The sequence below is a fragment of the Juglans microcarpa x Juglans regia genome, chromosome 5S (genome assembly GCF_004785595.1).
Source record: "Juglans microcarpa x Juglans regia isolate MS1-56 chromosome 5S, Jm3101_v1.0, whole genome shotgun sequence".
NCBI lineage: Eukaryota > Viridiplantae > Streptophyta > Magnoliopsida > Fagales > Juglandaceae > Juglans > Juglans microcarpa x Juglans regia.
In genome coordinates this window covers 20023747-20151202 of record NC_054603.1, presented here as the reverse complement: position 1 = coordinate 20151202, position 127456 = coordinate 20023747, and the positions used below count along the sequence as shown (strand labels likewise).

The 127456-nt window shown below is 35.1% G+C and overlaps 2 protein-coding genes and 3 long non-coding RNA genes across 5 annotated transcripts; 4 read left to right on the top strand and 1 right to left on the bottom strand.

Annotated features, from left to right (window-relative positions):
* Positions 1–7292: 7292 nt before the first annotated feature.
* Positions 7293–10616, bottom strand: LOC121267388. The gene is made up of 6 exons (XM_041171255.1): positions 10450–10616; positions 10284–10361; positions 9367–9496; positions 9022–9074; positions 7966–8151; positions 7293–7344 (listed from the first exon to the last, which is right to left on the bottom strand). The coding sequence occupies exons 1-5, from the start codon at positions 10513–10515 to the stop codon at positions 8014–8016; spliced, it is 465 nt and encodes a 154-aa protein (XP_041027189.1). The 5' UTR covers positions 10516–10616; the 3' UTR covers positions 7293–7344; positions 7966–8013.
* Positions 10617–27561: 16945 nt separating this feature from the next.
* LOC121267386 lies at positions 27562–28172 on the top strand. The gene is made up of 2 exons (XR_005940980.1): positions 27562–27994; positions 28088–28172. It is a non-coding gene; the product is annotated as an uncharacterized LOC121267386 (long non-coding RNA).
* Positions 28173–75430: 47258 nt separating this feature from the next.
* Positions 75431–95098, top strand: LOC121267385. Its single transcript, XR_005940979.1, has 3 exons — positions 75431–76352; positions 77170–77419; positions 95084–95098. It is a non-coding gene; the product is annotated as an uncharacterized LOC121267385 (long non-coding RNA).
* On the top strand, positions 76371–76651 carry LOC121267384. The gene is made up of 2 exons (XR_005940978.1): positions 76371–76402; positions 76435–76651. It is a non-coding gene; the product is annotated as an uncharacterized LOC121267384 (long non-coding RNA).
* Positions 95099–97696: 2598 nt separating the features above from the next.
* LOC121267383 (calmodulin-binding protein 60 C-like) lies at positions 97697–105157 on the top strand. Its single transcript, XM_041171252.1, has 8 exons — positions 97697–98405; positions 99356–99431; positions 100681–100739; positions 101679–102172; positions 102267–102427; positions 102507–102710; positions 103203–103443; positions 103930–105157. The coding sequence occupies exons 1-8, from the start codon at positions 98293–98295 to the stop codon at positions 104478–104480; spliced, it is 1899 nt and encodes a 632-aa protein (XP_041027186.1). The 5' UTR covers positions 97697–98292; the 3' UTR covers positions 104481–105157.
* Positions 105158–127456: the final 22299 nt, after the last annotated feature.

Genomic DNA, 127456 nt, shown 5'->3' with positions numbered 1-127456 from the left:
ACATACATATACAAAAAAACAAAAATGTTTAAACTGTATGATAAGTGCAATGTTTCTTATGATATATACTATATCATTGAGAAATGTTATATGTAGCTTTAGTATGCGTACATCTCTTTAAAAAAATAAATAAATTTAAGACTTACATGAAAAAATTTACTTTTAACTAATGAGTAGTGAGTCATACTTTTTTTTCAAACAGGGTATACAAGATTTATATATTTTAAGATTATATTTAGTACTACTTTATCACAATATGCTCAAAAGTATATTCATCAATTATTTAATGAATTATTTTTTAAAATAATATAATTAATATATATTTAATAAAAAATCATGAACTTAATAAAATAAAAGTGAATACATAGTAAGTTTTATATAAAATAATGAGATTTTCACCATGCCAACATGATATGACCACCAAATTAATTATGAGAATTATATCATGGGTGACAATATGTAATATGATTCGTGAATCTACCACGAGCACGACATGAAATTAATGGTTTTGGATTTGATATAAATAGGTTCAAGTCGAAATGGATTGACCCTTTAAGATACGATTAATAAATAGTTCAACCCGCAATATACTTAAAAATCCTAACTTATCTCTCGTCTCTCGTTCTCTTATACCGCTCTCACTCCTCAATATGCTTATATTTTTATTGTTGGGATTCTAATTTTAAACATATGCTAATATTTGTTATTGTTATGCTTGTAATATTGATATTATTATATGTTAAAATCTTAACAATATTGATATTTTTTATTAATAGGTAGTCTTCGGTCCCATTTGGTTTCATAGAGGATCTCATCTCATCTCAATATCCAAAACACCAATAAAACACAAATACTTTTCAATTTTAAATTTTTAACTTTTTCATCTAATCATACTTAATCATTACAACTGTCCCAAACTTTCAAGCAAATCACACAAAATAATTCAATTTTTTCAAATCTAAAAACAAAAATTATATTTTAATAATATTTTAACTTTATAATATTTTTATTCAAAATTTTCTCTATTCTTTTCCAAAATCTTATAAAACATCTTAACTAAACAATTTTATTACTATTCACAAATTATCTCACTATTATCCACAGATCTCTCGTCTCATTTGTGTAACAAAGCGATGCCTTATTGTTTTTTTTAGATGATGTGGCTACTAATAAATACGAATTTTAACTTTTATGTGAAATTATATTAATTGAGTTAAATGGATTATGTGGGTTAATTTAACTCATTTACATAAAATGGGTTGAAATTAGTCATGTTAACTCATTTATAATTAATTATTAAATGGATCAAAATGAGTCATTATGTTTTCCTTTATTTAAATGTGTGATTTGAATGTCTGGCTTATTTAGCTTAACAAATTATATTCGAGTTAACCTATATAATCGAATATCGATAACTTGGACATGATATAAACACGGATATGAATTCTTACCCTTAAATAATGATACACATGATTTTCTATACAATCATGTTTTAAGTTGAGGATATATCTTTAAAACAATATTATTTTTATAAACTATTTTATAAAATTTTGATTGCGAAAAAAATTGTAAAAATGGCTCTATCTGTATATTTTTATTAATTAATTATTGTATATTTTCATACAATCATGCTAAACGGTCTTTCAGCTCTTACTAGTTCACTTTTTTGTTTTTTTTGTTAACATCTTTTTAAATATTAAAAAAGTCCATTTGAAAACAAAAAAATTTAAATACATTAACGGTAAACTTCGGAGCAAATACAGAGAGTAACTAGCATTATCCAATGAACAAAATTACAACTTTGGAATCATCATATGCATCCGTACACAACGGAACTGACAAATAGTAGAAGGAGCATGGATAGGAGGCGAGTGTCGAGGTTCGTGTGCGGCGCGAGAGTAGGCGAGTGTCTTTTGTGAAAGCGCGCAAGCGAGAACAGTTTTAACTTTTATCATTAGCATGGGCCCCGCGTCGGGCGAGGGTCATGCAGTCACTACGTAACGCTTACTTCTTTCTGGTTCCGTAAAAGATACACGCGCTTTTGTGCCTTTGACGATTCCTAGATCTCCTTCAGACAATTTTGTTTGTTCCTTTCTTTTTCTTTCTGTTCAGACGATTTCTCCCCCTATTTTGAGGTAAAGTTCAGACAGATCGAAGCTAAGCTACAGTAATCAATTAACTAACCTATAAGCTAGTAGTCTATTCTGTGGAGTCACTTTTTCAGACATCGTTTGAATTCATCATCTCAGACTCATTTCACCATCTCAAATTCATTTCACTACAAATTTATAAGAACTATTAAAAAGTGGATTAGATTTAGGCTATGTTTGGGTATCGAGAGTATCTCAAGTACTCTCACTACTATTCTTTACTTTATTATTATTTTTCACTTATTTTTTTACTATTAATTATTTTTTACTTACTATTCATTATTCTATTATTAATTTTTCACTACTATTCACAAACATTTTCAACACTTCTCAGGTATTCTCACTACCCAAACGTAGCGATGAATTGAGATGAATTAAAATGGTTTATGAATAATAAAATAAAAGTTAAATTATTTATTATATTTTGTGTGAGAATTTAAAAAAATTGTTTTAGGATTTAAAAAAGTTGAATTGTTTATTATATTTTGTGTGAAAATTTAAAAAAATTATAATAATGAGATGAGATGAGTTGATATGAGTTTTGAATGCAAACGAGGTCTAAATGCTTTGGGTCCTAAATTTGGATCCCAAATTTATGTCTCGAATGGTTCTTTCTTTTTACATAGTGATTAAGAAAATATTTTTTTAGTGATGTTAAAATTTTTTTATTTTTTAAAAAATGTTTATGATGATTAAAAAAAATACATGAAAAATAATAAAAAAATAAAATACATTATTAGAGACTTATTCGGACCACTTTTTCGGTGACTGTAGCATAGCTCTTATAAAAATGAATTCGCTCGTGTCCAGCAAGATGGTATAAATCACTTATTATGAAATACTTATAATTGTAATATAATTAAAATATAAATATTATTTAATGCTAATTCAACTTAATCTATATGCACTAAAAAAAATTGTATTTTTATTGTCAATTATTTTTTATAAAAATAATTATTTTTTATTAAAATGAGTCTATTCTTATCATAAATAATTATTTTTATCTTAAATATTAATTTATTATAAATATTTATTTTTAAATAGATTCCCATGCATGCACTCATTTAATTTGGCTGTAATTGAGAAAACAAGGGGCTGATGATAGAAATAAACCCAGCATAAAATTAGATACTATATATATCTAGTCTCGTAGTGGATTATCATATACGTACGTACCATTTCACTTATCCTATCCCTATCTCTCTTTTCGTTGAAAAAAATGCTCATCGCAAAAAGACGACAAAAAGTGTTTATCGTAGCGGCGCCCCCTACTTAGCTTAGACTAGGAGTACGTTTGATGCAATTAGTATGCACATGGATAAAGACAGATATGCTTGAAGTTGAAATTATGGTCGGAAAATGATAAATTTACTATTAGACCTTTTTTTTAAAAAAAAAAAAAAATTGAAACCACAATTTTATTTATTACATTCACTTATGATGAAAGAAAATGTGATAACAGAAGACGACCCATAAGATATACAGATATTTAAATAAACATCCCATGTATCAAAACTAACAATCATACCAACATTAAAGTTCAGACCGCAACAAAAATAACTATAGAAAGTGTAAGAAAGGTAGTCCAAAATAATCCATGCGAATAAGGACTTTCAGCTTGCAGGGAGTCTCCCAAGCAAGATTAAATCCCTCCGCCCTTTGTTTAGCCAATCGGTCTACCACTTGATTTCCTTCTCTGAAAATGTGTTTCATGGAGCATGTCATGGATGCCCTGATCTCATTGATTTCCTCCCAGAAATCCTCTAAGTACAACACTTCATATCTTCTTCGGTTCTACCAAGAGACTACAGTTAAAGAATCAAGTTCAATTTCAATAAAATTTAAATTCAAAGAGATGCAAACCTTGAGACCATGAAGAAGAGCTAGTAATTCAGTTTTGTTGTTAGAACCAACTCCAATATGGGAAGCAAAAGTATGGACCAGTTTGTCATGATCGTCTCTAATGATACCACCCACACCAGAAAAGCCTGGATTGCCTAGGCTGCTGCCATCTGTGTTCAATTTGAACCATCCAGTCTGAGGTTTCGTCCAAACCACTAAATGACACCTGCGAGCTAAAGGGGTGACAGTAGAAATATTTAACCATTGAACCACTTGCACATCAAAATTAGACAAATTAGAAATTTTTTGTGAGTCATGACATAATAAACCAATCCAGTATTTACTATTAGACTCGTTTGAATTGAGAAAATATTTATATTTTATAATTATAATTTTTTTAAAATTTTTCTATAAAATATAATAAATATTTTAATTTTTTTAAATTTTAAAATAATAATAATATTAAAAAATAATATTTTATTTAATTTTTAATTTTTATCTAAAATTATCTTATTTCACTATTTAAATTGTATCTTAATTTATATTTTTTAATTATGAAATAGTTGCAGATGTATAGTTACTATTATTATGATCATGCTTCATTCATGTCCACATACAGTACATGACACAAGTCGTGAATAACTATCTATCTGATCGAGCATGCAAAGAGATTACGAGAGAGACACGCAATGTTGTCGACGAAACAAGACAAAAGTGGATATGTATACTAGGTAAGTTCATGATTTATTTATTAATTATGATGTTGTCGAGCCATCGGTCATGTGATAAACACTGCACACACATAAACAGATTGAATCTCGGCCACATCTAAAGAAATGAAGTAATTTAATTTCCTTGTTTCGTTGCTAGCTAGGAATTATTAGTTAACGATGATGAGATCAGTGCATGGCGGACAGCCACGTGTATGCATGTCTCCTTAAGTATTGCTGTCCAGTACTTGCTACTTGCCAAACTATATGAAACGACGACTTTTCCGCACTTCTTCAACACCACATGTTCGATACGTATACGAACAAAAGGTTGTAGCTAGTACTGTGGTTACATCCGACACGAAACCGAAACATACATAACGAGGATCCTTATCATATCATTAAAAAAACGTTTCTCTAGCTGCCAAAACTCGAACGTGTAGAGCACTTGTTGGCATAACTAACGCCAAACACAAGTTTTAACTAATATGACATAAACTTATGTTTGTTTCTTTCATTCATATCTAATTTTTATATTGAATTATCTATATATTCTTTATATAATAAAAAACTAATATTAATTTATTTTGTTTTAAATTTTTATTTTATTTTATCATATTTTGCCATTATACTGATTATATGTTAATTAGTAATAATATTATAGCCCTCAAAAAAGTGTTGCAACCAAATCACGGTAGGAAGTAAGGAAGAATAGAAAAAAATGAAGGAAAAAAAAAAAAAAAAAAAACGAAACATAAACTGCTGTTGGAGAGGAAGAACACGCGAGAAGAAAGAAAATAAGAGAGTTCGATATAAGCCAAAATCTAGAGAAGAGAGAGTGTTCACATGGAAGATTTTTTTTTTTTTTTTTTATTCCTTTTGCTCATGCTATAGTGACTATTAAATTTGACCCACAACACTAACGTAATATAGCAAAAAGTTGGATGTGGTGGTAAAGGACAAGCATGAAGTTTGAACGCACGAAATATGTGTGTGTATATATATATATATATATTTAAAAAAAGAGAAATGCTATAAAAAAGTTTTACACCACACACTTTCACCTAACTAAGATATGATTTGTCATTTTATTTAAACTCACATATATTTAAACATTAAGATAGAATGATAAAAATGACAAATCACATATTGATTAGATATTGAATGTGTATAGTGTAAGGCTTTAATATAGAATTTCTCTTTAATAAATAGATTGTACTCTAAATTCAATTTCATAAAATCTTTTGAGAAATTATTTATATAATCTTATAGGTTATGCAAATTTCGTGCATTCATTTTGTAAAAATTACATAAATAAAAAAAATTTATTTTTTAATAATAGAATCCATTTTTTTCAAAACGAGTAAACAAAACTTATATACTCTAAGACTATATATGGTATGAGTTCTTCTACTCATCAGTTCTATATTACATACATGTTGATGTGAGTTTTTATTTTTTTATTTTTTTCTTTATTTTCCTTAACAAGTGTGTAGTTTAGGATTGATGATCGATAGAATTTTTCATATAGTAATACCCAAATATATTATATTTGAATATCTATATCTTCATAGAATCATTTATTTACGTATATTTGGATGACCCTCACAATTCATCACTCCCACATCATGATTCGTGATGTACATGTTTTATTTCATAGGTAATAGATTCCCACTACAAGGGGAATCATCTTTACCAGCGATTCACTTTCTCTGGCAAAACCAACAAAATCGCCGCCTCTCACCTATCCCAGCGATTTATAAATCGCTGGAAGTTCGCCGGTATTAAAGCCCCACTTTTGATCTACTTCAACGAAAGTCAAAAATCGTTGGCAAAGATTTTCTTTCCCAGCGATTTTTATTCGCTGCAAAAAGTACATTTGATCGCCGCAATTGCAGGATCGATTTAATTGTTAATCGTTGGGAAAGATTAATTACAGCGATTTAACAATTGTGGCGATAATAGTGCGCCGGTATAGATCAATACCAGCGTTGTAAAAATCGCCGCTAATGTGAGATTTATTCCAACGGCTTAGTTAAATCGCTGCGAAATCTTTTTTGCAGTGAATAATATTCGCCGCAAATACCATATGGTGCTGATAAACTGTATTTCCTGCGATATATAATCGCCGGAAATATATTTTGTGTACAAAAACTTATTTCCGGCGAAATTTAGTCGCCGGAAAAGATATTTCAAAAAATTAAAAAAAAAAAGGAAAAACAATTCCACAAAATTAATCCTGATAAACTATACCCAAGTTGTACTTCATCTTTTTTTATCAAACATATATCCATTCTATTGTTCAAAACTAAGGAAAACAAAAGATGACATATAATTCGTGCTTTGTCCATTATTTTTGCAATTGCAATCACCTATAATGTTCATGGTCTAATCCACTGCACTTAACTCCACAAAAAGTGATTTTATCTAGAGCTTTTTAAAGATAGAAATGACTGATTTATTAGATGCCACGGTTTTGGATTAGCTAGTGATAAATTGTACTGATCCAAGAACTCCTACTCCAGTTTTCATATTATAAGTGCTATGGTTTTTGGATTAACTCTGTAATCTACATTAATTACCCAATGCATTAGTGCAAGATAATTTTCACCATCCCTTTTAGGCATTCTCTTCCAGCTCAACTGTAATGGTCAAATTTCAAAACCATGAGCTTTCTGTTGACATAAAGGCTACACTGGATATTAATAACAAGAAAAATCAAATTATGTATGGAGAGGGGAAGGGGGGCATAAAAATGAGAACCAGAGTACATCTCAACTATAAAAAAACAGAAATACACATGCAACTAACTTGTACATCTCCAATAAGGGATTTCAATCTCTTGTGCTATTATTATTATTATCATTATTATTTTGAAATTAATCTTTACTACTTTAAGGACGTTTTGGAATTTTTAATTAAAAAGTCTCCATTCTTAGGCTGTTTGGGATTGCAATTTCTTGAAGTCTCTTTTGTAGGGATGAAGCAAGCAGAACAGGGACAATTTGAAAACATTGTACATAAGGCAGGGGATCAATGCATGAGCAATAATGAAGATCATGCATATGAGTAGTAATGAAGATCATATCCAATGACAACAGTATTAATTAGAGAAGGGAGATACTATTTTTACATAACTCTTGAAGAAAGAGTAGATGCAGAAACATTTTTTTTATATAAGTAATAAAAAAATAGTATGCAGAGTAGATGCAGAAACATGAGTAATGAAATGAACATAATATTTTCAATGGAAGAATCCCTACTTGTTCCGGAAATGCTTTCAGTAGTGCCTGGATAGTAGAATTTTGCACTCAGTGGCCATCAATTGAAGAAGTCTCAGGACGAGGCACTCCATCTGTCACAACAGATACTTCATTGATGCCACCGCAGTTCACCATGAGACAACCCTTGGGCATCAATCTATCAGTCAATTCTAACCAAGTATTGACCTGCCAAAGACACTCACACAAGGAATAATCAACAGTGTATGTGGAAAAAAATATGCCAATCAATCGCTGTGGATGACAAGAAAAAACTTAAGGTGTAGGCAATCATATACGGCAAAGGATAATGCAGTGTAGAAACTTGGCTCAAAACACAAAATGATCACAGTGAAGCGTATGATTAAAACTTTCCACAATCTTTGATCTAGAACTGCATATATTGGCAGAGCCACATTATCTCTAGTGGGTGAAATTTTTTCACATAGAGCAAAAGTAAAATTCATTTACTTAGAAGTAGTACTATATGTTGGAAAAAAAAAGTGATTCCAACTACTGCAACACTCTGGTTCATTCTTTAACTACTCCCATTTAAAATTCCTATTTCTGAATATTAATCTTAAGTGGGCCCCTCCAAAAAATGGCCCTGTCCACTCTCAACTCGCGTGGGTTCATTAAAGAAAGAAAAAGATGAGAGAGAGATTACATGCATTGGGAGAGATAATTTTGATAGCATTGTAAAGAATCAGTTGCGTAACCAAACGATCTGATTACATATGTTAAAAAAGATGTTTTTGTTAACATTATTGATGGAACAACTTGAGAATATGAAAAAGTGAAAAAAATAATAACTAGTTTTTGAATTGAAATCATCAAAATTGTTCCGCCAAAATAGTATTATATAATTTGTTCTGTATTTATCTATTTTAGTTAGACTTTGCACCAATTGAAACAAAATTCTCACTCAGTTACTGACCGCATAATACATATTTATAAACAAAATGCCTTGTTTGAAAACTGGTAACATTGAGCATCAGAGACCAAAACATTATTTCAAAAACCAAGGCCCAATTTTTATGTAACAAATGAGATGTGTACCTCTTGCAACTGTGGCAATACTTTTCCTTCAGAAAACAAGTCAATTACAATGCCTGACATTGTTGCAAGCACATATTAGTGAAACCAAAACAAAAACCTTCCTCATGGACGAAATAAGTAAAATATAGACTTTTCTTGAGATGGAAGTGGAATAAAAAGACTTGAAAATTATATATGGATTGCAAAAGAAAATCCTCCTTCACCATTATTTTTTCCTTTCTATGAGACAAGTAAAGAGGTCAAGAGACACTACCAAGAAGGCGTACAACCCATCCAACAGTGTTAAAATGAAACAGCAGGAGGTGAGCTAGGAAATACAAAAAGCTAGGCGGACAAGGATCTTACCAGCATATCCTTCAGACACATTAACTGATTGTGAAAGGGCATCACCGATATGAACATTAAGGATGCCACCAGCTACAGTATGTTTCTCAAGATATGACAGCCCAAGATATTCTCTTGCTTTATCGATCAACTAATGAAAAAAAAAAAAAATCATGTAAGGATGTAGTCACCTTGGGAACAAAAAGCTTGAAGCATTTAAATGATACAGATATGGTACTAGAGAAAGAATATATTTGGATTTGGTTAAGAGTTAAAACACTTGAGACCATTGTAATAAAGATGGCATTCCTTCTACGTTGACAGAACACTATACAACACCAACCGTTATAACCATAAAAAATTATTGCAACTTCCTTTTTCCTATGACTACTGTAGATAACAATTGATCAAAGGTACTGAAAATTTGTAGAAGTTTATAGATGTATGTGGTATGCAAATATGTGCTCTTTATCAAGATATTGAAAAAACTACATGAAAAACAATCCAATGCCTTCCAATTATCAGAGTTTCTGGGTGGTATAACTAGCACATTGCAATGAGTTTCCTCTAGGCTCCCTCTTGAAAATTAGTTGAAGAGAAAAGTAATTTAAAGCATTTTGAGATTGAAGTTGGTCCCGAATGTGTATATATATTTATATATATAGCCTCAAGTAACTTTTTAATTAGTAAGTTCACTGGTCTTTGGGGGTCTCAAATCTAAAAATATATTACTGACAGTAACCATCTAACTGACACATTGCAAGACCAACAATAGACCTATAGAAAAGCAAAATACAGATTTCATACAAAATGAAGTTAATTTATTAGGAAGAAACCAGATCATGATGGAAATCATCATTTTTCATAATATATATATATATATATATATATATATATATATATAAGTCTACTGGAAAAGATACTTAGGGGTTCCTTATAATTCCATCAATCTCCCAGCCATCAAGTTGCAATGAAGGCCACAAGTCAAGCATTAGCCGAGCAGTAGTTCCACCACCCTGAAACATTTAGAATAATATGAGTACAATCCTGGAAATTACATGTTTGGTTCAGAAAGAACGTATCAATGCCATTCCCAACAATTACCAAACCAAAGATGGCAATGGGACCTTTTGGAACAATAGCAGGCAAGCTAGCAAACTCATCCTGCATAACGAAACATAATCCATGAAATGAATAGAACTAATTTATGAATTAATTAAAAAATGCAAGTGCACACATACACATAGATATTTTAAATATACGTAGAAAGTTAAAATAAATGAAAAGCATGCTGCCTCCTTACACTTCTATCCTACCTCTCTCTCTAAACAGATACCCAATGCCAAAATCTTGCCCTAATCTGATACCCACATCAACATGTATACAAAATCCCAATATACAAAAAAATCTTGTACAAGAAAGGACCTGCTTTGAGATTCAAACATCTAGAAATTAGTCTACAAACAAAAAGGCCAATTTTTGTGAAGTAACTAGCACTGATGAAGGGGGAGAGAACAGAAAATGAGTTGTAGAGATACCTATAGTGAAAACAAATCACTCTGAGACGAATGATAGAGGCATTCGATTTTGTATGGAGAGGAAATGACAACCCTAGCTTTCGCGGAAGGAAAATTAAGTGGAGGAGTAGAAGCTTTGTGCCCTGATGTAAAAAATAGAGATGAAGTCGTGTGGGGATGGGTGGATTTGCAGGTAGGCGAAAATGGGGAAGAACGTACGTCGAAGTGGAGAAGGGTGGAAATGACGAGGATCCTAGCTTCCGCAGAAGGGAAATGAAGAGGACTACATAGCTTTGTGCCCTGATGTTGAAAATGAAGATGAAGCCGTGTGGGGGTGGGGGGATTTGCAGGTAGGCGAAAATGGGAAGAACGTCGAAGTGGAGAAAGGACCTGTACTCGGGAACAAAACAGGGGGGAAAAATAAAAGAAAATGCGTTTTGGCGCCCAAGAGAAGTGTTCCAACGATTTTCCTCCGTTGCAACACATTGTTTCTTATTGCAGCGATTATTTTCGCCACAATATAGTAAAAAATCGCTGCAATAAAGAAAATGATTGCACCACTGAGTTTAAATTCAAAGTCGATGTGAACAAGCTGCGACGATTTTATTTTCGCCGCAAATAGTTACTTATTGCGGCGATTTTTTTTGCAACAAAACAAAAATCGCCGTAAAAGGTCATTTTTCTTGTAGTGTCCTTAGAAACTCTTGTGAACCAAATTCATTTTCATTCTTTGATCTTATCGATGGGAAAGACTCTTGTGTTCACTTTTGCTTTTGGTACGTAGCACAGAACATGTTTCTTGCTAATCATATTAAAGGAGAAACAATTGTATTTTACACGTGAGATTCAAATCAAGACTCGTGTTTTTGATAAAATTCTGAATGAATACATTAACATTCTTAAAATTGTTTTTGATAAGAAACTATAGATCGTTCTCACTGTTAAGTTGTGTTTGGTTGCAAGATTCAATTAGATTCAGTCTAATTTTAAGTTGAATATAATATCTAAAATTCTAAACACACAACTCTTAAATTACTACTCATATCAACTTAAAACATCCTTACATGTAGGACCTACAATTTTTTTTTAATTTAATACATCTTTATATGTGAGACCTATAACATTTTTTAATTTTTCATAAAAAATATTAAACTCATCTTAACATTTAAATACACTTTAAACTCAGTTTATATGTATATCACATAATTCTCTCAATTACTCAACATATTATTATTCATAAAGAGCTGAGTTGAACTTAACTAACTCAATATCTAAATGCAACCTAATCACAAGATAGACGGTATGTCGGCACGCATACGAGATTTAGGCCTCAAGTGTGGTTTAAATAATTTCTTGCATTTTCTGCACGTTGCCAGCTTTTAATATAAGGTTATAACCCTATCATTTTCCTTTAATTATTTGTCCTCTCTTTGTAACCCTATCATGTAAGGCATCCTAGTACTGTTCGTTCACCTGCACCAGCCAGCGGTTCCGAAGTAATTAAAGAACAGTACATATGTACACATTGTGGGGGCATGATCTGTGCATGCATATATCTCTCTTCATTTAATGCAAAAAACAAAGTAACTAAATTGGAAAATTTTAGACAATTTATAATTATGTACGTTCATGTGCATGACTGCCACTTGAAAGCTTGGAATTAATTTGCATACATCCATTTCCAGCACTAGGTAATTATATGTTCTATATGTACTTATAATTAAAACTCATTTTGTCAGTTTTCTTATTCATAAAAACTTACTCATATTTTATTATTTTTTTTAAATACATTTAACATTTTTCTACATTTATATATATCTCAGCCTTTTTTTTTTCTCTTTTAAGTATATATATTTACATATCGGCTATTAATTTAATGATGACACTCGCTACAAAATACAAATTAAAGCCTTAATTTGCCTTAGTTTGTGGCCTTGATTCATAATTAAACTCTAATTCATGTGCCGTCGTTCTTAATTGGAAAATAATTAATTCCACGCCAAATTTATCCTACCCTAATTTTATTTTATTTTTTATTATAAAAAGTTTGAACTTCATTGCAAAGAGGTACTAAAGACCTCAAATATGAGTACAAGATAATTGATCAACATAAATAACATGTTCAATAGAAATAGCAACAAAATACCACCATAGCTGCATTTGTGTAGTAGTCCATGCATGTCTGGCCAGATGATGTTCTGCAGCATTTGAGAGGCGACCACAATGCTAGATCTTGCAATTCCCGAAGCCCTACATTAGTCTTTTGATTTCAGTAATAACTGTTCGCATAGCTATAAAAGAATATTCTTCACTATTAACTTCTTCAACCAAATGTTTGCAATCACTTTCAATCACAAGGTTTTGGATGCCAATGTTTAGTCAAAATTGTACGTAATCCCCTCAAAACAGCAGTAGCTTCCACAATTTCTGGTTTAAGAAATTCATTTTCTTCTCTACTTAGAGCCATAATAATAGAACCATAGGAATTTTTAAGAATTGCCCCAATACCAGTTTTATTTTGGTCAAAAAACAAGGCTCCATCACAATTAAGCTTAAACCAATCAGTTGGTGGAGGAGAACACCTATAAATCATGTTTTTGGAAGTACATCAAAATATAAAGTATAAAGTAAATATATACAATGAGTAATGTTAAAAATAAGTCCTAAATATATAAATTTTGTGCAAATCTTTAGTAAAAAAATGACCATTTTTGTAGGTCTTAAATATATAGTATTTTTTTTATACTTTTTATTGGTATGATGCATTATTTTATAAAAAAATAACGCTAAACTAGTATATATCATTATTAATATATAATGAATAATGTTAATATATCTTTTCATTTTGATCGTTTACCTATTTAATTTTTTTTTAAATTTTTTTTATTTACTAATTAAGAAATTGATTATTAGTATATTGATATTTTTTTATATTTAAAAAATAAAAAACATAAATTTTACATAGTGGACACGTCCGACGATGAATATTAGACGCTAGCCTACCATTACTCATACATAACGGGAAGAAGCACAAAGAAAAACAACGCGGACCAGTGCTTAACTTTTACTGTTTCGGAAATAAGGTGTTCATGAATGCCCGACAGAAATCACCCACTCATAATTAATGTAGATTAGTTTCCTATAAAACACATCTAATAAATGAGTCATTAATGGAACAGGCCACCTATCCTATTTAATCTGCAGTTACCACATTTCCAGATCACAAGCTTATGTTTTGGAGCTTGTTTTTCTTGGTTGATCGCTTGGGTCTATTTGGTAAATCAAGTGAACAAAAAATTAAAATATTAAGAATAATTCCATTTAAAGATGGTTACACCACACCATAATCTTATTTAAAAGATAAATTGTAAACTTTAAATTGTATAGAAGAGATTCAAAACTTGAATATTGTATATTAATTTGAATATGAATTTGCAATCTTTTTGTTAAAATCAAAACAAAAGAAGATCACGCTAACAAATGCCTTATATATTGATCTAGTAGATCAGAAGGACACACTTCCTTTGATTTCTAAAGAATATGCAAGTGCAATACGTTTTCTTTCAATTTCCCAAAGGTTACAAGCTCCCAAACCAATGAACTATGAATCATTCTATGGTATTTTGTTAGCTGCACTTTTTTGCAAAGAGATGGGACTGTCAAAGGTTATACTTGAAGGGGATGCTATGCAAGTTGTATCCATGGCAAATAAGGCTGAAATAGATTTGAGCTTTGGTGGTTTAATAATTGCAGATGTCAAAGGCGTATTAACAGCTCTTAAATCATGGTTTGTTCTTCATACAAATAGAGAGGCTAATATGGCAGCTCATATATTGGCAAGAGTTGGGCTTTATCTTGAAGAAGACAAGTATACATTGGAAGAAATTCCTTCATGCATTCAATCCACTATATTAAGTGATTTGATGTAATGTCTTCTGTTATCAATGAAATTCAGTTTCATTTCAAAAAAACAAGTAGGTATTCCAAGGCAATCAATTATGATCAATACCAAGAATGATTATATCATTGCAAGCCAAGAAGGATTTGACAAGTAGTACCAAGGCTTATTTAGTGCACTTAGTGCTTAAGCCAAATACAAGGAATACCAGTGGTAGACAAATTCACAAAAGCATTCGAGAAATTGCCAGGATTACCCTTTCTTAGAGAAGTTGAATTTTCAATCGACCTGGAACTTGGAACAGTTTCAATACATAAGACACCTTATATGATGGCCCCATCAAAGTTGAAATAACTAAAAGGTCAACTGCAAGAACTACTAGCAAAGAGATTTATCAAGCCGAGTATTTTGCCTTGGAGAGCACGGGTACTATTCATTAAAAAGAAATACAGGACTCTTAGGATGTGCATAGACTACTAGAAACTGAACAAGGTAACAATAAAGAATAGATATCCCTTGCTTAGGATAGATGACTTGTTCGATCAGTTGCAAGGAGGCTCCATATTCTCTAAGATTGATCTTAGGTTCGGTTATCACCAATTAAGGATCAATGAAGGCGACATGCCAAAAATAGTTTTTTGGACGAGATATGGTCATTTCGAATTTACGGTGATGTCGTTTGGGTTAGTTAATGCCTCCGCAGTATTCATGGACATCATGAACATGGTATTTAGAACATTCTTAAATATTTTTGTGGTAGTGTTCATAGATGATATCCTAGTGTACTCCAAGGATGTCGAAGATCATGTAAACCACTGGGGAAACTTAAGGAACATCGGATGTTTACCAAACTTAACAATGTGAGATCTTGTTAGAGGAAGTTAAGTTCCTCGATCACAGGAAAGGAGCATAGTAGATCCTAGTAAGAGCAATACACAATGTACTAGAAGTACTATATCCCAAAACATAAACATATTTCATAAATTTACATAACAAACAGATATCCAAAAGATTACAACACTTGTCCAAAAGATCCGTAACAAAATAAGTATTGGAGATAGAACTCCATAATACAAACTGTAAATGAAACTATTGCACTAAATTGCAGAGTTGCTTACGCAGCTCGACTCTAATATCTAAAATCACATCCAAAAGGTGGACAATTGAAGCCATCAACTCCTTGTCATTACCGTCGCGTTGTGGACTATTCAACCTCGTCCAGTCTGCTGTGTGTTAGTTTTTCAAGATCCTAATACATTATCTACCATTTTGAGGGGAATGGTAGTTGGGACTACCAAGTGAGATTTGTTTACAAATCTCATAAAGTAAGTTATTAAACTACCAACAGTATACATACACATGCATGACTAATAAAATGACATGGATGCATTATGACATGGACATGAACATACGTGACATGTCTTAGAAAATAACATGACATGTGCTCTACTTGAAAAATAACGTGAATACACATGGACATAACATGACTTGACTGAACTGAATGTGACATAGCATGACATGAACATGAAATGAACAAGAGACATTGTTCAACATATACATGGTTGATTAAACGTGGAACTCTGGATGCTTCATGGGTCCCCTTGAGTCTTGTGCTCTTGTCGGTACCTCGTCACATCACAAGTATCTGCGCTAGCTACGAGTATATCATGATAACTAAACGGATTTAAAACTCATATACATGTATTTGGTACTAACGGCGTTGGGTGCCTGACTTCATTCTAGTAACTAGTTACTTAGGTCTCAATCAAAACCTGTTGATGATACTTTGTGAACTGAAGGATTTCCATAACTAGCTTAAGCACACCAGCGTGTACAAAAGAGTTCTACTGGGATAACTCCTCATCCTAGTACTTGGGGCCGTGATAAAAAAATGAAAGACTTCAAATGCTTGAAAATATACTCAATTTTGTGACATGGCATGAAATGTAACAAAATAAACATGTGATAGATGACATGACATATTGTAATAATTTAGAATAATCATAAGTGATAAGAATATAATAGTAATAGTCTTATCACCCATCGTACATATATAAATACACTAAGAGTAAGTTAGAGGCTAACTTATGATTAACGTTACAAAAAATGAGCGTAAAAGTCGTGAACTGAAATGAGATATTTCTAAAGTTAAAATACCTCACTAAATACTTGAAAACATAAAAATTACTGACTTATAGGAAACATTGCAAGGTTACTACTCTCTACTTGTGGGAAATCACAATTTTGTCCCTAAAATAAGGATTTTGCTTACTAACTCTAAAACTTTCCAAGATTTACATTCTCATATAAATTTTATCCTAAAACCAAGTATCAAATCATAAAAATTTAAAACAAAACACAAATTTAAGAATTACTCCTTGGCCGATTCATATATAGGCCAAAAACATGATTTTTGTTGTAATTTGACCAACCATCAAACTAGCATGGTCAAACCGAATTTTAAAATACTAAAAAAATCATATCCATAGTTCTAAAATCATGCTAAGACATTAAAATACACATTGAACAAAAATCTTAAACTGACTACATCAATAAAAATGTCAAAACACCAAGTTGAGATCAAATAGAACCAACCCTTGATGTTCTTGGTATAATACTTCTAAATCAATTCCAAGGACTCCAAAAATCGTTAACTACACTCCTAACATATTCATTATTCGAACCTAAGTGATAGCATGCTTGATTAAACAACCAAAATACAAAAATACAGCATACACAATCGGCTTACACTAAAACAACAAAACCAAGTATAGCATGCTTTGAATTTAAAAACAAAATCACTAGATCCTTGATTTTCATGATATAAATCTTCAAATAATAAATTCATATACCTCACATTCAACTTTTAATTTAATCTAAGTATTAAATCTGGCATGACTTGGAAAACATTTCATCTAAACAATAACTTATACTTGGGAGCTTTTAGATTGAGTTTTAAACCAACTCTTGTAGGTATAACAACATTCATTCAGAGATCTAAATTGATAGTCTTAAAAAAAAGCTCTTACACAACATATATCAAAGCCTCAAGAAAAACATATATGAAGATCAAATCCATTAGATCAAGTTTCTATAACTAAAAATCACAAATTCACCAAAATAGAAACTGTTTTTAGTCATCCAGTTTTAACACTTAAAAAATATGCAAAATTATTTTATAAAACTATTAACATGTTATGAATCGAAATCTAACTTTCATATTAAAATTTAAAACTTCAACATAATAAGATCTACCCAAAATGTCACCAAAAACTTCACAAAACATTCAAAATTGTCACCATCATGACCTTTGCATCATCCAACCAAACTTTCACCAATCAAAACTAAATGAAAAATTTCAAAACATATACCCTTGTAAACTGGACTCAAAATGGAACAAAACATATGAAGACTGAGTCATAGGAATCGACTTATAGAGAGCTGGAAATGCAAGGAAAAAAATGCCAGGAAACTGCCTCAAGCTCTCTCTCGATTTCTCTCTAGAAAAGTGGGGAGAAAAATGGGAGAGGAGTGTGATGTAAGGGAGAGGCTGTATTAAGGGAGGCTGAGTGACCCTTGGATGAGAGAGTGGCAACCAAAATAAGGGAGACAAAAGGGCTGCACAACTGCCGTTTCCAGTTACTATCTGGCTGAATGGATGGCTAGAGTTTGTGTAGCTTTTTATATTCACATCAAGTGACTATTGGAGGCCAGCAAATGAGTGGTATGTCAGCTATAGACTTGGCCTTGGGAGGAGGAAGAAACTTCCTCAAGAAGCTTGGCTTGGTGGTGGTTTTCGATGAGCCAAAGATGGGCCTAACCGAGTGGGCTTTGATTTGGGGTATAGATGGAGTTTCGTTTACAGTTTCGGTTGGATCAAGTTCAAATCAACATTTCTTGATTCAAAGTAATTATCAAGATGTAAGATAGTGATTAAGGATGTATGAATGTATAATTGAGTGTTTAATAGCATGAGGAAGTGATTTAACCAACTGATAAAACACCTAAGCCTAGTTTGGATATAAGAAGTGTTTCATCCTATCTCATCATTACAACTTTATCAAATTTTCATACAAAATATAATAAAAAATTCAACTTTTTCAAATTTCAAAACAATAATAATATTAAAAAATAATATTCTGACAATATTTTATTTAACTTTCAACTTTCATCTCAACTCACTATCCAAAATGCACCTTAATCAAAACCGAGTGGTTTAGGGTTTGGAAACCAAGTTTCCGATTTTGGCAAACACATGAGATTTAGGATTTTGGTTGGATTCCAATTATTTATAGTTTCACTAGGGTTGAAACCTTGATTTACCCATGATTTCATCACACTTCATCCTCTAGGTGACAAGTTTCCTATTACCATTCCTATGAATGGTTAGGATTGTGTCATGTGTCCAACCAAAAATTAATCACAGTGATTTTAAGTAGATTTGGACATTTTACATGGTGATTTGACAATCGTTGGATTCAATTGCCATTGGCGCTATCCCTGGTGTTACTATTTACTTAAAAAATTACGAAACTTTTTATTATACCATAAATTCTAAATGTCTCTATGAGTCTAATGATGCAATTTATTTCACAAAATCCAACTCCTAAGTGTCTTAATTAAATAAAAAGACACTCCTAGCTATTATTCATCTAGGAAATGAGAATGGTATTATTGCGCCGTAAAAACTTGAATATTCATCCGAGGCTAATGGTGCAATTTGTTTCAAAAACTTATATTCCTAAGTGCCTTAAATAAATGGAAATGATACTCTGTCACCATATGGGTCGGGATCCAACTACGTCGACAGACTAAAACTGTAACGCTCTAGTCCCGGAGGTCCGGAGAGTTAGCTCTTGTAACCTAAAATTATCTCTCATAACATATTTATATATTTCAAATTTCCCATAAAACATAAATTCATTTATTCAAAATAAAAAATATATGTTCCTCCACCAAGACTGGAGACACCAAAGAAATACCTCAATGAAATAAATTAAAGTCTCCACAACGATTCGGAAATATCCATGACTCAAAATGTCAAAATAACATAAAATAATAAATCTACTAAATAAAACTCTCTAGTAAATACCTGTACCCTTTGGCACTTATTTCTCTACGACGATCAAACATTACTAACACTTCCTACTCTTGACTTCCAGTTGAGGCATCAAAATTATTTGAAAAATATTGTGGAGATAAATGGTGAGTTATCAACAACTTAGTAAGCAAAGAACATATACTAGTATGTAAACATGAACATTTATAGAATTCAGAATGCAGAACAAAATATTTTTATTTTCAGAATGCAGAATCAGAACATGTCATCAAAAATATTAAAGCGAAAGTCAAAAAATATTCTTATTAAAAATTCCTTTGGCATAGCATAATTTAAACATTACATCAGAACAAAATTTTATGTTTAAGCCCTGTGGTAGGGTGTGCAAACCTCAGTGGCCAACCGAGCAAAAACAGAATGTGCAATCTTTTCCTTATTATTCTCAGAGCATCGAGTGTGTACACATGAAAAATCATGTAGAAAACCATTTTGCTTCCAAAGTGGGTGTACCGGAAACAGAAAAGTTGGTATAACCCGAACAGAGGCCACAATTTTAAACCGGTGGTAAGGTCAAAACAGAACATAAACATAATGTCATGCCAGAGGTTTTCATAAGTCGAATCATATCATATCAGAGTATAGAACATATTCAGAACCCAACCAAATCAGATCATAATTATAAAATTATGCACAAAGTTTCATATTCGCTCATTTTTACACAGTTAATAAACAAAATACAAAAAATAAGTTCATGTCTATACCAGTCATGATAAAAAATACTTTTTTCTTATATAAAGTTTCGTGAGTAATTCAGAACAAATAACTTAGGTTGTTTCAAATTTGTTTTCATAACAAAACATGTATATTTTTCAAAATTGACCTCAATTCATTTCTTTTATGCAAAGTCAAGTATAGGAACCCCGCTTACTTGGATTTTTTTAACTTTTATGAACTTCCTCACATTAGTGCCAAACAAAAATCAATAGTTACGAGTATAATGAAGCCATGCGATGGAGTCTTCGACTCACCAAGTGCCTTTTGCAACAATGGATCTGGGTGGCCAGATCTAGATCAACAATGACAAGTGTGACGAAAAAGCACCGAGAGGAAGATAGAAAAATAAGGTGAGAGAAAGAGCGTGGAAGGAGAGGAAAAGTGAGAGTGACTTACGTATGGTGGTCCATGGAGTAGTACGATCGAGCTGCGGTCGTGTGGTGTGGCCGTTTCCAGCGAGGAACGATGGCTGACAATGGAGGAACGTGGCTCTACGATGGAGTCCAAAGTTGCTCTGTTTTTGGTACATACGTTATTTCTTTATGCAGGTGGTTGCCGTGCATGGAGTTGCATAGTGGGCTATCATACGGTGGCTGAGCAAGGGGCGCTACAGTGGGGGTGCACTGATATAGTGACAATGGTAGAGGGCTGGGTTGTGGTGTCAGTTTTAAGTAGAAAGTGGGCTCACAACTTTTTCATCGTGGCTTCAGGGTTGAGCTACTGGGCGACAGTGGCGTAGTCTAGGCAGGTGGTTGATCCTTTGGTGATGGTGATGGATGTGAGGTAGTGGCTCGCGGTGGTTTTGTTATGGAAGTGAGGCGGCTCACTATTTTGCTGTTGGTTGACAATGACATGCTGCCTCTTGATTGGAGGTTTGCTTGCTGAAACCTATGGAGAAGGTGCGACAATCCTAACTTGAGGAAGAGGATCAGTATGGGGTCTAATGTGTACGTGTTCTATATATATAGGGACTATTGTCGTGAATGTAGTGGAGGGAGACGTGCATGGTGGGAAGTTTTAAAAATAACTACACATTGGTCTCCCGGTCTAAAGCAAACTGGTGTGGGCCTTGGGGTGGATAAGGTAGAGTTTATTTCAAAGTATTTGGGCCCACATGTTGTGTATAGAATTAACAAATAGATTGAGTTGGACAGTTAGAGTAGTTTGAAAATCTCTTTGGCTTGTCTGCATGGGTCAGGTATTTTATCAATACTAACGGGCCTCAACTCAAATTCTAAAACTAATACAACCTATCCCATAAATTTTTTAGCCCATAACTAAATAAACAATTCCACCTAATCCATAAAATATCAAATGATTTTAACCTAATTATCAGGCCCAATAAGAATCTACATCCTACAAAAATAAAATTTTAAACCCATAGCTGGAAAATTAATCATTAATCTCAAGTGGGTTTTTCATTTGTATAAACCCAAAAATTTTTAGAAAGTGGGCTTGGTGCTAGGCCCAGGTGTTACAAAAATCAAATCTATTGCTCGATTCGTGAAATCTTTTCAAGATTTCAAGATGCTTTCTAAGGCCTAAAGAAATTCATCCATTGAATTTATTTTGGGTCATTATACAAAAGATAAATAGTGGCTATGATGGGTTCTGAGATTAAGAAAAGAATACCCGTAGAAGTCCATTCATCACCATATTTGATACATTTGAAAAGTATGATGATGTATCGAGATCTTAAGAAGAATTTTTGGTGGTAAGGAATGAAATCTGAGATTGCCCCATTCATCAAAAAGTGTGCCACTTGTAGGAGAGTAAATGTTGAGTATTAGGGACCTACAGGAAACTTGCAGCCCTTACCCATTCTAGAATGAAAGTGGGTGTATACAGCTATGGACTTTGTGGTCGGATTACCCTGACCCCTGGTGGTAAAAATGCATTTTGGGTAATCAGATATAGACTAACCAAAGCGTCCATTTTATACTAATTACTATCATGGAAGCTTTGGGTTAGCTGACTTGATTGTATGTGAATGAAATAGTTAGGCTGCATGGAGTGCCAAAGACCATAGTGTCATATTGGGACCCAAGGTTCAAGTCTCATTTTTGGAAGAGTCTCCAAATGGCGATGGGTACTAAGTTGAGCTTCGCTAGTGTGTATCATCCACAGACTGACGGATAGTCAGAAAGGACCATCTAGACGCTAGAGGATATGCTAAGAGCAAGTGTGTTGAATCTTAAGGGCTCATGGGAAAGCCACGTTCCACTTATTGAGTATGCCTACAACAATAGTTATCAGATGACTATTCAGATGACTCCATATGAGACCTTGTATAGAAGGAAGTATAGATCGTTTTTATGTTAGGATGAAGTTGAAAAGGCTAGCATAATTGGGCCAGAGATAATACAAAAAATGAGAGAGCAAGTTAAGCTCAAATGAGAAAGAATGGTGATGGCTCAAAGTATACATCAGGGAGAGAAGCGAATGATCCAGGAACACGATGGAGAGGAGTGAAGGATTGTGATGGAAATGAGAAGGACAAAGGCAACGTCTCACCAATGTCTTATAACGTTGAATCTAGCGAGGAACTAGGACGTGAGAGAGTAGTAGAGACTATTGCAATCGGAGTAGCCAAAAAAGGAGACGAGGTGGAGACTTTTGTCCCAGTTGCAGATTATTAAGGTCAATGGATGGACCAAGAAAAGAATGGGTCATCACCTTGACCGACATTGACATACAACGACGAAGGACGCCCTACCTCAGGTACATCCCTCAAAGTTTCATCTTGAGGGATAGTCCCCACAAAATTTCTTGTTAAGGAGGGGAGGATGAAAGGACTGTGCCAAACCAAGAAAAAAGATCCCCTCCTTAGGACGAAGGGTTGGCAAAGAAGAGACAACTAGATGAGAAATGTGTGACCAAACCAAAAGTAAGTGAGTAGCACATTGTAGAAAGTTTAGTTGATATGGTCTAACACCGAGTGATAAATGACTTCTCATCCTGTGCTAGGCGGCCAAATATTGTGCCAATTGTACAAAGGCAAGTACAAAGACAACACAGAGGTGTCAGAGGCGGCAAGTATCGTACGTAGAGGTGCATACTCCATAAGAGATGTCATATCTAAAGTGGCCCGTGGAAAAAATATTAAGAATCTGCAAGACATATTGTCTGATCTTAGAGATATGATCTAGTGTCACGTGGGAGACCCTCATTAGGGGATGGACTGTGGGATTTGACCGAAGGCAAACAATAGAGGACGTGCATGCCTTGTTCCTGTCAGGCTCTGCCATTCTGTAAGGTCAGAGGACAAATGAGTGAACGAGATTGAAGGTCTCCTATTCAAGCATTTCTGGAGTCTAATTGACATTAGAGAGAGGATTGACAGTCCCCCAGTTTAAAAGGCAATTGTTAATTAGTGTTTACCTTTGCATTCGGTCCGAATCTTTGAGAAAGCAAGTGGTTTCAAAGGGTGCGACAGAAGGAGCGCGCCATCGCTACTGTAGCTATAGAAATACTGTTAGAGTAAGTTAGCTCCTACGACCATATTGGAAATGTGAGGTAAATGTTGTGAGTATGTCATAAAAATTAGACTTTGCATATTCTATTACCCCTTCTTTTTCTATATGAAAATAATGTATGTTCTTCATTATGTTTATTGGTTATTTTTATGTTCTAATTTTGAGATGATAAGTTTGAATGATTTCTAATTGTTGATGTTGTGGTTTTCAAGTATTGAGTCTTATTGTGTGTTGATCATCATGGACGGGTTGAGGAGTCCCCACGCCATTCGCACAACACGTTGCCACGAGTTTCATACGGGTAGAGTGATTCTCTATGATGATCGAGATGAAACGTCTTGGAATTAGTCTCACTTGATAACATGGGTAGAGAGATTCCCCGAGTTGATTATGTGTGGTGTCTTGGAGTTTGTGGACCGAGTAGAGAGATTCCATCGGTTGATCATGTGTGTTGTGTTTGGTAGTGTTGATCGAGTTGAGTGATTCCCTGAGTCGGTTGGTTTGGATTTGGTGAATGAGCTCACACATTGACTAAATAGAGTGAGTCCCCAAGTTGAATGGGTGGAGTGACTTCCCACTACGGTTTATATGATGATATTGTGAACTTTATGAGCTGGACAAGAGCATGGTTCCTCACCTTGGTAATAAATGCATACGCAAGTTTTTCTGAGAGGGTGATTCCTCGTCGTGCTTATATACTTGAGTTTTATTTAAAGCGTGATTACTTGGCGTGAGCCATGAATACATGTATTTCTCCTAGAGGGTGATTTCTCGCCATGCATAAATATATGTATTCATTGATTCACTTACATGAAATTGTGCATACATATTCATTGCCATTATCTCTCATTAATAGTACTATCATGGATTTTTTCCTTATAGATTGATGACTGACCGGTTCTCCACCAGTTTCAGTTGAATGCCGATTTTATTGGTTACTGTTCAATCTTACCATAGCCCATGTTTGGATCCAATAGTATTCCATTTACACGAGTATATTTTGATTTGGGAAATAATCTAGCCACAAAGTGATTACACAAAAGCAATCCCACAGACTGACATGGCTTGATGTGATTTATTAGATTGTAAAGTTACTTTTATTATAAACTAGATCTACAGATCAGATGAAATCACATCAGTTTGTATGATTATTTTGTGTAATTCCTCTGTAAATGTAGCAATCCACTTTTGATCTATAGTAAAAGATCATTATTTTATCAAAAATATTATCTCAATACATCTCTATATATTATAAATTTATTATTTGAGCTTACTTTTGGTTTCAATATAATCTTTAGGTGTTTGAGAATAAAGGGCGGTCCTGATGAATATATTTGGTGAAATATTGGTTTTGATAGTTTTGATTGTCCGATGAATGACTAATATATATATAATATTTATATATATATATATGATCTTTTTATGTTGAATGCAACTATGCTTGTCTTGAATATTGACATTTTCTACGGATCACATGACATATTATATAACGATAGTATACATGGGCCATACATGCCTCATGGATCACATTAGATGAAAACATGATAGACATACTGTTCATGTCCTATGTACCAGACCATCTTTCATCTTGCGTGCTAGCTAGACACCAATTATTGGAATAAAAATAAAGTACTAGTTGTTTCGATAAGGTTCACTCATATGTTAAAAAAGAAAAAAAAGAAAAAAAAAAGAAAAACAAATCTGAGCACAACATATTGAACTTTGCAATAGAGTCTGAAAAATACGTCATCAATCATCTTACATATACAGCATGTTCTATCAATTTTAGGATACCAATTATTTGATAGGAAATGGATAGTCTGCCTCCCACTCTTATTGTTCTAGTTGATCACTTGTATAATTTTTTTTTTAATGATTAAGAAAATGATTTTAAGTGTATTGGTATATATTTTTTTAAAAAATATTTAAATATATTAAAAAATATAAAAAAAATATAATATTAAACGATACGCTAATGATAAGAGTGGAGCGGTATAATGACCCAATCTATTTGATATTTCTAGATTTATGTTTTTTTGTCTCCAATCTATTATGCGTAACGACCACCTTGACTTCAGTGCCATCCTTCTGTCTACTAGCATTCCACTTTATAATTTCCACGTGAATCTCGACCTCCTTTAGGCAGCAATCATCCAGAGGCGAGATCAGGTGTAATCACCTCGCTCTAAATGTGATCATGATCATTTCAGAATCTCCTCTCCCCACGCAACCCTCTGCTTCTGGTGATGGTTTGAGGAAAAACCTCGAACATGTAACGCCCATTACTACTTACATCAGCTTCGTATGGTGGGAATGAGTTTTGTGGTTTACATGTTATACAGTTTCCGATTTCAATTTGATCGTGATTCTAGAAGGTTTACCTCTAGATATGTGCTCACTCTGGCATAGCAGCAAATTAATCATGAGCTAGTTACGTGAAATGAAGAGAGATTATTGAAGAAATGAAGAGAAAAGAAAACGAGTTTTAAACATGATTTACCAGACTTCCATATTATCAATTAGTAAATAGTATTAATGAAATAGTAACGACTCGTTCAATACCTTTAAGGTCAATATAAAGATAAGTTTATTGAGTCTAAATTATATTTGATGGGCTATATGAGAAAGTCCAATTGTATATTTTTTCAAATAATTTTAAAATAGGCCACGGATCCAGAAATTTTTATGGTGGCTTAGGGATTTTATTAAACTTAATAATTAAGTTAAAATCCAATTAATAATTATGGACTAAATGGATCCAAACCCATGAGAACTAAGGCCGGATTTATTTATGAACTCCAAGCCCATGAACGTGTTCAATTTCAATAATACTAGGGTTACAATTCTATAATTTTCTTCATATTAAAACTTTTAAAGGTAATGATACCCTTACACTTCATTTACTATTGCTTTACTACCAAGCTATTTATTTTTCCTTTTGCTCTTTAAATCTAGATTAAAAATTATAGAATATGACTTTCTAGCATAATCTAGAAGAAAATAATTTCAATCAACCAATATAATCATGTAATTTAATTAACAATAAATTCAATTCTATTTTAATGTAAAATTATAAAAAATTATAAGTTTGATATTCTCTTTATAATTTACAAAATGTATATCACACTTAAGTCCTATGAAAATGGGTCTCTTTCTTTCCGATAGTGTTTTTGAAACTCAAAGAGCAAAAGAATGTCAGTTTTTATAAAATTGAATTTATTTTTAGTTAAATCACATGATTAGGTTGGCTGATTGAATTTATTTTCTTCTAGATTATGCCAAAATGTCATGTTCTGGGATTTTTAATCCAGATTCAAGGAGCAAAAGGAAAAAAATAGTTGGGTAGTAAAGCAGTAGTAAAAGAAGTGTAAGGGTATCATTACCCAATTTTTAAACCCAACTACCTTCTATATATTCCTATATATTTAGATCCATGCATGCAAATCATCTTCTTCCTCAAGTCCCTAGGGTTGTTGCTCACACATTCTTTTCATCCAGCAAACCAGTGGCCCATCTTGTCCTCCTTCACGCCCCTCCCCAACCGTGAAGCACAACCAATGGGATCTACCCAAGCCCACACATACAACAAGCTGTCGTCTAGCCTTTCATGTTGCCAAGTTGCAATCCCCCACCATTCCAAATCAAACCCTAAAGAACCAACCACGCTGCTAGTTAGTTCCTGAAAGCTACGGTGTAAGAGGAATTGAGAAGAGATGTTGAAGTAAAGGAGTTGAGGGAAGTCTAATGCGTAGCCAACGATATTACCAGATTGAAGCGATAAAATGCAGTGTTTGATTTAATGAAGCTATGTGTTTTATATGAGCAACGGTATTAAACAGAAGCGGTAGTTCAATGCAATGCGTATTGGTTTTTAGTGAAACAGTGCGTCTTGAAGATGGAGGGAATGGAAATAGAAGGCTCGATGGTTGCATTCTCACTTTCATTACGATGTCGTTTTTACTTCCTTGTAAAGTCTTGCATAAAAGGATTGAACTTATGATACTTGTTTTCTATTCAGAATTGTTGAAGATTGACTTCGTGTTGGAGGTTAAAGATTCCTCAAAAACCTTTTCCAAGAATTAATGCAAGGGATTCTTGGTTCATTTTCTTGTTTCTTGATTCTGTGTTCTAGGTTGAGTTCTTATGTGGATCTTGAAATAAATCTATTACAATTGGTATTAGAAAGGCAAATCCTCTCATGGTGGAAGGTACTTGAGCAGTAGCTCTAAAGATGCATCAATAAGGTTCACAGAAGCAGTAGGAGGCCTTACAAAGGCAATTGGATGATCATCATCATGCCATTCATGGCATTACTGACAGGTTAGAGATGCTTACTTATATGATTAAGTCTCTTGTTGAGAATTGTCAAATATCTCCTCCTGAGGATAATTTTGCCTCGTGAAGTGAGGTTAGAATTTCCTCATTTTTTTTGGTAACAACTATGTTGGGTGGAGTTTTAAAGCCACCCAGTACTTTGCGTTTCATCAAACACCCTTGAATCATAGGCTTTTGATGTCATCGTATCACATGGGGGGTGAGGCACTGTTGTGGTACCAAGATGCCATAAATTGCAGGATTTTTACTGTATGGGATTATTTTGTGAAGGCCTTGCAAGTGAGATTTGGTCCCATAGCTTATGATGACCCTATAGAGTCTTTGACTCAACTCAAACAGACAACATCTGTTGCTCTTTACAAGGCTTAATTTGAAGCCTTGTCTAATAGATTGAAGGGCTTGTCTGAAAGGCACAAGTTGAGTTGTTTTTCAAGTGGGTTGAGGGATGAGTTTTGCATTCCAGTGCGAATGCTCAATCCTATTAACCTCAATGCATCCTTTGGCTTGGCAAAAGTTAAAGAGGAGTACTTGTTTGCATCTAGGAGATCATGGAAGAATGAAGGAATAGAAAAAAGGGTACAGAAAACAACTATCATAGTTAAAAGAGATTTTTCTTCCCAATTGGATGAGAAAAGGAGGAAGGGTTTGTGCTACCATTGTGATGAAAAGTAGAATCTAGCACATGGACCGATAGATAACGATTCGGTTCGATCTATAGTTGTAATCAGTCCTATCCAAAAATTCTATTTTGGACCTGCTAGGCACATATATTTATCATCAGCTAGGAAAGGCTAGCTGGTAGACAATGGTGAAGCCACAAGGAACTCACATGACAAAGGTGACTAAAGGATAAAAATACACAAAATGCACTGTTTAGGCCAAGAGACAAAACGCAAGAAGACATTATGCTTAGCATGGAAACTTAACCAGCCGTATCCCTCTAAGATCAGGATCTACGAGATAAATCCGAGTGAGATACTCATGCTAGAAGGATGCTATCAAGGTAGAATCATGCTCATGAAGGTAACATACCATATTGAGAACCAAAAAGCGTGCCTCGAAGGGGTCATGCCATAATAGAACACATCAAGCCCTATAATAACCTACCAAGTATTATATAGAAATTATTTCTATTAATTATCCACTTAGAGAAGCTAAATCCTCTTCGACTTAACCATCAGAGGCATCACCTACTGGGTTTCCCGTGGTTCCTATTTTGGTTTTAGGTTGGTTAAGTGCGTTGCAGATAACGCTGGAAATTACATCAACAATCAGAATTCTAGAAACAAAGCTTTAAATTGGGCTTATCATTTGTTTGTTTATTTTTCTAACTATAGCATGTACACAAAGGGTAGTCATCATTCAAAGTGTAAATTGTAATGATATTTACTTCCAATACGTCTTTCTTTATTTTAAATAAATACATTGTGATTGCCCTTATTTATTTGTCTTAAAATGTCCTCTCAATACATCTTTGGATGAGGTATAGTCTCCTATCCTATAAGACCCTGCTCCCCAAGGTTAAAAATGATGTCATTTTTATGAAATTCTAGGTGCCGATGTACTACTACTAACCTTGACTTCAATATTTTCTTATTCTTAACACTAGGTACAACAATTCCTTATAATAAATAAAATCGTTCAAAATACTGAAATCATAAAAGAGAATATGCGAAAGCATTTATTAGAATTTCTTAAAATTTTGTAATATAACTTAAAAGCTTTGTGTATGATCTAGGCCTTTACCTCTCCTCTCTGCAACAAGTCTCGTTCTGCAGCTTTACCTTCATAAATGTTCTGACCTAGGTGGTTTGAAAACATAAAACAAGCTAAAATGAGTCAAAAACTCTGTAAGAAAACCATCACAATGTAAACATACTAAACATATGGTTTTTCACAAAACATTTCATGCTAAGAATTAAAAATCATGATTGTTCATATATATGCTTATGACGTTCACTACATGTCTTGAATTATCTGATTGACTGATCTTGATTATCTAATTGGTCAACACACTTAACCTTGTGTGCGAAGTTATGCACCGGTCTCACATCCTGTGGCCACAAGGGGAATCGTTGATCTGATTTGATAGTAATATACTGAGTGGAATATGCTTGAGTTTGTGGCTTGCACATCCACCGTGATTGCATTGGTACCATTCATTTGAATGGCCATCTGATTAATCCTAATCTGTATCTTATACTTGTCTTATGAAAGTTTACGTATCTTATGTAAGGTGAGATGTATGATATACATAATACATAAATAACTATAAAATGTAGAATTAAACCTGATCATGAATTATGATGAATGACAAGTTTGCAAATATCATGACATGCGTAGTATATTATATTGACTTCCAAATAACTGTCTTTAATAATAATATATCTAACTAGCTAACATTTGCTAATCTTAGTTTTATGATCAAACTACTTATCTCCTAGCGCTAATCCAATATTTCTAGAGCAAAACTGATTTTCTGTAAAATAGGCAAGCGATTTTCGTAAATTTCTAATTAATTATGTACATTAAAATTAAGACCTAAAATACTAAAATAATCTATATTTTTCTAAAGCCTAAATCCTTGAAACCCTACCATAGTCTAACCTTTTGTCGGCCTGAATTCTCATAAATTGATATTCTTCATTAAACGCATAAAACATAAGTCCAACCAATGGCCGATTTAAATGAAGTTCATAGCCCATAACGCAATATCCATTCGAGCTTGTACACCCTTTAAGTCTATGCTTTCGGGGGGAGGGAGGGAGAGGGACACAGAGAGAGAGAGAGAGAGAGAGAGTAGGGATGTCATCGGTCCGGTCCGGTCCAAGAGGGTCATTGTTGTCCATCATTTTTGTTGGATCGAACCATACCGATTACCCCTATAGACTGGACCGAACTATTAGCTAATTGGTCCAATCAGTCCGATTCGGTACATGAACATTTTTTTCCTCTTATATATATATATATAGTATATATATAGAAAAACTAATACAAAAAACTAATTAAAATAGTAAAATTAAAATTAAGTGAGCTCTCTGATGTGAATTATGTAACTAACTCACTAAAATATACTTAATAGTTACTAATTTAGTATTCCTATTGGCCTACATTAAACTTTTAATTTTTTATATATAGTTAATAAATATTAATTAATTTTAGTATCCATAGATTCTTCATGCTAATATGCAAGTTAAGTATCTTAAAAAAAATTACCTAATTACTTTAATTATGTGTAGATAGTAGAGTTTGTATCTACATATTCTATGTATCCAAATGGTAGGAGATTCTGGGTTGCAAGAAAATCAAGAACGAAGTAAAGAACAAGAATGGAACCAAGAAACACAATGATGGATTTTATTTCGAGAAAAAAATCCCACCTCCAATAATTACAACAAGCAAGTTCTTCCAGATACAGTTTATTCCTTCCTTTCCACTACTTATACACAACGGTAAGAACAAAACACACTGTATGACTTATTACAAACAAGGAACAAAACGCATGACTTATTACAAAAACTCCCTGTTTGATTAACTCCCAAAATCCAGCCTATCAATTGCATTAAGCACCCCGTTTTATTAAAAGCCAACATATTGTTTTGAACTCTTCTTATTTCTTCCCTCTTCAATCACGATTTTCTCCACTTCTTGTTTCAATTCACATTATACATCTAACATTCTCCCTTCCTTCAAAAGCCTCGACCATAAGGCTACTACTCCTTCCTCTCACAAGACTTTGCCCCCAAGGTGTGGATAAAGGTCCCTAGGCTTCCACAATCACTCCCAAGTGCTATCTTTTGGCAATGTTCCACTCCAATTTATCAAAACCTCAGTTACATCTTGGTTTCCCAACTTCTTCATGTGCCTGTCTAGGATAGCTTCAGGCTTTGGTTGTACACTTCCCTCGTGATCAACTAGAGGTAATGATGGTAAACGTGTTATTTGCTGATCCAACTTATAAGTTTTAGGCTCTGGTTGTACACTTACTTCATGATCTTCCCTCTTGAGATAAGATACATGAAACACAGGATGTATCCTAGAGGAAGTTGATAGATTTAGTTTATAAGCTACTTCTCCCACCTTAGCAATGATCTAGAATGACCCATAGTATCTAGGCACCAATTACAGATTATGCCTCATAACTATAATCTTTTGTCTATAGGGTTATAGACTCAAGAAAACAAAAAACTTCATTCTGTGTTGTGCCTTCCGCAAATTTTCTCTCGACAATTCCATAACTTATTCTCAGGTGTTCAACTACTGATCAACAACATCATTAGCAGTAGTTCCATGGACATATGACAACAATTTAGGAGATGGATAACCATACAGTGATTCAAGAGAGGTTAATCTAGTAGAAGAGTGTACAATTGTATTATAACACCATTCACTAATGGTCAACCATTTACTCCAATCCTTAGGTCTGGTTCTAATATAGCATCTGAGATACCCTTCAACACATTTATTAAGGGTTTCTATTTGACCATCAGTCTATGTATGTTATGCAGAACTGAAGGCCAAAGTAGTACCTTGGAGGCTGAAAAGTTCTTTCTAAAAATAACTAGTAAAAACAGGATCATTGTCAAACACAATTGTTTTAATAATTCCAAGCAATTTGAAGACTCTAGCAAAGAATACTTGGGCCACCTTCAAAGCTCTATAGGGGCGTGACAATGAGAAAAAATGAAAATATTTGGTTAGCCTATCAATGATAGAAAAAAATCATAGAAGAGTCATGTGATTGATGCAAACTCACAATAAAATCCATTGAGATATCAGTCCATAGTTTTAGTGGAATAGGCAAAGGCTGCAATAAACCAGCAGGGTGAAGAGTCTCATACTTGGCAGCTTGACAAGCATCACATTCTCTCACAAATTTTCTAATATATGCATAAATTCCTTTCCAATATAAATCTACTCTAGCCTTATGCAAGGTTTTGCGATACCCTACATGGTTAGCTTGAGGGCTGTTGTGAATAATTGCAATATTCTTTCCTTGAAGGGAGAAGAAGAAACTATAACCAGCTTCCCTTTTCTTAGTAACAAACCTTATTGCTTTGTATAATTCTTGTCAACTGTTTCCCCTTTTTGCACTCTGGTACATATGTCAACAAATTCCTTTGAAATTGAATAGCTAGCCTTCAATTTCTCTATCCACAAAGGAGTGGGGAAAGAGATTGATGCTAAAGTGGCCTCCTCATCTTCTCCTCTTTTGGAAAGTCCATCTGCCACCTTATTCTCTTTGCCCTTTTTATAATTGATGGTAAAGTCATAGCCTAGCAACTTTGTGATCCATTTCTACTAGGACTCAGTGCCTACTTTTTGTTTTAAGAGGAATTTGAGTGCTTGTTAATCTGATCTGTCTTCAACTTAAATGATTGCACCAACAAGTAAGGGCGTCATTTCTACATAGTAGTGACTAGAGCCAAAAGCTCATTCTCATAAGTGGACAAAACCAAACTCCTGCCCTTCAGTGCTTTACTGAAATATACAATGCGTTACCCCTCTTGCATTAGAACAACTCCAAGCCCATTTCCATTGGCGTCACACTCCACTGTAAATGACTTTGAAAAGCCTGGTAATCTCTACACTGGTGGTTTTATCACAACCTTTTTCAATTCTTCAAAAGCTGTTTGAGTTAAGTTAGACCATTCAAATGAATTCTTCTTCAAGAGTGATGTCGAAGGAGCTGCAATTGACTCGTAACCCTTGATGGATTTCTTCTAATATCTAGTGAGGCCTAGGAACCCCCTCAAGGATTTTAAGTGGGAATGGGCCAATCGAGTGGATACTATCCTAGAGGTATATGCCTTCACTCCTGCACCCAATATTAAATGCCCCAGAGACTCCACTTCTACAACCACACACTTGCATTTAGACAAATTTGCAAATTTAATGCTGCCTCAAAGTATCTAGAACCACTCTTAAGTATTTAAAATGCTCAAAATAATTCCTATTGTGTACAAGTATGTCATCAAAGAAAACTAATACAAACTTTCTGTGACAACCCAGACTTTGCCAAGTCCCCATTCATATTTTTACTTGGATACTATTTAGTTATTGGATAAGTGCTAGGTGTTAGAGGAATGCCTTGAGGTATGTTCTATTTTGGACCTTAGAGTTCTAGGCTTAAAGAGCCCACAAGAGAAAGAAGAGGAAAAAGCCCACAAAAGCCCATATGGATTTCGGCCAACTAGGATGAAATTCGGGTTTGGAAGCCCATGATATGTTTATGTTATGACATAATCACTTTGATCAAGTGGATCTTTGGTTGATATGGTAACTAGCGGGTAACAAGCAGTACTTAGGGGAGCCATGAGGTATCCAACCATGTGAATTATGAAATGAATAAGGCATTTGAGCTCCATGTCATGATACAATACGATATGCCATGATATGTTATGATATGTCATGATATGTTATGTTATGCCATGATATGCTATGAGATGATATGAAATGACACGAAAGAACGTGATATGATCGCAATATAATATGTTATGAAATGATAAGAATGGCATGATATGTTATGACAAGAACATGGACTCGAGCTCAAATTATATGAATATGTGTTAAGAGTCTAAAAAGATGAAAATATGTTTTTATGAAAAAGTCTATGTTGCATATGTCAAAGTTTTACATCAAAGTACATGTCCATGCATTCATTTGTAGTTTACTTTTATATGCTTGTGATATCTGTTGTATGTTGATTGTTTACTTGTTAAGATTTCTCAAAATCTCACTGTAATAATTTCCACTACCATTCCCCCCCTCCCTCGGAAATGGTAGTAGTTGTTACAAGTTTAGACGACCATGGTGAAACGCAAGAGGATGGTACCCCTGACCATTGAGGAGGTGTTGATGAGTGTACGAAAGTGCACTCTAAATACCATATTATTGGACTAAAATGCTACAATGTAAATAGAAATCATAGGATTTAATATGTATTCTTGAATTGAGTTTCTATTCACTTTGGGATACTCCTAAGCAGATTTTTATCTTTAGTTTCAGAGTCTATAAAAGAGCAAGTCCAAACCCAGTCAAATTCAAAGGACTTTCAAGTGGGCAAGACGTTGGAACAACCTAAGAGCTTTCAAGGAGTGTAGGACTCTTCAAATAAAGATAATGATGTGGTTTGAGAGTAATTCGGATCAAGAGAAATAGTCAGTCCGAAATTCGCTAGAAGACAGCCTGTCTATACTTTATATTTTGATTATTAACTTTCCGCTCAAATATCAAATTGATGCGATTATTGATGTATTGGAAATTTATCTTAAAGGGATACAAAGTTGTCTCTAATAAGGATTTCTAAATTCGAACTCCTAAAGCGCATATGTGGTTGCCAATATGAGTTCTAAAATTTAGGCGATTTTGTATGTCGGAATATGAAAGACATTAGCGTTTCTTTCCTACCTTATATATGCATTTTATTAGCATGAAATTGGGAGTATTTTTTTTAGAGGACGAGGCACAGATCTAGATAAGAGAAAAATTACATTTTTATTATTTAATTCTTCTATGGAGAACTAAATCTTGAGTAAAGCCTAGGATAAAAATTGATTGGTGAAAATAATTTGACTTTATTTCAATTCATATGTTAAGCTTTATTGTTTAAGATTCTAGGATTTAATTCTCCATTTGTTTTGGATGTTATAAGTTTGAGACAATTATATTAAATTTTGCTATGATTTGATTTTGTTGAGCTATAGGATTATGAATATATGGTTGTGACTTAAACAAGCTTTTCATACTATTGATGTGATCTTCTGCTACACTATTTTTTATGAACATAGGGTCATTTTTAGATCTAATATTTATTTTTATATATGAAAACCGTAGTTTGTAAATGGAGAATAGATTCTAGAATTAAATTTTAGAAAGTAGATGAATATAATGTCATATCTTCCAATTAGGAATTTTGTGCTATAATTCTTAATTGTGTATATCGTTTGGATTGAAAAAGTCATAGTATTGAATCCGGTTGATCGAAGCCGAAAGCTTTATTTGTCTTCTTATTCGTGCCTTAATCTCATTTTAATTACGTGCTTTAGGTAGAACTTTTAGATTCTTGTCATATTATAATTTGCTCTTTTCTTTTAAGTTTGCTTCTTTTTGTCTTTCTTCCGACTTCTTGTGAAACGACACCCTGAACTATACTATAACACCGCGTACTAGTTTGAGTGTAACCAAATTTTGACATCGTTGTAGGGGAGAAGGTAAAAGAATTGCTAGATAGTTTTTCTTTTCTGCAATTATTAAAGGTGGTAACTTCGTTCCTTCTTTTAGCTTATTGCATTATTTTTTTTCCTTTCCTTCTATACTATATTTATTTTTTTAGTATTTTATTACCTTGCATGCACAGATATAAAGACACCTTGGGTAGATTTGCTTGTAGACCTGTGCTAGAGTCAAAATCAAACTTTTTAAATTCTTTATTTGACAATCCATCTAGTCCCGAAGAAATGAGTGAACATGAAGATCAACCCACTATAACTCTTTAGGATTACCACCATCCTACACGCACAACTACACCATCATGCATCATGTTTCCAGTTAATACTTGTCAATTGGATTTTAAAATAGGGATGATGCAGTTACTCCCTATTTTTTATGACTTGGAAAATGAAAATCTATATGTGCACATTAGGGAGTCTGAGGAAATAGTTGCGACTTTTCATAGTCAAAATGTAACTGATGACGTTGTGAGACTTAAGTTCTTTTCTTTCTCTTTGAAGGGTAGAGCTAAGAGTTGGCTATACTTGCTGAGACCACGATCTATTGGGTCATGAAATGAGATGACTCAAGTCTTCTATAATAAATAATTTCCCCAACATAAAACCAACGTTTTAAAAAGGCAAATCTCTACCTTTGCACAAAATGACAGTGAGACTTTGTATCAGTCTTGGAAGAGATTTAAGGAGTTGTTGAGTATGTGTCATCAACATGGGTATGAGAATTGGTGCTTAGTGAGCTATTTTTATAAGGGACTTACACCTAGAGAGCGTCAATTTGTGGAGATGATGTCTAATGGTGAGTTCTTACAGAAAGATCCTGATGTGGCCATAGAATACCTCAATGAGCTTGCTAAAAAAGCTGACACTTGGACTGGACCTAGTGCTATTGAGAGCACAAATAGGTCACAACCTACAGGAAACCCAAATGGTGGTAGAATTTACCATTTTAGGGAAGATGATAACTTAAAGGCTAAGGTTGAGATGCTCATTAGGGAGCTAGATGTGTTAAAGACTAAGGACTTAACACCAACATACGTGGCTAATCATGCAGAGTCTTGTGTGGCGGGATAGATCACCTCGCCCAAGAGTGTCCCACCTTTGCTAAGATGAGAGGGATGCATGAGGAATAATGTAATGCCTTAGGTATGTACAAGAAACCTTTTACACCTTTCTCTGATATCTATAATTCGGGGTGGCACAATCACCCCAATTTTAGCTGGAAGTCTAAAAACTAGCCGTCTGCACAACCCCCAAGATCATATCCTACACCATATCATGCACCTTCATCTTCTAGGAGTCCTTTAGAAGACACTTTGCATGTTTTTATTGAGGCACAGGGAAGACTAACCAAAAGTTTGAATCTTTGATTATGCAGGTTGTTGAAGAAAACAAGGAGATAAAGAGCCAAGTGTCCAAATTGATGAGCTCCTCAAGTGTGAATGAGCGAGGTAAGTTCCCTTCTAAAACTCAGTCTGCACCCTATGGTCAACACATGACACAAGAGAATTTGAAGGAAGTGAATGTCATTGTGACACGAAGTGGTAAGTCATTACACATCCCAACAACGAACAAATTAGAGGATGTGGAAAAGGATCGAGATAGTAGTGATCCCGAGCTGCTCAAAGAACCTGAGGTGACAAAGAGTCATGTTAAATCCTAACAATGAAATCATAGAGAATCTAAGCTAGGTAAAAATCAATTTTCCTCTTTTGCATGTGATTAAACAAGTTCCTACTTGTGCAAAAGTTCTCAAGGATTTGTGTACAGTTAAAAGAAAGCACCATGTGAAGAAGAAAGCGTTCTTGACAGAGCAAGTTAGTGCTCTAATTGAGCAGCAGATTCCTCCCAAGTACAAGGATGCTGATTGTCCAACCATTGCATGGAGCATTGAAAATTATGAGTTTGGGTAAACTTTGCTAGATTTAGGAGCTAGTGTAAATTTGATACCTTATTCCATTTATTTACAGTTTGGTTTGGGTGAAATTAAGACCATTTTTGTTGTGCTTCAATTGGCTGACCGTTCAGCTAAGAAACCGAGAGGAATAATTGATGATGTTTTGATCCAAATTGACAAGTTTTACTGCCCTGTTGATTTCTTAATTCTTGATACTAGATCTGTTGTTGACTCTAATTCTAAAATTCCCTTAATTTTAGGTAGACATTTCCTTGCTACTGCTAATGCTCTTATTAATTGCAATAATGATCTAATGAAGCTCTCTTTTGGGAATATGACACTTGTGGTGAATATTTTCTATATTGAAAAATGGCCAATAGAGGATGACGAGTGCCACCAAACGTACATGATTGACACACTCATAGACAAGGGAGTTCACACAACTCATGATTCTGATTCCCTTGAATATTTTCTTGTTAATTCTAAGTTTGATACTATGAATGATTCATTTGATGTTGTTAATGTATGTGCTATTTTTTATGAACTGCATGATTATGACCCACATATTTGGCAACAAAAATTTGAGGAGCTGTCTAAGAAAAGTGAAAAGCAGATTTCTTTAAGTGTGGATAGTCCCAAATTGGAATTGAAGCCACTGTCCTCAGGTCTTAAGCATGCATTTCTTGGCTGAGGTGACACTTTTTCTATTAGTATTTCTTCAAAATTGAATGCTGGTAAGCTGAGAAAATTTTAGTTGACCGAGTTGGAGGAGTTGAGAAATGATGCTTATGAGAATTCTAAAATCTATAAGGCTAAAATGAAAGTGTTTTATGATAAAAATATTGTTAGGAATACGTTTAAGCCTAATGATCTAGAATACTTATATGATTCTAGATTTCACAAGCATCCAGGAAAACTTCGATCTAGGTGGATCGACCCTTTTGTAATGAAGAATGTTTTTGCAAATGGGGCGGTATAAATAGAGGATCCTATAGATGGTCGGATCTTTAAAGTAAATGATCAACGCCTTAAAGTATTAATTAATAGGCAAGTTTCAGAAGTGGAAGACATTCCACTTGTGGATCCGGTCTATCAACCTTAACCACACCACGAATGTATGCTTTCTTTATTTGTTTTATTTGTTTTGTTTGTTTTGTTTTATTTTTGTTTGTTTTTATTTGCATGTTAGTTTCATTTTATCATTTCAGGTTACCATCTTTGGTACTTAGCGAGCTAGCCACGTCACTCATCAGGTGTATTCTACCCTTTTTAGTTACTTCCCATTCAAATTTGATTCTTAAACATTGAGGATAATGTTTCATTTAAGTTGGGGGTGGTAGTGCAAATTCAGTATTTAAAATACTTGTTGGAACTCTGTGGCATATTTTCATGTGTCAATTTTTTTTAATTTGCATCACACGTGCATCATTTTCACATGTGTACTCATTCTCATTTATAGTCATCTTCGTGAATTCACCAAACCCACCATAATCATTTTTTTTTCCTGAAGCAATCACAGAACCCCTAATGTACTCATCCAAGCTTTGTGGTAAGATGGTGGTTTGACACATATAACTAGAGAAACTCTTTTGCTTAAGTATTCATGTGAGTCTTGGAGAGGATTGAAAGCCTACAAATGCAGTAAATTGTAAAAAGTGTTCGTTGATATGTTGAATTGGGCGCTTCTTTTGAGAATATCATTACATGGTTTGTGGTAAGATGGTAGATATACTTAGAATATAACGAAAGTCAACTTAGGATCAACGTTTGAGTCTTTTAAGCTAACCATTTTTATCATAGACTCCTAGTAGCCAACTTTGAGCCAATAAACACATGTAGCTTTTTCTTTTCAAATGCCCACATCATCCATGCCTCTTCACATTGGAGTATAGCATATACACTGATTTTTCTACCATTTTTACTTCCAAGTGTATATTATGTGTGGAATTTGCATTTTCTTTCTTTTGTGTTGAGTTTTTCAATTAAAAAAAAGTCAAGGTTGGGTAAAAATGCAAGAATACCAAAGTGGTGTGTGTTTGTTCATCAAGTTATTATGAATAAAAAAGTCAAGGTTACACCGCGTACTAGTTTGGGCGAGCCCTTTTTATTGGATAGGATAGAGAACGTCGATCGAGTCATTACCGAGGCATTGCAGTTCATTGACGAGATGAAGATGTTAAAGAATCGGGACAAGGATAGGTTTTTAGAGAAAAGGAGGAAGTCGGACTAAGATTTATTTTTTGGAAAAAGAGACCATGGAAAATAGTAGTAGAAAAAGAAATGACTTAAGGATTTTTTGGTGAAATCAGTTTTTGATGGTCCCGTGTTTTGGGAGTCTTTTGAAACAATTATCTATTTTGAGAGTACTTGAGTGAAATTTGAACTTTTGGGATGCTTACATTCGGATGATTATTACATTACCATTGGCCCTATGTAGGTAAAAGAATTTTTTGGTGCAAATTACTACATACTGTTATATTTATAGGTGCATTACATCTTATTTGTCATGTACAAGGGGTATGTAGCCTTGAGTTATATGTTCCAATACTTCAATTACCGTCAAATCCTAAGCAGAGACTGGGGCCATCATAGAGCGTTGGTATGAGAGCAATTACATCTCTGGGTAAACCCACAAGTTGTCCTAAGGATACATGGTACCTGAAATTAGGTTTGGAATCTTGTAGTTATAGGTTTTTAATCTTATAGCTCAAGGTTTGAATCTTTAAGAAGCACACTTGGAGGGAAGTATGCAGATTAGACTACAACTGTGAAGTGGAGAAGAAGTAGTTCCTCTATGAGAAGAAGCTGATGAGCATTGGTTTTATGTGTTTCAGGAGGAAAATGATCGATGGTGCGTGGACGACGTGAAAATGTTTATCTAAGATCATGAGATCAGGAGGCTAGAAACCCTCCAATGGAAGGAGGACAAGAAATAGCGAAAGCTATCGGCCAAATGACAGAAGTGGTGCCACACCAGATGGAACAACGACATAATGTTAGGCTAGAACAGCCTAGAGGAGATAACCGAGGATGTCCATTTGAGAGATTCTTGGTGTATAGATTCCCAAACTTCATGGGCACGAAAGGAGCCCTGAGAGCCAACAAGTGGCTTATTGACTTGGATATGACCTTCAATATTAGTGGGTGCATGTAAGAGCAAAAAGTCCAGTATGTCGGACACTTACTTCAAGGAGAAGCTGGAATATGGTGGGATATGAAGAGACAGCTATTGGCACAAGAATCGGGAGATGTGGCTACTCTCACTTGGGAGCGATTTAAGAAGGAATTCAATAGTCGTTTCTTTCCAGATACGACCAAGTAGCAAAAGGCATTGGAATTTGCAAAGTTAATGCAAGGGAATATGATGGTAGAACAGTACACAGCTCAATTTATGAAATTGGGAAGATTTACCCCTCATCTGATTGGAACAGAAAAGATGCAAGTTAGGAAGTTCAATAGTCGTTTCTTTCCAGATACGACCAAGTAGCAAAAGGCGTTGGAATTTGCAAAGTTAATGCAAGGGAATATGATGGTAGAACAGTACACAGCTCAATTTATGAAATTGGGAAGATTTACCCCTCATCTGATTGGAACAGAAAAGATGCAAGTTAGGAAGTTCCAAGATGGTTTGCAACTGAGAATTCGGAACCAGGCTGCATGTTTGCGGATAGAGAGCTTCCAAGAATTGGTAAACATTGCGTCAATTGCAGAAGCGGAATAGAGAGATTTGATTTCTCAAGTTCATGTGAACCGGAAGAGAGGAATGCCCTAATCACAGGGAAAAGATGTGAGAAAGAGGAAGGTTCCCTATGTGATGGATAAAGGAAAGGGTAAAGTGGTCGGGAATGCAATACCCATTACTCCACCACCATGCCGAAGATGCGGACGAAGGCATAACAGTGAATGCCAATTCACCACAGGAGCATGTTTTAGATGTGGTTAGACCAGCCATATGATTTGAGATTGTCTATAGAATACGCCTGGAGGAACAACGACACTAGGAGGTAAAGGAAAAACTCATTTAAAGGCCAAAGTTTACGCTATCACGCCAGGAGAGGTAGATTTGGAAACTAATGAGGCAACTGATGCCAGAGTAATCACTGGTAATACTTCCAACCCTACTCTAATTGGTAGCTTGTATTTATAGATAATCTTTGAGTAACCTTAGTTACCCTTTTTGGTAAGGTTAAATTGATGCAAGACATGGCATGTGCTCTATTTGACTGTGGAGCGTTGTGATCTTTTATGTCTTATGATTATGTGCAAAGATGTGTGTTGAATATGGAACCTTTATCCAGAAGAGTCCTAGTAGCTATTATGGACGGGAAGATAGTTAGATGTACTCGTATAGTTAAGAAATGTCCATTGGAAGTCGTGGGTTTAACTTTAACCATCGACCTAATCGTTTTCCATCTGATGGAGTTCAATTCAATTTTAGGAATGGATTGGCTATCAAGGCACTACGCTAAGAGAGATTGTCGAAGCAGGGAGGTAATCTTTTATTTACCATCGAAGGATAGAATTTGTTACATGGGAGAAGTAATTAGGTTAATTCTGTCAATGGAAACGGTAGGACGAGTTAAGAATAGTATGATGAGAGGAGCTGCCGCTTATCTCGTAGTTATGATTCGTCCAATGGAGGAGCTTAGGGGATTCTGGTGATAGAAGATTTTCTTGAAGTGTTTGCTGATGATTTACTTGGATTACCCCTGGACCGAGAAACGGAGTTTGTGATTGAGCTAGAGCCAGTAACGGCTCCAATACACAAGGCACCTTATCGAATGGCCCCGCCAGAATTAAAAGAGTTAAAGGTGCAGATTGAAGAACTCCTCGAGAAGGGTTTTATTCGCCCTAGTTCGTCTCCTTGGGGAGCGCCAATACTATTTGTGAAGAAGAATGATGGAACCTTGAGAATGTGTATCGATTACCGAGATCTGAATAAGGTGACCATTAAGAACAAGTATCCACTGCCAAGGATAGATGACTTATTGGATCATTTACAAGGAGCGTCAGTGTTTTCGAAGATAGATCGACGATCGGGTTATCACCAGCTTAAGATCAAGGATTAGGATATACCTAAGACTGTGTTCCAAACTCGTTATGGACATTTTGAGTTCATAGTAATGCCTTTTGGATTAACGAATGCCCCAACAGCATTTATGAATTTGATGAATCGAATCTTTAGGCAGTATTTGGATAGTTTCGTGGTAGTATTCATAGATGATATATTGGTATACTCTCGAAGTGACGAGGAGCGTAGAGAACACTTAAGGATAATATTGGAGACTTTATAAAAGCACTAGCTTTACGCCAAGCTTAGCAAGTGCGAATTTTGGCTCTGAGAAGTAAAGTTTTTTGGTCACGTCATTTCTAGTGAAGGAGCTGCAGTAGATCCAGCTAAGATAGAGGTTGTGACTGAATGGCAGAGACTGACTAGTGTCCATGTGATATGTAGTTTCCTTGGTTTGGAAAGTTACTACCGAAGGTTCGTTGAAGGATTTTCCAAACTCTCTAGTCCATTAACAGCATTGACTAGGAAGAATGCCAAATTTATTTGGAGCGAGGAATGTGAATGAAGTTTTCAAGAACTAAAAAGGAGGTTAACCACAGCACCGGTATTGGCTTTGCTTGAACCTCACAAGTCTTACGTGGTATACAGTGATACCTCTAAGATGGGATTAGGATACATCTTGATGCAGGAAGGACGAGTAGTTGCCTATGCTTCGCGACAGCTTAAGGACCATGAGTAGAATTATCCTACGCACGACTTGGAATTTGCTGCAATAGTGTTTGTATTGAAGATTTGGAGACATTACTTATATGGGGAAAAGTGCTAGGTATATACAGATCATAAAAGTCTCAAGTGCTTGTTTAGTTAGAAGAATTTGAATATGAGACAAAGAATGTGGTTCGAGACAATAAGTGATTTTCAGTGTGAGATAAAGTATCATCCTGGAAAGGCTAATGTAGTAACAGATGCCCTTAGTCGCAAGACTCAGGCTAACATGCCATCGATATTGGCAGGAATGAGGAATCTGTTGATCGAAAAACTGCCAAGAGATGTGGTGTTAACAGTAGTACAGGAGATTGTACCATTAACCGAGGAGGAGATCATAGAAGGATAGAGCAAGGATGATAAGTTGGAAAAGCTTCGACAAAGGATTTCAAGATCTGAAGGACCAAATCATTTTACGATGGGAAAGGAAAGAATGTTGTGTTACAAGGGTAGGAAAATAGTTCCTAATATCCCAGAACTGAAGGAGAAAATCTTAAGGGAAGCACATTGTACCCCTTACACTGCTCATCCCAGTAGCACAAAGATGTATAGGGATCTGAAAGGTCATTTTTGGTGGGAAGGAATCAAGAAGGATGTAGCATAATTCGTTGCCAAATGCTCAGTTTGCCAACTAGTGAAGGCCAAACACCAAAGGTCAGCTGGAGAATTGCAACCGTTGCCGATCCCAGAGTGGAAATGGAGGATGTGTCGATGGATTTTATGATAGGTTTGTCGAGAACATCTTCAAGGAATAATTCAATTTGGGCTTTAATCGACAGGCTTATGAAGAGCACACATTTTCTACCCATAGCTAATGCAGATTCATAAGTTTTCTCAGATTTATGTCAAAGAAGTCGTTCGATCGCACAAAGTACTTAAGTCCATAGTATCAGACCGAGATACACGATTCACTTCACTATTCTTGTAGAGTCTGCAAAAGATGTTAGGCACAAATTTGAGGTTTAGTAGTGCATATCATTTGCAGACAGAAGGAGAGACTGAACGTACCATTTAGACGTAAGAAGATATGTTGCATGCATGTGTGTTGGAACTAAGTGGCAATTGGGAAAGCCATTTGCCGTTGATAGAGTTTGCTTACAACAATAGCTTTTAAGCCATGATATAGATGGCGCCTTACGAAACACTGTACGGAAGAAAGTGTAGATCCCCTTTGTATTGGGACAAAGTTGAAGGGAGGAGGATTTTAGGGCCTGAATATTTGCAGGAGGTGTGAAAGCAAGTAGCACTGATCCAAGAAAGGATGAAAGCAGCCCAAAGTAGACAGAAAAGTTACCCCAATAAAAGATGAAGAACTCTAAAATTCGTTGTAGGTGATTGGGTATATGTTAAGATCTCACCTATGAAGGGAGTCGTACGATTTGGCAAGAAAGGAAAATTGAGTCCCCATTATGTAGGATAATATGAAGTCGTAGAAAGAGTTGGTGCAGTGGCATATCTACTAGATCTACTGGTCGAAATGCAATGAGTGTATAATGTATTTCATGTATCATCTTTAAAGAAAAGTTTCAGAGAAAGACGACCAATAGTGATGGAGCCTAGCAGTATTCAACTTCGACCTAACTTATCTTACGAGGAATGGCCTGTGCAGATTATGGATAGGAAGGAGCAAGAGCTGAGGAATCGAAAGATACCCTTAGTGAAAGTGCTCTGGAATAATCCAGATTTCATGGAAGCGACTAGGGAAAGAGAGGATGTGATGAGGACTAACTACACTCATTTATTTGTATCTTAGATTTGGGTTTTTGTGATAATTTTTTGTGTATGACTGATTGTGCTTTGGTTTCTCTTATATAAATTTTTGGTTTTCTTGATTGATCTCTTAGTGATGTTGTATGTACCTACCATACTAGGACATGGCATGAATTAGAAAAATCCCGCATATGTCTGTGTCCTCAGCGGCACAAATTAGGGAAAGACTAGAATGTAGTCGCACGAACTGGCATGAACGAAGAGATCGAATGATGGCTGCTCACTGGAGACAAATGGAAAAGTTTGACCATCATCGCACCCATGTGATGGATGCAGATTTCTGAGGGAATATTTTCCTACAACGAGCATTATCACATGAAGAGCGACAACCCCCGTATGACCCATTAGTATGGAAGGACGCCAATAGAATCTGCTTGCTTAGACATAATCAAGAAGCAGAGTCTAGTGGCACTGCTGAAAACTGCACAAATAGATATACGCCTTTTGAGACCTCAGACCCGTCTACGGATCGTATTCGTTTTCGGAAAAAAGGGTCAACATATCGAAGACATCGAACTTGAAATAGAGCATAAATTGAATGAGATGCGGGTGAACATGTATTTTGACTATGATCTAGACATGATATTTTATTTTTTACAAGATTTAGTGAAAAAAGGAAAATGACTTACCACCCATATCATCGTCTGAAGATTCTACGGTAGCTAGAACTCGAGGTAAGAATCAAGCTTGTATTTGATGCCAATTATGTCATTAGTAATTTCGGTGTAGATTTCTAGGACGACCCGGACTTTGCCAAGTCCTCGTTCATATTTTTACTTGGATATTATTTTAGTTATTGGATAAGTACTAGGTGTTAGAGGAATGCCTTGAGGTATGTTCTATTTTGGACCTTAGAGTTCTAGGTTTAAAGAGCCCACAAGAGAAAGAAGAGGAAAAAGTCCACAAAGACCCATGTGGATTTCGGCCAACTAGGATGGAATTAGGGTTTGGAAGCCCAAAGTTGATTTCTAAGGTTGGTGGAGGCGTCTCATGGCATATGAGGTGCATTTTTGTTCTTTTCTAGAAACTCATCATTTGGAACCTAGAAAAATAGCAAGTGTGACACTTGTCCAACATGCATAAGGTTCTAGAAGAAGTGAGTGGAAGAAACAAAGGATAAGGCAATCAGATTATGGCTTACACGCCCACATGGAAGGCTCCATTTCTATAGTTGATACTTGTCAAGCATGAAGAGAGACCTTTGGAGTTCCAAGAGGATCTTGCTTGGAAAGAGAGAAAGGCATGCTCTAGAAAAATTTTGGAGGAGCAAGAGAGAGAGGGGGGTGATGACAATAGCATGGGGAGACTCAAGGGACACCTTGGGAAGACTAAAGATCACATGGGAAGATCTACGGTTTCGGCCAACACAAGGGAGACACACACTCAACTTGCCACATGGCAACCATGCACACGAGTTGAGTTCCAAGGAAGATTAGGCTTTTGTGTTTTGACCTTTGAGCCACCAAATGCATTGTACCTAGACAAATGAAGAAGGAAAAAATTGAAAGGTGAGGCAAGAGAGGGTTTCGGTTTTGAAGAGCCACACGCCACTTGTAAGAACCAACCTTTGGTTTTCCAATACAATCCTATCATGAGGGAAAGGGAAGAGTCTTTTTGCCAAGTGTCAAGCATGCAATGGCTCTATGACTTTTCAAGAAGGAGAGAAAGTTCTATATACAAGCATAGCTGAAAATCATGGAGGCCTTTTTGCTCAATTCTCAACATTCCTTCTAAGGATTTCGGCCACCACTACTTTTCTCTCTAGTTCTCACACTTTCTCACATTTCCTCAACAACCAAATGCTACCATTCTCTTCACTATTTCGAAAATCACCAAGATTTATCCCTTAACTTTTTGACTAGAGAAAGAGCACACGGAGGTAAGGATTGTGTGATGCCCCCAAATTCATTTTGGGTTCAGATGAACATTTGAAGCGTCGAGACATGCAACACAAGGTTACATGTCCCCGTTCATGACATATAAGATATAATGTTCCTAACATGTATCTAGCATTATGCAATATTCACAACGGATAATTTTTTTCTTTAGTAATACTATGCACCAAACTAAAAATATCTCAAATACTTAAAACATACTTCCTACATAATGACATATTAAACAACTAAGATCACAACACTAGTCCAAAATTGTTGTGATCAAAACAGTACTGGAGATTCAACTCCAAAGTATAAGTAGGATTTAAATTAAATACTATATTATCATCGAAGTCGCACTATCGCTTAGTCGACTGTTTCCAGTTGGTCGATTCCCAGCTCTCTTTTAGATCCCTTAACAAGATCTACCATTCGGGGGAAATGGTAGTTGAGACTATCATAGTGAAATTTGATTAAAAATCTTAGCAAGTTAACAGAAAACCTCCACACAAGTTAATGATGCATGCATGGTAGTAAAAGCATGAATGCATAATCAAAGTCATAAGTAAGTATAGCATAAATTGACATACAACATTACCTAACTGACATAACTTAAATTAAAACATGAACTAAACTTGACTTGTTTGACATGGACTTGATCTGAGACTTGACTTGATATGAACTTGATATGAGACTTGACTTAACATGAACTTGATCTAAGACTTGACTTAACATGAACTTGATTTGAGACTTGACTTAACTTCAACATGGAATCTTGTTCTTTAACTGATTAAACTTAAATTTATGGGTGCCACATGGGTCCCCTAGAGCCATGTGTCCCTGCCGATTACCACATCACAACACATGTATCTACACCAGTTGTGAGTGTGTTGTATGTGCCACACTTATTGTGAACCCCAGACTTCGTGTGCCATTATAACAGTCCGCCCCTTCTCTCTAGCGACTGCGAGCCTCGTTATGCGTGCCGAACCTCAAAGACGTGTTTTTAATGCTAGCAGTTGATTTTTAAAGTAAGCCTAGTGTTTTAAAGCCCTCGAATATTTTACATGCCCTGGATATATTTATATGGGGCATTTCCAATGTTATTGAACCAGACCTGATTTTAATTAAGACAATTATAATATTTTTGAAGAGCTCCAAAAATATTATAATTATAGAAAATCATTTTATCTAAATGATTTCAGTTATTTAAAATATTATGGGATTTAAATTATGTTGAAAACTCTAATTAATTAGATGGTTTTATTCTCTTAAAGATATTAAACAAGACTTCATCATTTTTATTAATGATGAAAGAATATTATTTTATAAACTAAAGTTTAGTTTAAATAATATTCTATCTTAATTCATTTCAGTGCTTTTAGTTAAGTTAATGTTTACGCATTTTCAAATAAGTATTTAAAGCCCACCGTTAGATTGTCTTGAAAACCCCAAGATGAAGGGTTTGGATTAAAACCCTAACTCCCTCTTTTTCCCTTTTCCCTCTCTCTCCTCCCTCTCCCTCAGCTTACGCCACATGCACCCCTCCCCGTTCGGTCTCCCTCTCTTAGCCCGTCGCCGCTGTGCGCCACCCAGCCTCACCGCCACCACCGGTGACTCCCCTTCACACCGATGACTCCCCTTCACACCGATGACCAAGCCAGCCACCATTGAGCTCCCCCACATGCAGCTCTCTCTCTCCTCCTGCAGTAGCCTAACCGAAATGGGTTTTGCACATTTTTCTCCCTCCTAGCGCCGCTGCCGTCAGCTAGGGCCGCCACCGATTGTTGGGATGAACTATCAAGAGGGACGGGTAGCACGAAGAGTCATAATAGCCGGGTTAAGAGAAGCTTGGTATCGGAGTATGGCACTTGTCCATACAAGCATGTGATCAACAGATTATATGTTGGCCTTAGGTGATAAAGGGGTAAGGTACGTATGTAATCTGGTTAGACACATGTACCAGACAGATTCACCATATGTAATGGGTAATCTATCTTAAGCGTGGTTAGACGTGTTTAAGCCTCAGAGTTGGCTTAAAGCCTTTTGGCGTGTATGGATGGGAATGAGGATTTATTGTGAGCTAAGATGCATGAAGGTAGTGACGGGTGTATTGTCTAGAATTGGGATGCGTGACTTCATCGGTCGAAATCATGCATCGGAATGTGGTCAATAGGAAGAATAAGATGAAGGTCTTAGTGTCTTAACCCTAAGGTGAATCATGGAGGTTCACTTCAAAGGACATGACCTCGAAGTAGAATGCTGAGTTTAGAAAAGGAAACCTCAAGGAGGTCACAGAAAGAGGAAACGTGATAAAGGAAAACATAGAAGACAAGGATAAAAGGAGAATGTGTCTCAGTGAGGAAAAGTCCAAGTGAAGTGTAGTTTATGTCTTCTAAGTTTAGTTGCTTATGAACTAGATAGAGAATGACGCTAAGGTTATGTGTATGCATGTAGGTTGTCATCTGACACGCACATGAATGGACTGCATGATATGAGAATAGCATGGAGTTCATGTAAGTATTATGTTCATACTCTTCTAGAGTTTTCTAAAATGATATGAAATGAAAATGAAATATTTCTCTTTACGATGCCTTACAAAACGAAAGGAAATGATGTTTTATAAAAAGCATGCTAAGTGTTTAAAGGTATATTTATGTAATGGCCTTTCTTGGCAGCCCCTTTTTATGCAACCAAAGTATTAATTGTATGCATGTGAATGGATGACTATACGCAGTATCTATTGTATGTATTTTCACGAAATGAGAGGTGAGGCTTATGCCTTGTGCTTTAAGTGATGCTTTAAATGATGCGAAGAAAATGTTTTAAAATGTTCCTATGAACTGATGTGTATGGATGCCATGAAAGATGATGTTTAAATGAGCAGAACGAGTCAGGACATACACAACCCAAGGGGAAGAGCACGTAAGTCTAGGCATGAGAGTTTTAAATGTATGAGAGGCCTTTTTATTTTAAGATTGATGTTTTTCGTTGTAAACCTCTTTTATTCTCAAAGCACATTTTATTTTATAATGTAGAGTCTTGCACCTTGGGTATGGAAATAAAAAGTTTTAAAACAAACGGTAATTCCCGTTGTCTTTTCTAAAAATCATTTTATAAAAAGTCTCACCATAAGGACGGGCATTACAACCACATTAACTGTGGGCCCCACGAGAACTGAAATGTGGCTCCATTGGCGTTAGTGCTTGGCACGCTCCAGTGACAAGCTAGTTAGGCCCCACTCGTTATCCGTTGATAGTATTTCGTCAACCTAGGGAATTTCACACTTATTTAAACACTTCTGCGTGAACAAAAGAGTTTCACTAGGATATTACCCTATCCTAGCACTTAGGATTGTGATTGACATGAATAACTTGATATGACTGTTCTCGAAATACACAAACTATATTCGAGACAAAACATGACTGGAATACAAAATGATAGAAACCCTAATGTAACACAAATGACTTGAACGTAACTCGGAATACATGTCTTACTTGAGATAGAAACATTTTTGTAACATGACATAATATGTAACAGAAAATATTTCATAACATGGCATAACATATAACAGACAATATACTTAACATGATATACTTGCAATATTGAATATTATATGACATGACATACATGTAACAAATGGCATATTTAACATGACGTACTTGCAATGTATAGCTATAGGTGATAGAATATCTTGTGTAATAGATAATAATGATAGAATATATTCTGTGTAACAAATGAATATGTAATGACTTAGCATGACATATATGATAACATACATATATACACTTTAGTTCTTTTACTCATCACATATACACATTAAACTAATAGTAAGTTAAAAGCCAACTTACCTCGGTCTTCGCATTTCTAAGCAAAACTCAAACACGATCATGAGGAACTAAAAGGAGTGATTTATAAAAATTAGAACTTAATCAGTAAGAATTAGAAATATGGAAAAATATTAACTTGTAGTAAAATTACCATTTTACCCTTTACATGTAAGAAAATTACCATTTTACCTCTAACTTAAAGATTTGGCATTCTATCTAAAAAAATACCAAAATTTACATGAGGTATGTAAATTTTGTCCTAAACTTCAATATCAATTCAGAAAAATTTAAAACTAAACACAACCATGACAACTCTATAGGGGACGAAACTTACATAGGCTATTTCCCTTGATTTTTGTTGTAATTCTTTCAAATTTCAAAACTCATGATTAAACTAAAAATTTTCTACTAATATACTCATAACATATTTCTAAGAATAATCATGTTTTGAATCATGAACAAAAATAATCAAAATCACTTAAAACAATACTTGAAATTTTCGATTTCTTTCTAAGTTCAAAAACAGATTTTTGTTTCTAAACTAGTTTTGATCAACCTTTTGCTCCTTGAATTATAAAGATGTGATCTTCAAACCAAAATATCACATGGTTTAAAAAGGTTTCCTAAAACATATCTAAGCTTTAAACGCAAGGTCACATGGTCACAAATCAACCAAAACATCGATTGAGCTAAGAACATCAATGCTTTGACCTATCTGAATATCTCCTTACATAAAAATCCATATATTTCAATATAACATCAAATATCCTCAAACTAATATTCTAACACATGTATAAAAGTTTTAGGATCCTGCAATAAAATTATCAAAGTCATTGTAATAGGTTTAAATCATAAAAGATCTAGACTTTCTTAAAACATAAAATGTTTTTCCTCTTCTAGTTTCTAAGTTTCTAGATCTAAGAAAATCTTGTATCAAAACTTTAATCCTGCAACAAAATCTCAACTAATAATCATATACACATGTTAACAGTACTCTATAAAAATTTTGGACTAAGATCTATCTATTAGCTTGGTAAAAAATTTCAAAATATAACACTCTAGTTTATCACCCAGAATGATATTTCTAGGGTTTAAACAACATTTGACTGAACAAACGATCTTGAAATGAAACAAATAAGGTATCCACGTAACAAAGAAACAACTTACATGAAGGAAACTTTGTGGGAAGACACTTACAAGAGCTTTGAATCGGGCATGCAAAAGAATTCAAAAAAGCTGCCCGAGAATGTCTTCTGTGTTCTTTCAAAGAAAAGTGTAAAAAATAGATGATTTGCATGGGAAGTGGGCTGGATGGCTTCTTACACAAGTTATGGAAGATGATAAGCCTGAAATGAAGCTTGAATGTTGATTACGCCCAAAGAACAGTCTTAGGGTGTCGATTCTACAGAGAGACAAATTAAAAGAATAGCAGAAGGAACAAAGAAACTAATGAAAAATATTAAATGATTAATGGAGAACAAATATGTAACACCCCGCTACCCAAAAAGTCATTTTAAAATTTTCGGGGAGCCAGTGTGCTACTACTAAACTTAAACTAAAAAGCTCTTCTTTTTAACAAAGCGCCAGATGCGAAATATTTCCATAAATAAAACAAAATTCAACAAATACTGAAAATCCAAAATAGAGTCTGCGGAAGCACTTATTTAAAAAAAAAAATACGAAAGTCTTATGTGGTTATCAAAATAATTTATTTAAACCTTAAACCTTAAACTATAAAACTAATCATAGCATAATTTGTCTAAGCCCTTGCCTCGCCTCCCGGGGTCAAGTCTTGTCCTGTAGTCTCATCCTCATAAATGTCATCACCTGGGGTGGTTTAAAAACATAAAAGTATACAAAAATGAGTCGAATACTTAATAAGCAACACATCATACAGTAAACATAATAAACATAAGTTTTGTTGAAAAAAGTGCATATTCATAAATACATGCATAAATAACATGAACATGAACTTATCTTTCACTTATCATAGGTCGTATCCACTGTTGACCCCTGTGAGTTAGGGTTAGCGAATCTAAGTAGATTCCGATTTTACCCGTGGCCATAGGTTGTGGAATCCATACATAAGGAAGACATATTGGGTGCACTACCAGCATGCACGACCCGATAATGCAATATGCCCATAACATAGGTACCATCTTCATATCATAACATAGGCCGTTACATATCTTATCATAATCATACTTGCATACTTGTCATTTCATAGATTTCAAAAGAAATCACATACATACTTGTCATATCATATCATAGATTTCAAATGAAATCGTATTTTTTCATAAATGTCGTGATACATGTTTCCTCACATAAATTCATGACTTTTCATAACTAATTTTATGCATAACCCTCACATAAAATTATGACTTTTCATAAATAATTTTATGCATAACCCTTACATAAAATCATGCATGACTTTTCATAATTATTTTAATACATAAATTATCACATAAGATCATCAATATTCATAAACCTTCACATAAAATCATGACTTTCATAAAATACTTTAATGCATAAATCTTCACATAAAATCATGATTTAGGTACGTAAAAATGGGCTTCCAATGAAGGGCATACATGCATAATATTTTTATAAAAGAAAAGCAGTTTACCGTACATACGTGTAAGGGTATGATCATGCTACTTACCTTGCAATGCTAATCCGCTATTTTCAGCGCTTAGTCGGTCGCCTATAAAAATAAACACGCAATTTTCATAAATTTCTAATTAAACCTGTGACTTTATTTAAAACCTAAACTACTAAAATAGTTAATATTTCCTAAACGTAGATTCTTCCTAACACTAAAATATTCTCATCTATTAATCCTAAATAGGCATGGGTATTTTTGGAAAAACAGCATACTGATCATGGACATTTTGGGAAAACAATATAAAAGGGCATTTTTGTAATTGTATCAATTAACCTACTGAAACCTAAAACACATCTTATAATTTGTAGAGAAACAGAGGGTATCGAGAGTGTGGGAGAGAGGCGTGCATTTATAGGGGACGAAACTCACCGAGGGGAGGAGCTGCACGGCACGACTGCTAGGAGTCATGGCGGCGCAACTGGGTTCCCTTGGGCAGGGTAGTGCGACGCTGAGAGAGAGAATACGTGAGAGAGAACGGAGAGAAAGTTTACACACCATGCGGCGTGCATGGGGGCTTCGGATGGTGGCACTGGGTATCACTGGGCGGTGGAGGCTTGATCTCCGGCGTCATCTGTTTCTATTAACGGTGGCGTCGCAGCCCAACTATGGCAAAACATGGCTTTCGGGTTGGGCAAGGATGCTCTGTCTCAATGGCTTCAAAACAGAGCAACTCCAGTTTCCGCTTTCCACGGAATTTGATGATGGTGGCTACTATGTTTGGGCTGCTTTCGAGGGTTGAGAGGAAGAGCTATGGTTGCTTCTGCATGGGACATGGAATGACCAGGTGCTACGGCGTTGCAAGGCACAGTGACTGCGTGGAGGCTACAGTGGGAGTGGGTTGTGAAAGTGAAGGGTGTTGTATGTCTTGTTTCCGTGGTGTTGCTTGGACTGGGGGAGGAGACATGGAGGAGTTTCCTGGTGGCTGTTTTATGGTTGTTCACAGAGGATATGAAAAAGTTTTGGCGTGGGATCGGATGCAATGGCTTGCAGTTTGGGTTGGCTTGGAGGGGATCAGAGTGCGACGTGGGGGGAGAAGGCATGGGTTGTTGGGTTTGGTTTCGGCTTGAGGAAGAGGCTGGTTGTTCATGCTGGAAATATTGGCTCGGATTGGACGTAATTAGCCTCTATATATAGACCAATGAAAACCCTAGTGAAGAAGAAGAAGAGACGTACATGCATGGGAGTGGAACTAGATTTCATGTGTGTTTGAAATTTATAGAATAAAATCCGGTAGCTAAGAGTTTTATTATGAAAAGAAATAAGAATGGTAAGAGTGTCTGGACTCTAACACTCATGTGCTTGGAGTTAAAAAAATAAAATAATAATAATGGAGCCTAACTCTAGGTTCAATGAATATGACTTATTTGATAAACTCTTTTGTGGGCTTTAACTCATTTATTGAGCCTAATAAAATTATCTGTAATTTATCCCTAAAAATATAGGATCGGGTCGTTACAAAAGATTAATTTTAAATGTGAATTAAAGTGAAGCAAATTGACTAACGGAAAAAGTACTCAAATTTGACGAACAATAAAGTCTCGAGAATCCCTTGCACAAATCTGTTATTTTAATTATTCTTAATTCATTAAGGCCTCGTTTGTTTTCAGAAAATATCTCATCTCATCTCATCTTATCATTATAACTTTCTCAAATCTCCACACAAAATAAAATAAACAATTCAATTTTTTCAAATCCCTAAACAAAAATAATATTAAAAAAATATATTCTAATAATATTTTATTCAACTTTTTAACTTTAATCTCAACTCATCTCTGAAAACAAACGAGCCCTAAATAACTCAATTGAGAATTCAATTCCCAAAATTCACAATCGGAAGATATAGATTTATAAACCAAAATTAACCAAATATAATCCTTTGAAAAATCATTCACCACTTCTAAAATACGTAAATTATTACACTATTGAGAAAATCCAATGACGGCAATATATTCAAGGAGCGATATTGTAGTAAAGAATTAAATCAATATAGATAAATAATTGATCCAAACATAATCAAAGAGTTAATCTATTCAATAGAAAAAGTATGATTGAATCCATAAATAGAATAAATTATATGATTATTCGGAGAAGAAAACATCAACAATGAATTGAGAATGATAAAATAAATGAGTTTTAGTAATTGAAAATCAAATAAATGAATAAAAAAATAAGCTAAAAATACCCTCAATTGTGTGAGTTCATCCTTAGCCTTACTTAAGAATTTAGTTGTCAATTTGAGCAAGAACAAAAAAAACTCTCCAAAAAGACCAGCAAAAAAAAAAAAAAAAAAAAAAGAATAAGAATTTGAAACTCCTTGGATACGTGCCGTCAAATGTTGAAGAGTCCCTTGTACGTTAGACGTCTTGGTCACCATTTGAATTTGAATTTACTTTTGTTGTTCACGTGTTGTAGTCCCAACCACTCATTGACTTTAATTTGAATTTGACAATCACTCGTATCCTCACCAATCCATATAAAATTGTACTTAGAAACATCTCAAAGTAAATAGAAACTAAATCCAAGAATATAAATTAATTCAAATAATTTCTATTCATATTTTAGTATTTTAGTCTAATAATAAGGTATTTCAAGTGCACTTTCGTACATTCATCAAGTGTTGGTCTTTTCTACGTAATACAATATATAAAAATCAGCCCAAGATATTTCCTCTAGGTAGAGTGTAGAATGGAAAGAGTGAGGTGGCCTCGTAGCCCTTCACTTCAAGTACCCTCTAGGCCCTCTTGAGCAAATTTGATCAGCCATGTGGGGATGCAATTACTTAACCAAGAAGCAATGCTAAAGTGGCCAAATTCGTGGGCCTTAATGGGCCTAAACCGAATGGGTCTAAATTTTGAGTTTTAAGAGGGTTTGGATTGCTATCAAGCCCAAATCCAATTTATCTTAGCCCAATCAAATATCCAAGGTTAAAAAAGTTGGATAATGATGTCAAAATATAAATTTGAAGAATTAATAGCATGTGGAAGAAATTTAATCAAGTGATTAAACACAATGCTAGAAACAGATTCAGTTAGGGTTTGGAGGTCAACTTTAGGGTTATGATAAAATCATTTAGGATTTCGGTTTAAACCATGCTTTTGGGTTCTCAGTTGGATTACAACCATATAGGGTTTTACTAGAGTGTAAATCCTCTTTAGTTTGATACAATTTGATTGGTCGGATGGAATATGGTTTTGTTTGGGTTGCATGATCTCACACCTTTATTCTTTGAAATCCATCAAATGTTCCTCATGGTGCCAAGTATCTAATTCTATTCACTATGGGGGCTAAGATCTTGTCAAGTGTCTAAATAAAACTTCTCTAACCTAGTTTGGACATTCCACACCGTAATTTTAAAAACAGTGCACTTGATGCACTTATTGAGGTTACTATTCACTCTAAAAAAGTGCATAATAAACTTAGTATTGAAAAATCTTAAATATTCATATTAACCTAGAGTGAAAATCGTTTATCAAAATTCAACCCCGAAGTGTCCTTAAAAATAATTTCATAGTTTCGAACAAGCGTTTCGTCCGAAAATATGAAAATAGACTTATTACGCCATAAAATCCTAAATGATCAACTAAGTCTAGTGGCGTAGACCATAATGCATTCTGACACTTCTAACTAAATCAAATAATTAAAATCGCACTTCTGGCATCATAGTGAGTGATAACACTGACTATGTTGACATGCTAAAACCTATGCGATTGGTCGATTCGTGAAAACTTATGAGGTTGTTACATATTGTTTCACTTTTCTCGCTACACCATACACGGCCAAAGAGAAACAACCCACAAACATGTTTCGGTTTAAGGTTTCTTTCACATGAACACACACTTTCATTCTAGAAACTAGGGTTTTTTATTCAAGGAAAAAAGGAACCCAAAATATTCTTCCTGTTTTAAGCACATAAACGTCAGGTCTAGAGTAAATAAAGGCCACGACCACCACTTGGAAGAAAGGCTAGGGTGTTATCCTTTGAGGGTTTCAGATTCTAGGGTTTCTCCATGAAAAAGCATTTTTGAAAACCTTAGACTCTCACACTCACCCTTATTTTGAGATTAGGGTTTCTCTAGTCATCTTTTAATATGTCTTGATATATGTGTTTCAGATTTTGCTACTTTATACGTTGGATTTTTGTAAGTAAGCTTCCAACTTATTTTTTATAACACTTGTATATATTTCGTGAACTCTTGTTTGTTTACCATTGCTTGAATCTTGTTACCTTGTAATATATATATATATATATATATATATATATATATACATACCAAAACAGCGGAAAGAAGGAAAAGCTGAAGCTGACTGAAGAAGAAGAGAAGGAAGGGAATGGAAGAGATAGAGTAAATTGCACAATCATTAAATTATGCAAGCACAAAATAAACAGGCAGTTAAACCGGCTATATGCATGTATGAGTATGCAAAATTAATTGTAAAAACATATAAGCTTTATTAGAATTAACAAGCTCAAAGCACAGGGGCAAGATAGTGCAGATTTGCACTTACAGAAATCAGGATAAATAAGGAGACTCAAAAAACAGGGTAGAGAGGATTAGAAGTGTTTCTCTTGAGTGAGTTCTGGTTTTATATGAAACAGATGAGTAATAAATGGCTTCTTCAAATATTCAAATTTTCCTTTTGAGAGGAAAAACTAAGTAGTAATCAAAGTAGGACCTTTTGATGAAATTACTTTCGCATATGGGTCAAAAGGTGTAGAAACCGTAGACGCGAAGGTCGGCGGTTGCACAATTTTACCAAGAGGTGTAAACCTATTGGCAATATCCAGTGCTGTTGAGGAGACACTGGGCACAATGGAAGATCTAGACTCATTCTTGATGAGTTTTATACTGGGTATTGGAGGTGGGGGTTTGCTCTCTGTTTCTCTTTCCCTTTCTTCTTACTTACGCTCATGGTTGGGTGTCTACAAGAACTCTCTGATAAGAAAATCAGGGATAGAATTATCAGTGCCTTTGATGTATTCAATATCAAAATCAAAAACACTTAAAATACCTTACCATCGTGCAAAAATATATTTTGATGCAATGTTTTCAACATCTTGTTCTAAAATAAATTTAGCACTTATGCAATCAATTCGAAGTAAAAACTTCTTGTTTAACAAATCAGATTGAAATTTAGAAATACATAGTACTATAGATAAAATTTCTTGTTTAATAGTACTATATTTTTCTTGTGCAGGATTCCAGATTCCAGAATGGAAACTAACAATTTGTTCGGAAGAACCTGGTGAAACAGATTGTTTCAGAATGCCACCATAACCAATGTTTGAGGCATCTGTTTCAACGATTTTAAATGAATCAGAATTGGGGATACCAAGGCACGGAAGAGTCTTGACGTGTGCTTTGATTTTCCTCACTATTTTAGTGTGGATTTCTGTCCAAGGAAGAGGATTAGAAAGAAGTCGTTTGAACAAAGGACGACATTGTTTCCTCATATCCTTGTAGAAATCAGTAACATAATTAAGAGATCCTAAGAACCTCTATAATTGTTTTTTGTCCAGAATGACATCAGGGAATTTGTCGGCAAAATCAATGGCTCTTTGGATAGGCCTGATTTTCCCTTCAGAAATATCATAACCAAGGAATCTGATCTTGGTTTGAAACAGTTTGATATTCTTCACAGAAACGACAAGACCATTGATTCTAATGATGTCTAGAAACGAATTCAAATGTTTCCAGTGTTCATCAATAGATTTAGAAAAAACAAGGACATCATCTATATAGACGATGGTAAAAGCAGAGAACGAGTTGAAGACTTCGTTCATGATATGTTGGAACTCACTAGGGGCATTTTTGAGACCGAATGGCATCACATTCCATTCGAAATGACCAAATGGGGTTACAAAGGTTGTCTTATACCGGTCTGACTCGGCTATCTGGATTTGCCAAAAATTAGATTTGAGATCAAATTTGGAAAAGACTACAGCATCACTCAACCTATGAATTAAGTCATTTTTGTTGGGAATAGGGTACCTAATCCACTGCAAGACTTTGTTCAAGGGTTTGTAATTAATGACTAAACGAGGGGTACCTCTTTCTAGTTCGGCATTTTTCCGGACATAAAAGGCTGGACAAGACCAAGGGGACTTGCTATCCCTAATTATGCCTTTTTTCATAAGATCTGCAATTTCCTTTTTGCAGAATTCTAAAGTCTGACTATTCATCTGAATTGGTCTGGCTTTAGAGAGGATAATGCTTTCATCAAAATTTTTGATATAGGGAAGAGAAACGATGTGTTTCTTCCTATGCCAAAAAGTATTTGATAAATCAGAACAAACATAAAAAACCAGACACTTGTTAAAATTATCAATTTTTGAAATTAAAATTGGTGAAGATAATTGTTCAAAAATCTTTTTGTACCTGATTTCTTGTTGGAGGAAATTCAGATGTTTTTGTTTTGCAAAAAGTAAAGATTTCAAATCTTTATCTTGATCAATCTCTTGACGAGATGCAAATTTAAATTTGACCTTTTGACCAAAAGGGTCGGTAGTAATACCGTCTTTTTCAGTCAAAAAAGGATATAAAACAGAAATAAATGGAATGCCTAAAATCACTTTGTCAGACATGTTTCTGACTAGAACAGAGGGGATTTTAAAGCAAACATAGTTTTGACAAACATGAGCGTTGTTAAGCTCATAAGTAATTTTCATCTGAAATCCATTTGCAGAAAATAATCTCTTAGAAGATTTTTCAAAATATTTACTAGGAATGAGTCCTTCCTGAGTACAATTCAGGTCTGATCCGGAATCAATCATAGCAACAACAGAAAATTGAAAATCATGGGCAACCACAATGGTAACCCTTGAAAACCATTTTGGAGGAATGGTATGATGGATCAAACAAATCTAGTTATCAGCAGCTAACTCGTGTTGGCTTGAACTAGAATAGTTTGTTTGCTCATTGTCAGAAGGAATATCTTGATCAAGTTGTTTATCAATTTTAAATACTAAAAATTCTTATTTTAAAATCTCATTTTCAGACTTAAGGTTGTTAACCTCAGATCTGAGTTCAACGATTTCTTTTTTAACAAGATTTATTTCGTGTTGTAAATCATTTGTAGAAATTTCCTTGGGTTTTTTCTTTTGAAATCTCTCCAAGGTTTCTTGAAAACTAATCCTTTGTTTAGAAGACTCTGGTTCTTAGCGAGCCATAATCTTTCTTAACTTAAGAAGATATTCTTCCTTAAGCTCAGGATTTGTTATTTGAGAAATCAAGGTTAGCAATAGGTTTTCTTATTCTTCAGATTTAGACAATACATGAATTGTCTTACCCTTTGTCTGGCAACAAGTATCATTACAATTGCAACCTAGCTTAGGACCAGTAGAATCTGGAGATTCAGTTTCTGAGTGATATTCTGAATCACTAGAACTGAACTCAAGGATATCAGTTGATGAAGACGAAGCTATTTCTAGAAGTCGAAATAGTTCTTCTTTATCATTGTTATCAATATTCAACTTATTAAGCTTCTTTTTTAATTTTTTATCTTTTTGGCTTTCTGAGGGCATTTATCAGCAAAATGTCCTGGATTGCCACAAATAAAATATTTTCCTTGAGAAAAATCCTTAGATTTCTTTTTCTTAGAAAATGACTTAGAAAATGGTTTTTTATAAGTTTTCTTATAAAATTCATCACGGGGTTTTCTCCTGATACCGCCATGAGGTTTAAAAAACTTGTGCTTCCTTTTAGATGGAGCTATAGCAGGAAGTTCAAATTGTTCACAAAATGTTCTCATTTCATATTTGGCTTTCTTGCTATTTCTCATATGCTCTCGGAGCATCCTTTGATCATTACACATACTAATACCAAGTTTCTTGATTACTGCACAAATATCACCATAGGTGTATGCGTCGTAATTAAGAGACCCAGCAATAGTAAGTTCATCCTTCACTTTGTAAGCGAACAAGCGAGGTAAACCATCAATAAATGTCTCCTTCCAGTAAGGCTTCTGACTGTCATCCCGAAGCATTACTTTCGAAATAAAAACATCTTGGTACCATCTATAATCAGACATCTGATGACATCTGAGATTATTTAACTGGTCGCTGATGCGGCTAGTTATATCAGATGGTGTGCTAATAAATGCTTTAAAATTGTGTAAATCAAAGTATTAACTCCATCAGATTGGGCAGATCCAATGGATTCATCAAAAATAGGTAACCCTTCATCATTACACTTGACAGCGTTCTGAATGGTTTCCTTGGCATCTCTGGTTAGGTGTTTATCCACCAGTTTCTCAAAACACCGGAAAAACCTTGTGTTAAAATCTTAACAATATCAGGTTGCCTAATATTGTTATTTACATAAGCATTTGCCACAAGAGACATTTTACTCATGGTATTCATGATTTCTTGTTCAGAGAAACCATCAATATTCCACTCGTAAACTTTGTCGGCAGAGTAAGAAGATTGGTTTTGAAAAACTTTTTCTTCAAACTGTAAATCAGGAGGAGTAGGCCTGGAATACCAGTTCTTCGTTAGACTCATTGGTTTGGGTCCTTTTGAAGAAAATCTAGCTATTTCAGGTTTTAAAACAATGTCTTGAAAACTCTTTTCAAGTAAATCAAGATCATTTTCTTCAGAAAAGTGATCGTTAGAAGACTCATCTGTAGTTTCAACAAGAATTTCCTCTTCTATTTCTTTGTTAGACAAAGCACTAGTTGAAGGCTGTTCTCTTTTCAGGTCACTAAGCATTTGATCAATCTTATCTAAAGTCTTTGCCTGTGGATTTTTAAAATCAATTTTGGCTCGACTTTCAGGTAAGATAATCAAAGGTTTTTCAATTATTTTCTTTGGTTGATCTGTAGTCAAAACCAAAGGAATAGGATTAGGTTTTTTAACATTTTCTTCAATCCGATCTAGCTGCCCGATCGTATGAAGAGCAAGATTTACAAAGTTATTTTGAGAAATAACCTTTTTTGTTTCTTTGAGAATCTTGTCCTTCTCAGGATCTCTGGAAACAGATTTCGAGATTTTGAAAGGTGAAGCAGATATCTCAACCCCTTTATGGGTGATGAGAACAGTCTCCAAAGGTGGATGGTTTGAACCTATAGCTGCCCTATACTCGCTTCCCTGGCTTCAAAACGGTCCTGACCTACTTGTCGAAAGATGATCCTGAACCAACTAAAGTAGAAACTCCGGGTAGGGGTTGTCAGAAAACAAAATAAGTTCAACAAAGAAGAAACAATTCACAACAATCAGATACCATGAAAGGATGAGATGCCATGTTTTCATGATGGTTTGTTGAAGTATATTTCGAATATGTCATGTTAAGGTTTTGGTTTTGGTTTTGGTTTTGACATGTATATGTGCTATGCATGCTTTTTTTAATATATGAATGTGTAGAAGTATGAGTATATGTGTTGTGATGATGAAAATCCATGTTTGGAGGACTTGTATGAATCGGCCAAGGTTATATCAAGGGTATACAAATCTGTTTTGTATTTTGGCAAGTATGATTCGACTATGCTTATGTGTATTTGTCATATGATTACATGTTCTAATATTTTTAAGCCTTATTGTGAGATGCATGTTGCTAATTGGGCTACATGTTTCTATTTTTACATGTTGCATGAGTATGACAAAGTGTAGCATCATGTGTCCATGTCTCATGCATTTGAGTCTATGTTTTCAAAAAGAAAAAGGTCAAAGTGTTTTATCACGACCCCAAATGCTAGGACGAGAAAATGCCCTAGTGGAACTCCCTGTCCACTTTGGAGTGTTTAAAGTCAAGTGGAGACCCTTGGCCAAATGCTAGGACAAGGAAGTACAGTCGACGAGCCTCTAAGGGTTCCTTATGGAAATGATACTGGAGTGAGGTTGCACCTAAAGCTAGTGGGTGTCACACGGTGAAGGCGGAATAAGCGAACTGCCATGAAAGAATATGTTTATGTTATGACGTAGTCACCTCAATCAAGTGGATCATTGGTTGATGCGGTAACTAGCGGGGAACACACGGTGCTTAAGGGAGTCGTGAAGTATCCAACCATGCGAATTATGAAATAAATAACGCATTTGAGCTCTATGTTATGATACGATATGATATGCCATGATATGTTATGTTATGCCATGATAAGTTATGAAATTATATGTTATGATACGAACAATGACCCAAGCTCAAATAATATGAACATGTGTTAAGAGTCTAAAAATATGAAAAGATGTTTTACAAAAAAAGTCTATGTTGCATATGTCAAAGTTTTACGTCAAAGTACATGTCCACGAATTCATTTGTGGTTTACTTTTATATGCTTGTGATATCTAATGTATGTTGACTGTTTGCATACTAAGACTTCAAAAATCTCATTGTGGTAGTTTCTACTACCATTCCCCCAACCAGAATGGTAGAAGTTTTTACACCACCATGACAAAATGCAAGAGGACGGTACCCCCAACCATTAAGGAGGTGCCCAAACTCAATAAGTTCGACAGAGCCCTCTTTATTGGATATGATAGAGAACGTCGACCGGCTCATTATCAAGGCATTGCAGCTCATTGAAGAGATGAAGAGGTTAAAGAATCGGGACAAGGACCGATTTTTGGAGAAAAGGAAGAAGCCAGACTAAGATTTATTTTTTGGAAAAAGGGACCAGGGAAAATAATAGTAGAAAAAGAAATTAAGGATTTTTTTGTGAAATTAGTTTTTGATGGTCCCGTGTTTTGGGAGTCTTTTGAAACAATTATCTATTTTGCGAGTATTTGAATGAAATTTATACTTTTGGGATGCTTACATTCAGTACCATGATTATTACATTACCACCGGCCTTGTGTAGTTAAAAGAAATTTTCCGCTGCAAATTACTGCATACTAGTAGACTTATAGGTGCATTGCATCTTATTTGTCATGTACAAGAGGTATGTAGCCTTGAGTTACATGTGTTGACGCTTTAGTCACCGTCAAATCCCAAGCGAGGACTACGGGATTCATAGTTTCTGAGATGGGGCTTGAAGCCTTGAACTCCTCATTCATCAGCTCTTGGAAGGTGGCAAGAGCATTAGTGACCCAAATGGCATCACTAAAAATTCATAATGACCTTCATGGGTCCTAAATAAAGTCTTAGGCACATCTTCATTCTTCACTCTGATCTGGTGGTACCTAGATCTTAAATCTAGTTTTGAAAAAATTTGTGCCCGAAACAATTCATCAATTACTGAGATAGGAAACTTACCTTTGTTAGTTTCCTGATTTAAAGCCCTGTAATCGACGCACATTCTTCAACTTCTATCACTTTTCTCACCAAAAGTACTGGAGAAGAAAAGGGTCTTTGACTGGCTCTTATAACTTCTGATTTCAAAAGATTTTAGACAATTTTTTTCTATCTCAGTTTCTCATAAAAAAGGTACCTATATGGTCGAACTAAGATAGGTTGAGTTCCATTCTTTAGTGAGATTTGATGATCACAAGACTTTGGAGGTGGCAATCCAATCGGTTCCTCGAAAATCCCTTCAAACTCTTTCAACCGTTCAGAAATTTCCAATTGAGTAGTGTTGCTAGTCTCACTGACTTCAGTACATAGTAGCTGTAGGAATCAACCTTGTTTTCTTACTGAATAAGGCCTTAAGAATTGGTCCCCTTCCTCCATAGATAACTCACCAATATTAGGACCTTGCAAAAGTATATCTCTTCCCTTTATCTAAAACAGCATGGTCATTCTCATAAAATCTCAAATAATAGGGCCAAGTGTCTTCAACCACTACACCCTAAGGACAAAATCACATCCCCCCAATGTCAATAGATGGAAAGTAATAGGAAATTTATTGCCCTAGACCTTGATTTGAGACTCTTCACATCTTCCAACACTTATCAACTTCTCCCCATTTGCTACTTTAACCTGCAAGGGAGTACCTTCATAAACTTTCAACTTAGCCGACTTTGCCACTTGAGAATCCAAAAAATTGTGAGTGCTTCCTGGGTTGATCAAAATCACTACAGATTGAGCCCTAATAACTCCTAACAATCTCATGGTATTGGAGCTAGAAGACCCTGTGATGGCATGAATAGACACTTCCAAGCAGTGTTTTGAATTTCGTACCGTACCGGCCTGTACGGTTGAAATTTTCCGTACCGGCCGCTGGGCCAGTACAGGTACCCTATATGTTTTGTACCGACTGATACCGGTCGTTTCGGCCTCAATTTCAGCCTGTACCGGCCTATATTTTGGCCTTCAATTTTTTTTTTCATTTTTTCAAACTACAAGCTTATTTTTTGACCCCCAATTCAGACTAAGCTATTTATAATTTATTTATATATGTATTTATATATAATTTATTCATATATAGACTATTATTTTAGAATTTAATTTTTATATATAATTTATTCATATATCGACTATCCCGAAACGGTACACGAAATAGTACCAGTACCGAAATATTTTGGTCCAGTGCCTTGACCGGTATGGCTTTCGGTACGGTATTCAAAACATTGCTTCCAAGCCCTCATCTTGTTCTTCAATCACAACACCTTCTGAACCAACCCCAATTACATTGTTTGCATTTTTCATGATTCTCAACCTGTAAGAGATACACTTTAGGACTCTTGCACACATGTGCAGGATTCCACTTCCCCTCGCAATGTTTACATAAACATTTTCTTCTTTTTTCATCCATTTGCATTGAGGAAACTTTTTTACTCTGAAAATTACTCCTCTCATTACCCCTTGCAAGATTGTCCATTGAATTTCGATTCTGACTATCACCCCTTTCCCCAACTGATTTCAAAGCCCTTCTTGAACTCCACACATATTCCTTCTGGATCTTTACTAGGCCCAAAGGTAGCACTGAAACTCACATGATTTAGCATCCTAATTGGTAGCCTGATCTCATCCCTCAAGCCACTCTAGAAGCAACACATCTTATGCTTATCTGAGAGTCATTTCCTTCTATTAAACAAATTCTCAAGTTGGGCTTTATACACTACCACCGTTGATGTTTGTTTGAGCCTAGTCAAGGCTTTCATGGAATCCTCATATGTTGTTGGCTGAAATCTAGTAAGGCTTGAACAAATGATTCCCGACTGATAGACTACCTCCCTTAGCAGCATCTTGATACCAAATCAATTCTTCTCCTTTCACATGGTAAGAGGCTATCAAAAGCCTTTGGATAGGAGGAGTTTGATGGTATTGGGTTCGCTTTGAAAACCCAACTAAATCCAATCTTACACCTGTGATGCCCCCAAATTCCGTTTGGGATCGGACGGACATTTGAAGCGTCGAGACATGCAACACAAGGTTACCTGCCCCCGTTTATGACATATAAGATGCAATGTTCCTAACATGCATATAGCATTATGCAATATTCGCAGCGGATAATTTTTTTTTCTTTAGCAATACTATGCACCAAACTTATAATATCCCAAATATTTAAAACATATTTCATACATAAAGACATACTAATCAATTGAGATCACAACACTAGTCCACAATGGTTGTGAACAAAAGAGTGCTGGAGATTGAACTCCACAAAATACAAGTAGTAATCTAAGGTAACTACATCTACGTCGCACCGTCGCTTAGTCGACCGTTTCCAGTGGGTCGATTCCCGGTTCTCCTTCTGATCCTGCAACAAGATCTACCATTCGGGGGGAATGGTAGTTGGGACTACCACAGTGAGATTTGATTACAAATCTCAGCAAGTTAACAAAAAACTTCCACACAGGTTAATGATGCATGCACGACAATAAAAGCATGAATGCACAACTCAAATCAATAGTAAACAAAACATAACTTGACATAACATGGCATGATATAATAAGCATAACGTGACTTGACATAACATGGCATGAGCTGACATAACTTGAACTGAAACTGAAACTTAGCTTGGCATGACATAAACTTGAAACTTGACATGAACGTAAACTTGAACATAACATAACGTGAAACATGACTTGAACACGAAATGCATGAACTTGGAATCTTATTCAGCAGACTTAATCATTAAAGTGACCATACGGGTGCTACACAGGTCCCCTTGAGCCGTGTGTCCCTGCCGATTACCGCATCACAACACAGGCGTCTATACCAGCTGTGAGTGTGTTAATACGTACTCTACAGTTGTTGTGGCCCCACGTATCTTACGTGTCACAATTGCTGTGTCTCACGTAGTGTATGCTCCACAGTTGTTGTGGCCCTATACTTCATGCTCTACAGTTGTTGTGGCCCCATGAATTGTTTGTGCCACACTTGCTGTGGATACACGTAAAATAAAGTTTGGCTCCATCGGCGTTAGTACCTGGCACGCTCCGGTGACCAGCTAATTAGGCCCCATTCGCAACCTGTTGACTGTACTTCGTCAACCCAAGGAATTTCATACCTATTTAGACACTCCAGCGTGAATAAAGGAGTTTCACTAGGATATTACCCCATCATAGCGCTTAGGGTCATGATTGACATGAATAACTTAATAAGACTGTTCTCGAGATGTACAAACTGTATTCGAGACGGAATGATATGAATATGAAAAGACAGAAGTCCTGACGTAGCATAACGTGACATGAACATAAGATGACATACATGACATACTTTGAGACTTGTAACAGAAAATATTTTATAACATAAGATGACATACATGACATACTTTGAGACTTGTAACAGAAAATATTTTATAACATGGCATACATGTAATAGATATTATTTCGTAACATGGCATAACATATAATAGACAATATTCCGTAACATGGCATAACATGTGACAGTGAATATTACGTGACATGAAATACATGTAACAGATGGCATGCTTAACTTAACATGACATACTTGCAATGCATAGCAATGTATAGAAATACGTGACAAAATATCTTGTGTAACAGATGAATAATTGTGACAGAAAATAAATTCTGTGTAACAGATAAATATGTAATGACTTGGCATGGAATATATGATAACATGTATACATACACTTTAGCTCCCTTACTTATCACTCATACACATTAAACTGATAGTAAGTTAAAAGTAACTTACCTCGATCTTCGCGCTTCTAGACAAAACTCAAGTGCAATCACGAGAAACTGAAAGTAGTGATTTCTAAAAAAATTAGAATTAATCACTAACAATTAGGAAAATTCAAAAATATCGACTTAGAATAAAATTACTATTTTACCCTCTACATGTGGGAAAATGACTATTTTACCCCTAACTTAAGGATTTTGCATCCTAACTCCAAAGATCACCAAAATTTACATACCTTATGTAAATTTTATCTTAAGCTCAAATATCAATTCAGAAAAATTTAAAACTAAACTCAACCATTAAAACTCTATAGGCCCTAAACTTACAAAGGCTATTTCCTTTGATTTGTTGTAATTCTTTCAAATTTCAAAACTAATGATTAAACCAAAATATTTCTTCTAATATACTCTTAACATATTCCTAAGAATAATCATGTTTTGAATCATGAAAAAAAGTCATCAAAATTACTAAAACCATACTTGAACTTTTTGGCTTTCCTTCTAAGTTCAAAACAGATTTTTGTGTCTAACTTGATTTGATCAACCTCTTGATCCATGACTTAAAAGATGTGATCATCAAACCAAAACATCACATGATTTAAAAAGGTGTCCTAAGACAGGTCCAAGCTTCAAACTCAAGATCACATGGTTAAACATCAACTAAAACATAATTTTAGCCAAGAACATAATCACTTTGGCCTAACCGAAAATCTCCTTGCATAAAATTCCATATCTTCGAGACTAACTTCAAATATCTTCAAAATAACATTCTAACATGTATATAAGAGGCTTATGATTCTCCAATAAAAATATCAAAGCCATTGGAATAAGATTAAACCATAAAAGATTTAAAATTTCTCAAAACAGAAACTGTTTTTCCTCTTCCAGTTTCTAAGTTTCTAGATCTAAGAAAATCTTTCACCAAAACTTTTGAGCATGCAACAAATACTCAACCAATAGTCATATACACATGCTAAAAGTACTCCATAAAAAGTTCGGACCAATATCTACTCATTAGATTGGTCAAACACTCCAAAATATAACACACTCTCCAGTTTATCGCCCAGAATGATGTTTTTGGGGTTTAAACAACTTTTTACTAATCAAATGATCTCCAAATGGAACAAATTAGGTATCCACGTAAACTAGACTAAAAAAGGAACAAATTTCATGAAGGAAACTTTGTGAGAAAACACTTACAAAAGCTTTGAAACGGGCGTTTAAAGGAGATAAGAAAAACTGTCCGAGAGAGTCTTTTGTGTTCTATAAAGGAAAAGTGTAAAGGAGAGTTGCTTTTCATGGGAAGTGGACTGGAAATCCTCTTACACAGGTTATGGAAAGTGATAGGACTGAATGGAAGCTTGAGTGTTGGCCTTTTCTTCTCATTACAATAAACAAAAATCAACCCAAGATCTTTTCTCAAGGTGAAGTGTAAAAGTGAAAAAGTGAGGTGGCCCCTCTTTGTAAAGATCTGGCCAGCCAAGTCGGGGTACAAAACTTAGCCATGAAGCAATACTAATGTGGTCAAATTCGTGGGCCTTAATGGGCCTAAACCGAATGGGCCTAAATTTTGGGGTTCAAAGAGGGTTTGGGTTGCTATCAAGCTCAGATCCAATATCATTTGGCCCAATCAATTTTTCAAGGTTAACAAGGTTGAATAATGATGTTCTAACACAAATTTGATGTATTAATAGAATGTGGAAGTGATTTAATCAAGTGATTAAACACAATGCTAGAAATCGGATTAGAAAGGGTTTGAAGGCCAACTTTAGGGTTTAGGGAAACCGTTGAGGGTTTCGGTTTCAATCAAGCTTTTGGGGTTTTATTTGGATTTCAACCATTTAGAGTTTCGCTAGGATTGAAACCCTTTTTGGTCTGGCACAAGTTGGTTGATCAGATGAAACAAAATTTTGCTTAGGTGGCATGATCTCACACCTTAAGTTCCTTCACAAATCTATCTAATGGTTCCTTTTTATGCCAAGTGTCTAATACTATTAACTAAGTGTGGCTAAGATCTTGCCAAGTGTCTAAATAAAACTTCTCTAATCTAATTTGGACATTCCACACTGTGATTCTGAAAACACTGCATTGGGTGCGCTTACCGAGATTACTATTCACTCTGAAAAAGTGAATCATAAACTTAGCACTAAAAATTCCTAAATATTCATATTAACCTACAGTGAAAATCGTTTACCGAAATTCAATCCCGAAGTGCCCTTAAAAATAATTTCATAGTTTCAAACAGGCGTTTCGTCCGAAAATATGAAAATAGACTTATTGCTCCATAAAATCCTAAATAATCAAATGAGTCTAATGACGCAGACCAAAACATATTTTGACACTTATAACCACCTCAAATAAATAGAATCGCACTTCTGGCACCATTGTGAGTGATAACACTAACTATGTTGACAGACTAAAACCTATGCGATTGGTCGATTTGTGAAAACTTACGGAGTTTTCACGAGATTCCTAAAGCCAATAGAAATTCCACTTTTGAATTTCTAGCGGGCTGTTACAACACCTCTAGGTAAAATTCCTCTATCATCTTGAACATTCACTCTTGGTTCTAGCATATCTCCCCTAAGGTGAAATCTATCTCCCCTAGGTGAAATCATGAGACTATTCTAAATCAAAGCTCTAATATTGTCTATCATTTTTATTCTAACTTTCTGTGATGACATGTATCGACTGCTACTGATCCTCAAGTTACCTCTAATTGTTCTCTTGTTGTGCCTTCAGTCAAGTAGCCCGAGTGCCTTCTGTAATAGCCAGCCAGAAATTTAGTGGATGAATTTTTTTAGGCTTTAAGATCATCGTGAAAACCTTGAAAATGTCTCATGAATCGAGCAATCGTATGGAATTGAATCTGTCAGCGTAGTCATTTTCTGGCCCATTTAGGTGTCAGAAATGCAATTTTATTTATTTATGGTACTTAGAAATGTGAGAATGAGAAATGGTCTACGACATTAGTCTCAAATGAATATTTAGAATTTTACGGTGCAATAAAACAATTTTCATTTTTCAAACAACTGTTTGAAAACACATTTTGATTTGTTTGAGACACTTAGGCTTTGAATTTCATGAAATGAAGTACGCTCCTAGTTTCTTAGGATTATTTAGGATTTTCACCATTTTCGGAGTGAATAGTGACTCATGTGTAAGCGTAATGTGGCATGCAGTCCAGTAGTTTTCAAATCAAAGTGTGAAATATCCAAATCAGTCTAGAGAAGTTTTATTTGGACACTTGGAAAGATCTTAGCCACACTTGGTAAATAGTACAAGGCACTTGGCACCAAGAGGAACCATGAGATAGAAGTGTGAAAGAAAATCAAGTTTTGTGATCATGCCACCTAAGCCAAACACTATTCCATCCAACCATCCAATTTGTGCCAAACCAAATAGGGTTTCAACCCTAGTGAAACTCCATATAGTTGGAATCCAATTGAAACCCCAAATGCCTTGTGGAAGCCAAAACCCTAAATGGCTTCCCAAACCCCTAATGGTTACCTCACACCCTAAGTGTTGGCCGGTTGTAGTTTAGTATTTAATCACTTGATTAAACCACTTTCTCATGCTATTAACCACTCACATTCATGTCATTACACCCCCATTCATTCTTTTATACCATAGTATTTCAATTGGGTCAAGAAAAATTAGATTTCAGCTCATTAGAAACCCAAACCCCAAATGTGGCCCATTCGATTAAGGCTCATTAAGGCCCACGAAATTGCACCACCAAGAAAAATCTTGTAAAGGAAGTCCCCCTACCATTAGTGTCCTTTCACTTCCCAAGTTAGCCCCAAATAGTGGCTGGTGGGAAGGTCAAGGGCCACATCACGACCTTCCTCTCACAAGGCAACTGAAAGACCATGGGCTGTGGCACCTGGTTTTGCTTTTGGTTTTCCTGACACCACATCACCCAAAAGTCACTTCCACATCTCCTCTAAATCCCTCATGTAGTGTAACTCTTGTCCATGGCCATTTCATTAGTATTTTGTCACTTTAGAAACACTTTCTTGTAGAGAAATCCATAGGAACTCTAGGACAGCTTTTCTAGCCTATCTTTCTCGAATTTTTTGAAACTTTTTTAAGTGGATTCTCATGATGCTAGCTTCATATAAGTTGTTCCTATTTGTGTTTAGTTTCTATCATGGACTTTTGCTGTGTGAAAAGTTTGTTTAAGCATGCAAAGGTCAATCTGGACGATAAACTGGACAATGTGTGATTTTTTTATTTTTTTTACAATGTTCTTGACAGGATCTTAGTCTGATCTTTTTATGGCTTATAGTTAAAATTCTAATATAAATTTTGGATGAAGATTCGATGCATGTTATGAGTTTTTTTTTTAAGAGTTTTGCATAGATCTAAAAAGTTGAAAACTAGGAGTATCAAAATAGTTTCTGTTTTGGGAAAGTTTAGGTCTTTTGTTATGAAAGCATGCCCCAACGACTTTGATATTCACATATGTTACTCTTAGGACTTTGAAATATGTGTTATAATGTTTTTTTTGAAGATTTATGGTGTTGATCATGAAGATATGAGTTTTTATGCATGCAAAGGTTCGGTTAGGTCTTGTACGTGAGGCTCATGGATGGATCTATGTTTTTGTACAATTTTGGCCATATGATCTTAGGTTTGATGCTTAGATCTGTTTTAGGACTTGAATATTAAACATATGAGATTATTTCTTGATGATTTACTTCATGAAAGTTTCGGATCTAATATTTGATCAAAAACCAAATCACACAGTTCTCGGTTTTGGAGAATAGGTGCATACCTATTGTGTTGAGTATGATTTTGTCACTTTTTGTGATTTTTGTTTAATTATTCAAAGCATGATAGTCCTTAGAAATGTCTTATAAACATATTGAGAGTAGGTTATTGTAATACCCGAATCCTACTACGTAGGTCCTTACGTCATCTATTAATTCTGAAATTAAATACTTTGAGATAAAGACTTTTATTATTTTATTAATTTATTTTTAAGATGGGTGTATTTTTATTTTATGTGGGTTATCAAATAATTCAAGGGTGTGATTTTTATAACCTTACAATATTTTCTTTCAAGCCCTTTAATTTTTTTTACTCAAGAAAATGTCCAAACTCTTTTGATCTCCATCATCCATTCCCTAGCTTATGGGACAAGTTTGATTTAAATCCATTGACTTTTCTTCCCCTTGAACCCGTAGCTTCCTCAAGAAGCCAAGTAAATCTCCTTTACCCGTGGCTTCCTCAAGAAGCCAATTAAATCTACTTCCTTCTCCTACATGATGGCTTCCAAGGCAAGTAAGTAATTTCTTTTCCTCATTTCCCTTCACCGTCGGTTCTATAGCAAACAAAAGAGAAAAAATTTCTCAAGTGTTCTTTCCTTCACCTCTCGGTTTCCACTAGCCACAATTCCTCTTCCCCTCAAAGTCGAGTCCTTCCACTTTTCAAGCTTAAGATCCCCACTGAAATTCTTCAAGGAAAACGACTTTGTAAGTGAGTTTCTATGATTCTAGTTTCTAGTTTGGAATCTTGGATCTATGGGTTTGACCTAGGGTTTCGTTTTTTTGAAATTTCCTGTTGTGTTCCAGCTTTGGGTCTTTTGGATTTCTCTTCCTCTTCTTATCTGTTGTGTGTTTCTGTGGCTTGAAAGGGAGCCAAATCAAGTGATGCTCTTTCACTAAGATTTTCTTGTGATTGAGGTTTTTCTAAACAAGTTGTGCCTTGTAATTGGGGGTTTCGAATTCTGGGCTAGCTGAGTATTTTGTGGTAGTTCCTAGACCAGTTTCTCATTGCTTTCTCTAATGATTGATCTAGTGGGTAGTAACCAAAAGCCCTATTTCCTAGTCAAACCGAGTGCCTTGAGGTTGTTTTGTCGTGTGTCTCTTATCATTTGAAATGGTATATTTTCTTGTTTAAGTTGGTTAGTCACAAGTGATGATTAATTTATCTATTGTGTATATATGAAGGAGCCGTGGGTTATGCCCTGTTTTGGTGTGTTACAGCCGTGTGTTGCAAGGCAAAATTTGTAGTCCTTTTCTTGTGTTCTTTTGAGTTCAAGCCATGTTTTAATTATGCTTTTATGTGTTAAATTAATGAAGTTAAGGTTTATAATTTTGAACATTTCTTTCCTCAAGTTTATGGCCTAAGTAAGCCACTAAGAGTTTTAAATCTAAACTAGTAAGCTTACTCAGGAATTTTAAGTTGCCAAGAGTTGTATCTCTTTATTTGTGCTGTGTTTTTAGAAAGTATATGAGGCTTTTCTTAAGTTTCCGACTACTCTTGTATTATTTAATTGTATGGTTGAGTTTTGGTTAAGTGAGAGATGTTTAAGACCATGAATGTACTAAGACTTGCTAGCTGTCTATGTACTACAGAAATTCTGAAAATGTTCTGTTTTGAAGCCTAAATTAGCCCATTTCATCCCTTGCTCAACTACACCCCTTTTTGTTTAATCAAAGATAAACTTTAGTATGAAAAACCCTTGAAGAACAAGTGACAAAAACCAACCTCTTGTAAGCATTGTCTTTTGTTAGAGTTACTTCCCACATGATGTTACAAAACTGTCAAAATGCCCTTTTTATAAAGATTTCAGATTTGGTAGTACCTCCTTGTTCCCTACCATACTTACATAAATCCCTACCATCTTATACATTTGAACTTTTGATTTCCTACATATCCCTTGTGTAGGAAATATTAGCCTTTAAAAAGGGACAGCAAGCAAGTTACATGCTTTCATGGGTTTCTTTAAATATCGGAATGAGTATACCAATGGTTGATTTAGTGTCATGTATGTAGCTAAATGGGTTAAGGAAGACGCTTTAATTCCAACTTGGAAATTAAGTGAGCGCGTATGGGTGTCGAATAGTAAAGCCTTAAGTGAAATGAATTTTTAATATGTTTATCCCATTTCATTGAATAGGAGTTTATTTTCAAGATTCAAGGAACCTACTTGTAAAGCAACGAGGTAAGTAGCTATGACCATGCTCCTTACACAAAGCTCTCTTATGAAAGAATGTCTCTCTCTCTCTTCAAATATTTTTTTAAAGAAAGAGTATATATTATGTACAAGCCTTTCTTGGTAGCCCCTGTTAAGCATCCTATTAATTATAAGTGTGTGTATGTAAGGTAATGCATCATGAGACTTTTATGCATGCTCTCTCTTAAATAGCTATGCCTTTCCTATATGTAACATAACATGAAACACTCTTTTCAAAGAAATGCATATGCATTTGGACTAAGGAAAGATAATGAAAATGTTTGACTGCAAGGAAATGAAAGAAAATGAATGAAAGCATGAAAGTACGTAATGGCCATATGAATGAAAGGGTACCAAAGGAATGGGCAGATTGCAATGCTGGGTAAGTAGTACTGGTAGTGCACCCAGTATTGCCCCCCATGAAAGGGATTCCAAACCTGTGGCCACGGGCGGGATCCAGGTCCAAAAGACCGCTAACCTCAACACACGGGGCGTAATAGTGTGTACTGGCTAAAGAAAGTAAAACGTAAAGTTATTTCAAAGAAATGTTTATGCATGAAAGCAAATAAATGTTTATGCATGAAAGTAAAGAAGTGTTTATGCATGAAAGCAAATAAATGTTTATGCATGAAAGTACAGTTATTCCTTAAAAACTGTTTACGCATGAAAGCACTGCCAAGAATCATCAAATGTTTTATGTATGCATGTTTTCAAAAGAAAAGGTTATGTGATTAATAAGTTAACAGCATGATGTACTGCTTACTGAGTATTAGACTCAGTTAGTGTTTATGTTTTAAACGTCTAGGTATGGATGAAGAGGCTGTGGAGCTAGGCACTACTGAGGAGGGAAGGGCCAATGCTTAGAGTTTTCTTGATGGTTCGACTTTGATGATGATGGTTTATGTTTTTATGTTTTTATGATGGGTCCCGTGTTGAGACGTTTTGTTGGCTTGACTTTAAAATAGTATGCCTTCAAGCATGATGTAAATACTATGATGGGGTGATGGTAATGGCGTAACTTCTATGGTGGGGTGATGGTTACCCCACATAAGATGGTTAAATGCCTTTTTGGTATGTATTGTAGGGACTGAGTCCCCTCTTATTTAGAACTACCTATGTTTGATGAATGAATGATGGACTCTGAGAGTCCTTTACATAAAATATTGAATAGATCGTCTATCAGGTGTTCTTTTAAACTAGAAGTACAGAGTACATACGTGACACGTTCACGCATATCCCTTATTACCCTCGTAGAAAAAAAAATAGTACTAATAACGATAAGGAAAGAACAAGTAAATTGTCGCGGCCTCATCCTAGGATTAGGGCAGGGTTGTGATAGTTATTGAACTTATAGAGTTCTTGGAATTGTTTGAAAAGGGATAGGCCATGAACATCAAGGGTGGTTCTTTGAGGTCAAAATACTTGAAGTTTTGATATGAATGAAGTTGTTTTTTTTATGATGTAAGTTTTTGGTGTTTGTTCTAGCATATTATTAAAGCATAGGATATGATCTTGTATGCGTTTCAATTTTAGCATGAAAGATAGGGTTTGAAAGAATTGTAACAAAAGTCAAGAGTTTAGCATGTTTCATGTTTCGACCCATGCTTGGTTCACAAGCTTGTGCTATGTTTTAAATTTTTCTAATTAGATATTTAGATTTAGGATAAAATTTAAATGAGAAATGTAAATTTTGGTAAGTTTTGGAGCTATGATGTGAAATCCTTAAGTTATGGGGTAAAATGGTCGTTTTGCCACAAGTAGGGGTAAAATAGTAATTTTATTTTAAGTCAATACTTTTGTGTTTCTAAGTTTGTTAATGAGGATTTTTTAACATTTAGAAATATCTCCTTACAGTTTTCGTTAATTCTCGCATTTAATTCATCACGCTATGTTCATTATAAGTTAGCCTCTAACTTACTTTCAGGATACTTATTATATGTATGATGGTAAGAAACCAGCATCCATGTTTATTATGCTCATTATAAACGTCATAATTATGTAATGCTTCGATTTATTTCAAGTACATGTTTATGTATAGGTAAGTTAGCCTCTAACTTACTGTTAGGATATTGTATATGTGTGTTCGTAAGAGAACAGTTATTCATGTTTTTATGCTTTTATACATGTCACATTATACTATATCACAAAATGTTTATCTGTTACACTTTATGCTATGTCACAAAATATTTATCTGTTACACATTATGCTATGTTATGAAAAGCTTATTTGTTACCCGATACACCATGTCACAAAATGTTTATCTGTTTCATGTTATACCATGTCATTCATCACACGGTCACGTTACACTATGTCATATTATCTGTCATTTTGTTTCACATCACGTCATGTCACAAACTGGAGTTTGTCACGAAAAATAGTATTTTCAAGTCAGCTGAGTCTTTTATATTTATTATGACCCCAAATGCTAGGATGAGGTATTATCCTAATAGAACTCTATTGTTCACACTGAAGTGTCCAAACTAGTGTGAAATTTTCTAAGATGAAAAAGTATCATCAACAAGTTTCGAATGGGGCCTAAGTAACTAGTCGTTAGAACAAAGTCAGGCACCAAAGCCGATGGTGCCAACAATAGTTCACGTTCGTGTTATACACACTCGTAAATGCAAATACTTGTCACGGGATGCTTACATTACGTACCTGCAGTGGGTGTAGTACCCCGTGGTGTGATGCGTATATTAACGTACTCATAGCTAGTGTAGATACCATTAATATGATGCAGTATCGGCAAGGGCACACAGCTCAAGGGGATCTGTGCAGCATCCACAATTCATGTTTAATCAATCAATTAATATGGAAACAAGATTCCAAGTACATGTTCAATTTCAAATTCAGTTCAGATTCAATTCACGTGATGTTCAATTTTCATGTCATGTCATTTCACGTACAGTCCAAGTTCAAGTCATGTCAGTACAAGTTCAGTAAGTTCAAGTCATGTTAGTACATGTCATGCTATTTGCTGACTTATATCATGTTATTCATGTTCACGTTAGTATTCATGTATTTTACTCTCAATCATGCATCTTTATACTATTAGTAAGTTATTTGTTAACTTATTGAGATTTGTAATCAAATCTCACTTGTTAGTCCCAACTACCATTCCTCTCAGAATGGTAGATCATGTGTTAAGATTGGAAGACACGACCGACTAGAGGAGATCGACTAGGTGTCAATGCCATGATGCGGAGCTTATAGCCTCGATGCTCCAATTCATCAATAGTATGATGACTTCCTTAGCCGAGTTGCGCGAGCTACTCAAAGGATTAGCCTAGTATATATTTAGTAGTATCTACATGTATTTAAGGAGTGTTGTCTCTGGTACTCGGGTGGTTACAGATTTCTGGACATAGACTGTAACTTTTTGAACATCTGTTATATGGATTTTATGAAACATGCTTATATTTTTTGGATATGTTACTTCTGGTATATAATATTGTTGAAAAAATTATCCGCTGCGAATATTGCATATTATTATATGCATGCTATGTGCATTACATCTTTATTTGTCATGAACGGGGGCAGGTAACCTCGTATTGCATGTGCCGACGATTCAGAGTCCACCAAATCCCAAGCAAAAATCTGGAGGTGTCACACCTTCCGCCATGAGAGGATCTTCCCTATCTGATACAAACTGTTATGAGATTTCTAGGTTGCAAGAAAATCTAGAATGAAGTAAAGAAGAAGAATGGAATCAAGAAACACACTGATGGATTTTATTTCGAGGAAAAATCCCACCTCTAAGAATTACAACAAGCAAGTTCTGCCAGATACAGTTCATTCATTCCTCCCCCTATTTATACACAACGGAAAGAACAAATCACATTGTATGACTTATTACAAAAACTCTCCATTTCATTAACTTGCTAAACCTAGCCTATCAATTGCATTAAATATCCCGATTTATTAAAAGTCAACGCACTGTTTTGAACTCTTCTTATTTCTTCCCTCCTTAATCATGATTTCCTCCACTTCTTGCTTCAATTCACATTATACACCTAACACTAAACGAGCCATAAATTTCTTCTCCAATTGATGTATTGATTATTTCCAAAAATCAATGATTTAAGTTTTTGAGTGTGTAAAAGATGATCTTCCATGAAGGTAACAGAAAAGATATTAGAAGAAATATTACCTAGTGGGAACTAGAGGTAGCGAAGAGAGAAGTCATGAAGCCAACAATTGATGATCAGCATGAGGCCGCTTCTCAGATCAAGTGAGCGCTGAATGGCTTGAGAGAGAGAGAGAGAGAGAGAGAGAGAGAACATAATTTGAGATTAGGCCTGGGCAAAAAACTCGTGGACCACTCCCGTCCGAATAATTCAAACTAACCCGACTGATAAAATGTGGGCCAAATGTATTTGCGGGTCGAACCCGTTAAATGTCAATTTTAACCCGTCTAAAGTGCATGCTTCGAATGCTCTCTAGCTATTTGATCTAACGGTCACGAATGAACCATTTCTTTCTAACACTTAAGCCGAATGCCATCTGTACCTCCAGACTTCCAGTTCCTTCTTCGCAAGACACAACTCAAAACAACCATCTCTCAACATGATCAGCCATCTTCTCCGCATATATTCATCTTCTTCAGCGATCTGTGACAAGGAGTCTTGCCCGAGAATCAACTCGTCGTTGTCAAGGACAAACTAGTCTCCAAGATCACCGAGAAGAAGATGAAGGCGGTTGGTGGGGCCCTGGTTCTCACTACTTAAGAGGTTTTACGATTTGTGGCTTCAAATGCTTTGGGATTTTGTGTTTGATGGTTTGATTGAAATGAGCTTGTTTTGTTTGTTCTTTTCTTTGGGTTTGTTCTTTGTCGTAGTTTTCGATTTTGCGGTCGCAAAAAATGATTTTGTGGTCAATAACAACAGAAGGATCATCAGAGATAATGATCAATCAAAGAAATTACAGGTGTGTAAATCCCAAAGTCTCATTGAAAAGAAGAAATCTAGATCCTGCAAATTTTCTCTATCTGATGATTTACGACCCTGTCATCTTTGAAAAATAAGAACATTAAATAAGAATTTGCACGGGTTGAACCCGACTTTTAGTGGGTCGGGTCGGACCAAGTTGATCTGCCCTGCGGGTTGAGTTGGATTGGGCTCAAACATTGTGCGGTTTGGTCAAGTTGCAGGCCTATTTGAGATCTATGTAAATGGGTGATAAAGAAAGGCTTCGTTTCATACATAACATGAATGGCATTTTTTATATATATTAGTTAACGTTTTTGGAAAAGAAAATAAATATGTACAGAGATTGATCGATTTAGTTTAGTTTATGGTATAAATTCAAATCATATCTAAAGGCAATAGGAGGTGAATGAGTGTTCTCTCTCAATACGAAATTTAAAAATGAGAAATGCTAACTGTACTTATAAAAAATTTATTTATCCACATGTCACTTATTGATATACAGTTTAGTTTTTAGAAATTGAGGGAGCACGTGAGCATGCACTAAAGTGAGGAGGGATACGTCCCTTGCATAGCCATGTCATTTGAAAACAAAAACCAATTCCAAGAGAAAAGAAAAACCAATTATGTTGGTAAATAGAAAATAAGAAACCTCCGATTCTTGAGTTCTATCTCTAGCAAGATTCTGGCTGAAGTCACTCATATTAATGTACCATTTACAATATTGGATTAAAACAAAGACTATTATTATTTTCATAAAACGAGAGCTGTCCACTTCATGAGTTGGTTATTTAAAATAAGAATGGATGGAAAGAAAGCAAAATCACAAAATTTACAGATATCAATATTGTTGTAATATGATTAGAAGACTAAAGAGATCAGATACATTCCAAGTTTACACAATAATTCTTAAGGAGGTTTAATTCGGAGTATTAACACACTATACTTCCATGATCTTTTATGTAATTAAATATAATATTCGTGTAAGCAATTTTAATAACACTATAGTTTTTTATGAGATGGGAGTAAGATATACTCTATCAATAATTCTACTTAGCATCTCATACACCACACGCTATACCTTTTTTTATTTTTTCTTTTTCCCATTACAAGTATGTAGTGTATAGATAATAAGCAGAACAATTTAATTAGTTTTAAAAAAATTAAAATATATATATATTTATATATATGGTGTCGGATGTGGGATGATGAGTAACATAACCCATCATTCATTACTGATACGTTAAGATGCATTGAGCTTTTAATCCCGGGCCTATAGATTTAGAGCTTATAATTTATAGGTATTTTTTCAAGTCTCCTTCAACAAAAGTGCCACACTAGGTATTGTATATATAATGTGGAGCATGGGCAAACCAAACTAGCTAATACACACCTTTTTTTTAATTTTTTTTTTTTTTTTTTTAAAAAAAGGAGGACCAAATTAATGTACGTAAGTATAAGCCCAAAGCATGTCAAAACGAGAGGCAATATCCGAATCATATGACTAAAATCTAAATTTAATTTGTGGCAAAAAATTCCACACCATCCGTGCATATATTAGTAAGTAAATTGCAGCTGACATGAATCCACAAAAAGCAAAAGAAAAATATATCAAATCACACATAAAAGAAAAACACAAGAAAAATATTACAAATCACACTAAAATGAGCCAAAACATATGAGGACTGATCCATCGATGTGCCTAAAGAATATATCATTTCATTCAAAAGCATACGAGCCGAAATATATGAGGACCTATGGATCAATGTGCCTAAAGTCTAAAGAATATATCATTTCATTCACAAGGCTAAGACAATGTTCGAGATGTTACCTCAAGTTCGAGAGGAGACTGATGACGGTGAGGAATGACTGGACAAGGACCATCCAACTGTTGCGGAGGATTAATATGGAAGGTGCACAACTAATAAGGAAGGAGCTTCCAGTGCGTTTATGGCTATAGAATAAATAATTTGTTTAGGCAATATTGCCCTGTTTCGGAAATATGTCAATCCGCATTTAATTTTCATATGCCCTATTTTGGAAGTGTATCGTTCAACATTTAATTTACATAGGATGCTAGTGTCAATATTTTGGATAGCAATTGGCTATAAAATTGTAAGAAAGGTCTATCAATAAAGCAACCAGAAAATTATTCTCAACTTGTTTCTATTATACGCTCAACATAGGAAAGGCATGGAAGAACGATCCGGCATCTTTTCCGATTAATCTTCCAGTAACACGTTCGGTAACTAGAGCTCGTAACATTTTGGTATCAAAGCTAGGTTATGGCGGACTCTCAAGTTGAGCGTTTGGAACCACAAATGGCTAATTTTGGAAGCTTTATGGAACACTTAATGAAAAAATTCGAGGAGACAAGTGCGAAGGTGGATTCTTTGGCCAACAAGAGTTCGGGTGATGGAGAAGGATCGGGGTCAAGGAATAGGAACGCACAGAACTATGGTGGTGGGAACAACTCGGCAGTTCCCAAACTGGCCAAGTTGGACTTTTCGAGGTACAATGGCCTGGACGATCCGACCAGTTGGATCTATTGGGTGGAGCAGTTTTTCGACTTCCAACAAATGGAAGAGATTGAAAAATTATCGTTAGCCGCTTATCACTTGGAGGGAGAGCTGTAGATGTGGTACCAATTATTTAAAGATACCAAAGAAATCACATCCTGGGAGGCGCTAAAAAGAGGACTCTGTATTCGCTACGGACCTGCCATGTTTGAGGATCATTTCGGCACTTTGAGCAAGCTATGCCAAATGGGAACAGTTCGAGAATATCAGTTACAATTTGAGCAGCTTTTGAGTCAAGTTGGAAGGCTTGGCTTCCACGCACCAATTGGGGTGCTTCATCAGTGAACTCAAGGAGCCCATACGCACAGATGTGCAATCTGCAAGGCCAGCGTCCATCACAAATGCTATAGGCCTGTCCCGATTATTTGAAGCAAGACACGCTAAGAAACTATTGACAGTAGAGGCCAAATGATTTGAGTCCATGGAATCAACAGAACCCCCTGTTGCCTTCAGAAAGTTTATCAAGAACAAAAGCACCACCCATTCGGCACCTTAGTCCTGGCGAGTTACAAGAAAGGAGAAAAAAAAAGACTCTGCTTTAATTGCATCGAGAACTTTGTGCCCGGCCATCATTGAAAAAAATTAGTTTTGATCAAAGGAATTTTTTCTAAAGAAGAAGTAATGAAGGACGAAGAAGAAGAAGTAGACTACGGGTGATCAAAGTTCAATTTCTGGAATTTTTCCTTGAGGACAAGGAAAATCTCATGGGGGAAGGAATGTTGCAGAGGATTAATATGGAAGGTGCATAGCTAATAAGGAACGAGCTTCTAGTGCATTTATGGCTATAGAATAAATAATTTGTTTAGGCAATATTGCCTTGTTTCGGAAAAATGTCAATCCGCATTTAATTTTCGTATGCCCTGTTTTGGAAGTATATCGTTCAACATTTATTTACGTAGGATGCTAGCGTCAATATTTTTGGATAGCAATTGGCTATAAAACTGTAAGAAAGGTCTATCAATAAAGCATCCAGAAAATTATTCTCAACTTGTTTCTATTATATGCTCAACATAGGAAAGGCACGGAAGAACGATCCGGCATCTTTTCCAATTGATCTTCTAGTAACACGTTCGGTAGTTAGAGCTCGGGCAGTGGCAGTCGATCATGAGTGAATGAGTGAGGGTTTCGGACAACGATGCATCATGGGTGAAGATTGAACAGAGAGAGAGAGAAATGAAATGAAGGAGTGAGACTGTGAGAGTTTTGGGGAATGTGGGGTTAGGGTTAGGGTTGTAATCGAGCTAAGTTGGTCTTTGACTTGCCGAGCTTGGCTCGAATCAAAACAAGGTTTCGGTTAGAAATAGGGTACTGAACGACATTGTAAGATCAAAGAGAGTAATGCAAATACAGAAATGCAGACTATATTGCAGTAGATTTCAATGATCTGCCTAATGAAATATTCATGTATTTATAGAGTTGTAGAATTCAGTTTTACAAGGATATCCAACAACTTATCTTAAGAGACGTTACAACTCAAATTTCAAGTATTTAAAATTCTGCTTTGACATTGCTGCACATTTGGCAACTAATCTGATACTGCTACATAATCGGTGATGCTAACATCCCCTGCAAACTGATGAGCAGCAAGCTAGCAAATCATTAGTTTGGATCTCAAGAATTTAAACCTTAAGGCCGTATGTCTCTTAGTAAACACATCTGCAACCTGGTCCTCTGGGGTAATATGACAAACTTGAACATCTTTGTTCACAACTTTCTCTCTTACAAAGTGATAATCCACTTCTATATGCTGTGTTCTAGCATGAAAGACTGGATTAGAAGCTAAGGCAATTGCTCCTATATTATCACACCAAATCACTGGACACTTAGCAAGTGTAATTCATAATTCTCGAAATAGCATACGCATCCAATAGAGCTCAGAAGTAGCTAAGGCTAGTGATCTATACTCCGTTTTTGTACTTGAACGAGAGACCACATTTTGCTTTTTAGCAGTCCAAGAAATCAAGTTTTTGCCTATAAAAATGCCATATCCATTGCTGCTACATCTGTCATCCAGATTGCCCGCCCAATCGGAATCACAATATGCATTCAATTCAATCACTGATGGTGTATAATAAAGACCATAATCAACTGTCCCTTTTAGATATCGTAGAACACATTTGAAATTTGTCCAGTGACCTTCACGTGGGCTATGCATAAATTGGCATAGTTGGTTGACAATATAAGAAATATCTGGTCTGGAAATAGTGCAATATTGAAGTGCTCCAACGATCATTTTGTATTTACTAGGGTTTGTAAGTAGGTGGCCATCCTGAGATGTTCATTTCCTACAAGATACCATCAATCATTCTGTCTCATGCTCCAACCATATCTGTTTTATGCAAGAGATCAACAATATACTTGTCTTGACACAAGTGAAGATCATTGGAATCACGACATGCTTGGACTCCTAAAATATAACTCAAATTGCCACGATCTTTGAGTTGAAATTGAGTTCCAAGTTGAGTATTAAATTCAATAATAGTCTGCATACTCGATCCTGTCACGATTATATCATCCACATAAACAAGGACAAATATTTGTAAGCCATCTCGACCATAAAGAAACAAAGAGGAGTCAATTGAAGACTCAATAAAGCCATATTCAATTAACTACTTGGATAGTCTTCGAAACCATGCTCTTGGAGCTTGTTTTAGCCCATAGAGAGATTTATGTAACTTGCAAACAAAATCAGGTTGAGTTGTATCAAGAAATCCCTTTGGTTGTTCCATGAATACCTCCTCATCCAAGAAGGCATTAGAGACATCTAGTTGATGAATAGGCTAGTGAAAATTCACAGCTAGTGCCAAAATTAAACAAATAGTAGATGGTTTAATTACTGGCGAGAATGTCTCATGATAATCCACTCCGTCTCGTTGATCAAATCCTTTGGTAACCAATCGTGCCTTATATCTCTCAATGCTACCATCTTGTTTCCTCTTAATTTTGTAGACCCATTTGTTACGAACTATAGGTTTATGAAGTGGTCGTGGACAAAGAGACCATGTACCATTGGCCATTAATGCATCAAACACATGCCCCATAGCATCCCGCCATTCAGAGATAGACACAGCCTATGTATAGCAAGTTGGTTCTTGTTCATGATGAATAGTGGACAACACATGAAGAGAATGTTTAGTAGAGTAAATTTTTTTGAAACCAGGGAACTGTTTGGGCTTAAGTTTTCCAGTCTTTGATCTGGTGACCATCTGCTGAATTGGTTGGCATGGAGGCAAGTGTATAGGCTCAGCTTGAGGACATTGAGGGAGAAGGGATGGCTGAGTCTCAGTATCAGGAGGTTGAGAGGGAGCAGGGTCCACAGAAGTTGAACTAGGATTGTTGGTGGTACTGATGGTAGGCACAGGATTGTGAATTGTTAAAGAGTCAGCATTGGTGGAAGGATGAGATACGGGTGGTGGCTGGGCAAAACTATCAGAATAAATTAGTAATGGAATAGATGGTGGAAATTGAAATTGAGAAACCTTACTAGAAATAACAAAATCATTCTTGGTTGACTCTTTACCATATCATTGGTAAAGGTCAAAATTGAAAGATGCGTAGATCACTATATCGAGGGACTGATTTATGCCGAACATAGAAAGGAGATAGATTGTTTAGAACTTTGGTTGGAAGCCTATTAATTAAATAAACCGATGTGAGGAAGGAATCAGCCCAATAAGTAGTTGTCAAATGTGATTTGGCAAGAAGATTTAAGCCCATTTCTATGATGTGTTTATGTTTTCTTTCGGCAATTCCATTTTGTGGAGAAGAATATGGACAAGTTAGACGATGATAAATGCCATTTGAGATTAAAAATTGTTTAAAGTTTTTAGAGAGAAATTCACTGTCATTGCCCATTTGAAATTGCTTCATTTTACAAGAAAATAAATTTTCAACAAGAGCTTTATATTTCTTGAAAACTTCAAAGACATCAGATTTATGAGCTATGGGATACAACCATGTGAAACACGAAAAATCATCAATGAAAATAACATAACATCCACCAACTGAAGTAATGGGAGAGATCCAAACATCAAAATGTACAAGAGCTAAAGGACCTTGGGTCTGACGTGCGGAAATGTCATATGGAACTTGCTTAGCTTTTCCTAGAGGACAACACTCACAAAACGTAGCCTTATTAAAGGACTCAGTACTAGGAAGATATCCAAAGTGAAACAAATTATTCAAGACAAGCTCGGAGGGGTGGCCTAGACGACTATGCCATTGACATTTAGTTGTCTTAGTTCCTAACTTAGTTGCAAAGCAATGCATTTTATTGGAGAAACTCTTGTTGCCAGTAAGAGGATATAGACCATTCTCAGCCCGACCTTGGAAGAGGATTTTGTTGGTCTGGTGCTATTTCACAAAGAAATGATAACCAGTTAGTATAAAATAGCAATCATTATCTAGATAGAATTTGTTGATGGAGAGAAGATTGACATTTGAAAGGTATGATTATCAACGAGAAGGGAAGTGTGTCCAGTATTTTTAATTGATAAACCTAGCCCATTGCCAACTGTGATCATGTCTGCTCCTTCAAATTGTTGCTGAGTAGTAAGATTTGTAGCATTATTGGTTATGTGCACATTAGCCCACTGTCAGCTTTCCAGATTTGGTTATCAAGTGTGGCATTAGATTCAGCTACCATGGTCGCAAATTCAGTAGGAGGAATCCTACCTTGATATGCACAATTAAACCTCTCATAGCAGTCTAAGGCAGTTTGATTATTTTGCCACATATTTGGCAAGTAGGCCTATTGGAAGAAGTACCTTGCGGACGAGAATTATGTTGTTGGACAGAATTGGATCCACGAGGATTGAAGGCAACTAGAGCTCAATTTTGTCTGAAAGTAGTATTCAGACTAGGCTTTTGAGGTTTCTTGGCAATGTTTGGCATTTTAGATTTGTTAGCAGCAAAGGCATAATAAGTGTCTGCAGAATTCTGGTGATGATGCTCGAGCATGGCCTCAAAGCTAAGTAGTTCAGCTTGAAAATCTTCTAAGGAGAGATCATTATCTCGTGTGGCAAAAGTATAGGAGGTAATAAAATGAGTGAAATTTATCTTAAGACCCCCTAGGATTTGAGCAATAAGATCTTGATCATCCATAGGCTTGCCAGCTACAGCTAGTTGATCAACGAGACACTTAGCTTCATCAAGATAGGCAGTGCATGTTTTAGTACCTTGAGATAGAGTTTGAATCTGCCTCTTCAAAAATGCAACCTGTGATCGTGAAGCTGATGCAAAACAGGTTTGAAGAGAATCTCAGGCTTGCTTTGCAGTTTTAATTCCATAAAGAGAAGCAACCAACTTCTCTGAAATGGAAGCAAATATCCAACTTTTAACACAATTGTCCTTCCGGAACCATATTGCATAAGCTAGATTAGGTGCATCCTGAATAATTTCTTCAGGAGCCTTGATTGTGCCATCAATATAACCAACAAGATCATGGCTATTAAGAAAGACCATGAACTGCACACTCCAAACCATAAAGTTGGGACCAACTAGTTTCTCAGTAATAGGCTGAGAAGTGGCATGAAGGTTTGGATTGAGGTGGGGCATATGTTTTGTGTTGCTGGAAGTAGAAGACATGATGAAAATGTTGATAGGTGCGGAAGCTTAAAAAAATGAAGAAAAGATCAGGCGTGAGCCGTTTGACTGGTTGATACCATGTAAGATCAAAGAGAGTAATGCGAACACAAAAATGCAGACTGTATTGGAGTAGATTTCAATGATTTACCTACTGAAAGATTCACGTATTTATAGAGTTGTAGTTACAAAAGAATTCAGCTTTACAAAGATATCCAACAACTTATCTTAAGAGACGTTACAATTCAAATTTCAAGTATTTAAAATTCTGCTTTGACATTGCTGCACATTCGACAACTGATCTGATACTGCTACATAATCGGTAATGCTAACGATTTGAATGGGGGACAACGACGTTGTTTTCATTAATGGGCTGAGGCACTAAATGGCTCCATGAAATGACACCATTTTATGTCATCCAAGCATTTTCGTTTTGGTTGAAATGGGCTTGGGCGCATTTTTGGGCTAGTTTTTTTTTTTTTTTTTTTTCCTAAACTCTATTTTCTTTCCTAAACCCTAAATTTCTTGTATGTCTAGATTAGACTCTAAATTTAATCTTTATTTAAACCCTAATTTCTTTAGTTAAAGAAACACATTTTTGTAGTTCTTTTGAACACTAAATTTAATTGTTAATATTGAGTCATTGATATTAACAACTATTAATTTACTAGTATTGAGTTATGTGTAGTTTATAACTATTAACCATTGTTCAATATATACAATTACACAATATCATTTTTCTAGTTACATACTACTATATTAGAATCTAGATAATAGATTGATAGTCTTACAATATATACATTATACATTACAATGTGTAGTGTGTACATATAATTGATTTTTAGTATATTAATATTATTCTTTAATAATTATCACATTCTAGTATAGTATTGAATTTAACTATATAAGTTCTAGATTTTAAGAGTTTATATTATTAATATATAAATAATACATGTTACTAATATTGGAGTCGGAGGTTAAAGTTGGAGCTGGAGGTTAAAGTCGAAGTTAGAGATAGAGCAAGTCGGTCAGACATCAAATCCAACTCCAACTTTAACTCTAGCTCTGAAAAAAAAAAAAAAAAAAAAAATCTCCGACTCTAACAATACAGAGTCAGTATTAGAGTTAAATTTTCTAATTTTTGTACAACCCTAATTTCCATGGATGGCTCCTGACTTTAGAGGTATATGGGTTAGTTAAGTTTTCCTATTGAGTGTGATGCATTCCTAGACTTCATCCCTTTTGCCCGTACGGTGCGTTTAAGGTAGTTAATCCTTTAGTCGCCTTACACCACATGGATCCCTTGTGATCGTAATGTTTGGTCGCTTGTTATCCTTTCCTCACCAGTTATGCAGTCGAGTTCTTTTATTAGTTGCTTGTGGCTCTTTCCACGCCCATAGAGCATATTTAGACCCAACAGTATTTGGATATTAACATCGTGGTTTTCAAGATAAAAAATGCTATTTTTTTTCACTTTATTTGCCTCTTCATTTTGACACGTCATGTATTTTATTTTATTTTTTTAATTTTTTTCTTTACTTAATAGTTAAGAAATTGGTTATTAGTGTATTGATATTTTTTTATATTTTTTAAAAATATTTTAAAATGATAAAAAAATTATGAATAAAAAATTGAACAAAAATAAAATAGAAATTTTAAACTAACGGTAAAGTTGAGTAGTATATTCTAAGTAGCAGAGTAACATTGCTCGTTTCAAGATTCCCTTTTTCACTGCATTAATGTGCTTTTAATCCTGGACCTCAAAAGAGGATGAAGAATTAAAATGAGGCAATTGTATTATTAAGATAAAATATAAATAATTAAATCAATTCTCCTTTATTTAAATATTTTATGTATTGAGACTATTTATTAAAGAAGAATCTAACCGACACGGTGTATTGCACCCATTTATTAAAGGGGAATCTAATCTGAATGTGGGGAAGAAGGATAAAACAAAATATAAATATTAAAATCTATTTATTTCTATCACATGCATCAATTTTTTATTTTATTTTTCAACCTCACCAACCCTTTGCCACTGGACTGGACTGTCATGAATACTGATTATGATTATTTTTAGGATAGTTGCAGATCTAAACAGTAATCAATGAAATCTCTCTCTTTTTTAGGTTAAATCTTAACTTTTGTAATTTAACTATCGTCAGGGACACATCTGGCCAAGAGCGGCAGGGGGCGGCCGGGCCTTCAAGGAATTTGCCAAACTTTCTTCTTAAGACTTCAAACAGTTATATTTTAGGTTAGATTTGAAACTTGAATTGAGTTAAATTAAGATGATTAAATATTATTAAAATATTATTTTTTAATATTATTATTATTTTAAGATTTAAAAAAAGTTGAATTGTTTATTATATTTTGTATTGAGATTTGAAAAAGTTGTAATGTTAAGTTGAGATGAATTAAGTTTGGTTTAATTTCTAAATGTACCCTTAGATTTCCATAAATTAGAAAATAAATGATAAAGAAAAGAACTTATAATCTTAGTTTTGGATATATATATAAATAACTTATTTTGTTCTTGTATGCATTTGTGAAAATTTTATGTAGTTGCCAACGGAAAAACTTCGTGAATACAGCTGTTATCAAGTATTTTAAAATATTTTCTTTCTGAATATTACATAAAGATAAGTTTTTAATTTTTTCATATAATCATTACAATTTTTTCAAACTCACAAACAAAACATAAAATTCTATACAACTTTCTCAAACTTTGATACAAAAATTATATTAAAAAATTATATTCAAACAATATTTTAGATTTGTAATATTTTTATTATTTTTTTCTCTTCTCATAACCTAGTAAAACATATTAATTCAAAATATTTTACTATTATTTAAAAATTATTTTACTATTATTCATAAATATTCTGAAATATTCTTAATATCCAAACGAGTCCGGCCAAGATTTGTGTAATATTTGTCGATTGTAAATTTATAAAATGTCCATTTTTCTATTCACTTTTCTTTTTATGCATGCAAAATCGTGTTTTATTTTTATTTTTTCTTTTGTGCACAATCGTCTAGTTCAATTTTAACGTAGGAACTTTACGTAAATTGATAAATTTTTTTTTTCTTTTATGTGTTTTGGTTTATGTGATAATTTTTCGATGCAAGTACTACAACCCAAAATATGCATGTTTTTGTACAATAATTTGAACATTCAAATATGCATTAATTCTTAAATAATTTATCGTGTTGATCTTATTTAAGACTATATCCGGACTCCCCTAAATTATATTTTGGCTTTGTTCTTGCTAGCCGATGTATAAACATATATGCCACTTATTTTGGATCTAAAATTGTTATAATAATTGATATAGCAAACTCCAACTTGATCTGGATGTATTTAGTGTTTGATAAACCAATTTACTAATAGGTTTTTCGGTCTTAACAGAAGACATTGTTCTGAGATTAGCTACAAAAAGGGCTTTACTTCAAGGGGGAAAAAATGATTGGTTTAATTCTCCATTGGATGCTTGAGCTTTTCATAGGAGATATCAATCTATCAGCACCCAGCTTTCCCCTTTAACTATGGACACTTTTAGAGAGCTGGGTGTGATCAAATGTTAAAATATAAAATAAATAAAAAAGACTACCTATCTTCATTAGTTTAATTTTGTAGAATAAGTACTAATTTTACATAGTATCAAAACAAAAATTAAAATGACGTTTGGATATATAATGAGTTGAGATGAAAGTTGAATAAAATATTATTAAAATATTATTTTTTAATATTATTATTATTTTAAGATTAAAAAAAATTAAATTATTTATTATATTTTATATAAAAATTTAAAAAAAATTATAATACTGAGATAAAATAAAATATTTTCATTATCTAAACGAAAGTTAAAAGTTTTACAATCACATCATGAAATATTTGTCTTTAGGTTTCATTATTGTTGAAATGATTACAACATATGACAAAGTCACTGTGACAACGAGCAAGATATACAAAAGCAATCAAGAGAGTTGCTAAACCAAAATTTCGGCCAAAGCCACAAAAGAAAAGAAGAGACAGGAAAAAGGGAAAGAAAAATAACAAGAACCAGAAGACATGCTTGCCCTGTTTGGATCACCTTGTTTATCTGTCGACTTGATTTAAGTTTATTGGGATTGGCTGCTAATAACTTCAACAGAGCTGTGCGGAGTGTCGGCTGGGTACGGAAGTGCTGTTGCATGACAGAAAGAGCTATTTAATAACCTTGTTTTATGCATGAACTCATGTCTTGAAAAGCTCTACTTTGAACGTTTTCAATGTGTTGGAGTCACGGAGTGGATATTTTTCCAACACCGTTTTTAGCGGGAAAAGATCGTTATAAACATGAATAATACTGCGTGCAATTTTAGAATGCCTAAATTTAGAGTTTGTTTGAGAATTTAATTGCTGTCACATATTCTTATATTATTTTATTATTATTTATAAATTTTTAATTATTATTTATAAATTATTTATTATTATTTCGTTATTATTTATAAACTATTTTATTACTATTTAGAAATTATTTGAGATACTTTTATATCCGAACAGAGCTAGCCTAGACATACTTTTTTAGAAAAAATATTCATTATAAAAAAATAGATTTTTTCACTTAAATTTTATATTTATTCACATTTTTAAAAAATAATTGTGAGACTTACACATTTTAATACTGTAAAAATCATTTTTATATATATTCATACATTTCTACTTTTTAACGAATTTAAATTGACGAGAATGATGGTTTTTTTTTAATAAAAAAGAAAGAAATTAAGAAATCGATACCTAATTTTATTAGTATTCTCTTAGCTATATATATTACGCTGGGTTGTTTGTATAACGAAAATTTATGCCTCTTTGTCATGCATAAAGCAATAATTTTCAGAGAAAGAATATTTGTAATCATGAATTTTGTAACTGTTGCGTAATTATTTTGAAAAAAGTAAATAAAATATGTGATCCACATGAAAATATTAATTTTTTAATAATAAATCTTATTTTTTTTCAAAATAATTACATGACGTTTACGCACTTTACAATTATATATATAATTACTCATTATGCTATATTAAATTTGTAACTTTACTAGCTTGGCGGATGAGACATTCGGTTGTCCAAAATGTTCTGAAAAAAAAATTGTATTTCTAAATGTTTACAAAAAGAAAATGAACTTTTTATTTGAAAATTGAAAATAGTTTTATGTGATACCACATATTAATTGATAAATGATATAGGCATATGGTTAATCATGTATGAGATTCCATTTTACTTGGGAGGGAGAAGACATTATTGTTCTTTATAATGATTTTAATAGAACTCTAATTGTATAATTGATTATTCTTTGAAGTACAATCCTAGATGTAATTCTAACTAGAAATTCAAGAGTTGAGCTGTCCCACCTAGGACAGACAGACTCTTTATATCGCTTCTGCTAGTTGATGTTCATTGCCACAACAAATTCCTCCGTTTGCATGATTTCTTTTTAACATTTCAATAAACTAATGAACATTTTAGTTGCTTAGACTAGAACAAGTTGTATGGTATAAATTTGGGCCATCAAAGATGATTTTGTAGTTGTTCTAGATGTTCCCCTACATGATTCATATATGCATAATTTATAGGTACATATGTTAGGTATGGTTTTGTAGTTTTTCTTTTCCTCTACTATCTTCCACTTTTCAGGTCGGCTACGCTTTGACATTTTTTGTTATATTTTTTTTTTCTTAAATTTCTTTTAATATCCTTCTTTGATTATTGTAAATGTGCGTCGCGTCGTATATCTCTTAAAAAAAAATTCCTGAATTTTGTCGCTGTTATAAAAGATACATATCCACTATGGGCATTATGACATTATCGTTGTTTTTACGCAACCATTTTCTGGCAAATCAGAACGTCATTGTCTGGATTTCACCCGCGTGAGAAATTAAGATTGTCAGACTAAAGACAAGAAGAGGAAAGTGCAGACTGCGGCGAGCTAGGGGTGTGTCAAATGTTGCCTCTGGCTTCTGCCATGGAGACGGATCGGAGAGCCACAGTCTGTCTTAACGTGTCAGGCATGTTTGGCTTAGTTCCACGGTGTTACTGGACCACCGCACAGAGGGATTTAATTTGTGGCAGGTAAATTGCATGTCCCATCTCCCTCCCCAATCCTTGTACCATTGGTTTACGCCACGATGCATTGATACACCCACGACAACATGCATTAATCATTGTGAATTCAAATTTTTCTATCCTTCCCATGCCACCATTTGCTATCCGTTTCTTGCTGTCATGCCGTGCGGAATCATTTTGTGGTTCAAATGATTTTTTTTTAGAGAACAGTGCTAGTATGCACTCCAGCGTTTAATAGCCTATTTAATTATTAAGAAAAAATAAAAAAAAATATACAACTTCATTAATAATCACTTCTTTAACTAATAAGAAAAAAATATTCGAACGGTAAATTTAAAAGGACCAAATATTATTTTCCTTTTTTAGAACTTGTAAATATAATAAAAAATTTTGAACTTTACTACTTATTATTCTCATACACCATATTATTTTTTTTATTTTTTTAAAATTTTAAAATTTATTTTATTTTATTCTTCTTAAACTTATTGAATTATTTTAGTCATCATCCATATGTCACACATTTGGTCAGAAACTCATTAAATTGGTGAAATCTTATACTTTTAGTAATGATAAGAAACTCATTAAATTGTGTCAAATTATAAAGTACGACCAAACATAAGAAAATCTAATATGAAAAGCGACATTACTCATGTAGTAATATATTTTCTTTAAGTTAAAAATATATATATTTTATATAAGAAAAAGAGTAATATGTTTTCGGTTTTGTAATTTGTTGCACTGAGGATAATTATCTATTGAAAATTTAAAATAAAAAATACCATATGTGAGAGACTTGTATAGTATATTTGCAAAAGTGCAAATTGAGGTAAGCTTCTTAAAAAAAAAAAAAAAAAAAAAAAGTCAGATTCATAGTAAAAAATGGTTTCTTTTTAAGAATACAATTTTTCAAGAGGTTTACACGTCTAAAATTTGTATAAAACTACGTTTGGGCAGTGAGAATACTTAAAAAGTGTTGAGAATGCTTGTGAATAGTAGTAAACAATTAATGAAAAAGTAATAATAGAATAATGAATAGTAATTAAAAAATAATGAATAGTAAAAGAAGTAGGTGAAAAGTAATAATAAAGTAAAGAATAGTAATAAGAGTACTTGAGGTACTTTTGGTACCCAAACGTAACCTAAATCTTTCATTGAATTGGAAGGTTTTAATTGAGAGAAATAATAACATACAAAATAGATCTTATAATATTTTATTATTATTATATAAATATTTTAAAAATAATAAATAAATAATAAATATTTTAGAATGTAATTTATTTATTTATTTCTCTCAACTTTGATACTCTCATAGCTGTTTTAGATTCATAAATGAGATGATATAATTTTAGATAAAAAATAAAAGTTTAAATAAATATTGTTAGAATATTATTTTTTAATATTATTATTATTTTGAGATTTGAAAAAGTTGAATTGAGATTTAAAAAGATTGAATTGTTTATTATATTTTGTATGAAAATTTTAAAAAATTATAATAATAAGATGAGATGAAATAGAAAATCCAAAAGTGACCTCAACGTAACTTAGACTGCGTTTGGATGTTGAGCTGAGCTCAACTGAGTTGAGTTCTTTATGAATATTAGTGAGTTGAGTAGTGAAGAGAGTTATATAGAGCCCATCTAAACTGAATTTAAAATATATTTAGATGTTAAGATGAATTTCATATTTTTTATAAGAAATTAAAAAAGAATGTGAGTCTCAAGTATAAAAAATCTTTTAAATTGAAAAAAGTTGTGAATTTTACGTGTAAGAAAATTTTGAGTCGAGATAAATTTGATAATTTAAAAATTGAGTGTTTAGATGTTAGGCTCAATTTCAAATTAAACTGAACGAGTTTGAAAATTAAACGCAGTCTACTGCTGCTTGCGGGGACTTCAATCAGTTGGAAGTTGGAACGGCTGCTCACAGCAGCGCACCGTCACTCCCTAGTGGTCGCCCACATACGAACATATCCACCACGAATCCATCACAATCACATGCCGGGTCAAGTAAAATAATGTAAAGATTCCCCGACTTCCCGATCGGACGGTCAGGATGTTTTAAGACCGTACACCTACCACTCGGAGTCAGAGATTTGGCTACTACTGTTGGAGCCGTCACTGTGAGAACGCAATCGGACAAAGTGGAGAGGGAGAGGCTTCGTAGCAGTTGCTCAAAGTGTTTATATCAGCGAAAATTCGCAGACCGTTCGACGAAACTTCCCAGAGACTCCAAGCAATTCAAGAATCTCTCCTTCTCTCTCTCTCTGAGCTTTCACTTTCCCGCTCGCTTTTTAACTTTTCTTTTCCTTTTCCTTTTCCTTTTCCTTTCTCATCGATTCGAATCCACGTCACAGTTTTGTTGTCCTTTGTTTGGATTAATCCTCCGTTTGGTTGCTGAGAAGACAAATGAAAATCTTGTTATTTCTGGATTTTCTTTTGTTCTTGGAGATGGAAAATTGAAGTCAAACAAAGTTTATTTTCATGCAATTGGAGTGCTTGGTGTTTATTCTTTCCTTGGATTTCCTCTTTTGTCTAACGATTCTGTTTTGATTGCTGAGAACATAGGGTAAAGAGAAGAAATTGTGTTCTCGGATATCAAACCGTAGTTTGTTTTTTTCAATGCGAGAGGAGAAGTTTTGAGTCAAATTGAAGTTTGGTTCATGTGATTGGAAAGCTCGTATTGTCTGTCTAGAACTTTATCGGTGGCCAAGCAAGACGGTTTAGTTCTTGAAAATGCAAACTAGGTATATGGAAAAATCAAACAGCATGGCGAGGGAGAAGCGAGGTTTGGATGGTACTTCAGCTGAAGAAGGTCAGCCTGATAGGAAGCGACCTGCTCTGGCTAGGTATTTACTTGTCTCTTTCTCAAAACTTGAAAATATTCAATTTTGCATCACACTTTGCTAAGTTGGTTCCCTTTCAGCTGAAACACCGAGTTAGTTTGGAGTTATTAGTTTATTTTTATTTCTTTATTTTAGCTTTTGAGTGTTTATTGTTTCTCTGGTTCTAATTGAACAAGATGTTTGAAGTTGTTCGTAGAAACTGAACTGAGAAAACTTTATCAAGTTCCTCTGGATTCTCTGAGGAGTTCTAGCAAAACTTAAGTTAGCTCAGTGTTTGTTTCATACTAAGTTAGCAAAACTTAGTTGGTCTTGTGAACTGAGAAAATCCTTGTATGTTTCAAACTCATTTTCTAGTTATAACTAGTCCACTGGAATCGGAGAACACAGAGTTGTGGTGCTGGATGCGCCAACTGTCTAACACTAGGGTGTCAGTGCACATGGATCTTTACACACGGATGTGTAGACACAGCTACGAAAAAGTGATATCTGTGGATATATGAATGTTCTCCTTACAACTTTGTCTTGTAGAAGTAACATAATCTCATTTAAAAACACAGAGTAAACAACCCGAGTACTCAAGAATATACAAGACAACCCCTATTCAATAGAAAGGAAAATTTCTTGTTTCATTAAAAACAAAAAAGAACTTATTAATCATGTTTCTTCCTGTCTTCTTCAACCTGGTTTAAGATTAGAAATCTTTTCAAGCTGCATGATCTATTATTCTGAGGTTTTTGGTGCATTCTCAATTAGAGTTGGCAATCTTTTCCTTCCACCATTTTTTTTTTTACTGCAAACTCTCTTCTTTTTTCTTATGTGATTAGCCTTGTCTACGTAATTAAAGTATCAATTATATTTTTAATTTTGAATTTTTAATCTGGTATTATTTATATTTCCCCTGCAATGTTGATGGCCTTCAGATATTGTTTATTAAAATTTTATTTTTCTTGCAGTGTAATTGTTGAAGCTCTAAAGGTGGATAGTCTGCAGAAACTTTGTTCATCATTGGAGCCTATTCTTCGGAGAGTTGTAAGATAAATTATCTTTCTTCCGACTTAGAAAGGCTTTGTTTCATGATGAAATTATTAATTTAATTTATCAGCCGCTCGTTTAGTTGTTAACTGGCCTTCGTTTTACCTTTAGAGCATTCACATTAGCCTATCTAAATTTCTATCTAAAATAGCTAACAAAAAACTATTTTATCTGTTTTAGCTAAGAATTTTTTAAATGTACTCTACATCAGTTTAAATGCCACTTCATTAAAAATGCATTTCCATTTTACAAAACTACCGTCCATTTCATAAAGTAGTAAAATAGATGTAAAAGAATTGTAAGTTGATCATTTCCCTGTATCTTTTATTTCTGTATATCATTTAAAGATTAATTTTTATACAATTTAAAAAGTATATATACCTCCTCTAACTCCCAATAAATTTGACATATCCTCATGTCTTTCAATATTTGCAATGTCTCCCCATCTATTAATGTAATTGCAATATCTCCCTCACACCCGAAATAAGAAAAATGGCCCGAACAAAAAAATTAAAAGGAAAATAAGGAAATGGAACAACTAATTTTTCATCCTATTTTTTTCAAATATTTTCTGTTTTTCTGAACTTTTTAGGATTTTTTATGTTTATAAAGTTTTAATATTATCATATTGTTTTAGCTTTTATCATGCTTTATTAAGGAACACACGAATGTGAGAAATATAAAGAAAGAGAGGGAAAAGAAAATAAATAATAAAAGCACTTTATAGAGGTGAATAACGCAGCCCAAACTTTTCATATGATTTTTAAATTTATTTTACATAGTTGAATGGAGACTTGATCTTGACGTATTAAATGGCTAAACCAGTGTGAGTGCTCAAATAATTGAATTAATCTCTCTCTCTCTCTCTCTCTCTTCTTGTAGGCTTTAAAACAATGTCTTTTCCGTACATCTACACAAATAAAATGAGAATACAATGTTTTTATGGACACATGTTTCCAAACATGGGGTTCAAACACAAATAGATTGGTGGAAAACTGTCTTATGAATGTTCTTATGTCTCAAGCATTTGGTAGTTGGATTTATTGTGTACTATTAGAAGCTAATCTAATGTGTTGTTCATGTGTCCATGGTTTATCGAACATGTTGATGCTTCCATTTTGGTTTGTAATTATTTGAAGAAGTGACTGTCCCACTTTGTTGGACATACTCAATGACAACATTGACTTTATTGATTTATTGATGTGGCGTAACGCTTTTGATGTTTGTTATGTATTCCATTTAACAGGTTAGTGAAGAAGTGGAGCGTGCTTTAGCAAAATTGGCGCCTACCAAACTTACTGGGAGGTACTATTATCATTCTTATTCGTTGTTTATCTGTTCTTGCTACAATAGTAATAAACGTGCTTTTAAATTCTCAAATGAAAGTTTTTTTTAGGTGTGATTATTAACTCTTTGAAGTTGAATATGCAACTGGATTGTACAAGAGATACAATAGTGAGGTTTATTTTGTGCTAGTGTGTTCTGGTCACAAACTGCTCTGGCCCTACTTCTCAATTCTACAGGGTTGGGAATGGTGTGATTTTCTTTTAATCCATTAATTTCTTAGGTTATGGGGGAGCCATTTTTCTTGTTTGTCTCTTGCTGATCAAAAAAGTAAATAAATAATCTTGTTCATCTCTTGCAATCGTTTATCAAGGTTGGAGACTGTTTAATTTATTTGGTTTTATAAGCAGAAGATCTCCTCAAAATATTTAACAGATCAGAAAAATATAAAACCAAAATAAGCGAAGCAGATGCCAGCTGGTTGGCCTAATGCAAAGATGGGATGTTGTTCGTTAAATTCAATAGGCCTTCTACCCTCTATGTTTAGTGGATGTTGTATAGGGTTTACCCCTTTATTGTTGGAGTCTAAAACCATAGCATTTATGGTGGGCCCTCTAATATGTGGATTGATCACGTCCTAGGTTCTTGGTAAGCTTCTCTCTTGCCACCAACCGGTTTTAGTCTGTCTATAATTTGGTACAGAGGGTTGATGATGTCATTCTTTGATTCTGTGGTGGATTAATCTGAAACTCTATTGATTATGCCACTATACACAGCCAAATCCCACTCTCTGTATTTGAATATTTGTTAGCTAAATGTCTACTCTTTTGACTCTTGTCCCATTTCTTTGTTATTCTTGGGTTTTTGCCATATCTAATCCATTGTTTCCAATAGCGAATTATTTGAATAGTTAGTGGTGCATTCATTTCAAGATTTTCCCTAATGATTGAGAAAATGCAGGTCTTCTCCTAAACGTATAGAAGGGCCTGATGGAAGAAACATACAGCTGCAATTCAGGTCCAGGCTGTCCCTTCCTCTATTTACTGGTGGAAAAGTAGAGGGGGAGCAAGGTGCTGCTATTCATATTGTTTTGATGGACGCAAACACAGGCCTTGTTGTCACATCAGGCCCAGAATCTTCAGTGAAGCTAGATGTTATTGTGCTTGAAGGTGATTTCAATAATGAGGATGATGATAACTGGACTCAAGAAGAATTTGAGAGTCATGTGGTGAAAGAGCGAGAAGGAAAGAGGCCACTTCTGACTGGGGATTTGCAAGTGACACTGAAGGAAGGTGTAGGAACACTAGGTGAATTAACATTCACTGACAACTCAAGCTGGATAAGGAGCAGGAAGTTCAGGCTAGGATTGAAGGTTGCCTCTGGCTATTGTGAGGGCACTCGCATACGTGAAGCAAAAACAGAAGCATTCACTGTTAAGGATCACCGTGGAGAACGTTCGTTTAAATTAGCACCAATAGTTTTATTCCATGCATCATGCATGTGTCTCTTGGAAAGATGGTAAACCTTTTTTTTTTTTTGGCGTTACAGTATACAAGAAACATTATCCACCTGCAATGCATGATGATGTTTGGAGATTGGAGAAAATCGGCAAAGATGGGTCATTTCACAAGAGGCTGAACAAAGCTGGAATTTATACAGTTGAAGACTTTCTAAAACTTGTGGTTAGAGACTCACAGAGATTACGAAATGTAAGGATGATAGATTTTCATGTTAAGTTCGAAACCACATGTTGCAGTTTCTAATTATTTTCCATTATTTATGTTACAGATTCTTGGAAGTGGCATGTCAAATAAGATGTGGGATGTTCTTGTAGAGCATGCAAAAACTTGTGTTCTAAGTGGGAAACTGTATGTGTACTATCCTGAAAATGAGAGGAATATTGGTGTCACTTTTAACAACATCTATGAGTTTTGTGGCTTAATTGCCGATGGACAATATTACTCAGTTGACTCTCTTTCTGAAAGTCAGAAGGTATAGTTTATCTTCGGTCCCATGTCAACATCATGTTAATTTGCATTCCATCTTCTGCTTGATAAATGTTGCTTTTATGCATCACAAACCTATTACATTATCTTTACTGCTCCTTATTTGTCCATGTTGGTATCTTTTTTCACATGAAGGATTCCACACAAGTGTGCTAGTCCATAAGCAAGTTTGAATAGAATGTAAATACTTTATTATCCTATCTTCCCCTCTACCAGCTTTTATTAGAATGAAATCTTAGGATGCTCTTTCTAGTTTCTTCCTATGAGCTTGTAAATACCAGGTTTGGAATATATCCCAGCTTAATGAAGCCTCAGATGCTTCAACTGTTGATTATTTTAATTCTAACCCAATCTTACTCCACTAGTGCCTATTCTGAAAGAAAGATTAAAAGTCAAATTTTTATAATATGGGGAAAGATCATCTTCCAGGTTATCGGAGAAAAAGATTATAAACTGAGATTGGTTTTGGTTCGTGCAGGTCTATGTGGACACCTTGGTGAAGAAGGCATACGACAATTGGATACATGTTATAGAATATGATGGCAAGTCACTTCTCAACTCTAAGCAAAATAATAGCTCAGATGCTTCTCAAAGTGAGGTCCCAATGAATTCACAAGATTATCCAGACTCTTTTAACCAGCAGTTCGCCCTACAAAGCCTGCCTGTTGCAGTTCCTTCAGAGCAGTCTTCTGCAGATTCAGTTGGTCTAACAGCTGGAGGTATATAAATATGAATATAAAACATGGTAGTTTACATACGGGTTGGTGGGTATATATACATCTCATTATGGTGTTATACTATTTATAAACATGAATATAAATCATAGTAGTTTACATACAGGTTGGTGGGTATATAAAAAAAAAAAAAAAACAAAAAGAAAGCTATTTTGATACACAGACCTGGTCAAATCCAATTAGAGAAACCAATGATTGTGAACATGAATCAATTTGGAGGGTTTTAGTGAGTCACTTATTGAGGTTTTTTCTTTTTCCTCTTTTTTTGGGCACACTTTGAGATTGGCATGATCTGTGCACTGTTTTGATGTCTCTAAACCATATCGATTTTCCCAAGCAACCATTTCGTAATGGCTTTTCATTGTGGATGCTTTGTTGTCTATTTTAAAGCCCTTAGGCCAAGATGACTGAGCTTCTTCCTGCACTTGCTCTTCTGTTTGGTTTTTGATTGTGTTTTGTCTGTCTATTTAGGATATAATGATAATATGGCAGCCAGATTCTCGCTACAGTCTCAGAATGCAAATCTCAATGCTCCTATCCAGTTTGATGGCACTTCTTTCTCTCTACAAAATCCTTTGATCAGCGCTTCTCACCAAGCCCAACTTCCAAAAAGTGACAACGTGCTGTCCCTTGGTCCACTACAGTCATCCACATCGGGATACCAGACAGTTGGTGCATCCAATCTTACTTCTTATAAGGAAGACTACTTCCCAGAGGATGAGATACGCACGAGAAGTCACGAAATGCTTGAAAATGATGATATGCAGCATCTCCTACGTATGTTTAACATGGGAAGCCATGCTCATACCTCCCTTAATGTGAATGAAGATGGATACCCTTATTCCTCGCAATATATGGACACCCCATCTCTAAACTATAACTTTGATGACGATCAAACTCGTTCATCTGGAAAAGCTGTTGTAGGGTGGCTGAAGGTCAAGGCAGCCATGAGATGGGGAATATTTGTCAGGAAGAAGGCTGCTGAGAGACGGGCTCAACTTGTTGAGTTGGATGATTCATAGACACGGCCTGCCCGTAAGGCAAAGCTGATCCGGTTTTGATGTTAATGTGTTTACACTCCTCTGCCTGCCTGCCTGCCTGATTCATGTCAAACTGAATTTGTTAACAGGAGCTAGGACTGGTCGTAGCATAGCCAAAAGAAATGAAGAAAATGGACTATATTCACGGGTTTGATTTGTGAGTGGAGCATCGTCTCTGATCTGGCCGTTCCTCGGGTTAAATCCTGACATCTGGGAATCTGTCTGGTGTATAGTTCTAGCCTTGTACAGGAAGCTTCCATCTTCAGGTAATAACTGCGTTACTGTTGTGATCTACTCATAAAATGTTGTGTCCTCTCCTTGCCTGCTAGTACTACTGTAGAGCAACAAAGTTGAACTGCTTCTACCGAAGATGTTTCCAGTACAAGATCTTTGTAGCGACTAGCGAGCTTCACTAGGTAGAAATTAGCAATAGTTCTTTTCCTTTTGGGTTTATTTAGATGTGACCGGGTAAAGTGGTGGAACTAAATGCATGTTCTACCACTGCGCGTGTTTTTTTTTTTCCTAATTTTTATTTGTATTTTCTTGTAGTTTTGTAGTTGAAATTCAACGTAATGAGTCTGCCTTGTTTGTTGTTACATGTAACACAAGAATAATCGTTAATGTTAGTGAGTGAACTGGTGACGAATTTGTCGGATCAAGCCTATTGTGTTGCTGCTCGGCCTGGTCTGACCTGCCGTCCGAAGTGCTTCGCTTTCTTTTATGTTCCAAGAGGGGGGGAATCTTTGATCACGGAATCATTATTTTTCACAATCTTCTTAATCATTATTCTTTCAAATCCTTTTATTTGACATTAAATGATTGGATAACAAAAAATAAATGATAAATAATTTTTTAATATGAATAATAAAAAGATGACGCCAATTATGAGAAATAGTACTTATTAATTCACCTTATATTAAAAAAAAAAAAAAGTCGAAAGGAATGGAACTTTAGGCTTGGGGCAATGACATACCCAATAGGTTCTAATCGTGGCTCATTTTTGTTGGTTTGAAAACTATTTGAGTGGCACTACATCCATCGAGAATTTTTTTTGCTTTTTTTTTAAACATCTTTTTACATTCTTAAACATTTAGAATTTTTTTTTTTTTCCCAACATCAATAACAAATATTTATTTAATCACTAAATAAAAAAAAAAATACTGTCGGGAGCAAGAGAAATGCTCGGGACCCATTCACGGGATCCCAAGTATTTCTCAAACTATTTTCAAACCTCCTTTTGGGACTAGATTTGCATCAGGCGGTGGGGAATTTCAGAATGGTTTTTACGGGGTGAAGCCTACAAAAAATAAGTAAATAAATAAGAGTCAAGATATGAATGTATCATTGTAATGGGTTCTGAAATGTTCAACTTAATTCGATGGACTTTTGTGCTATTGAAGGGCAAGATGCTTCAGACAACATTTCCAAGGACTCGATCAAAGTAGATTGTAATGCTAACTCAAATTCAATCCTCAAATTGAACAATAAACCGAAAGATGAGGCAATCATGAATTTGTCTTTGTTTTGTATATATTAGCCACATATCACTGCTAGTTAATCGTAGATAAAAATTGATGTAATTTCAAATCAAAGGCCCGTCCAATAGAAACCAATGCCATAATTGCCAAAACGCACTGGTACGGAGTTTGGGTCTAGCCATCATTAGTGATGATTTAATAATCTAATGGTAAGGAATAAGAGTAATGCTACGTACAGTTCTCATTTAGGGATTGCACTGCAACGCAAGCCTAGACAATTATATCTTTAAAATTTTTTAAAATTACAAAAATATCCCTCCTAAAATGATACTTTCTCTCATTTAATAAAGGGTCTGCATATGCAGTTCCTAAGTGAGGACTGCAAATAGAATTTCTCAAGGAATAATATGAACGATCTCTAGCGTGATACTCTCCCGTAATACTTGCCCAAGATATCAAACCCTCTCGGCACGGCAACGGATTTGAAGTCGTCACAATTTGCAGTCCAAAGTTCCAAACATGATTGGAGAGGGTCAAGTCATAAGACAAGCTTGACCAATTGAATGCTCAATCTATATCAACGGAGTTCAGAGCACACACCAGAGGTAACTTTTGAATGATTTGAAAATTGAAATACTCCATACACTCTATTCTAACTTAGGCATTTGAGGTGTCCTGCACTACACCAACCCCTCTTATCTTCATGGTGCAGGTTGTTGAAAGCCATTGGTAGGAATATGACATATGTCTACAACAGTTGCGCTGTCTACGGGATTTAAGAAATTTCAACATGCTTTTCGTATGCCTGCAACAATGCGTTCTCAAGCGATTGCTATTAGGAAGCTACTTTGACAAGCGAACGAATGAATTATAGCATGGAGGGAAAATTTGCAGAAATGGAGGAATGGCTAAGGAGGATGCTTTGGAGATGGAGAACGAGGTCCTAATACAAAGAAGTATTGGTTCTGGGGGAGACACCGTACCAAGCCATAACAAATGAACCGAAGCGGAGTTGTAGAGTGCAGGTAGACCAACCTTTGACAACAAAGAAAAAAGAGGAAGATGCACCACGATTTACGCAACCTGATAGACAAATATGAGGAGATGGATAGGAGAATAGGTGTATCCTCATTCCTCAATCAACTGCTCAATAGCATGGATCTGCCTTACAGTGCGAAGATAATGGCGGAGCCACTCTCGACAAAGTTCAAAATTTCGCAAGTCAAAATGTACAATGGATCTAAGGATCTAGTCGAACATTTGGGGACATTTAAGGCTCACATGACACTCCACAGTTTTCTTGGGGAGATTGTATGTCGAGCTTTCCCCTTAACCCTCAAAGGACCAGCGAGAGGGTGGTTTGGAGCTCTAGAACGGGGCTCCATAGATAGTTTCGAAGAACTGGCTAGATAGTTCTTGACCCAATTCATGGCCAACAGAAGTAGGAGGAGACTGTTCGCATAAAAATATATCTGCAAGTGCACAGAATCGTAATAAGTAGTAAAGTGTTTTAAAGAAAATGGTTATCAAACCCACATGGAATAATTATGCTACTGAGTATTGAAATTGACTAAATTAATTACTATTTGGAAAACAAAAATTTGAAGAATGATTTATCTAAATTTAACTGAAGAAAAGAACATTAAAATTAAGATTTTAAAAATAATAAGAATAGATCTAGAGCATTTGACTTCATCTAGCAAATCCCATACAATTTCTTCTTCCTTATTATAGAATCCCAATTATCCCAAGTTGATGATAAAAATCCCTTAGCTATTCAATATTTTCTTTTGAACAATATCAAAAATATCTCCAACTAGTAACTCCATATCTCTATGTGAATTTAACTAATTGGAGACTCATTAAGTTCTTTGGATTTTTCTTGAAAATTACACTAGTCACGGTAAAGTATTTCTGCTTTCGCTCAACTAATGGTGTTTAATCCTAGAGCTTTAATTGCAAATCACCTATCGGTCTCATTTCAATCCAAAAGATCGAACAATAGTTAGCTAGAAAATTGTAAGCATTAAAAACAAGGAAAAACACTCAATCATAGAAATATTGAAAATAAAATAACTTGAAATATAAACTGTGTTCAATGCTAGGCTACATCAAAGCTATAGAAAATAGAATTAGTTCATAATGGAATTGAAAATAATGAAAATGGTATTCTTCGTTGAATTTGGTTGAGGAAACATGCGGCTCTCGCCTCTGCTCTCCAGATCCGCCTCCTCGAAAGAAACTCAAAGAATAACTCTGGAATAATCGAAAACCTAAAACTCAGACTCTCTAATCCAAACTAAAACTCAAACTGGCTCGTTTGTTTTTGCAGATGAGATAAAATGAGTTAAAATTAAAGTTAAAAAGTTGAATAAAGTATTGTTATAATATATTTTTTAATATTATTTTTGTTTTGGGATTTGAAAAAGTTGAATTGTTTATTTTATTTTGTATTGGAAGTTAGGAAAATTGTAATGATTAGATAAGATAAGATGAGATGTTTTCTGAAAACAAACAAGGCCGCAAAACAAAAGACCCCTATTCATCACATAAGACGGGATTAAATAGATGCCAAAAATTTTATCCGAAAATAAAATAAATGTAGCTACAATCTAGAATAAAAATCTGGAAAATAGTTTCTAAAGATAGATGTTAACATAAAAGGAAATTATCCCAAAAATATCAGAATTATCTAAATGGAAGATTCATTGATATGTGGCTTGATTTGCGGAGTTCGGGAGGATTTGGTCTCCAATAGATTGATTGTAGAACTCAGAAGGGTAAATGCGAGTAGATGCTGTGTGCACTATATAACTGGCGAGCGTGGAGGTCACAAAGGAATGGGCCTCTCCTCGCCTACCGAGTGGAAACACTCCCAACCGGGATGAAAGACTCTCACATTTTCTAGTTGTTGCCCACGATATTGTTTAGGTTGGTCTTTTAAGTTGGTCGTTTAGACTAGTCACCCAATCTAACCGCCTAGAGTTTTGTCGCCAAGTCCTCGCACCTTCTGGTCGTGCCTTCTGGTCGCACGCCTCCTCGCCTACTGAGAGGTAAGTATTCTCGCCTTTGGGTGAGAAAGATCTTTTTGTGGCACACGGGACAAGGCTGCTCTCCTAAATCTCACTGGCTCTCTTCAGATCTCGCTACCTCTCATCAGTTTGGATCTGTAGTCTCTTATTTTGTACCAAAATATTTTCCTTTTGCACTAAATCTTCTCATTCCTTCAAATTCAAGAAAATAAATAAAAATATGTAGAAATAAAATAAAATCAATAGTATTGAAGGGAAAATGATATTTTTCATAAATGAAATAGTGATAAAAATCACATAAAAATAACACTTATCAAATACCTCCAAACTTAAGCTTTGCTCACCCTTGAGCAAAGAAGAAAAGAAAAGACAATTAAAACAAGCATTGGTTTGATTCATAAAATTTATTACCTCAAAAAATGTTTAAAGTCTATAATTTAAAGGAATCATTCAAGATCAATCAAGTCCAAAAGTTAATTCAAAACTCAATTTTATTGCATTATCCATCCCCACATTTATATATACCCATCATTCTCTCTTCATTATTAGCTCCTCATATAGTTTTATGCAAACAAGTAAATCAATAATGGATCTCTAAGAACTCCATAGGCTTGCTTTTCAAATCATTCTTCACTAATATAACAGAAACTATCACCAGGGATCAATATGTCTTTATTAAGCTTGTAATGTAAGGCTAGGGTGGGGGCTACAAAGAAAATGCATGATTCAAATAAAACAAGAGAACTTAAGTTTGAACATCAACAGAATAAATAGAGCATTCTTACTTCTAACACAAACATCTATTTTCAATTGTTGTAAATCTCTCAACATACATCTCTTTATTGTACTTTCAAGTATCTCTCCCTTTACCCCTCATTCGGCAGATCAAATTTTATTATTATATATATTTTGCAAATATTCCATACTTTTTCGACTACCTTTGTGGATAACTCTCATTTGCCTTTTCTTGTTGGCTACACAGTAGACATGTTGACTATTCACACCCCAAAACTTATGATTTTGATAATTTTGCTATACTTAACTTTACTTATAGACCTTCTACCTCTCTTGCCTTGCATGCTCTTGTGAGTTAGTGACTTTGTGTAAACTTAGTTCTCTTGAAAGGTAAAGAAATTAGTATTTAAGCTCAAATAGGATAGGGAATATGAGGTTTACAATAAAGAAAAATATAAGTCCAAAATATATTTCAATAAAGCTCAAATGGGCGACTAGAGATAAAGATAATAAACAGATAAGCTTGAAAGACTCAATCGGTCCAAAAAATGCCTTAAATCATTTCCCCTGTAATATTCTGTCTAGGATTTCGCCTCGAATGTAATCAAACAAGTTTTAGAGTAAGCTGAGACCATATAAATTCACAAAATTCACAAAAAAATTTTCTAGGTACTCAAAACTGATCATAAGATTTTTTTTGTCCTTCCAATTCTTTCTATTTTGGAAAGTGCAGAAATCTTGGACTTTCTTTTTTGGGGTGACTGCTAGCGTTCTGACAGCTAGGGGTGAAATCGATCCCTTCGGTTATGTTTTTGGGCTAAATCGTCGCTGATCGAAAGTTAATTTGTGGGGGAGAAAACCGGCCGAAACCGGTCGACGGGGGGGAGAAACACTGGCCGAAACCGTTGCTTCATTTCTCTGGTGGTTCACGATCAGTTCCCAGACCGAGCTTCCTCTGAGAGAGTAGAGAGAGAGAGAGTGTTGTAGAGAAGAGAGAGAGAGAGAGAGGATGAGAATAGAGAAGAACGCGAGGAAGAAGACGAGAGGAGGAAGACGAAGTTATTTTGAAACGACGCCGTTTGGTTTAAACCAAACGGCGTCGTTCTACTTAATTTTTTTTTTTATTCGTTATGAATTAAATGATGCCGTTTGGTTTAATACCAAACACCGTCGTTTAAGTTGTGTTTAAAACACAACTTAAGCTTAAAATGACGCCGTTCCACTTAGACTTAAGTAGAACGGCGTCGTTTTAAGTACAAAATATATATAAAAAAAATAGTTTATGTAGTCGGCCGATTCAGCGGTTTGAACCAGGTTCGAACCGACACCGAACCGGCCGATATCAGTTTTCTCTATTTGCTGCCGCACGCCGACGGCGGTCTGAGTCGGTCTAGGTCAGTTTCTCGGTTCTTTGTACAACCCTATTGACAGCTAGGGTTGGCTGTTCTTCGGTGGTGTTCAACCCTCTGATGGCCTTTCCATTGGTGGGGAATGTTAGCCCTGGTGATGTTCCAGCGACGTATGCGGTTGTTGTATCAAAACCAGTAGATACTACATTCAAAATCCCTCTGCGGTTTCCTGTGGAGATAAACGGCGAGCTAGGATTTAAGGTTACGGAAACAGAGATGACAAAAGCGGTGGAATAATACAAGTTTGCGATTGTTATGAATTCTTGTGTGTTCGGCCTTCTATTGATGTGATCAGATTGAACATGGTGAAAAAGTGGGGTTTGACCGAGATTTCGACGATCAGTTTTATGGATGACTATCATGTTTTAATCCAGAAGAAGAATGAACGCGATTTTGTGCATGGATGAGATAGAGAAGGGAGAGTGATGGAAGGAAATTCGTTTCGGCTGTTTAGATGGACAAATGATTTTGATTTACATAAGGAATCTCCATTGGCTCCTCAATGGATTTTCTTATCCGGTTTACCTATGCACCTCTATCATCGTGACTGTCTTTAGATCTTCACAACACGTTTTGGCCGTTATCTAGGGACGGATAATGTGACTTTGAATCGATCAAGAGCCACGGGTGCCAGAATTTGTGTGGAGGTGGATTTGACGGTGGAGCCTGTGAAAGGTTTTCCCTATTGAAGTCTCGCCTACCAAATGTATTTGGCAAGAGGCTAAATATGAAAAACAGGGTTTCTATTGCATGAAATGTTTTAGACAAGGTCATATGGCTGTGGTCGGTAGGGTTGGGGAGAGACATAAGGAGGATGGGAAGCCAAAAGAGAAAAAAGTATTGCAGCTGAAGAACTCTGATATTAAAGGTAATACTTCTGGGACTAAAAATGATAAGGTGATGGAAACAAATACGGAATTACTGGGTGAGAAGTTGCAAGTTACTCGAGAGGAGAAAAATGCTAATGTGGTGCAAGTCGAAAATATTGAGGGAGCGTCTAATGCTATACATGCAGGGATGGCTATGAATAGTTGAGTCTGCGGATATAGAAAAGTCTGGACAGGGGCCATGTATTTTATTACCAGAGAGTTTGAAAGAACCTTGCTAGGATTAAGTGAAAAAAATGGAAAATCAAGAGGATGATAGCGATGAAGAGTGTGAAGAGGTTTGGTGTGATAAAGTGAATGAAGTGGCGTCGGAGACACTGCAGTGGAAAGAGTGTGAGTCTTCTGTTGTGCCAAAGCCCCTGGTTAATGAGATGAATAAGGTGCTAGACGAAAGTGGAATGCAAGGGGAAGTAGAGAGGGGATATTGCTTGGATCAGGAAGAAGGAGAATTGCCCGGCTCAAGGGGCAAAGACAAGGCTTATGACTTTGAGGGAGTTGATCGCTCAGATGCAGGATTATCAAGAATCAGCTCAGACAAGACGGTGAGGAAGTCCCAATGGGTTCATACCCGATCGCATAAACTAAATTTATGATTGGAAATATTTTATACTGGAATGTCAGAGGATTGGGGAGTTCAAAGATTGATTAAAATCGCAAATTACCAAAAAAGATATTAATATCTGTGCGATTGCAGAACCTTTTATTGGTGACAATCGAATGGTTCCTACAGGTTCTTTCTTGACTCTTAATTATTTTTGTTCTAATGTGTCTGTGGGTGGGAAATTGTGGATTTTTTGGAAAGAGCCGAATAAGTTTCAGAGGGTTTTTGGTACGTCACAAACGATATCGGGATGGTTGTCTTTGGCGAATCAAAGGTTGTTTATAACCTTCGTTTATGCTAAATGTTCTTATACAGAAAGAAGAGTCTTATGGGAAGAGTTAGAGAACCGTCAGTTGACTAATATGCCTTGGATGGTAATAGGTGATTTCAATGCAATTCGAATGGATTCTGAAAGAATTGGTGGTCATCCTCGACCATTAATTTCTATGTCGAAGTTTAATGATTGTTTAGACAAATGCGGCTTGATAGACCTGCATAGTAACGGGTGCATTATGTTTTGGTGTAATGGCCATATGGGGTCAGCAGAAGTTGGGCGAAGTTAGATAGAGTGATCTGTAATAATTCTTTCTTTGATCAGTATTCTTCAGCTCAGGTTGTTTATTTGAAAAGGAAAACTTCGGATCATTGTTAGATGGTGGTTCACTTGGAAAGGCCTTTTTCATTGTATGGACCGACTCCTTTCCATTTTCAAAACATGTGGTGCCTTCATGAGACCTTCTTAGATTGAGTGAAGGAAGCTTGGGGAAGTCATGTTGCAGGTACAGGGTAGCAAAAATTGGCTTCTAAACTCAAACAAACTAAAATTACCTTATGTGCTTGGAATAAGCATATCTTCGACAGGGTGGCTGAGAATCTTAAAATGCTTGAGGCAAGAGATACTTGAAAATTAGCTGCAATTGGGATACTCTGAAGATGTGGAAATGGACTATCTTGTGACTAATTTGGAGCTTGCTACCTGGGAAAAAAAAAGAGGCAGTCCGGTTGGGATAGATTGCTAAAAAGAAGTGGTTGGTGGAAGGGGATCAGAATACTAAATTTTTTCACTCGGTGATTAACCAAAGGCGTAAACTGGCTTTAATTTCTTGGATGGATTTATCGGATGGCACAACTTTGGATAGTGCCGAGGCTATTCACTTGGGCGCTGCACAATATTTTTGGGATTTTCTTTCAACGTCGTGCGATGTAGTGCAAGCTGATTTATCAAGCTTGATTGTTCCAGTTATTTCGGAAGTGGATAACCAAATGCTGGGTGCGGAACCGACATAAACTGAAGTGAAAGAAGCTGTGTTTTCAATTCCTCAGCAAAGTAGTCCGGGGCCTGATGGGTTCAGATCTGGGTTCTATATAAAATGTTGGGATATTATTAAAGATGATCTTATTGAAGCTGCTAGAGAATTCATTAAGGGTGGTCCTTTATCCAGGTTCTTTACTTCATCTTTTATTGTTTTAATTTTGAAAGTGCCTGATCCGTCTAGCTTTGATAAATTCCGTCCTATTAGTTTGTGTTCAGGGGCATAAAAGGTTTTTTAAAAAATTATTGTTGCTCGTCTGACTCAGATTATTCAGAAGTTGGTTTCCCATGAACAAGGTGCTTTTGTGCCGGGACGTAGTATTTTTGAAAACATCACACTTGCCCAAGAGATGGTGCACTCTCTCCATAGGAAAACTCTGGGTGGGAATGTCATGCTTAAGATTGATATGGCTAAGGCTTATGATCGGGTGGATTGAAGATTTCTCTTGGAAGTTCTCAAGTCCTTTGGCTTTTCACATATTTTCTGTAATTTGATTGGTGAATGTATAAGGTTTCCTTGGTTTTCGGTGATGATGAATGGAGCCTTTAAGGATTTTTTTCAATCTGATCGGGGGTTGAGACAAGGGGATCCTTTATCTCCTTACCTCTATATTATTATGGAGGAGGTATTAACTAGATTGCTTAGAAATTTTTTTGAGAATGGTCGGATTGGGAGATTTTATCACCCAGTGGGGGCTCCTTTAGTTTCTCATTTGCTGTATGCTGATGATCTGCTGGTTTTCTCTAATGGGGGGAAAAAATCTAGTAAGCGACTTGTTGAGATTCTGGCTCTTTATGAAAGTTGGTTCGGCCAAAAGATAAGTAAGGAGAAATCGGTGATTTTTCCTTCTAAATTTATAAGTCAGTCTCGGAAACATGATTTGTCGAGGGTGAAGGGTTTTAAGGAAGGTCATTTTCCCGTGACCTATTTGGGTGCTCCGCTTGTTATAGGTAAACTTACTTCCCGTATCATTGAGTCGCTAGTTGAGAAAATTAGGAAAAAGTGGCGGGCTGGAAATTCCAATTACTTTCACAAGGTGCTCGGCTAATTTTATTGAAACATGTGCTTTCTAGTTTGCGTATACATATCCTTTCGGTGATCAATGTTCTGAAGGGGACTCTTGATCAGATAAATTCTATTTTATCCAATTTTTTTTTGGGCGATGCGGAGGGAAGAAGGAAAATGCATTGGAGACCATGGGCTAAAATTTGCAAACCTACTAATGAAGGCGGTTTGGGGTTGAGAGATTTACATGAGGTTCAAAAGTCTCTTCACATGAAGTTTGCATATCACTTATTAACATCCGAAGGGTTGTGGGCTGATTTTTTTCATGCTAAATATCTAAGGGACGACCATCCTTTGTCATGTGCACCTAGAGCTACAGATTCGAGAATGTGGAAGTCACTAATGAAGCTCGTTTCGGAAGTTATCGACAACGTCCAAATTTTGTTGCGCAATGGTAATTCCTTTTTTCGGTTTGATAGATGGTTAGCTTTGAGACCTTTATCAACTGGAATCCAATATATTGGTAATAAGGGTCTTCGTATCAGAGACTGTTGGAGGGATCAGGCATGGAATGTTGATTTGTTGAAGGATCTTGTGGGAGAGACTATCACGGAAGAAATTTTGCAAACCAAAATTCTTAGGCGCACTGGGTTGGACATTTGTGTGTGGAAACCAACTTCGGATGGTCTTTTCTCTGTTGCTACTGTGTGGGATGTAATTTGGGAAAAAGGGATCCAAATGCCATGGCATGAGTGGCTTTGTAACAGGTGGTTGCCGAAAAAAGTTTCCATCTGCAACTGGAGAGCCTGGTTTCAATGTTTGTCAATAGATGAGAGAATTCAAAATAAGGGGATCTCTCTTGAGTCGGCGTGTGATTGCTGTATACCGCAGGCTAGGGAAAGCATCGACCATGTATTAGTCACAAGTCAGATAGTTTCTCGGGTTTGGGAATTTGCTAGTAGACTTTTAAAGGTGCCGTGCTTGATGTTCAGTACCTGGAAAGCTAGAATATTGGCTTGGATGGTTTGTGTTAAAAAGTCCTCTTTTGTGGGTAATCTGATTGGTATGCTTTCGTTTATTATCACTTGGTGTTTATGGACTAGAAGATGCAAAGTACGTATGGAGGGCCTAGACATAAATGCGATGCAAGTGTGGAACTCTGTTAAAATGTGGCTCAAAAAGATGGCGAATGAGTTGAAAGTGCAACGGCAACTCAATAAAGCGGATCTTGATGTGCTCAATGATTTAAAATTGGAGATGCCGAGAATTATTAACCGGAAATGTAGGCTTGTTAAATGGTCAAAGCCTCCATCGGGATGGGTTAAGCTCAATTGCGATGGGAGTTGTAGGAATAATCCGGGCTCTTTGGGAGGTGGGGGCATCTTGCTGGATATGGATGGTAATTTTACAGCAGCCTTCTCGGCTCATTTTGGTCTTGGACCGAATAATAAAGCTAAATTGAGAGCTATTTTGGAAGGGATTCGGCTTTATAAAAGCCTTTCTTTTTCTAAGATCATTATTGAAAGTGATTCTAAGTTGATTGTGGATTGGCTCAAGTCAGGGAAATGCACTCTTTGGTATTTATGGGACTATTGGAATTAGCTTAGTCATGAATTGCAAGGAATGGATATTCGTATCGTTCATCAATTCTGTGAAGGGAACCAAGCGGCTGACTTCTTAGCTAAACAAGGGGAGCTAGGCAGTGATGAAGTTTATGAAGAATTCCAGCATTTGCCGAGGTTCATAAGGGGTGCTATTTGGATAGATAAGGCTGGGTTGCCTTCTATACGTACCTAACTTTCATTTTATTTGTTTTGCTTTTAGGGTTGCTTAGAGGCTTTTTGTTAGGCATGTTTAGTTTACTTTTTATTTATTAGGCATGTTTAGTTTTCTTTCTCTATTAGGCCTGTGTAGTTCCGTTTTTGCTCTCTGGTTGTGGTTTGTTGCTTCTTGTTTTTCTAGGCATGTTTAGTTTACCATTTGTTTATTAGGCATGTTTAGTTTACTTTTTGTATTAGGCCTATTTAGTTCTGTTTTGATTTTTGGGTGTGGTCTTTTGTTTTCTTTTGTTCTTTTTTTGGTTGGTTTGTGTTTGGGAGGTGGTTATTTTCCTATTTGTAAACTCCCAGATGCTAGTTTTGTAACCACGGTATTCCTCCGCCATAAGTGAGGGCTGCTTAATAAACTTGGAACGGGGTCGCTATGAGGGTGGGGCTCTTCTTAAAAAAAAAAAAAAAAAAAAAAAAAGGTAACAACTAGACTTAATCAATGAGAATTTTTCCTAAAAATTATAATCAATTTCAATCATATTCTTATCATAGGCTTTGTATTCATCAAACTATACTGTTTTTACCATTATTATTATTATTATGATTATTATTATTATTATTTTATTCAAAATAATATCCTTTCCCCCCAAACTTAAATATCACATTGTCCTCAATGGGAAAAAAGGAAGAAAAACTAAAGCAAAGGATGAGAGAAGGTAAGAGATGCTCCCCTGATTGTTTCCAGTTTTGCTAATTGAATATTTTACTTGAAGGTGCAGCCGTGTACTCCTTAGAGATTTCCTCGCCTCTTCATTATTGCAAGATGAAAGAAAAAGAATAATATTAAATGAAAAAAAAAACTTAAAAAAAAAACTTGGGTTGCCTCCCAAAAGCACTTTATTTAAAGTCTATAGCTAGACATTGTCCTCTCATTATTTATTACTGGCTAGATCGATGAAATATTTTTCTAAGTTAAAGTCTCTATCCGTATAGGGTTTTAATCTCTGTCCATTTATTTTAAATGTGCATTTTGTCTCGTGATGGACTTCAACCGCCGCATAAGGAAGGACACGGGTCACCACGAATGGTCCCGACTACTGAGAGCGCAACTTTCTAGGGAAGAGTTGAAGTCTTGAGGTAAATAATAGAACTTTTTGCCCGACTTCAAGTTCCCTTATCAGAATATGCTTATCGGACAATCTTTTCATTTTAACTTTGTAAATCCAAGCATTCTCATAAGCTTGCGGAACTCATTCATCTCGTTGATCTGCAGTATTCTCTTCTCGCCAGTCCCTTGTAAATCGAAGTTTAGTGTTGTAACAACCCGATCCTAAGATTAGACCATAAGATAAGTTTTATGTATTTTTCTTATAACTTTAATTATTATTATTATTATTATTATTATTATTATTTTATCAGATTTTATATTATTAATAAATTGTTCATTTTAATAGAATTATTATCGTATCGTTATCATTATTACTATTAATATTTTACTGTTATTAGGATAACTTATACTTTTAACTTCCATGTTTTCCCTCCTCTCCACTCCACACTCTCCCTCTCCTCTCTATATTACTCAGTTCCGTAACTGATGAATTAAAACTAGTATTTATCTTTATACTCTTTCTCTCCTTCAGAAATCCTCCCCAAAAAAAAAAAAAAAACGTAGCAATTATCCTCATGGCAACACTCTCTCCATCATCAAGCAACAACATTCTTCCTCGGCAAACAAAATAACAAGCCCCCATGTCTCAGCCCTTGCTTTGCCATAAACCACAGTGGAGACACCATCAAATACAAGCAAACAAATAGAAACCATGGAGACCACCATAAACAGCCAACACAAATTCCCTGTTTCCTCTTCGACAAAACAGAGCACCGCCGCGTTCAAGAGAAACCAACGAGTCTCCACCACGCCGAAGCAGCTACGGACGGCCCAGAAATTGCCGCTCGTCATTTCCGGAATACACCTACCAACCATCTCGCTAGAAACCATCTAGACAACCACGGAAACCACTGTCCGAGCACTCTCCATTGGCCCAGATCCGTCGCACGCTGCTTCTCTCGCTCTCTGCTGCCGCACTCTCCACCATCAGCCATGGCAGCAACCATGTCTCATTTCTCCTCTCGACGCCACCACACGCACAGAGGAAGCCGACTAGCAACCACCGTGATTCTCAGCTGCCACCGTTCCGTCAGTCTCTGTTTCTCTTGCATGGTAAACCTCCATTGCACTACTCTTTTCCTCTCAAGGGAATGTCAACTGTAAAAGAAGAAAAATGATTCTTTGAGTTCTTCTTCGTGTACTGCTAGGGTAGAATTTTAAGTGACATTACAATTTTATCCTATCAACTCTTTACTTTTTACTAGTTAGCCTTTTCAGTAAGCATACGTAGATCGTTTCAGTTTTTGGAAATATATGCCCTTTTTAATCCCTTCCCGTCTAGTATTCTGCTAAGTACACTGAAGGATTGTTTCAAGTATAATTACATTTACAACCTTAGACTTAAGTATGTGTTAAGTTGTCTTATTTATATGGACTGGACTTAATGTTTTACATTGGGCTTGACTTTATTTTAATTATGGAGACTATTATGTCATTTTTAAGTTGAGTTTAATTTTATTAAATAAATATATCAGTCATAAGCTCATTTTTATTAGAAAATGCTTAAAGAATTTGAAATGTATTTTAAAGTGTACTATTGAGCCTATTATTTTAGTTAATATTCTCGTTTGTCTATTTAGCCAGATTTTAATAAAATTATTAAGTTATATTTTAAATAGAAATAAAGAAATATGTTAAGAATATTTAAATGACATTATTATTTATTTTATTTCTTGTTTAATTATGTTAATTATAAGAAAGGAAACCTATTTTAAGAATTGAGGTTTTTATTACTTATTTTTAATAGAATTGATAGTATCCCAAAGTATTATACTAAGTTATATTTTGAAAGTAAGAATATGCTATTAGTATTGTAAATAATTTAAGATATCTACATTCATTGATTTTTTGTGATAAACAAAATATTTGTTTGATTATGTTTTACGATGTGAATTTAATTAAGTAGGATATTAGTACATGTTGTTCCTAGATAGATTTAGTGATAGTTAATACTGCGTATAGGTGACGAGCTACGAAGTGAGATTCAAGAAGAAGCACATCGAGGTAAGTAATTTGATCATAAACTAGAATCATCACAATTCAGCTTATATATAAGTATTATTCAAATCAGTTCATTGACAACCATTATTTATGAACCACTCATGTCACATGCAAACATATCATCCAACATAGCATACGATCATGTGATTCCGCATCATATTCAAATTCAAAAATTATAATTATGTATGTATTATGTCATGTATCTCATGTGTATAAGACACGTAAGCTATCTTAAGTTCAAGTACAAGATAAGATCAGATCAGTTAATCATATGGTCATTCAGATGCATGGTACCAATGCAGTTCAGTTTCAGCGTGGATGTGCAAGCCATGGACTCAAGCGTGATCCACCATTGTATGCCAGAACACTATCAGCGGCTCCCCTCGCAGCCGTAGGATGTGGGGTGGGTGCACAACCTCACACATAGGGTTAAGTGTGTTGGCCAGTCAAATCAGTCAGTTAATTCAGATAAATCAGCCAGATCAGTAAGTTAAATCAGATTAGTCAATCATGCATAGCATAAACATCAATATGAACAGTCATGAATTTTAAACTCTCAGCATGAAAACTTTTATGAAAACCTTATATTTATTATGTTTACGTTGTGATGGATTTCTTGCTGAGTCTTCGATTAATTTTAGTTGGTTTTCATGTTTTTAACCACCTAGGTGAGGATGATGAATACGAGCAGGCATGTCAGGATTAGAAGGAGCAATTGATTTAGTTTCAGACTTTATAGAATAAAATTTGCTTTTATGACATAAATTTATTGAGTTTCTTCATTTAATGTGTTGGAATACATTTTATTAGACATGTTTCTACAAAATAAATCCTAAAATTCATTTATTAAATATGAGATCTCTTGCTGGGTTTATTTTATGAAAAACACGTGACACTCCTAACCTACGGGAAGGGGGTGTTACAAGTATTCTCGTCACCCAATATGCTCTGTGTTCTAGCTCTACGGGTAGATGATAGGTTTTTCCATAAACGAGCTGATAAGGTGACATCTTGATCGGTGTTTTGAATGCTGTCCGATAGGCCCATAGTGCATCATCTAACATTCACGCGTAGTCTATCTGAGAGACACTCACGGTCTTCTCCAGTATGCATTTATGCTTCTGATTAGACACCTTGACCTCACTGCTCATTTGAGGACGATATGGTGTCGCCATGTGATGGGTAACTCCATACTTAGTCAATAGTGCTTGAAATTGGCGATTGCAAAGGTGCTTCCCGCCATCATTGATTATGGCCCTTAGAGTGCCAAATCAGAAAAAAATGTTCTTCCGCAGGAAATTCACTACGACCCTTGCATCATTGGTTGGCAAGGTGATCGCTTCCACCCATTTGGAGACATACTCTACAGCAACCAAAATAAACTTGTTAGAATATGAGGATGGAAAAGGACTCATGAAATCTATATCCCAAACTGATGGACACCAAGGTGGACCAAGTCTTAAAGATCCTATGCAAGTTTCAGATGGGGCAATCACAAGATTAAGAGCTAAGAATTGCAAGGAAGCAATGAAAGGATTGGTGCAATTCACTTGGGACGAGTCTAGCAAGAGCCAAATATTCAAGATGGGCTTGAGAGAAGGAGATCCAATGATCATCCACATGATACAAGCTATGGAAGAGTGCAACATAAATTATGACCTAATATTATGCTTATGTGATTGAAGGCTCTGGACTTGTTTATTTCATTAAAAGAGTTTATTTTATTAGTTATATGAATTAGTCTAGAATAATTGGACTTGAGGATGCTTGGCCCAGATATGTTTTATTTTGTTGAACTAGGGTTTCAAGAAGTTACTGTAGCCGCAATACTATTCATTCAGGAGTATTTTTGGAAGAAATGGCTTTATTTTGGCTAGGGTTTTAATTAGGTTTTGATTTAAATACTCTTTGTAGCCTCATTTTAATTAGTTTATGAAATTTGATGAATTTATTCATTGTGAGTTGAGTTTATGTCCTCTTATTCTTGAATGAACTTTTGAACTTATCAAAGGCAAATCACAACCTTTGTGGCATTCTTCCTTATAATTTAGGTTCTTGAGATAGGTTCTTCAATGGGTCTAGATTTTCATATAATCTAGGTTCTTGAAACGAGCTCCTCAACATGTCTAAATTTTTCATTGGCTTGATTTTGGTTTTCTTGGGTGAGTTTTCAAATTGATTGTGGGTTCAAGAGATTCCATTCCCACGGGTTCATATCACAAACATCAAATAATCCAATACTAAAACATTGTTTAAAGGCATTTCATGTTTTCTAGAAATGTTGCCAACCATTTGACAATGATCACATAAATTAACAAAATTAAAAGAGTCTTTGAAAATAGTCGACCAATTAAAGCTACGTTGTAAAATTTTTGCCACTGTTTTTGCTCCTCCAAAGTGGCCGCCTACTTCCAATGAGTGGCAGTGTCCGAGTATGCTATCCACCTCCTCCTTGGGTACACATCTCCTGATTATTTGATCCGCACAATGCCGGTATAGAAAGGGTTCCTCCTAAAAATAATATTTCAAGTTGGAAAAATAGCTAGGCTTCATAGAATGCCAAAGACTATAGTGTCGTATTGGGACCTAAGGTTCAAGTCTTATTTTTGAAAGAGTCTGCAAGTGGTGATGGGTACTGAGTTGAGCTTCACTAGTGTGTATCATCCACAGACCGACGGACAGTTAGAGAGGACCATCTAGATGCTAGAGGATATGTTAAGAGCATGCATGTTGGATCTTAAGAGCTCATGGGAAAGCCACGTCCCACTTATTGAGTTTGCCGACAACAACAATTATCAAATGGCTACTCAGATGATTCTATATGAGACCTTGTATGGAAGGAAGTGTAGATTGCCTTTATGTTAGAATGAAGTTGAAAAGGCTAGGATAATTGGGCTAGAGATAATACAAAAAATGAGAGAGCAAGTTAAGCTCAAATGGCAAAGAATGGTGATGGCTCAAAGTAGACATCATGGAGAGAAGCGAATGATCTAGGAACGCGATGGAGAGAAGTGAATGACCATGATGGAAAAGGGAAGGACAAAGGCAACGTCTCACCAATGTCTTATAACGCTGAGTCTAGTGAGGAACTAGGACGCGAGAAAGGAGTAGAGATTGTTGCAATTGGAGTAGCCAACAAAGGAGACAAGAGGTGGAGACTTTTGTCCCAGTTGCAAATTATTAAGGTCAACGGGTGGACCAAAAAAAGAATCGGTCATCACCCTGATCGACGTTGACATACAACGATGAAAGACACCCTAGCTCAGGTATATCCCTCAAAGTTTCATCTTGAGGGATAGTCCCCAAGAAACAAAATTTCTTGTTAAGGAGGGGAGGATGAAAGGATTGTGCTAAAACAAGAAAAGAGATCCCCTCCTTAGGACAAAGGGTTGGCAAGTAAGAGGCAACTAGGCTGGAAATGTGCGACCAAACCAAAAGTAAAGTGAGCAGCACATTGTAGAAAGCCTGGTTGACATAGTCTAACACCGAGTGATAAAGGACTTTTTAACCTGTGCTAGGCGGGCAAATATTGTGGCAACTGTACAAAGGCAAGTCCAAGACAACACGGAGGTGCTTAGAGGCAGCAAGTGTCGCACGTAGAGGCGCATACTCCATAAGAGATGCCACATCTAAAGTAAGCATGTGGAAAAAATATTACAAATTTGCAAGACATATTGTCTAATCACAAAGGTATGATCTAGTGTCATGTGGGAGACCCTCATTAGGGGATGGCTGCAGGATTTGATTGAAGGCAAACAGTAGAGGACGTGCATGCCTTGTTCCTGTTAGGCTCTGCCATTCTGTAAGGCCAGAGGACAAATGAGTGAACGAGATCGAAGGTCTCTTATTCAAGCATATATGGAGTCTGATCGACGTCAGAGAACTGATGGTCCCCCAGTTTAAAAGGCAATGGATCAAAGGCAATTGTTAAGTAGTGTTTACCCTTGCATCCAGTTCAAGTCTTCAAGAAAGCAAGTGGTTTCAAAGGGTGAGACAGAAGGAGCGCGCCATCGCTACTATAGCTATAGAAATACTATTCGACTATGTTGGCTCCTATGACCATATTGGGAATGTAGGGTAAATGTTGTGAGTATGTCATAAAAATTAGGCTTTGCATATTCTGTTACCCCCCTCTTTTTTGATATGAAAATAAAGTATGTTCTTCATTATGTTTATTAGTTATTTTTATGTTGTGATTTTGAGATGATAAGTTTGAATGATTTCGGATTGTTGATGTTGTGGTTTCCAAGTATTGAGTCTTATCGTGTGTTGATCATCATGGACATGTTGAGGAGTCTGCACGCCATTCGCACAACACGTTGCCATGAGTTTCATGCGGGTAGAGTGATTCTCTGTGATGATTGAGATGAAACGTCTTGGAATTGGTCTCACTTGATAACATGGGTAGAGAGATTCCTCGGATTGATCATGCTTGGTGTCTTGAAGTTTGTGGACTAGGTAGAGAGATTCCTTTGGTTGATCATGTGTGTTGTGTTTGGTAGTGTTGATCGGGTTGAGTGATTCCTTGAGTCGGTTGGTTTGGATTTGGTGAATGAGCTCACGTATTGACAGGATAGAGTGAGTCCCCAAGTTGAACGGGTGGTGCGACTTCCCACTGTGGTTTATATGATGATATTGTGAACTTTAGGAGCTGGACAAGAGCATGGTTCCTCGCCTTAGTAATGAAATGAATACGCAAGTTTTTCTAAGATGGTGATTCCTTGTCATGCTTATATACTTGAGTTTTATTTAAAGTGTGATTACTCGGCATGAGCCATGAATACATGTATTTTGCCCGGAGGGTGATTTCTCGCCATGCATAAATATATGTGTTCATTGATTCAGTTACATGAAATTGTACATGCATATTCATTGCCATTGTCTCTCATTAATAGTACTATCATGGGTTTTAGCCTACTGAAATTTCTTAGAAGTTTCACTATGGTGGTCTCATAAAATTTGGACATAAGTGATGAACTGATGATGGTGTATAATATTATTTGGGAAGAAGTGACAATGACATATAGATATTACTATTATTAATGGATGAATTCTTTAATTGTTCAAACCTCTGGTACAATCAGTATTAATCTCTGTTGAATCCCTTACGCTGCTGCAACTTATTTCATTTATATGCACTCAATCCATGATTATGACCCCAAAAAAAAAATTTTGGGTGTTAATGACAAGTTGACGTCCTTGGCACCATGGATTCTCGCCAAGCTTTTTACCAAGAAATGAGGCACCACAAAGAGAAGGAGACAGAGATCAAATAACGGAAGAAGGGAGAAGGAAGGGTATTAGGGCTTCAGTCCTAACCAAAATGACAGCATTTGGTTTATTAAATTATTTTCTTATTCATAATAATCAAACAATGAAGTATGCATCATTTTATATAAGAATAAAATAGAAAGATATAAATATATGTTATTGGTATGTTCATTAGTTTGTACATGGTTCAAACAGTGACCAAATCGACTAATGTTTTTTTTCCTTATTGATTGATGACTGACCGGTTCTCCACCAGTTTTAGTCGAATGCCGATTTTATTGGTTACTGTTTAATCTTACTATAGCCCATGTTTGGATCCAATAGTATTCCATTTACACGAGTAGATTTAGATTTGGGAAATAATCTAGCCACAAAATGATTACACAAAAGCAATCCCACATACTGACATGGCTTGATGTGATTTATCAGATTATAAAGTTACTTTTATAAAGTAGATCTAACGGATCAAATAAAGTCACATCAGTTTGTATGATTATTTTTGTGTAATTCCTTTGTAAATGTAACAATCCACTTTTGATCTATAGTAAAAGTTATTTCTCAACTTCATTTCAAACGTACTAAATTTCTTATTTTTAATATATTTCATCTTCTCATTAAAAGATCATTATTTTATCAAAACTATTATCTCAATACATCTCTATATATTATAAATTTATTATTTGAACTTACTTTTGGTTTCGATATAATCTTTAGGTGTTTGAGAATAAAGGGCGGTCCTGATGAATATATTTGGTGAAATATTGGTTTTGATTGTCCGATGAAAAACTTAGGTGATTAAAATAGATATATATATATATATATATATATATATATATATTTGATCTTTTTATGTTAAATGCAACTATGCTTGTCTTGAATATTGACATTTTCTACGGATCACATGATATATTATATAACGATAGTATACATGGGCCATGCATGCCTCATGGATCACATTAGATGAAAGCATGATAGACATACTGTTCCATGTCCCATGTGCCAGACCATCTTTCAGCTTGCGTGCCAGCTAGACACCAATTGTTGGAATAAAAATAAAGTACTAGTTGTTTCGATAAGGTTCATTCATATGTTAAAAAAAAAAGAAAAAGAAATCTGAGCGCAACATATTGAACTTTGCAATACAGTCTGAAAAATACATCATCAATCATGTTACATGTTGCATATACAGCATGTTCTATCAATTTTAGGATACCAATTATTTGATATTTCTAGATTTATGTTTTTTGTCTTCAAGCTATTATGCCTAACGACCACCTTGACTTCAGTGCCATTCTTCTGTCTACTAGCATTCCACTTTATAATTTCCACGTGAATCTCGACCTCCTTTAGGCAGCAATCATCCAGAGGCGAGATCAGGTGTAATCACCTCTCTCTAAATGTGATCATCACTTCAGAATCTCCTCTCCCCACGCAACCCTCTGCTTTGGTGATGGTTTGAAGAGAAACCTCGAACATGTATATAACTCTCCGCTTCTTTCTTCTTACGTAAGCTTCTTTCTTTTTTATGTAAGGCTCCTTCTTTTTTATATAAGCAAACTCCGATGACGGAATTATGCAACAGTCGGCCATTCTTTCTGGCGACTGCGAGTATCGTCATGTGTGCCGAACCATGACGACGTGTCTCTCGAGATATTAAGTGACTTCTAAGGCATGCCCAGTGTTTTAAATGTGCTGAAAATATTTATATGAGGTATTTCCAGTATCGTTGAGTTAAACTTGTTTTTAAATGAGACAATTATAATATTTTGAAGAGCTCCAAAATATTATAATTGTCGGAGATAATTTTAATATTAATTATTAAAATGATTCCAATTATTTAAAATATTATGGGATTTAAATTATGTTGAAAGCTTTAATTAAATTAAATGGTTTCATCATTTTAAATATATTAAATAAGACTTCATCATTTATTAATGATGAAGAAATATTATTTTATAAACTAAAGTTAGTTTAAAATAATATTTACCTTAATTCCTCTAAGTGCTTTTAATTAAGTTAACGTTTACGTATTTTTAAATCAGTATTTTAATATCTCAACGTTAGATCGTTTTGAGGACCCCCAAGACGAAGCGACTGGATTAAATACCCAGACCCCTCTCTCTTTCCCTCACTTTTCCCTAGCCCTCTCTCTCTCCTCCCTCTCCCTCAAGCATACATTGTACGCGGCCTCTCTCCCTCTCCGAATGCTCCATGCCTCAGCCTGGCGCCGCCGTATGTCGGCAGCCCTCACCGCCGACACCATCAGCTCCCCATTCCTCCGGCGAGCAC

Coding starts and splice junctions, on each gene's coding strand:
- LOC121267383 (XM_041171252.1), top strand. CDS start 98,293: ATGCAAACTAGGTATATGGAAAAATCAAACAGCATGGCGAGGGAGAAG. Junction 99,432..100,680: donor AGCCTATTCTTCGGAGAGTT/GTAAGATAAATT, acceptor TCCATTTAACAG/GTTAGTGAAGAAGTGGAGCG. Junction 102,711..103,202: donor CTCTTTCTGAAAGTCAGAAG/GTATAGTTTATC, acceptor TGGTTCGTGCAG/GTCTATGTGGACACCTTGGT.
- LOC121267388 (XM_041171255.1), bottom strand. CDS start 10,515: ATGCAGGATGAGTTTGCTAGCTTGCCTGCTATTGTTCCAAAAGGTCCC. Junction 10,362..10,449: donor CCATTGCCATCTTTGGTTTG/GTAATTGTTGGG, acceptor TAAATGTTTCAG/GGTGGTGGAACTACTGCTCG. Junction 9,497..10,283: donor GCTGGGAGATTGATGGAATT/ATAAGGAACCCC, acceptor TTTTTTCATTAG/TTGATCGATAAAGCAAGAGA.